Genomic DNA, 131,099 nt, shown 5'->3' on the forward strand with positions numbered 1-131,099 from the left:
TTTGAGGTGTTCTCTAATCAGTCTGAATCAAAATATTTGAGTGGAAACAGGGTTGTTAATGTATTTATTTCCCAGCTGCTGCACATTTTCATATTACAGATGTCTCGTTGCTGGTAAAAGTGTTTCTGATTTTGTAAATTTGTTTTCTTAAATATAATTTTGAAGAAAAAAAACACGAAGCTGGGATTTTGCATAAGAGCTCTGGCAACTCTCAGGGATGATGCAGACGATACTTGATGTCTCAAGGCTGCTGAAATAATTTACAAGGTGCTGAACACCTTTTGCATGTGTATTATTATGAACATTGTTACCCACAGAAGTTTGTAACAAGAAGAATAACTAAAGCCTACATTCAAATCTTGGGTCAGGAGGACAGACATTTCTATACTGCCTATTCTAAAAGTGGTATAAGGGCAAAAGCAGAAACTCTACAGAATTACCTGAAACAACTCCTATAAGTTCCACACACTTGTTTTTCGAAATCGTGCAGCACTGTGATGGACTGGAAAAAAAGGCCTTGACTCAGTCTCAGGCCTTTTGCACCCTCAAAATGTCAGCATCAACCCAGTCAGTTCTGGCTGAGAGGAAATATTCAGCAGTCCAAATAATATCACATGCGTACGTATGTGCTATTACAAAGGTCATGTTCAATGAAAACCAACTGTAGCAGCTTATCTGAGAAATATAGTTTTGCTGACATGGAGCTAGTCAGTAAATAATGAAAAATGTCAACCAGAGCCAATACACTGAGATCTGAGAGATAACCTACAACAGAATCAATTTCTCACATGGTTTCTCATTTAATGAAAATAGGCAGATTAATTCACTTTGTTCCTGAAATTTCTCTCTGAAGCTCACAATTATTGGACCACGTTCAAAAAAATTGAATCCACTGTATCAAAAGAATGACAATAAAAATTGGGCTCATATGATTCAGCCAGTGAGAAATTGATCTCTTGGGGTAAATGACTCTCTGATAGAACTATGCAAAGATTGAAATGGCTCAGTTATGAACACGACCAAATAAGGCCAAGCTGCATGGTGTTTTTTAAGTGTTATGTGGCAAAAAAAAAAGGAAAGTATATTTCTTCTCTTCTGATCTTACATTTGTAAAATACAATTGTAGCTCTTCTAGTAAATTTAATAATTAGTGAAGCTGAAATAAAATGAGTTTTATTATTACATTGAATTGACTGAGATTTCTCATGTTACCTCTTCTTCTGTGTTCATTTGCCAAGTTATCAATGGCACTGCAGGATCTGGATCTCAGGCGCTGTCTATTCTTAGGTTCGGATGCTCATTGGAGGTTTCCTAACTTAATATCTTTAACAAGAAAGGTCATCTAAAGTAAGGCTGTGCAGGGCAACCATAAACCTTTTAAATCATGATGTGTTGCCCTGTGAGTAACATTACAAATGGGGCATAATGATTTGCAGTTTCTTGCTATAAAAAAACCAAGACCTTTTCTGGATTAGACCAGGGATGAAAAACATTGCGGCATCTTTTCATCCTTTGCCTGATTTGTTCTCATTTGGCAGCCATACATTTTCAGTGTACTCCCCTGCTGAGTTTTTTTCCTGGGCACAATCGCTTAGGAAACACAGTGTATTCAGAGTATAGCATTAAGGGGATTCACTGATATGTTGTGGTTTTTACTGAAAATGTAAGGGGTTGCTCTAGTATTTAATTATTCCTGACACAACCAAAGAGAAGAGAATGAAGGACCCCAAAAAGTACACAGCTTATCAATCAAGAAATTACAGATAATCTAAGAGGAGAGCAGTAAGAAGGTGGAATCAAAAAGTACAGGTAATCAATAACACAAGGAAAGTCACAGAATGATGGAACAAGGCGAAACAAGAGAACTGGCAACAAGAGGGAAGACACGTACAGTAGAGGGGAAAACAAGACATCAGTGAGTCCATTAGGGCAGTGCTGAAACATCATGGGAAACATTTGGAGTAGGGTTTGAGAGACGGAGGCACATTTAAGTTTCAAAATAAAATATAAGTCAAGAGGAATGATAAATATGGAAAAAAGAGACATGACGTCCGAGAACTTGACAATGTGCCTAAAAGAAAATTCTCCAAGGGCCTTTTCTCTGTTATTTAAGTATGAAATCAGTTTGGCCTGCAGCATAATGCAGTTTCACTGAAACAGGTCTAAAAACTAACATCAGACGTTTTACTACGTTTCACCAGAAATTAGAGTTTAGTTTCAGTCATTTGCAGAAAATTGTGGTTGATTTGAGTCATATTTAAGATTATGTGTCTTGGTCTGTTTTCATTTCTCTCACATTTAAGACAGTGTTCATTTCAGATATAGGTTGATGTTTTAGTCATAATTTTACCAGACAAAGATATTTCCTCTGTACATTGTTTATTTATACATTTCAGGAAGAAGAGAGAATACCTTAAAGTCTCTGTAACATAAATCTACAAGAACAAAATTCCAACTATTCAATTTATGATATCAGATGAACTAACTTTTAAATATCTTAAAGTATTAAAACTGAACTTTAATCCGTTTTTTTGAAACATTATCAGAGAAGTTTTTTTTTAATTCTCTCATTGTTAAGTAAATGGGTTAATTTATATCTAAAAATCATAAAAAACTAAGGGACTCTTATATTGATTTGTGCTGCAAACAGAAGTAAACCAGATACAAGCCCAACACAGGAAGTTCTCTTTGTTGGAAAAGTGAAAATAAATGTATGTTTCCACCTCAATGGGACCTCTGGCACTAGGACACTGGCACTCCACTCTCAACTCTCGTGCTTTCTGGGTTCATAGAGCTGTTTCAACAGGGAAAACAGTCCTGTAGCTTTTCTTTACTGTCTTGAAATGTTGTTCCAAATATCCCTTCTTTGGCAAGGCCACACTTGCATTGCATAAGATAGATGGACTTTGAATTTGATCTCCCGCTGCTAGTGAAATTAATATGTTTTTGCTATTTTAGCATCAGACATTTTGGGGCTTTGAAAATGTAGCACCTGACTAATGTTTGACAGCTATCCACTACCACTCACACCAGTGCACTGACAGCTCAGCAGGGACAAGTAGTCGAGAGCAAAACTGTCATGTGATAGAGGATCTTTTTTTCTGTGAAGCACTGAAGGGTATCTGACGGGACATGATTATTAGAGAGCACAAACAGCGAAACATTAATACACATTTTACAATAAAGGTTGACAAAAATGGTCAATCAGGATGGACCTGTTGGGCACCACTGATTCACCATTATGCTACTTTTATGTTATGGTCTCTGTTAAGTTATAAAAAACATGCACAACAAATACTTTCTATCCATATTTACTTTGGCAAAATAAACACCGGTACCTGGCCTCTCGTCTGTGAGCCAAGCAGTCATTATGATTTAACAACGGCACCCACCCAGCTAGCAGGGAATGTTCTCACCACATTGGCTAACCTTCCCTATAAGTTCTGATTATGTTTCAAGACAAGGTTTTGAGTGTAACATTCAAAGAACATCTTAAGGATGTTTATCGATTTAAATAATGTTCCTTTTTTGTTAACTATTAATGACTGAAGAACACTTTGTCTTTAACATTCAGAGGATGTTTTGATACTATTCTTAGGTAACAGATTATTCAATGTTTTCTATAAAATGTTCCCTTAATGTTACTTAATAACAAAGAAGCAACATTCTCAAAGCAACATGTAAAAATGTTTTCAGGATGTTTCTGACGCCTCAAATCACAAATTGTTTTGTTAAAGAATATCTGGGGATATTTAATTAGAACAAATATATAATGTTTTATCTTTAAAATTCTATGGATGTTTGATAACATTCTTTGGGTCACAGATTATTGAATGTTTTTAGAGTACGTTATCTGAGAACAAATTGTGAACATAAAGAAACCTTTCATAATATTGTCACTTAACATTTTATGAATGTTTACCAAACATTGTATTAATGTTTTTAGACAATGTTACATGAGAACATTATTTGAACACAAAGCAAACTTCCTGCTGAAAACATTACAGTAACATTCTCTGTAACATTAACAGAATGTTTTTAGAACAGATCATTGCTAGCTGGGCGTGTGGCTCCAGCAAAGAGACACCACTGCAAAATAACATATATTGTATATCTGCAGTTTGAAGTCAAATTATGAAACTTGAGGCAAGAGGGCAAACAATCTAATACACTGCATTATGAAGACGGTTTTGAGTTCTGCATCCCCCTAGTACCAGAATGGAGATACTATTTTCCCAGCAGAGACATCTCTTTGCTTCTCCACCTGTTCATGGATTGCCTTTAAGGGTTTGTTTCCATGGCAAACAGACTCTCAGTTTTTAGTGCAGAACCCCTTGAGAATAAAAAAGGATTACAGCACAACCCACTGTTCTTGTTATCACTGCTGTCACTCCAGTGTTATGAACTAAAACCCCTTGCACATTATATGTAGTGAAACAGGCCCAATCATACTTTCATGACTATCCCATCAGTCATTGATGCAAAGAGTAAGGGAGAGGTAGACAAATAGGTATGAGTGTGTTGTCCATCCAGCAGTCCCATGGTTATGTAAAAAGCTTGACATTTAAACAAGTGTTTGCCAGTCATGAGGAGGAAATGAAATACGACTACTCCATTGGACTTGTTGACAAAAACAACATTTTTACATAACCAACATCAACATGATGTACTAACAGGATTTTGCTAAGAAGAAGTAGTTTTTATTAATTCCTTTATTTCTTAAATTTGAGCCTTCTTCTTTTTCACCTTTATTCTGATATCTTAGAAAACTCTTCAAAATAAAATGATAATACAAAGTAAAAAAATCAGACAAATACTAAAAGTAAGAAATTTTACATGACTGAGACATTTCTAATGTACAACTTCTGTGTTCGGTTTAATTTCAAAACATTTCGTTTTGTCCAAGTGTTTCATCTGAGGGTCAAGGTTGGAGTTTAATCTCAGTTGGGGAGGTTGTGTCTTGTGTCATTCTCCAGCATGCACAGCTTTCAACCTCTTGTTTTGTTGAGAAAGATTCACAAATATGAGTCTGGGCTGGATTTCTAAAAATATTCTTGGCACTAAGTCACACATCTGTTCCAGTGTGAAGGGTTTGGAGGGTTTTGCTGCTTGTGGCAAATATGTTTGAAATTAGTGCATAACTGTCCCAGTATCTGTCACAGTGGTTTTACAGGGTTATGGGACTGAAGAACACTGCATGATGAAACCAGCAGCAGCAGACTGGTATCCGGTGTCATTGGAGCCTGAACACAGCCAAATGATACACTGCAAAACTGGCAGCCTCAGCAGCCATGCAGAAACTGATGACCTGATCATAACTGCCTTTTAAAAAACTACAGCGTAGAAAACGTGCACAGCAAAGTCCTGATGCCTTTCTTTTAATTATTTTTCCATTATTTGCATTAAATCATTTTAGCATAAATCTGCCCGTTAAATACCAACATGTGCATAAACTCATGGGCTCCTATCCAAAGACTTTAAAAATGAAGAACTACAGAATTACTGATCTAGAATCAACCAGAAAACAGTAACAAAACATCATTGATACATTGAGTTGCGCAGATGATGTTCTCAGGCATGATTGTGAAGCCGCAAGTTGTGTGTTAAAACTCCATCTTCTTCCAAGCCTGGAAAACATACTATAAATCATTCTGTCCATACTGGAGGAATACACTTCCAGACACTGAGTCATACACAAACTCAGGGAGGGAAAGACATCTTTACTCCTTATTGGTTCCCCTCCCTTGCTTCAACCCAGAACTGACCAGTCGTAAACTTCTGCCTCCTATTCAAGGAAGAAACTGACAGAGGAGGTTTTTTAATTAACAATAAGAAACAATAAGAAACAATAAGAAACAATAAGAAACAATAAGAAACAATAAGAAACGTGTGTTCTGGCTGCTTTACTATAATACTTTAGTTTCATTCCATGATTTTCCTGACCCTGGTTAGTTAAAAACAAATCATTAATTAGTTCTGGTGCCTAAACCTAACCACAGGTTTTTTTTTTGTCGCATTTTGTGAATGCCTACTTCCTTACATTGATTCCTTTGTTTAAGCCTTAATATATCTTAAACAAAACATATACATGTACACCAGTCAAAAGTTTGGAAACACCTTCTCATTCAAGGGTTTGTATTTCTTTTCATTATTTGAAACACTGTAAATTAATACCAAAGACATCAAAACTATGAAATAATCTGGTTTTGCCATAATCTGGATTACAACAGTAGTCAAATAGAGCTATCCATTGTGTACTAACCCTACCTCTGAACAACACAACTGATGGTCTCAAACACATTAAGAAGGCAAGTCATTCTACAAATGAACTCTTGACAAGGCTCATGTTAATTAGAAACCATTCCAGGAGACCACTTCATGAAGCAGACTGAGAGAATACCAAGAGTGTGCAAAGCTGTCATGAAGGAAAAAGGGGGCTACTTTACAGAATCTAAAATATAAAACATATTCTGCTTTGTTTAACACTTTTTTGTTAATTAAATAATTCCATAGATGTTCTTTCATAGTTTTGATGTCTTTGGTATTAATCTACAGTGTTTACAATAATTAAAATAAATACAAACCCTTGAATGAGAAGGTGTTTCCAAACTTTTAGAAATTAGTTATTAAGACCAAAACCATTTTTCCATCTCTAAACTGGTTGATGTCAATGGTAATATTTGAGTCTATGGGGGTCACTTAAACAAACAAGGATTCTTGGTGGCCACCTGAAAATGAATGGTATCCCCAGGTCTTAAATAATGGTGTCTGCTGGAACTTGTATTTGTACACACAGTAGTGCCTTGTCTTGATCTGCCTACTAAGATTTTGCACATGACCAAAAGCATTGAGATATTGGACGAGACTTTCCACTTCCAGTTTTAAAACACATACAGTAGACGCACAGTCCAAGTACCCAAACATATCATGTGTTCTTGCTTGCATGAGCGCTTTCACAAATTGCGTTGTGTGTCTATTTTGTCTGTGATTAAAATCAGCTGTGATAACTTAGAGCAAGTGACCCCACTCAGATTTGGTCAGGTGGAATAACCCACTCTCTCTGTAGATGCCTCAAGGCTGGCAAATCAGCAAAGGGTTAGACAAGATTTATCCATCATTGGCAGAGAGCAAATTGAAACACTGCCATTTCCATTTGGTAGCAAATTACAGAAAACAGTACAGCAGAAGACATCAGTTCATACAGACACAGAGGAAAGTGGTGTCCTCTTTCATTTAATTCTTGTTTTAAATCTTAACCACATGGAGGAGACATTTAAAAGTGAGAGACACTTCAGCTGTCAAATACATTTCAGTCAGATCTCCTCTGTGGTAATCCTTGTATGGGAACACACACATTTTAATAACATATTTTGGTTGTGTCCAGAGTTAAGTTAAATTTTTTTACCCTGATCTGGCTGTGTGATTCACGCTCCGTCCCAGAGCACTGAGGGTTAGAGAACTGTCTGCAGACACCATAATAGCAGGGATTAATGACACCTCTGTTGACACAATGATAGCTTTAGCCCTGGATAGTGGAGGGAAATCATATCAGTAGCTACAAAATGAATATTCCAGACACAAAGAGCACAGCTGAAAGATGTTTAGACAAAAAGTGAGATCTTCAGAATGAAAACACTGTCTGGCTTTTGATGATGATTTGGGTATCAGTGAATATGTCAACAATGAAGTATGCCAACAGAAAGGAAGCACACTGAGAGGGACTGGAGAAATCCATCTGGTGGATACAGTACAAATACATCTAAGGCCAAGACAAGTTTGCAAAGAGCCTGTTATACGACAAGAATTTAAATGATATGGATATAAAAATAGAATGTTGACATTGGTATTTTCTGTGGTTATCAATAATGTATAATATTTAGCACTGACAATTTCACAACCATTTCACAAACTTGTTTGACCCGTTTTCACTTTTGGCTGTGCTTCTTGCAAAACACTGGATACTATAACAATATACAAATACAAATTGCAAGGACAAGGATTGCCATAGACGGCCTGCTGCTGTGGACGGTCCAGACTCCAGCTACTACTAGTACTACTATCTCTCTCATCACTATCATCTCTCTCTCTCCATCCCTCTTTCCAACCCCAACTCAGTCGAGGTAGACAGCTGTCCAATATGAATATAATATTACAATATATCTGAAGTCAATAACATGAACTGAAAAACAGCCTTTATAATTCTTGAGTGTATCTCTGATGTTTCTTATATTCAACTAGGTCATCAAGAGACTGTGTCTGACTTTCTGGTGACAACATATTGTTCTAGAACAATTTCATGTGAAAAGAAATTCAACGTTTCCTAGTTTATGGTCAAACTTATACAATTCATACACAGAGACTCCACTGAAGGTTACACCCTTCAGCTCAGTGAGACTCATTTCAAAATACAAAATGACTGACCAGTATTCTTCCCCAGAAAATGTCTCCCTTTAAATGTTAAAAAAAAAAAAGGCAGTAAAGGACTGGCCATCAAAATGACGGATGAACCATTATGAAACACACCAAGTGACCAGTATTGTGATCTATTGTTGCTGGTGGATTTTTCCTGAGTGAATAAAAACCTGCTGCTTTCCTTGCATGGCTCATGTTTGCCCTCTTCAGGACAAAAGGGGAACACCTAGTGATTAGTTTTGCTTGTCTGACAACATAACACATAACACCGACACAAAGATAACACATCTTTCAGAGTCTGAATAACAGACGGGTCTCGTAGACTACACAGCAACTGGGTGGACAAGAGCTGGAGCTGCCACTGGTGCCACGGGGGGAGACGCTTTGCCTTTGTAGCCCAGAGACAGGATGTGCTCCTGCAGGTGTGCGATCCACTGCTCTTGCACAGACAGAGGACCATGAAACACCTTTTCACAGAACCTAAACAACAGCAAGAAGAGCAGAGTTATCTTTGAAGCTTTAAATAGGTAAAACAATTTCTCAATGCTGTTATTAATCCACAGAGTTAATAAAGTTAATATCTGAGTATAAACAAAGAATTAGGGGGGGGGGTGCTTTACTAAGAATGGATTGCAGCCCTTTTTTGAACCAAGTGCAGCACATTATTAGCCTCTGCTACAGATCATGCTCAAAGAACTCAGAGAACTGACCGACTTCAACTTATGGATTTAAAAACAGTGTTTAACTCTTTATTTTTTCAGTGAAAACAAGAATCAACAAAAAACACAACAAACACTTACACTTTGTAGAAAAATGACAAACTTTAAATAACAGAAAATACAAACTGGGAATAAGATATATTATTAATAAATAATAAAAATCAGTGTTTCAACTGGTGCATTTTGGGCTTGTTTGGCTACTCAGGAAATACAAAAACACTTGTTTTTATTTTTCTGAGTTACTGTAGAAACATGGTGGCCTCTGTGGAAGAGGACCCACTCCTTTGTAGATATAAAAGGCTCACTATAAGTTAACAAACACAAAATTATTTTTCTATTTAGCTGATTAAACACTCATTTAAACACACTTGGGATTAATATCCTATTTCTACTAAGTCTGTTGTCTCTCAGTGCCGATAAATTCCTTACACTTTAACTTTAATACACTTTTATCACACACTTTGTACATATGAACATCAAGAAATATTTACATTTGGATTTTTACACTGCTCAAGCAAATCCTTATTTACAGTGCAGGGGAGGCAGTAGATCCCAGGACGCATCGCTTCAGACTCTCCACACCAGGAGTGAACTCAGACTTTTTTTCCTTTTTCTTTTTGGTGAGCCGAGCTTTCCTGTTCTCAGCCTGTCCTGATGCCTGGCAGCAAATGTCACCCGTTGTTGGTCATAGGGCAGCAGGTTCTGCCAGAGATCTATGATTGTGCTGACCTCTAGAGTTCATCATACTGACCACAAACTCTGATAGTAGGTCCACACAATCCATGCCTGGCATGTCATGGTCATCCACAGCCTACAAAAAAAAGACAACAGCAGTCAGTCACTTGTTTTATTAAGACATTCATTTTTGAATCATTACCTTTGTGGGGTCTTATTTTCAACTAAATGTTAAAGCCCCCTCACCAACTGTCCTTCCTCTGGAGTAGTACCAGGATGCATGGCGGCAGAGGCTGAGGTGACTGCAGGCTGCATGGCGGCAGAGGCTGAGGTGACTGCAGGTTGCATGGCGGCAGAGGCTGAGGTGACTGCAGGCTGCATGGCGGCAGATGCTGAGGTGACTGCAGGCTGCGTGGCGGCAGAGGCTAAGGTGACTGCAGGCTGTGTGGCGGCAGAGGCTGAGGTGACTAAGCTGGAACATCCATTCATGGTGACATACTCACCCATGGCTTGATGCTTTTATGATGCCATCTGTGATTTAAATCAACAGTAAAATTATGACAATATACCAGTTTCCTCATACTGTATCCTGCTGTATCCAAACCACAAAAGAATTTAAGGATTTAAAAAACTATTATTCATAATGGAATGAACACATCGCCATTAACTAAACCTATAATCTGAACTTTGAACTTTGTGCAACGGGGTTTGACGCTTCACTGTAAAAACATTCATTTCGAAAGAAAGAACCATACTTTATTAATCCCCAAGGGGGAATTAAATTTTTCTACTCATGTTATTTTTTTGGTCTTGCTACACACAGTTTTTGGTACATACCTGTCGTGGAATTTTCATAGTCTTATATATATGTATGTAAGAATGTTTAACTATTGTATTCTTTCAGTCTAAGTATCGAGTTTAGAGTAACTTCATTCCTATGTCATCTGTGACGGGCCAGATAGTGTCAGTGTAGTAGTCAAGGTCTCTCCCCCTGCTCCCGTCTTTATCTATGTTTCATGGCCGACTTACTGTCTCCAGAACTAGAGCACAGGTCTTCTTCCTACTTGTTGTGTTCCTATAGTCCAAACATGGTTATCTAACTTTAGTGTCGTCTTCAGAGGGAATAAATACCATGCCAAGGGTTTTGTCTGCCAGAACTGACTTGGCATTGCACTGCACTCTCCTGCCTGTGTACTTTTATGTTATTTCTCCTTGATCGAGTTCTACATAAACTATTTCAACGTAAGCCGTCAGAGTCTCCTGAGTCTTCTGTGTCCAGTGTCCAGTTGCTGAATTCCATCATAAATTGGCGTCACGAACGAGAATCTTAACGACAAAGACTGGTAAGTGCAAACTTTTATTTGCTTTACCATGTCTGAGTCTGACAAGATTTAAAAGAAGCTTTAATTGGGATTTAGAATTCTAAACTTGACACAGTGACAGTAGTGAATTGGTGATTGCTGTATGTTGACATTTATAAGTTAAGGCGTTATGGAATAAAATGGAATCTACAAATTTTTAGATATTGAGCATCGGGCACCCTGCGGGGGTAGTCAAGAGGTCTGAGCCAGCCACAGAAAATGTTCAATCTGTGAGTCTTAACCCTTGGGAAAAGTTCTGAGCTGAATCGAATGATTAGAGGGTTCATCTCATTAAGACAAGACCAGTTGTGATTCTGTGTTCAGCAGGACAATAAAACTCTGCAAAGTCACGGACTTCAGACCTCCAAAGGGGGGCGAATTTTGGTATAAATCCCTCCTATTTAAATAAATATTAAGTCCCAACACTACTTACTATGTGCATTAAGTTACATAAGTCAACCAAGAGAGAGAGAGAGTAGATCAAACATAACCAGCCGCATAAATGAACAGCATCTGAACCAAAATGAAATGATTAAAATTCCCTTGACTTCAGAAGAGACTCTGAATGCAGTTGAAGTGTTTATTAAATGTTTTAAGTGTTTGCTGTGTGTTTTGCTGGTTTTGCTGCTACCGTGCTGATGAAAGATATGTTTTAAAGCGTTTGCTGTGCAGCTTTGCCGATTGCTGTTGCTCTTGTGATATGTGATAACTGTTTACTCACAAAATGGGGAATCATCAATCCACAGCAGCGAATAAACACAAACTTAAAAACAAAAGCGATAAAGCTAAAGATAAAAGCAGACACACACATAAACCAGAGTTGAAAACAAGCAGTCCAACTACAGATAGAAATGCACCAGCTACTATCAATTCCACTCAGTCGAGAATGCAAACACTGGGTTCAGAAGCACACTATGAACAGTTGTTTTCACCAGCTACGCCCGCGGGTGTAGTGGGAAGAGAGAAAGGCTGGCAGTTTGTTGTTCCTTTTTCGCCACTTATGTGTACATGGACTAGAGAAGCATGGCCATACTCTGGTTCATTTGAACCAGAGAAGCTAGATATAGCAGTAACTAATATAGCGCCTCTTAAATGCAATCAGACTTGGAATCACAATTACATGTATGAATGTGTGACTGTGTGGAGTGAAATGGCGAACAAAAGGCACAGAGAGAATGGTGATGAAAGACGCTGTGAGTGGTTGACTGAGGAGTTGAAAAAATTCATTGAGGACAGCATCGAGTATGTACCAAGTTTTCAGCTAGGACAGCTAGAGAAAAGAACAGGTTGCAGCGCAGCAGATGCTGAGAGAATTAAACAGCGTCATCCCAATGATGTTAAGGCCAGTGCAAAAGCAATGCTATATAGATGGGCTAAAAAGACAGAGAATGCCTCTCCCTTAGCTCTCTATCACTTGTTAACCGCGGCGGGAATCCTCCTCCCAGATAGCATAAAACAGGAACATGCTGTACTACTTAGTCCAAAACTGAACAGGCAGACAGAACAGGAGAAAAGGGACAGTGAAGCAAGAGAGAAAGCTAGGCGAAACACAGATGAAGTGATTGGAATAGCAGCAGCTTTGCATGCAGAAGAGAAGATCAAGCTAGGCTTCTCAACCGAAGGTGAACCTACAGACTATACAGTGAGAGCTAGTCCACAGAGCAGAAAGAAAGAATTGTTCCCACAAGCACCAAACATGAACAGAGGTGAATCAGACTCAAGTGAGCAGGGAAAGAAAAAAAAGAAAGAGAAACATTTAGAAGTGGAGGCCCTTAGTGACAGTGAGTACAGCCGAGGTAGCAGACTCAGACCAGAGGTACAACCACCAGAACGATATGAACCGACCCAATCCACATCCAAGATTAATGCTCCAAAGATTTTGGTGGGACGAATAGCACTTTGCAAAGTCTGGACTCCAGCTGAAGTCAGAGACGTAAAAATAAACTCACCTAACCCCATCACCTGCCCAGACAGCTTCTTGATCTGGTTAAAACGCACCTGTCAATATCACAACTGTCTAATACCTGACGTCCAGCAGCTTTTAGGCATAATATACGATACTGAATGGAACATATGTGAGGGTTCTTTTTCTTTCCCATCGACAGAAGATGGTCAGTGGCCTACTGACAGGCCTATGAAAGTATGGTTAGAGACTAAGGCTGAACAGGGTGTGAGAGAGTGCGCGCGCAATCTAAGTGACTTTTCCAAAATAGTTCACTGTGTTCAAAAAACTGACGAGCCCCTTCCAGAGTTCATAGACCGCTATACTAAGGAATGGGACCAAAATGCAGGAGTGAACCGAGAGAAAAATGCCTTTCTCGCCATTTCAACCTTCCTACAAAATGTGCACCCACACATAGCCACGGCTTACAAACTAAAATATGACACATGGAATGCAATAACATGGAAGCAAATGGTGTTACAAATGATGGGCATGAATAGAAATCAAGTTTTCTGTACAACCAGGTCCCCCACGGGTACCAAACAGATGCTGCAAGAAACAGTCGAAAGAGAGGCTGGTATGCAGAACGATAATGATCAAATACAGACAGATGACAGCAGACAGCATTACAGACGACCTGGCAAAACATTTAATCAACAAAAGATTGGGAAATGCCGAAGTTGTGGGAGAATGGGTCACTGGGCACGGGACTGCAGGGCGTCAAGGCACTTTGACAACACACAACAGCTGTACCCTTATCAGCATCCACAGTACGAGCAGAGGCCGAGCAGCTATGCAGCCATTATGCCTCCTCCTCCCCCTCCTCCTTACTTTTTTGGTCATGCTACACACCGTTTTTGGTACATACCCAAGTAATAAATATAAACAGTAACAGAGCTCTGTCTCTGTTTACCTGTTTAACACACACCTGCACATGAAGAGTGTCTGCTCTGTTTATTCTGTCCTGATGCATTAGAGATTGATTTACTTTTAAAATGCCTCATTATTAAATTATGTATTACTTTAAGGGAAAATAGAAACCATTCCCCTCTTTTCAAACCCCATGCGCATTAATGATCAGCCTCATATGAAACTTTATTAACCTGACAGGAAATATAAGAAGTGTTTTTACTAACAGACAAACTTTACTGTCAGACTTCTCTTCATGATGAAAACCAGAACAAACGGGGGAATATATATTCTATCTCTGATATTAGACTCTATGACTATTTCATTAGACAGTGAATCTGAAAAAAACAATCAGATATAACATAATCCATCCATGTATTGAATTTATGATTTTACTTTATGTTCAGTATTTTGTGTTTAAAATCTCACATCAAACACTTTTCAATCCCAGCTCATCACACACAACCTGTTAAGAAACCAACGTGTGTTTATGATCGGTGGTTGAATTTTTTTCAGAAGATATTAAGGTTACGAGTTTTTGCAGAAATAAGGACTGACTTCACTTCCGGTCGGGAACACAGCTGTTGGCTAAGCTCAAACTCCGCCTGGTTAAATTCCGCATTTCCAATATGGCTACCGCCGTCAATGAGTTTCAAACAGATCACATGAACAGTAGGGGGACGTTACGAATACTCCCATTCAAGTTACAATATTATGCACACAAATATAATCAAGGAGACATGTCACATTACGGATGATTACTCAGATCAAACCACATATCAAATTCATTCATACTGGGACTCGAACCGGCGACGCTCTGATTCCCAGTCCGAGTCCCTACCGACTAAGCTACTACCGCTGATAGATACTCCGGGCTGATCTACTCCAACTATTTAGCCGTTATGGACTAACTACTGCCGGTAGCACCATTTACCCTAACCACTACCTTGTCCTCCGATAATCAATCTAAAAGTTTTCATTGTGTCTTATCTGACCTGACAAGGCTAATTGGGGAGATTTGAGGGAGTTTACCGCGACCGGCACAGCCCAGAAGGCAGAAATGCGACGGTAAATGTATAAACCGTGACTAACACTTCAAGTTGGTCTTAATACGACACTTTGTGTAAAAGTGTTCTGGTTGTGGTTTTTCCCCGATATCACAAATAATTTCTGTCATCATCGATCAGCAACACACACTGTTATACCGGCCATTGGAAAACACTGTGCGTAAACTGTCAGAAGGGGTTTCTCTAGCTTGAGTCATACGGCACACGATAGACGAAAACCATGTAAACAAATGAAAAACCTGGAAACTCAGCATGTCAGAGCAATAAACTAAAACATATATCACAATAAATATGAAAAACCTTTTAATGACCTACCGTGAAAGATGCCTTGATGGAGCTTCCCGTTGTTGTCGGCACCACAGCCATCTGATTGGTCGAGGTGGTGGGAGGCGGGAGTTGAGGCGGAGGATATTTTTAATTGGTAAGAAATGGAGAAAGGGGGATTTGATTGGCAGGATATGGACAAAAGGGTTGTGGGGCAGAGATACTACGCTGCGTTAGGCAATCACCTGAACTAGCAGGGATTAGCCAACCTCCAAGCGGGAGGCACTGCGACCAGGCTTACCTGTACTTTCACTAGCCTGCACAGTCATTAGCCGACAGCCGCCAGTGAAATACGCAGTCACACAGGTTGTGCCCTCTGCCTCACAACCACAATAGTACAATGTGACGGCCTGCTTTATAAATGACCGCCTGCAGCTACCTATTTCTATCACGGTGTTGAAAATATTATTATTTTTTGTTTATGGACTCTATACACTTATTAAGATGTCTCCACAAACACAAAGTACGAGATACATCGAAAAGAACTCGAGAAATGAGTCAAAACCGAGAAATACTTCGTGTTTCTATAGAGTTCCGGGAGATGACGTCACATCCGAAAGTAGACTACCAATCAGCTTGCTTCGGGGTGATGTGACCCCGGACAACTACAAAATTTGAATTAGCGAAGTTCACGACTGTCTGATTGAATCGTTTCTCAGTTTCTATCTCTTTTCTCAGACTACAAACTATTTACAGTTGTAATCGTTTTATATTACATGAGCACTTTCTTTTTTTTACCGGAAGAGCACTTTTTTTTTTTACTTCCGATAGCCTGTTAGAGTGTTTGGGACAATCGCGACCAGTCCGGTAACAGGTAAACATGCCTGATCTCATTCATACAGTGCAGTGATTTATGAAATGATAATGGCTTTTGTCATTGCTAATCGTTTTACTACTGCGCAGTTGTTTTAAGTGTTCGGTGAGGGCGTACATAAAGCAATCTACATTAAAAGTTAGCTTACAGCCGTCCATCCATCCATCCATTCATTCATTCATTCATTCATTCATTCACGCCGTTATTAACAGATTGTTAACGTTTTGTTATTCATAATACAAATACTGTGCACATCTTCTCGCAGGCTATATTCAATAGAGTTTCCCTGCGGTTAAAATCACCTATGAGCACGAAACGGACTTTTAGTGAGAGAAGAGCTTGTTTTTAGAGTTTTGCTGCAAGAGAAAAGACGATTGAATTGAATTGGATGCCTTTATTGTCATTACACAATGTGTAACGAGATAAAGAGTGCAAAACATGGATATAACAAATAACAATAGAATTTTTTTCAATGATAATGATGTTGTGACAGTACTCGCCAGTAAGGTGGCGAACCCAGTGATCCGGCTGGTCAACCAAGACGCCCCTGCACATCGTCAGCAGGCCGTTCTGATTTCGACCAAGCAGGCCCGTTTATACCGGGAGAAGAAGAGGGTTTTCCCCGGACCTTCAGCAGAGCTTCTCCTCCAGTTCACTGCTCTGGTTCACGCAGAGAGACTCCTGCGCGCAGAGGGTTTCTCTGCACCATCTCGCATCATCCCCCATCTACATTTAGAATAATTTTGTGCTTTTTTAAATTCTTTTAAATTCCACACAGGATTATATTACCTGAATATTTCTTTGCTCAAAACTCTGGCTAATGATCATGGCAAGTGGCAAAGTTTTTTTACTCTTTATTTAAATGCATTGGTATTAATGACAATACCAAGCTGATGTTTATAAACAGCATGCTGGACAAACACAGAGAGGAGATGAAAAAATCCTCACAGGAAGGGTGAGGTGGGGAACCAGTGGGTAAAGGACCACCTCACAGAATATGTGGAGTGTTTCCCTCAAGTGTCCTGTCACCTGGAGGCCAACATCACCGTGTATCTATGGCCAGATGGGTTCACACCTTTGAGGAGATGTGGGGACTGTACAGCCAGTACCACGCCCTCAAAAATCACCCCGTGGAATTCACTCCGGAGCAGAGGGAGGTGGTGCTGAAGGCCCACAGCTCCACGAGAAGGTGGCTGAACACCCCGGGGACCCACATCACCAGCTTCCAGATGAAGAGGTTCAGGAAATTCATCAGGGACAAGGAGCAAGTAAGTGTTGACTTGATCATGTATTCATCATTAAACAGTCAGAGCAGAATACGTGAAACGTTCTGATATTAAGCTAAATGTGTGTTTAGTTGTAGAATTTAATAACTTGTACTTCATAAAATATAGATAGTTATATTTAATTTGTTGTTTTCAGGCAGTCATGTCCACATGTGACGCTTCTTTGTGGCCTGGTGATGAATACGAGCTGATTGCTGCAAGCCAGACAGTGGAGGGTAAAAGAGAGACAGAGCTTACACACATCCAAATATACAAGATAAATAAACAATAACAATAATAATACAAACCACTGTGTTTTGAAAATTCGTAGACCTGCTCCAGAGCCAGTCTAGACCCGCAGAGACGCAGTCCACTGTCCGGCTGCAGAAGACGCTCTCCACTGTCCGGCTGCAGCAGTCTCCACTGCTGTCCAGCCACAGCAGTCTCCCACCACAAGTCAGGGTCCTGACTTACCTCCGACCAAAGCCTCTGTAAGTTGTATTCACATTATATGCAACAATATTAATGACAGATAAAGGTTTACATATATATTAACATTATTATTTTTTAACAATACTATATACATAATTATATAAAATGCTATGTGATAACTGTGTTGTAGGTTGAGCAAGAGGGTTGGGTGCGTCACTAGGAAGATCCCAATGGCATCCCAGTGGCCAACGTCTCTTGGCTCAAAGAGGATCCGGAAAGAGGGCTGTTCACACCCGTCCAAGTCTTCAAAGACATTTCTGGTCGGATGAAGAGGCGACTGGTGATGAAATCAGACCGCATGTGGTTTTACCCACCAGAACCCCCCGGCTACATCCGTGGAGGTCTTCCCAACCCACAGGTCTTCTTTCAGAGCTGTGTCTTTGTCTGGTGGCCTGTTGGAGTGTGGAAGTACTCCCTGAAGTGTCCTAGAGGGGAAGAGTGTGTGGGTAGTGGACGCAACGTCCACCTTTACAGATCTGGCTACCACACACAGGTAAATACTCTTCAACTGCTGACGTTATTACTTTGCAGTTAAATATGAATTACTATGTATTTAAATATGCAAGAACTTATAGGGGACACAAGGGATGATATGCAGCGTTTCAATCAGCCCTTTTAATTTACCTTAGGTACGTCACATCTGTGATATATCCAGCTGGTATACAGCCCTGAGTGAGGTCCTGTGCTGTGGACCGTGTACAAAGGCGGCCAGAAGTGGAGAAGGTGTCACAGTGGGTCGGTGGCTTGCGTGGGATACCGCTGTTTTATCGCAGCTCAGCGAGGCTCATCAAGCCATGTTTCCTGCCCTCTTCACCAGCAAGTGAGTTCAATGAAGATACTGAGCATTTGACAAAATGTGTGCATTAAAATAGAAAATAAATTCAATTCAATTAACACTTATTGAATGTCCAGGTGTGGTGTGGACAGGAACGGTGTGCACCTTATGCGAGACTGGACAGAGGGGAACACAATGGTCAAGGTGTGGTGGCAGGTCAAGGAGAATCACGTGGAGGAGTATCTCCAGCGTAAGGACCTGTACACCACACTCCTGACGACCGTAGTGAAACCCGGAGGGATCGTCTCTGCTTTTGGCCACACTTTCTAGCCTCCACCTCCTCAGAGAGAGCCTCCAACCGTGCGGCTCCTGCGTCACGCCTTCCTGCTCGCAGAGGCGAGCAACGTGTAGGACTACAGGAGCCAGATTCCGTCCACTTTCGGCACTGTGCTGAAAATGGACTCCACAAAGAAAGTACATATATCAAAACAGTATGGTGCAAAACATACTGCTTCAATAATGAAACGTTCACACTGTGGTTAAAAATCGATCACTCTTTGCAAACTTTCAGGTGGTGAAGAAGCTGTCTGTTCAAGTTGGCTTTGGCCGGTGCAGTGCTGGCCTACAATCACCCAGACCTGGAGCTGCTCATCAAGGCTGTGAGAGCAAAGGACCCAGCTAGACTGAATTCTGTGTCGGATGAGGATGTCGTCCGGCTCCTCATTTCCAGGAAGCAGCTCAAGCACCACGTGCACAGAATCACACTCGGGGATCAGGAAACATTCCGGCACAACCACCTGGCCATCGAGCAGCTGAACGGTCCAGCCGGGCTGGACGAGAGTGGCGTGAGCCTCTTCAAAATACCTGGTATGAAAGACCTCAAACAAAAAAGTTAATACACTGACACAAATTGTTGCATAAAAAGTGACTGTAACACACTGTGTATATGTGTATTTACAGAGGCCATCAATGAGATGTGGGCCAGCCAGCAGCAACACCTGTAATGTATGCAGGATCCACCAGGCACGAGTATGTACAGGGTGGCACGTACCACAACCATCAACAATGTGGTCGTGCCGTACTGCGAGTCTCTGCGTGGAAGCAACAGCCTGGAAGGATTCCACATTTGTGATACCAGGTACACAAATGTGGTCTGCTTACATTATACTCATTTATACACTTTATTTTTTGGGGATAAATTGTGAAGTTGTGCCTCCAAGTTATGAGTGCACATTAAAACAAAGGCTCCGTACATTTCATTATGAGTCTCATCAGAGTTCACACAGGGTTCACTCATTCAGACAGAAGACAGTTCAGTGCTGACAGATCAGAGAAATGCATCAAAGATGAAATTATTTTTTATTCAAATGAAAGTAAAACATAAACCTGGCACTGACTAATGACACACAAGCCGCATTGCTACACGGAGACAGTAAAACTTTACTCTTCTCTACTCAGGTCCTCACTGCGCAGCAAGGCCCTATCAGGTTTACCTGATACGTGGAATCGCGAGGTGGAACTCTAATAGGAGCTCAGATGCCGTGTTTTGTGGCAAAGGACGGCACTACAGGGTTCAGCCCGGGCAGCCCGATCCACAGGCGGAGGTCGACAAAGCCTACCAGAGTGATGTGGAGGCACCTGATGACATGGATCTTCACACCACTCTGCCCCACATCACTCTCACCTCCACTGTTCACCCTCCAGCCTTTGTAAGTAACTGTTTGCTTCAATGAAATGCAATGCATTGGTTGCAGGTCAGTGTACTAATGTGACCTTGCTGCATTGGTCATTTAACAGGAGGATACCTGCAGTCCGAATCCTCTTCCTGGGTTCAAGAAGTTGGAGGACTTCTGTTCAGCGTTGGTGGAGATTGGCCTGGCAGAAGAAAACAAACTGTCACTGACCACGGAGCAGAGGAACAACATCCTGCAGTTGTGGAACGCCATGGATGAGCTCAACAAACAGCCACAGAAGTTCAACCAGCTGTACAGAACCCACTGGGGCAACACCCTCTACTGCAGGACGAAGAGGGATGATCTTGCTGATGCTGCTGTGATTTAAAAGGTCAAGATGGCCACGAGGTACGCACCGGCTCAGCAAGACATCAACCTCCAGGTGAACCGGCTCATGTACACGTTGGTCAAGCTTCTGTGGCTCAACTCACCTCAGGGGTCGCACAGTGGTCCGGAGATGAGCAGAATCCTTCCGTTGTATGAAAAGGTCCAGCACCGGATTTTGGTGGAGGATCCTGTTCTGTCTAAGGCGGGCATCCCTCTGCCCAAAATCAACACCAAAACGGTGCAAGACTTCATCCATCGCCAAGAGAGACTGCTCAACCTCCATTCAACCACACAGCCGTCTACCATCACCAAAACTACCTCCATTTCAGCTGCAGAGCTGCCTCCAGCCCCACACCATCCAGCCGTCCTCCCTCCACCAGACTACCCTGTGATGGCGTATGAGCCAACACCCAGCAGAGACACAGAGTGGCCTGCAGTGGCAGGGTTGTCACCACACATACACACACACACACACACACACACACACACAGACACACACAGACACACACAGACACACACACACACACACACACACACACACACACACACACACACACACACACACACACACACACACACACACACACACACACACACACCTGGACTAAACTGTGTTGTCTATAAATACCTCTCTGTACATACCTCAAATATTTATCACCACTGTACAAAAGTAAACGTTGTTTGATTGATTGCTTGTTTTTTTGTTTGCACTTCTGGTTACTGTTTTTTATTACAAGTATTTTGTCTAATGTTCACTAATGTTCTGGCACTTTAACATCCATGTATATATCTCCTTCATTCCCAGCACTTCTATACTTAGCTAACTAACTATTCTGTGCTTCTGTATATACATTATTTTATTTTATTCTATTTGATCTTTATTTTATTTGATCTACATTTTATTTTAACATTATTTCATTCTATTTGATCTTTATTATATTTGATCTTTATTGTATTCTATTTGATCTTTATTTTATTCTATTTTATCCTATTTAATCATTATTTTATTTGATCTTTATTTTATTCTATTTGATCTTTATTTTATTTTAACTTTATTTTATTCTATTTGATCTTTATTTCATTCTATTTTATTTTATTTGATCTGTATTTTCTTCTATTTTATATCTTATTTCATTCCTTGTTCTATAAATAATTTGACTTTCTTGCATACTGTTTATAAGAGTTCTGTATTACCTGAATTTCCCTCCCTGGGATATATAAAGTTTTTCTGATTCTGATTCTGAAGTCTGTCCAATTGATATGCTCTTCATTTCAGGGACCTTTTGGATATTGCAACAGTACAAATGCAAAGCACAAAATTACAAAAATAGCAAACTTAGGTATATACATAAATAAGAGGCGTATTCTGCGGTACCCTGACTTCAGAAATATAAAACTACTGATAAAATGACAAATGTGAATACATGAAATCTGAAGGAAGACAAAGCATTGTAACACAAGTAAGCTCTACTTTATTGAAGAATAATCATTCCAGTAACATGAATAAATTACATGAATTACTTATTATGATACAAAATATCAAATCTAATTGAGTGTTGTTCAGCATTCCTTATTAGCTCATGACAGATATCACAATATACAATATAGAATCTACATCTTTATTGTCATTGTCTTTAAACAATGAAAGGCAGTTTAGCTGCTCTTTGAATTAGCAGCATGAAACATACATGAAATAGACAATATAAAAACAGAATAAAAATATGTATATAGGTGACATCTGGATATTATATGGTAATGTGGTATTGGGAAGTGCATGTACACACTATAAACAGCAATGAATATTCATGAACATGAATTGAACATGGTAGTTATACACGGTTATTTACGCACGGTGCAAAAGTCAGAGGTGCATAAGATGTGTCCGAGGTGTAACACAACTTTTTAGAACATACTTACACTGTGCTTTGAAACCAAATTTGGAATTAAATGAACAAATAAAAGCACAACAAATGAGAGGAGAGAGGAAACGGGGAGATTGTTATTGAGAGAAATGAGACGTCCTATCTTCCGGGGCGTCACGTGAAGCGACGTCGGTTTGTGATCACGGCTTTAACAGCTGTTAGTGTCTGCACACATGTTCACTGTAATAACTCTGATACATATAAACAGTAACAGAGCTCTGACTCTGTGTTTGCCTGTTTAACACACACTTGTTTAACACACACTGGCAGAAGAAGAGAGTCTGCTCTCTGTTTATTCTGTCCTGATGCATAACGGAACGATTTACTTTTAAAATGCCTCATTATTAAATTATTTATTACTTTAAGGGAAAATAGAAACCGTGCAACTCTTTTCAAACCCCGTGCTCATTATTGATCGGCCTTATATGAAACTGTATTAACCTGACAGGAAATATAACAAGTGTTTTTATTAACAGACAAACTTTACTGTCAGACTTCTCTTCATGATGAAAACCAGAACAAACGGGGAAACTATAGAAATAACTGATCATGAATATATATTCTATCTCTGATAGAAGACTCTATGACTCTATGTCATTAGACAGTGAATCTGACTAAAACAATCAGATATAACATAATCCACCCTCTGTTGTATTGAATTTATGATTTTGCTTAAGGGTCCTGTACTCCTGCTGGGCCGTTTTTTTTAAGGGGCTGATCCAGGTCCAGTGGAGATTTAAATATTTCCTTTTTACAATTTCATGTTTTGAAAAGTGCTGAGTATTTTTTTTTTTTTCAATGTGTACTTTCTGTATAATCTGAGTATCACAATTGGTTGTTTTTCATGTCTATCTATTTGCATGGCTATTTGTAATTTGTTTAAAAATACATACACTTAAACATTTCACATTTTTACACAAGACAGAATTTAATTTAATTAAGTGTTCAAAAATAAAAATGTAAAATTGTTCAGAAAACAGTGATCAGCAGATATATCTGAAGGCCAAAAGCATGAACTGAAAAACAGCCTTTATAATTCTTGAGTGTATCTCTGATGTTTCTTATATTCAACTAGGTCATCAAGAGACTGTGTCTGACTTTCTGGTGACAACATATTGTTCTAGAACAATTTCATGTGAAAAGAAATTCAACGTTTCCTAGTTTATGGTCAAACTTATACAATTCATACACAGAGACTCCACTGAAGGTTACACCCTTCAGCTCAGTGAGACTCATTTCAAAATACAAAATGACTGACCAGTATTCTTCCCCAGAAAATGTCTCCCTTTAAATGTTAAAAAAAAAAAAAGGCAGTAAAGGACTGGCCATCAAAATGACGGATGAACCATTATGAAACACACCAAGTGACCAGTATTGTGATCTATTGTTGCTGGTGGATTTTTCCTGAGTGAATAAAAACCTGCTGCTTTCCTTGCATGGCTCATGTTTGCCCTCTTCAGGACAAAAGGGGAACACCTAGTGATTAGTTTTGCTTGTCTGACAACATAACACATAACACCGACACAAAGATAACACATCTTTCAGTCTGAATAACAGACGGGTCTCGCAGACTACACAGCAACTGGGTGGACAAGAGCTGGAGCTGCCACTGGTGCCACGGGGGGAGACGCTTTGCCTTTGTAGCCCAGAGACAGGATGTGCTCCTGCAGGTGTGCAATCCACTGCTCTTGCACAGACAGAGGACCATGAAACACCTTTTCACAGAACCTAAACAACAGCAAGAAGAGCAGAGTTATCTTTGAAGCTTTAAATAGGTAAAACAATTTCTCAATGCTGTTATTAATCCACAGAGTTAATAAAGTTAATATCTGAGTATAAACAAAGAATTAGGGGGGGGGGGGGGGGGGGGGGGGTGCTTTACTAAGAATGGATTGCAGCCCTTTTTTGAACCAAGTGTAGCACAGTATTAGCCCCTGCTACAGATCATGCTCAAAGAACTCAAAGAACTGACCGACTTCAACTTATGGATTTAAAAACAGTGTTTAACTCTTTATTTTTTCAGTGAAAACAAGAATGAACAAAAAACACAACAAACACTTACACTTTGTAGAAAAATGACAAACTTTAAATAACAGAAAATACAAACTGGGAATAAGATATATTATTAATAAATAATAAAAATCAGTGTTTCAACTGGTGCATTTTGGGCTTGTTTGGCTACTCAGGAAATACAAAAACACTTGTTTTTATTTTTCTGAGTTACTGTAGAAACTTGGTGGCCTCTGTGGAAGAGGACCCACTCCTTTGTAGATATAAAAGGCTCACTATAAGTTAACAAACACAAAATTATTTTTCTATTTAGCTGATTAAACACTCATTTAAACACACTTGGGATTAATATCCTATTTCTACTAAGTCTGTTGTCTCTCAGTGCCGATAAATTCCTTACACTTTAACTTTAATACACTTTTATCACACACTTTGTACATATGAACATCAAGAAATATTTACATTTGGATTTTTACACTGCTCAAGCAAATCCTTATTTACAGTGCAGGGGAGGCAGTAGATCCCAGGACGCATCGCTTCAGACTCTCCACACCAGGAGTGAACTCAGACTTTTTTTCCTTTTTCTTTTTGGTGAGCCGAGCTTTCCTGTTCTCAGCCTGTCTTGATGCCTGGCAGCAAATGTCACCCGTTGTTGGTCATAGGGCAGCAGGTTCTGCCAGAGATCTATGATTGTGCTGACCTCTAGAGTTCATCATACTGACCACAAACTCTGATAGTAGGTCCACACAATCCATGCCTGGCATGTCATGGTCATCCACAGCCTACAAAAAAAGACAACAGCAGTCAGTCACTTGTTTTATTAAGACATTTATTTTTGAATCATTACCTTTGTGGGATCTTATTTTCAACTAAATGTTAAAGCCCCCTCACCAACTGTCCTTCCTCTGGAGTAGTACCAGCCTGCATGGCGGCAGAGGCTGAGATGACTGCAGGCTGCATGGCGGCAGAGGCTGAGATGACTGCAGGCTGCATGGCGGCAGAGGCTGAGATGACTGCAGGATGCATGGCGGCAGAGGCTGAGATGACTGCAGGCTGTGTGGCGGCAGAGGCTGAGGTGACTAAGCCGGAACATCCATTCATGGTGACATACTCACCCATGGCTTGATGCTTTTTTGATGCCATCTGTGATTTAAATCAATAGTAAAATTATGACAATATACCAGCTTCCTCATACTGTATTTGGCTGTATCCAAACCACAAAAGAATTTAAGGGTTATAAAAAACTATTATTCATAATGGAATAAACACATCGCCATTAACTAAACCTAATCTGCACTTTGATTATTTAGAAGCACCTTTTTACTTAGTGCAAAGGGGTTTGACGCTTCACTGTAAAAACATTCATTTAGAAAGAACTGTACTGTATTAATTCCCATGGGGGAAATTCAGTTTTTCCACAAGGTTTTTTTTTTTGGTGTTGCAACAAGCAATTCTTGTTTTTCACATTCAGTGTTATGCACAAACATACAAGTAAATCACCACTCTCGCTCCACTAGCCAAATTACTTCAACACTGGGACGTGAATCGGCAACCCTCCGATCCCCAAACCAAATCCCTATCGACTAAGCTATTATCGCCACTTGATTCTACTTAGCAGATCTACTGTCAGTATTTAGCCGTTATGGACTGAGCTACTGCCGCACTATTTACCCTAACCACTACCTTATCCACCGATAATCATCTAAATCTTTTCATTGTGTCTTATAATGACACAATCGGATACTTCGGGAGATTTGAGGGAGTTTTCAGCGACCGGCACAGCCCAGAAGGCAGAAATGCGACGGTAAATGTATAAACCGTGACTAACACTTCAAGTTGATCTTAACACGACACGTTCTGTAAAAGTGTTCTGGTTGTAGTTTTTTCCCCGATATCACCAATAGTTTGTCTCATCATCGATCAGCATCACACACTGTTATACCGGCCATTGGAAAACACTCCGTGCGTAAACCGTCAGAAGGGGTTTCTCTAGCTTGAGTCATACGGAACATGATAGACGAAAACAATGTAAAGAAATAAAAGTAAGCAATAAACTAAAACATATATCACAATAAATATGAAAACCATTTTAATGACCTACCGTGAAAGATGCCTTGACGGAGCTTCCTGTTGTTGTTGGCACTTGCGTAGCAATAGACATCAGATTGGTCGAGGCGGTGTGAGGCAAGAGTTGAGGCGGAGGATTTTTTTAATTGGTAAAAAATGGAGAGAAATGGAGAAAGGGGGATTTGATTGGCAGGATATGGACAAAGGGGTTGTGGGGCAGAGATACTACGCTGCGTTAGGCAATCAGCTGAACTAGCAGGGATTAGCCAACCTCCAATTGGGAGGCACCACGACCAGGCTAACCTGTACTTTCACTAGCCTGTACAGTTATTAGACGACAGATACCAGTGAAATACGCAGTCCCGCAGGTTATGCCCTCTGCCTCACAACCAATAGTACATTGTGGCCACCCTAATTATAAATCATCGCCTGCAGCTTCCCATTTCTATCACGGTGTTGAAAATAAAAAAAAATGGTTATGGACTCTATGCACTTATTATGATGTCTCCGCAAACACAAAGTACAATTTACACCGAAAAAAAAAACGAGAAATGTTTCATGTATCTATGGAGCTTCGGGAGATGACGTCACATATCCCAGCACGCGAAATCAGAACAACACCGCCATGTTGGCAGGACTGCCAGCAGTGGGTACGTCTCAAAGCTTTTAACTTCCATCCTCGCGTCGTTCACTCGCGTCTTTATCCCGCCCACCAGAGATGCAAGGAAATAAAACGAGGGGAGAGAGGAAACGAGGAGATTGGTATTAAGAGAAATGAGACGTCCTTTCCTCTGGAGAGTCACGTGAAGCGTCGTCGGTTTGTGATGACAGCTTCAACAGCTGTTTGTGTCTGCACACATGTTCACTGTAATAACTCTGATACATATAAACAGTAACAGAGCTCTGTCTCTGTGCTTTACCTGTTTAACACACACCTGCACATATAGAGAATCTGCTCTCTGTTTATTCTGTCCTGATGCATCACGGAACGATTTACTATTAAACTGCCTCATAATTAAATTATTTATTACTTTAAGTGAAAATAGAAATTATGCACCTCTTTTCAAACCCCGTGCTCATTAATGATCAGCCTCGTATGAAACTTTATTAACCTGATGGGAAATATAACAAGTGTTTTTACTAACAGACAAACTTTACTGTCAGACTTCTCTTCATGATGAAAACCAGAACAAACGGGGAAACTATAGAAATAACTGATCATGAATATATATTCTATCTCTGATAGAAGACTCTATGACTCTATGTCATTAGACAGTGAATCTGAAAAAAACAATCAGATATAACATAATCCACCCTCTGTTGTATTTAATTTATGATTTTGCTTTTATGTTCAGTATTTTGTGTTGAAAATCTCACATCAAACACTTTTCAATCTCAGCTCATCACACACAGACTGTTAAGAAACCAAAGTACGTTCATTATCTGTTTCAGGGCGCCCTTAGTGACTGTTTAACTTATATATACCCGAGCACACCATCCACTCTCAACAAAGGTAATTGTGACACAGGTTTAGAAGCTGCGAAGGCTGTGCAATCCTTTTGTAAATCAGGGCTTAATTGTTTAACATTACAACCAATTTTATCATGTTTTTTTGAAAGTGAATCATGAGTGGAATATTAATTCAAACTACTTTATTTCATCTTTCCTTTTCTAAACCCCATCAGTCTATTTTTCTGTTGTGTACTTGAATACTCAATGAATACACTGAAGACTTGATTCTTCATATTTTCATATTCATAGACTGACCTGCACTTGAGGGAGTAGATTTTGCCCACCAGTTTGACCAGTGGTGTTAGCGGGGGCTTCGGCAGCATAGCAGGAATGCTACCTGATCGTGGTGGCTGCTGGGAATTTCCGTTCTGATTCTCTTCTTGTTTTCCATGTTTCAGCGGATGGACTCCTGAAACACAAAGAAAGTGTAAAAGTAACATGCAGAATCAACAACCACTCAGATGTAAGCCTTACAGTTCGCTCCCTGGGGCTTTTTGTGATCCACACAACCCTACCATGTATGAATGTCTAGCTGTCCAGTGACATTTTCTAGGACAGTGGTCGCGTTGCATGCATGTTTTTCCTGAGCATAAAATTATATCTTTCTAGTTTGCCTTTTGTATTAAGCAGGAATAAAGGTGCATGATTTTTCATTTTTATTTACTTGACATTACAGAAGAATTATGGCCAAGCTGTAGTCTATGATGGAAATTGTTTTCTAATATATATATATATTCTTGTTGGAATTCTTGTACTGTACACCTTCTTGTTTGCTGCTGTCACTCTGTGAATTTCCCCACTGCAGGATGAATAAAGGAGTATCTTATCTTATCTTTCATATTTAAAGTTGTCCAGTAGACTTCGACAAAAGATTGGCTTTTTTTACAGGAACAAGTCCTGTTTTCCTCGCCACTGCAGGAAAACCCTGGTAGAGGCAACTTTTTTATCGGTCCTCGATTATGGTGAAATTTTGTATAGGCATGCTTCAGCCTCCACATTAAGGCCACTTGATGCCGTTTTTCACGCTGCATTACGTTTTATTACTGATGATAGTTAAAGCACTCACCATTACATACTATAAAAAAGGTGGGATGGTTTTCTCTGGCTGAAAGGTGTGATTTGCATTTTTACCTGTTTATTTATAAAGCGATTGTTGGGATGTTACCATCATACTTATTTTCAATGCTAGTTTGGTCCTCTGGAGCAAAACACACCAGATCAACTGATTGGCTCACTCTAAAGGTTCCCAGAGTTAATTCTGAACTGGGTAGATCTGCCTTTTGCGTTTTTGCACCATCTGCATGGAACTCACTTCAATGCACTTTAAAAATGAATGCACTGGTTTCTTTTAATCATTTTGAATCATTAGTTTTAAATTTTTTAACCTCTGATTGTACCTGTTTTAACTGACTTTGTTTAACATTATTTGAATGGTTGTAACGTTACTTTTAATTGTTGTCTGTTTTTAATTGATCATAATTCTTTTAAGGTTTTATCTTTTATTTTCTTGTCATGCATTTAAATGTTTCTTTTATGTGCTTGTCGTCATTGTAAATGAGGGCTTGCTCTCAATGATTTACAAGTTTAAATAAAGATAATAATAAATTCTGCCTGCAAGGTGAGATTTCCACACTAGTGTCAAAGCTAAATTGATACATGGAGCAGCCCTGGTCTATATTAAAGCTAAGGTTGGTAATCAGATTTAGATACACTTTTTGTTATACTGGTTAAAATGATCTTAATGTCCTGATTGTAATCAATACATAATGTGTTCTTAAAAAAGAGCGAAAAAAAAGCTGCTATCTACAGCCGGAGTAAACCTGGGAAAACACCAACTAATCAGCGTTTTTGGGTCCCAAAATTTTAAACCATTCAAATCCTGTCCTGCTGTTCTGCCCACCTCCTGCACATAAATTTCCCCTGCGTGCACTCCGAGTCCCAGTCCCCTGCCTCTGCTTCCCCTGACTCTACTGACTGCCCCTCTTGCTCGACTTCGGGCCTGTCCCCTCTGACCCGATGAGGTGCTTTGCTCAGGACTGTAGTCCGGATCAGAGTCTAAAAAGCTCTCACCAGGGAGGCTCTGACAAGCAAAACAATTAATGACATTTAGTAAGTCCTACAGAAATGTAGATGTATTGTAGCGTCCGTCCGGATGCTGTAGGGATGACGAGCCGATTCGTGAACACGTTGAGTTTTAATAACCGGTCACTGTCGGCCGTGATCACGCCAACCAACAAAACAACAATCAATGTTTGAATGAATGAAGAACTTCTCCTCTTGTCTCTCCTCTCTCCCGCTCACACACTCTACACCTCTCCTGATGCCTTCACTAACTGTCAACACTGTAGGAATTAAGAACATCTACACTGAACATGTTCAACAAACAGTAGAGCTGTTATATGTGTTATAACTTTTCTCCTGATATCGTGTCACCGGTACAACTGGATAATTCTAGCATGACAGTTGGGAGTACTAACAGCAGCCATGTTTGTTTGTGTTTTTAACTTTCACTATGATAATGTTTTGGTGAGGACCGGTTTTGAATCAGTCACCATCATATGGTCGCAAATCAGATGCGCTCGTGCATGTGAGCGGGGGCGTCGTTTTGGAGGAGCTCCGAGGGGAGGAGGGGAGGAGGGGAGGAGGGGAGGAGGGGAGGGGTTAGACGGAGTCATGAGGAAATGCTACATTCAAATTCATGCTAGTTTTCGAAGACTACCAACCCCAGCTTTAAGGTACATTTTATCTTACCGCCTCTGGAGCGCACACTGGGGTCACTGTGGGCTCCAAAAGTCTGCGTGCGGCCTTGTGAGTGTCTTGATGAGCTCAAGTCATCTCTTCCTTTCTTGTGATGATGATGCTGAACTGTAGCCTTCGGACTGCTGCCGGGCACAGAATCAGAATCTATGGATAGTGAGGGTGAAGCTGCAGCTCTCCCAGACTAATAAAACACAAAAAATTTCAACGTTAAGCTAAAATACAAGTTCATATGCATCAGAATGGTAATTATTTTAAAATGTAGAACGCAGCACACCTTCTTGATGTAAAGGTCCCCTGTTCTATAGCGTCGGGTTATTGCTGACACCTTGGTTGGGTCCCGACGGATCAACTCATTGAGGAGATCGATTGGTGAACTTGCTCCGTCTGCCTTCCATTCTAGGATTCCCAGCTGTCGGAGGTGGGCTCTTGCATGACTGGCCAGGGCCTTGCGGTTTTCAAAATCGAACCCACAAAGTTCACATGATGTATCTGACACAATAAAAGACAGAAGGGTTTTTAAATCATAAGCAGTTTCACGAATAGGCACAAATCTCCCATCAATACCGTGAATCACAATTAGGGATGGGTACCAAATTCGGTACTTTTATAGGTACCGACCGAATTCCGTCGGTACTACCGAGTACCAATTCACGTTAAATCAAACGGTACAATGTTTCGGTACCTAAACGCATCCTTGTGACTGTAAGGGAGTGGAAGATTGGGCGATTTTTCTATACCTTTGCCCTGTAATAAAGTTCCAGTCTGATCGGGTGGACGTCTCTGCTCTCTGCTCTCTGCTCTCTGCTCTCTGCTCTCTGCTCTCTGCATCTGCGCGGGAGCGTGCCAAACGGAGCCTGCAGCAGAGGGGCGCGCGCACTCACCGTGAGGCAGAGCTGCATGAGGATTAAGTTTGAGACCTTTTTATTTACAGTCTATGGTTGAGACGGTCTCTCTCGCTCCGACTACCCGCCCTGTTTATTACCGTTCCTGTGTGCGTGAATGCCCAACAAGTAAGCTGTGTGTCCTGTTATTATAAAGAGACGGAGCACTGACTTTTTCCTGTCCGCAGGCGTACACGTGTGTTCATTGAGAAACTCCCGAAAGAGTAATTAGACGCCACGAGCACGTGTATATCTAATCACCTATATAATCCTGTTTCTGTTCATTTCATGTTAAATGAAATAAATATGTTAAATATACAAATTTTGAGATTATATTAAACAAATTAACATTTATTACCACATAAACACACGCAAAAGTGCCGAAAATTGGTACCATTGAGTACCGGTACCGATTCCCAGGTACCGGGTATCGGTACCGTATCAGTTCAAATGTGAAAGGTACCCATCCCTAATCACAATATATCTTTTCAAATGACAATCAAGATCTAAACTGTATTCTTTCATTTACAAAGACCCAACAATTCCCCCTGTGGGTTTTGTCTTTGCCACAGTATCAAAGAAAAGATTTCCCTTTTAACAAATAATCTATTCGTCTGTTAATTAGTCCTCCTTTCTCTCAGAATCTCCTTCTCTGTCATTTGATCATGAGCCGGTTTTGTTCCTACTTAAGGTGTTCATTTTCAAACAAGTGCTAAACAAAATTGCACAATTTAATCTCTATACAAACCAAACTCAAACAAGAACTTCAGCCCGTGCTCACCCAAGTCACTGAGTATAATATAATGGCTTCGCTTTACAAGAAAAAAACATGGCAGTTATAATTTCATGAATGGCCTAATTTTGACTTTACAGTGGTTTCAATGTCTTACCGGTGTGTGAGGAGCCACTCTTGTCGGAAGGAGATTTCTCTTTCATGGAAAAATCCAGAGGTGACATGCTGGGTTTAGTGGCTGCCTCTCCTAAATGAAGAATGCCCGGGGACTTTTTGGAGCCTTGAGGGATCCACATGGCTTTGCCTGGTGACCCAACGGATGAAGGCTTTTTTTTCCCTCCTTCACCATTCTCCATGACTTCTCTTAGTAGATCGATAGGTGATGTTTTCATTGACCAAGAGAGACCGAGCTGGCGCAGGTGGGCACGGGCATGGCATGAGAGGGCTTTACGGGTCTCAAACAGCTGGCCACAGTAATCGCACAGGACTGTAGGCGGGGACTGAACCCCTGTGGAGGCCACTGGCAACTCTGCAGGTTACATTTAGAAGATTAACAGGAAAAATGATGAGAATACAACAACAATTTCTTCCTATTGATCATTGTATGATTCAAACACTTAAAGCTGGGGTTGGTAATCAGATTTAGATACACTTTTTGTTATACTGGTTAAAACGATCTTAATGTCCTGATTGTAATCAATACATAATGTGTTCTTAAAAAAGAGTGAAAAAAAGCTGCCATCTACAGCCGGATTAAACCTGGGAAAACACCAACCAATCAGCGTTTTTGGGTCCAAAAATTTTAAATCAATCAAATCCCGTCCTGCTGTTCTGCCCACCTCCTGCACATACATTTCCCCAGCGTGTACTCCTCGTCCCCGTCTCCTGCCTCTGCTTCCCCTGACTCTACTGACTGCCCCTCTCGCTCCTGATATCGAGTCACCAGTACAACTGGATAATGCTAGCATGACAGTTGTGAGTACTAACAGCAGCCATGTTTGTTTGGTGAGGACCGGTTTTGATCAGTCACAATCATATGGTCATGAATCAGCGGCGCTCATCCATGTGAGTGGGGGCGTCATTTTGGAGGAGCTCCGAGGAGAAGGGGGGAGGGGTTAGACAGAGTCCTGAAGACATTCTAGATTCAAATTAATGCTAGTTTTCTGAGACTACCAACCCCAGCTATAAGTCGACATGGAGCATGCAATATATTTCACCATGCAAATACCATTTAGTAATAATGAATGCAACTGAATGCTTCTCTACATTACCAGCATTGAGAGGCTCTGAAGGGTCGACAGCAGCAGGTGATTTCTGCATTGGGGAGTTGCTGCTGTTGCTGGATCCCTGGGGTTGAACACACACCTCAGTCTCCACAGGCTCTGGCTTGGGCTTTCGATGAAGGGGGTCCACTGCAAGCCGAAAGCCTTTTTTAGCTTTTGGGGCTCTGTTAACAGGTGCATCAGAAGTGCTCTTGGCAGGACTCGGAGAGGGGGAGGAAGAGGGAAATGAAGTCTGTGAACCGCTTGGTGCCGAGGACAGGGCTGTGGCTCGGGCTGCAGATGAGCTGGTTGCTTTTTTGGGGGAATTTATGGCTTGAAGCATGCCACTGCTGACCAGTTCCTTGACGGTGTCGATTGCAGAGCTTTTCCCCAACAGGTCAACCACTCCGATCTGCTTCAGGTGAAAGCGAGCATGGCAGGCCAGGCCTTTTCGATTCTCAAACTCCTCCCCACAGAGAATGCAGGTACAGTCCTCTGACACTTTAGGCCGTTTGCTAGCAGGAGACGCAGCTTGAGAGGACAGACTAGAAGAACGTTTAGAAGACGATCTAGGGGGGTTCGCTGAGGTGGGCTCCTTTTTTTGCTCACTGCTGATGGGCTTCATGTCCTCGTCCTCCATGATCTTGTATAGAAGATCAATAGGGCTACCCTTGATCTCAGTGTCAGGAACTCCAATTTGGCGCAGATGGGCCCGAGCATGACTGGACAGGCCTTTGCGGGTCTCATACCAGCAACCACAGAGTTGGCACACATGGACCTCATCGTTGGTGTCTGAGGAAAGAACGAGTAAAAGGAGATCAAACACAAAGGCAGAATAATTTGAAGTTTAATGAGTAAAAACAAAAATGCTACAATAATGATTTCCTGACATATATAGATATATGACCCCACAAGCTACTGCAGGAGTTAAAGCTCTATCTTAAACAGCTCTATCATACACATTTTTAAAGTCTCTGTTCAGAATTCAGATGTACCTAAGGTGATTGGTGCATCAGTTTCAAGCGGCGCCCAAAGTGGCTTGGTTGTCGTTTGGTACTCTGATGATGATGAGCTGCTCTTTTCACTCATTTTAGATTCGACCAACCCAAGACCAGGGGGGGATGGGGGGAGGAGAGAGGCAGAGGACTCTTTCAACCTGGATGAAGATCCCTGTTGAGTCAACTTTTGCAGAGTAGTTATTCTACTTCCTGCCTTATAGAAGGTACTTCTGTCCTCTGGCATTGAAGGGGTCCTGGACTCCTGCTGGGCAGTTTTTTTTAAAGGGGCTGATCCAGGTACAGAGGAGCCAGCTTTGAAATCAGGGAGAGAGCCATCTCTTTCTTGGATAAGCTGGTAAAGAAGGTCAATTGGAGCCCCACTGCTTTCTGACAAAGTCACACCAAGTTGTCGCAGATGCAGACGGGCATGACTGGAGAGCCCTCGACGTGTCTCAAAGTATGTCCCGCAGACCTCACACATGACCGGCTGAGGGTTTGCTGTTGTGAAGTTGAGATGAGAATTGAACACCACTAAACAAATATAACTTAGGGTGTCAAATAAAGAAAAAAAAAGCTTAAAGTTATTTTCTATAGTGCCAACAAAAAATGGATAACGTGACCCAATAACTTGCTATTTAAACTTTAGCAGGTACCAACAGTGTATATCAATCCCACATTTTCTCCCATTATAAATAGGATATATACTCTGGTAATCTGCTAATCAAAAGTATTTTTCTCCCTCATTTAAAATCTAAAGCACATCTGGATCAACCAGGGTTTATTACGATGGCCCTGAAGTGCAAATCACAACGGCAAATCAGAAAACACTGATTCTGATTTGCCGTAGTGTTTTCTGATTTGCTGTAGTGTTTTCTGAATTGCCGTAGTGATTTGCACTTCAGGGCCACCGTAGTTTATCTCATATTGGGAAACATTTCTGTGAGGTAACATAAAACCAAAGATTACTGTTCATATTATTGGCTGGAGAAGTGGTTTACACAATTAACTATATGACACAGATAAATATCATTGAAAAGATATTAACTACAACAAAATTTAACATTAAAGCCAGTCATAGGCTCTAAAATAATTATTAAAATGTGCTTTAGAGTCACATCTATTATTTTATTGCCTGTTAACACAATCTATTGATAGTGATGACAAATAAATAAATTGGAATCGAAATGTAGAACTCATTTCCACTTTTTGACTGCTTTAAGAATGCAACCAAAAAAGTAATATAATATTTGCATGACAGTCTCTCTCACCTTGTGGATCCATTGCTGATTGTATTGATGTGAACTGGGATTGTAAGCAATGAGAAAGCTGGATTGTTGCAGATCTTGTCAGAACCTGCGAGAGAGAGTGAAATAAATCAGAAATTTAAATCCTGTTCAACAAAATCGAAACACTATTTCCTGTGTTCGATCCATGTCCGTCACATAAACCCTTCCCTGGGAAAAAACAGTCGGACACTTAAACATTTTTTTTATCGTATTGTAACAACGTAAAACATGGATTGAAACAAAATAAGCTGATTTGAGTGGCTCAAAGATCCTAAAAACTGGTCTATAATATCAGACTTCAGGTTATTCTGTAGAACCCTTTGTTGTGCTACATGAGCATGCTCACGTTAGCTGCATGCTAGTTACAATTACATTTCGTTTCAGCTAAAAGAACACCTTTCCACACACTCCAATCCCCGGATCAAAGCCCAATTACGATCAATTAGTATTGATAAAAGATAATTTACCCAATACAGTGAACAAACTTTCTCTTCCCAGCTGATTCAAGCAAACTGATAAGCTAAGCGGAAGTAATACGTGATGCATTCACGGTCCTTGTTTTTGAAGATTTCTATTTTCAAAATAAAATACACAGGCTATAACAAACGAATGTAATGCTGAAGTGCAAAACATTGCGTTTGCTTCTTCTTCTTAATATGGCACACGATCACTTTGGCTTTTTCGGTTGTTGGTGAATTTTAGGAATTATTTTTTTAAGCAAACAAAAGCAAGGATACTGCCTAGATAGATAGGGATAGATGGGCAGCCAGAGCCAGCAAATCACCAGGTTTATAAAGTAGGCACCTCCCTTTAACCGGTGTTTTGCTAAGTTAGTTCTGCTACACCTCAGGAGGCTTAATAATTAGCTCCATCCTTGAATCACACCCCATATGCCACCTCTCAACTCCCACCACGGAAGGTGAGAGTCAGGGCAAGAAGCCTGCTCGGGCTAGGCCTCACCATATTGGGTCAGGCTGTGCACTCTACGTCCCGCTACACCCCCAATTTGCCTAGGGGAAGGGAGGAGAGAAGGGATAGAAAACAGGGACAAGTATGTAAAGATAATGCTAGAGAGAGGACAGGGCAGGCAGAGCCAGGGTTAGAAATCTGTTTGGGCCAGAGCTCACCCCTTCTGGATTTATTTTACTTCCTCCAACCTGCTGGGAAGACAACTGTGGACAAGAAATATATATGACTTGATATTGTATTAAACATTATCAATTCACTATCAGATTTCCCATCGTAAAGGGAAACCAGAGCACAGCCGAGCACACACTGTGGAATTTCATGTGGAACGGAAGGCCAAGCAAGCTGATGGTCAAAGGAAACACAGCAAATGCAGCCATAGCATCAATTGTAAATGCTAGCACAAACTTAGATGGATGCCAGAAACAGAAGACCAACATGGAATGAATTGACCAACTCCATTCGATCTGCAGAATCCCTCTCTACTTTCAAAAGACAGCTAAAGACCCAGCTCTTCAGGAAGCACTATGCACTTAGCTAGACTGCTCTCCACTGTTGTCCCCAGTGGCAGATCATGTCTTCCAGCTACAGTTGACTCGCACTGTCCTGCTCTAATCTGGGAATCTGTGTTCAGCTCTGGAGTGACCCAGCACTTGGTACTTTGGTCATTATTGTGGTGATGTTAATTGAGGATGATGATAATGGAAGGTCTTAAATTGTTTGGTTGCTTCATTGTAGATGTTCCTTATTTTGAAAAAATAAATAAATAAATAAATTTTAAAAATCCTTACTTACTTTTGTGCATTGCCTTCACACTGCTTGGCAGTACCTGCACCCAAATTGACTTGAAGCACTTTGTTACTCGTACTGATCTTGTTTCCTCTTGTCTAGATCTTTGCTTGTGTTGTTCTTGTTCTCGTATGTACGTCGCTTTGGATAAAAGCGTCTGCTAAATGACATTGTAACATTGTTGTAACATGTTCATTTGCGGCAACAACATGAGTGTTTTCGACATGTCTTTGGATTTAGACAATTTTTGGTGAAGGCCAAATTCCTTGGGCAAGTGGTCACCAGCGTGATATGTCTTTGCCCATCAAAGTGGTATTTTGGCTTAAATTTTAAATAAGAGGAGATGGAGGCGTGGCCCACATTAATATATAGTTAAAGATTCTGAGGTCCAGAGGTCACATTGTAAAATATATGAACAATATCTGAATTAGGTCCACAGTTGTAGGTGTCCCATATGACATTAGACTTTTAGACTTTAGACTTTATTGCCCCCTTGAGGAAATTATTTTCCACAGCACCTTTCTGCATTTCCACAGACATAGACAATCACAAGAACATACACTGGATATTGGATTTGAAAAGTTCAGATTCCATGTGCTGTTCAACCTACCATTGAAAAAAAAATCTGATTTTTGCCACAGATGAGCAAAAAAATAAAAATAAAATAGAACTGATTTGGATTAGTGAGTAACTAGCGTTTGATATGCATTTTATTTTGAAGGTAGTTGTTTCACTTCCGGGTTGTAGTTTTGGCCCCGCCTACTTCTTGCACGCATCCGTCCCTCCTTTGAGTGCTCTCCTCTCCTGCCAGCAGCAGACCTCAGCCCCTGCAAACTTCTCCTCGGCTTTAAGCAAAGACAGGTGAGTACTGCAGGCACTGATCTCGTCTTGTTATTTCCTTTCACAAACATAGTTAAGTCTGCATGGCTCGTTTCGTAGAAGAAACAATGAAACCCGAAGCTGGAAGAATCTAAAGAAACTGGTTTGCTACATTAACGTGAAGCTAGCAAGTCAGTGCGGGTCAGTCGCTCCCCTCCTTTCTCAGTATCTGGGCCTGTCTCTGGATCGTTCTTTGTCCCTTGCTGCAGCTTACATGAGAGACTGGTCATTGATCCCTCGCTTTGTTCAGACTTTGCTCTTTTTTTACTGTGCGCAACAAACGACTAGAATAAAAGGATTTGGCAATAACACTGCACTTTGACCAGGACGTGTCTGCTGCTCATGCAGACTTTAGTAAACCACTTAAGGAAAGACATGATGAGTGAAAGCTCATCAGATTTGAATTACAACGCAGACGAATCAGGGTTTCTTTTATGCACACCCCTATTCAATGTGCCACCTAACAGCTCTTATACAGAATAAGTAAGGTCTCGCGTCTGCTTTAAAGGCCTGAGTGGATCTAATCATGTTAAGTGCGTTAATTGATAAAATCATGCATTCATATATCACTAAACTGCCCCTTCATACACCAATGCTATTTACCCCTTATAAAACATGCTCACATCAAACAGGTTTCCTTTTATAAGTGTGAGATTATCCTGGTTATGTAAGCCTCTAACAGGCTATTGTTCCCTGCTGGCTCAACATGACTTGCATGTGACTTTATGTGGTTAGCCGAACTGAACGTGCTTTTGAGCAGCGCACCCGTTACCAAAGCAATACATAACGTGGGTATCTGGTTAACCCTGTAGCACTTGGTCCTTTTTTATTATTATTATTATTAGTAGTACATGGTTTATTTGATAGAGACCGTACAAATAATAAAGTACATCTTATGTGTGTTACAAACAGCTGTAGCAAGTGATGCTTGGCATAAAGAGATTATAATTGTTGCCAGATTCCAACTCCTGTCCCTAGTTATGCTTTTAGTAAGAGACAGATATTAAGATTACATAAAATAACATGCATGCTATAACAATTGTGGTGAAATAGAAAGAACAGAGGGTTAAAAAGTACATCAAGGTTGCATACAATTTCAACAAACTGTTGTAGATCATATTAAAATAGTTTAATATGCTTACATCTCTGATTTTGCTTAAGCCACCCTTTAACACCTTTGTTAAAGATCTTTTATAATGTTGTCGATTTCACTTTAATTCCCCATTTGATAGTATTTTATAGGAAAACGCCGACTGACCCAAGGAGGCCTTACAATATGCAATTTAAAAATGTCACCAGCAGGTCCCCTGGTGCTCCACTGTTTTGCTGGATCAAAAATGTGCATACAAATTCAGATGCTAAGTTTTACAAACAATTATAAACCAGTTTCAGGTTTGAGGATTTTATAAATGCATCGAAACTGTGTAAGTTATACTGCCTCAGTGTGTTATTAATCCATTATGTTAGAGTTAAAATCAGTATTTGATCTTTGACACTTGCTTTCTGAGGACTTTGTTGCTATCACAGCCTTAGGCTCCACCCAGTTTAGCTAATCTATGACGGTGTGTGAGCTTTACAAAAAAAATTCTGCTGTATCTACAGTCTCTCCTTCGGTCCTTTGCCACCACCAACATCATGTCCTCTGGAAACGCTAAGATCGGCAAGCCTGCCCCGGACTTTACAGCAACAGCTGTAGTGGATGGACAGTTCAAGGACATCAAGCTGTCAAACTACAAAGGTAACAGTGTTGTTACTAATAGGCTTTGTAAACCATTAGGTGCAGAATATTTGTAGTTCATTTCTTATTTTAGAACTTTCTCATATTAACTCTCTAGACTAATATAAGCACTAAATTAATTTGCTTCTTTCTGTGCTCTTCAGGAAAATATGTGGTCTTCTTCTTCTATCCCCTGGACTTCACCTTTGTATGTCCCACTGAGATTGTGGCTTTCAGCGACAGGGCAGAGGAGTTCCGCAGTATCGACTGTGAGGTGATCGGCTGCTCCGTAGACTCCCACTTCAGCCACTTGGCATGGTGAGGAAGGAAAATCCTGACTTGAGTTTTTACTGTGAATGCTGTAATTGTATGCACTGAGAGCTTGAGTAAAAGAAGACATCTACATCTGCTGTGTGATAACATAAGAAGAAAGGAGAGTTTGTTAATACAAGTTATGAGTCCACTTTGTCCTTTTTGCCTTTAAGTATTATTCTATTTATTTTCTTTTGAAAATAAATGTATATCAGCTTTAATATTCATCCTAAGATTGAGCATGTATTAAAGTCTAATGAGATCTTTTATTTATTATTCAGAAGGACACTATAAAAAGTCACTGGATAACTTCAATATTGTGCAGCTTGATTAGGAAAGAAATATACTTCCTGAAATTGTGCATTTGTCTGAAGTGACTTGGACCAGGGCAATTCTTATTGTCAGTTAAAATAACACAGTTAATAATGAGGGTGTGATCTGAAGCCACACACCCTCGTTTATCAGTTTATCTCTTGTCCAGTGCTTCTGCAAAGTCTTGATAAGTTGATATATGTTTAGAAGTAACAAGAAATAATAAACTAAGATACTTTTAAATGGTGCACAATAACTACCTAGGATAGATCTTTTTTAGGGGTTATACACTACATTTGACCTGTGATTCTTGTCCCAGTTAGACTGTGTTCTTATGTCATGTTTATTTAAAGATTCTTTATTGCATTTTGGAAATATGGCTTTCTTATGCGTTTTTAAATCTGAATTACAGTTTAAATTAAATAGTGCATCTCTACTTTATTGTACTGTAGAATAATATTTCCTCTATTTAGTTAACTCTGTAGGCTACTTATGATGTCTTTGTAAGATTGCTCAAACAACTCATATTCAAAAATGTTGTTTTGTCTTTTTGTAATCTAAAAATGCTTCAAGTATTGTACAAAATATAATGCAGGATTACATTTAAATCTATGCTGACAACACATTTTGTTCTGGATTCACCAATGTCATTGTTTATTGGGCGGCCATAGCTCTGTGGTTGAGTCGGTCATGGAGGTGGGTGTGTGTGGGTTTGATCCCAGGTATCGCCATCTACACACTGATGTGCTCTTGGGCATGACACTTGACACCAAACCAACCCCTTTGAGGTTGTGCCAGTGCTGTTTGAATGGGATTAGTTAATACTGATGGGCGCTTCAACATCAGCTTCTGCCATTAGTGTATGAATATGAAGCGGAAAGGTGAATGTCACATGTAAGGTAAAAAGTGCTTTGAGGTGTCATAAGACTCAAATGCTGTCCATTCATTGAATCTTGCAGGATCAACACACCAAGGAAGCAGGGAGGTCTGGGCAACATGAAAATCCCCCTAGTGGCCGACCTAACAAAGACCATCTCTGCAGACTACGGTGTGCTGAAGGAGGATGACGGCATTGCATACAGGTCAGACAGGCTGCTTGTTTGCTTCTAATATAAGTGAAAGGCTCTGTGCTTCTGTTTGCTGAGAGCCGGGTAGAATGTCGTACCTACTATGATACTACTATGATAACTTCTGTGACACTCAAGTTAGCAAAAGTAGAGCTATAGACCCAGCAGCACACATCATTAATACGGAAAATGAAGGCTGGCATCCCTCTAACTGAATCCTTTGTCTCCTCAGGGGTCTGTTTGTGATCGATGACAAGGGCATCTTGAGGCAAATCACCATCAATGACTTGCCTGTGGGCCGCTCTGTGGATGAGACTCTGCGCCTGGTCCAGGCCTTCCAGCACACTGATAAATACGGAGAGGGTAAGTGTCATCTCTTTTAGGTTCCTGATTTTCACTTTTTACAAACACAAATGGTCTGTCTAGTTTTTTTGTCCCTTCTTTTAAAATATTTGTGCTTGTAAGCTGTGATGACAAGCAACTTAATGTGTTTACCGTGTTGACCTTTAGCAGCCCCAGCTAGTAATTTTATTAGTAGCTGTTGCAACCTTGTTTCAAGTTTTTGTATTTTTCTTTTTCTATTTGTCCTGGTTGAGATGTTTAGTTTTGAATATTTGCAATGCAGTAAATATGCTGTATTGCTCCTCCCTTTGATGAGTGATGGTTATCACAAAGCTGTGACAGGAGGGTTTTTTTTAAGTCATGTGCCTCCAGTGATTTTTGTTAGTTTATGTTTTTTATAGTTGGATTCTTTTATGAAACTTCAAATTGAGCATCTTTGTAGATGTAAACTCACCTTTTGAAGGATGAGAAAGTTTGTTGGCGGACTTGTGTTATTAGCTTAGCCTTCAGGGTATTTACACATGAACCTTGCCCTCAGGACATGCAAAGTTCAACGTCTAACATTCAATGCCAGATAATAAACTTTGTTCTTTTTCCCTCTTTGCACAGTCTGCCCAGCTGGCTGGAAACCAGGGAGTGACACCATCATCCCTGATGTTGACAAAAGCAAAGACTTCTTCTCAAAGCAGTAAATGTGAAGATCTACTAGCTGACTTCCTAACCGTAGCACTTGCCTACATACAAGAGGTGTCCCTATGAAGCAGTATCTCATGGCGTCCAAATGTCAGAGGTTGTTAGATGAATCCTTTGATCTAGTACCTTATCTTTGTATGTCTAATGTACAAGTGGTGGGGCAACCTCATAGTCTCAAGCACTGAAAGTCTAGTTTTGTTCCTTTTTCAGAAAAAAGTATTGATTTGTTTTCTTTGCTGTCAATCATTTGCTACCATCTTTATTAAAACAGTGGGAAAAAAATGGCCGTGTGTGTTTGTCTGACAAAAGTATCAGGACTTGCGTTCATTATCAGTATTTTGTATGTATTTCCATTTGTGACCTCATGGTGGTGCCATAAAACTTCCTTAGAGCAGTTCAGTAACTTGAAAGCCTGAAAGTATTGAAGGCATTTTGTGAAACTTGATGTATCACTTCTGGGCTGTGTGCCTGGAAGAGGATCTAAATTCATGAGAAGGCTGTGAAGTCTTGCTTAATGTTTGATGTTGAGTCAGCATAAGAATAAAAACCTGGCCGTACCAAATGGAGGATCCAGGAATTAGGAAATAGTTTGTCATTGTGAAAGTTATTAGCACAGACCTGTATGACTGCCAGACTATGGATCCTTTCCAGCAACATTACATCCTGACAATTCCCCACTGCTGTTGATGGATTGTTGGATGACATATGAACCAAACTCTGTTATTTTACTGATGTGGGTTGTATCATCTATCCTCAGGTAGAATAATCTGGGTTATTATTATATTACTCATATTGTGTGATGGTCTTGGTGTTGACTTTGAACCCCACAAATAATGTGTCACCTAATCCAACTTCTAATCCTCTTAATCTTAACTATCTGTTGTTGACCACAAGTCTTTTATTTCAAACTAACTCTTACCCATCAGTCTATTTTGAGTGTTTATCTGGAACTCACTTCAACCACCTTTTTTTTTTCTGAAGAACTCTTCTCACGACTTGTTTTGGGAAATAGAAAGCAGAACGGGGAAACTCCCCTAACTAGAATAAACCACTCATTGACAAATCTCACTTCCACACGCACACACACACGCACGTACACACATACAAACTGCGGTGAGAAGTAGAGGACGCAGCTTTACTGACGGACAGTGTAGGAGGGGGTTCCCGGAAACCTTTCCTGATGTGACGTCTGCTAGTAAAGTTGACCATATATGGGCTGACGTATTTACGTCAACAGAGAAACAATCCTACGCTGGGACGTCTCCAACGTCACACAACTGCCGCTGTGCACTGAACTGATGACTTCAGTGTGGTTATGTTAACCAGATTTACCGAGAAAATCCCAATGAGGTGACACTTTCTGATACTCATAACCTCAATAAAAAACACCACCACATATCTCTTTGTGCATAATTTCATTTACTTAAATATATACTGTACAAGTAAAAAAAAAAAGGCAGGTTCAACCTGACAAACGCAAATAACTTACACAAGAATACATCACATAAAGCAATTTAAGTCAAATGTAAACAGGCAATGCCAAGAGGACCCTTTAAAAACTTATTCAAAAATGCCCGCAGTGTTTTAAGTCTTTTTAAGATTTCTGCATAGGCTTCAGTTCTTTAGCCCAACAAAGAATCATGATCCAGTTCTTTTAAAAAGTCATTGTTCATTGAGTCAGTGCAGTTCTTGTCCAGTGTTTCAAAAGTGCTTGTTTTTTTCAGTAAGACTTCACTTTGGGCGCTAACATGAGCTGGCAGCCACTGCTTACGTGTGTCATAACTTTCTGTTTGAGTTGAGCCACCTGGTCTCTCAGAACAGAAGCTGTGCTCGACAGCCCGGCGTTGTCTGTTTTCAGAATCTTTACTTTGTCCTCCAGGCGAGCGATGCGCTCCAATTTACGCCTCCGACACTTTGAGGCGGCGAGCCGGTTCCGTAGACGCTTGCGCTCCGCTTTGATCCGCTCCTGGTTCTCCATATTAATAGGGGACATTGGCGGAGACCCACTGTCGCTGCTCTGCATGTCAGGGACCGTCTGAGGCTCCTCTTTCAACCCTCCGTACCGCTGCGAATGGATGCCTGCACCTGCCAGAGAGTGCTGGAAATGGTGAGATCCGTGAGCAACGGCCTGGGGGTGCTGGTGGTACTGGTGATGCGGCAGGTAGCTGATGGTGGTGGAGGGGTAGCTGGCTGCAGAGGACAGACCGGGGTTCGTTGAGCAACTGTTGAGGGTTGTGTATTCTAGAGCTTCTGGATGCATTGATGAGCCGAACACTGTGGCCGTAGCCGAGCAGGAAACCCCACCAGTTCCGATGGCCACGTTTGGAGGAGCCATCTGGTTCATCTTGTGCAGGTCGTCAAGCGCTTTCACAAAACCGTCAGCAAAGCCCTCCTGCTCCTCTGTGATCCCGCGGTTGTACAGGTAATGGGCAGGTGTTGGTGTTGTAGTGATGACCCCGTTGCTGTTCTGGATGATCAGCCGCTCTAGTTCAGGAGAGGCGAGCTTCAGAGAGCCCACGTCCGCCGTCCCCGCTGAATAGAAATCACTTTCGGCGCGCAGGTGCTGCGACTTGAAGTTTGAGTTCCGGTATGAATCGGAGAAGTTCAAGTTCATATTCTGCTTTAGCAGCTTGTAGTCTGGCAGTGCTGCGCCTGGGTGGCCATAAGCAGAGAGAAACGAGTCGTCATAAAAAGGCTGTTCCATTATTGTGGACATATTTCAAATCACACAGTCAAATATTATAGTGCGCTGTAAGATGCTGTTTGGACACCAAGGCGTCAGTGTCCCAAATGATTCAAGCTCCGGCACAGAGTCCCGCTGTAGCCTAATATTACTGAAGCTCAATTCTATCAAAAACAGAGCAAAACTTCCAAAATAGTGGAACTGTACTGTACCAAGTCGTCGATTTGTACCTTTAGTCGGATTCAAAGCGGAGTCCAGTGACTAATGCAGATGTTTTCATTTCATCCGTGTTTCTTTATGCTTTGAAAGTGGATCCACTCCGGTTTCCTGTAAAATGACAGGCGGCCGGAGTGTTCTGAATTTAAGTACTCGGTCTCTATGTGCGCTTCAACCAGCCGGCTGATTGGCTGTTTCTTCTGTGGTCCCCGCCTCCGGGATGTCAGAAAGTGGATGACGTTGTTGCCAGGAACAAGGACTGTAAACAAGACTCAGCCTACTCGGCTTAAGGAAAACTTCACCCAGGTGAAACACACACGGGACAAAATCACAGACCGGATAATCAGGGAGGTTGACAAAGCGGACTGAACGGATCTCTAAGTTCATAAAAACATTCCCCTTCCCCGATCAGACGAGGACACCTGGCACTCTAAAACCTGCTCTGCCTTTCGTTTCTCTAAAAAGTTCCACCGGCTGGGATATAGTCTGGGTGCTTAGTCATGCGGTCCTAACTGATCGGACAGTCCATATTTGGGTATCCTGGCAAACCAGTTCCTCCCTGACAGGAGCGGGAAGCCAATCCCATTCTGGCACACTTCCAGCTCTCCGGGATGTGGGAGGTGGATGAGGCACAGTGCTGCGCTCCCTCACCCCGCAGGCCGGGAGAGGATGGGTAGGTGTCATCTTCAACAAGGCGTAAAGCAGAAGCAGAGTCGGGTGAGGCTATCAGGTGTTACAAAGTGGCTGTCTAATCAAAAGAAAACTTCAATTCCTTAATGGTTATCTGTCATTATTCAATTATGTATTATTAATTTAAAAAGGAAACAGAAATATTGAATAAGATGAATTAGGCTGGTCTGTTACTCACTAAGTGAAAGAGACAGAGGCGGACCAAATATTCAGATAATTACATTATTGAAAAAAGCATCATCATATGATGGAAAAACTAGATGAAATTCAAATGTCCTCAAAATAAATCATTGCTTCAGAAAACAACAAAGTAGGCCTGTTTTATGTAACATGGGTTTATCTTTACAAATAAGGGAAGAGTGTACAGAACCAAAGGAGAGTGCTGCAAGGATCATACTTATTAATTAATTACAACAATGATATAATGGTGATAGCATAATTATAAAATGAGAGATGTCATCTTATAAACAAAGTAGAAATATCGTCAAAAAGACAATCAAGGGAACTGACAAAGGAGCACTAAATGGCATGGCAAGTGGTTAAAATTCAATTCAATTCAAAATACTTTATTTATCAATTAAAGGTCCAGAGAGGAGTAGTAGAAAAGTTAGATCAGTAACTGCACAGCAGCAATACATTCTCACATTCACAAATCCAAACATGCATCCCAAAATTTGAATTTAAAATAAGATTAAAATTTTAAATTCAAATAAGAAGGACTTAGCAAGGACTTAGATTTAGATTTAGAGATATTACATTATCATTATCATTATTATTATTATTATTATTATTATTATTATTATTATTATTATTATTATTATCAAATATTTGAAGAAGTTCTCATTAAGTGTCACATCAGATTAAGAATAATACAAGTCGGACTGCATGCCACCCTTGAATAATAAATCCTCTTTTAATAGCTTTTCAATTTAGAATACATTTTATTAATTATTTGTATCTACATCAAAAATGTGACTGCAGTCTCCATTGGCCTAGCAGTTTAAACGCGCCCCATATACTGAGGCCAAAGTCCTCATCACAGCGTTAGCAGGTTTGACTCCCAGCCTCAATTTGCTGCATGTCTTCCCAACATTTCCTGTCTGTCTTCATCTGTCCTATTAAATAAAAGCAAAAAATACCCAAAATATAACTTTGAAAAGGTGAGTAATGTTGCAAAGATTTAAATTCCCCCTGAAATATAGTAGCTTCAAATGTAAACAAGCAAAGTTAACCATTAATTTGTATGTAAGTACAATAATTATATCCACCAGAGGAAGAAAATATTATTCCTCCAAACAAGCTCAGTGCTGCTCAGTGTTTTTGTTAATTGTACTGAATCTATTGTCTTATGGAAATGAAGGGAGTGTAAACAAGTGACTGAACTTTGAAGGTATGTGAGAGTAAAGACACATCCCCACTGAGCCAAACACCTGTTTGATAGAAAGACGTCTTTGTCGTCTCGGTATGGTAATGTCCTCTGACTCATTTCCCAGAGGGCAATATGCTCAAGCACATTCATGTTACCAAGTTCAACTTTCCAGCCATCTGCTTGTACCTGTATTCAGGTCACATATGTGTGCGTGCGTTCGTGCGTGCGTATCTGCGTGTGTGGGTGTGTGTGTTTTTTAAATCTTATTACAGTAACACCTCACCTGTCAAGGCAGTCATTTGACTGGAGGGTAATGTTATTCCTAATATGAATTCAAAGACTACATTAAAGTCATTTTAAGCTGTAACATTCAACAGATAGGATGTAATGATTTAAGCTCTACCATAACCTGCTAGAGTAATTAAGGAGATTAATTTTTCTTTTATTTAAAGCTGTAAAAGGAGGGCCTTGTTATTCACTGTCATTTTTTAAATGGGTAAATGTATACCATTCCTCAATAAACAGGGGGACAAATGAGGCACAGACTGAAAGCATAGCAAAAATACTCCTACAGAAACCAACATAATAAACAGACTTTTAATCGCAACAATCAGTCAGACTCACTGAATGCCCCATTTCCCATCATGCAATTTGATAAAGTGTACTTTTGGTTGTCTCAGTCCTAAATTCCCTCTGCATCCAACTTCACACCACCTGCAGTATGTACACAAGCTCCTTGTATACAAACAGGAACCAACAACTACAACAACCATGATGACATCGCTATGGCATCATCTGGGATTTTTTCTCAGTCCTGATGATGATGATGATGATTATGGTGATGGTGATGATGATGGTGATGGTGATGGTGATGGTGATGGTGATGGTGATGGTGATGTTCTGTCATGGTTGGTGGTTGTTCAAATTGACACAGTTAAATTGTGATACTGAATTTGATCTACACATTTAATGAATATAAAAACTGAAGAATGGTTTGACCTTTGAACCTTTGCAGTGGTACCTGTCTCATATGAAATGATCATGCCTCACCAGTTCTACTGAACTTTATCTGTAATGGGTCGAGCTCCTCCCACTGAAACATGGTCTGATGTGCCCGGTCTTCTGTCAGTGAGGAGAAACACTGAGGGAAACAGAAAAACAGAAGTAGTTTCAGGGAAACAGAGTGAAGTATCATTCAGTGGTCAGTTCCAGTTTCATAGTGACCTCATTAACTTATATATAGGCCGCTAAAGTTACTACTGAGAACTCACAAGGATGTGACTTTTTATTACATGCGGTTTGATAAGGATACATTTTTGCTTTGGATTATGTATAAATGGCTTTTATCATCTTATTTCATTTGAATATTTCATTTGACTTTCGTGTCATCCGTTCGTTGACTTTAATTGCTTGCCTTGAGCCTGATACAATAAAAACAATACAGAAGTCTTTTGTGGCATACTGTTGCTTGATTTAATCTCTGGCTCTAAATATTTTCCTGCTCACATGCACGAAATTCTATGCAGCTATGCCCTGATATTCACTGACGCACATTTCCACTCATCATACATGCAATTCAGTCAGTGTCTCTGAGCACTGTTCTGATTCAAGTTGACAGATAGGAAAATGAATTTCAAAAGCGGGAGCAAAAGGAAAAGCAACAGAAAAGCATAAAGTTACAATCTTTGTGCCTACTGCTGGCTGTACTCTGCAGACACTCTAAGAGCAGGTAAACCATGGGGGAAGAGGTTAGGGAAATAATCCAATTTGTACTGTACAAGTGAGTAATTTATATTTTAAAAAGTCTTTAGTGTCAACCGCACAGATTCGCAATCATACATGATTCATGCTTCCCTTATGTGTATTTGTCAGCTTTTTGTTAGAATTTCATCTTGATCAGAATCCAGCCACGTCTGCAGTGAGGCTGATTGGTCCATGTTGTCAGCTGAATGCAAAAATCTAAGTTGCTTTTTCCTTTTAATTGATATACAATATAACAATTTATATTTAATAAAATACATTTCAAATTGCTTATTTTGTATGTGGAAATACTTCATGATAATGATCATTTCAATATAATAATTGGAATAGAATGATTGAATCAATGTCTGTTTCATTTCCGTTATATTCAGTTATATTCTCCCAATCAAAATAAGTTTAAAGTATGAAAAAGGGAGTTTGATCAAAGACTAATTTAGGTTTACAAATCAAGGGTTAAATTACCAAAAGAATAAAAATGCTTCAAATTCACTCATATTGAATAAATATGAATTAATTTTAAAAATGTTATCGGCCCCTCCGACAGAACTTAGTTTTTAAAAGGACAAACTGAAGAACGCCTGCGAGCTGCTGATGTTCATTTGGCCTTCATCACAACTTTAACTCCTTCGCTCACTCCTCATGCAGGCACTAAAACACATGGATGGCTTTACCAAATGAACCAGAAGTAACACTTCTCCACTCCTTGCTTTGGCAAGGTCTTCCATGCTGCAAGCCCGATGACCTGGAAGCGGCCTGTAGGTGTAGTGAGTCAGGTAGGGGTGTTGGGTGAGGGCAAAAGCTGCCTGTCCCCGAGAGGAGCGGACAGCTCACTCCTTCGCCCAGCATATTAAGTCAAAAGACTGTCAGTCCTTAAAGACTGTGTAGGTCACTCCAATCTACGCTAACAAGCAATTCCTCTCCCACCCCCCTCTTCAGTCATGAACTGAACCCCATCCCTGCACCAAAAGCCTTTTTCCTCTTCTTCCCCCTTATCCTTATTTGGCTGCCCATGGGAAATGAAGTGCCTTTTTCATGTAATCGCTTTAATGAAGGCATGTTTAATCAGCATATTCTTCGTCTCTAGCTCCCAGATAGTGCCAAGGAGCCTTGTAGCGATGAGAGACCTTTAGCACAAGACAGGATGATTGCTCAGGCCAAATGAGTGTGGCATGAAAAGACAGTAGGACCCAGCTGTCCCCCCGGGCTGACGTAACGCATATGGAGCTGTCCTTCCCACTTCCCCTCCATCTACACGGATGCTTAAACTCCCTGTCACTCTGCCAGTCTGTAAAAGGCAAACAGCAGGAAGTGGGGGTTTAATTAGGTCTAATCTGATTTTACATGCCCATTTGGTTCATTAATTGAGCTGGCTCATTGTGGTTTTTGTTTAAAAAGGACAAAAATGTGAAGTTGATTTGAGTGGGGGATTAAAATATGAATATAAGGGTGTGATTTATCATTTATTTCAGAGATTTCTTTCACCTGCAGACACATACAAACAGGAAACATGATACATTCACTCTGTAAGTGTGAGGGCCATTAGATAAGTCATTATTTAAAAAAAACACTTCATCTTGTTTTGCTTCAATGAACTATCTTGCCCTTTCTGCATCTGTCTCCTCCCTCTATAACTCACAAAAAGATGACATCTGAACTCAGATTTGTTCCTTTCTGGATCAGAGAGGAGGGCCGGGATGTTAAAACCTCTGCATGACACTGGCATTAGTTCCTCTTTGTGAGAAAATAGGAGAAGTGAATGTAAGTAGGCAGGAGGCCAGGGTGAGCAGGATTTTGGTAAACCACACTTTCATTTCCTCGAAATTGTGGTGAAGGGCCAGCTGTGGTACAGCTGTGCCAACGGCTTGCTTCACAAGTTTTGTGTCAGGGATCATTTAACATACTGATCAGATTAGCTGACTCTTAGAGGCAAACACCCAAATAAATTCTAATATGGATTCAGGTCTTGAGGGGCTTTACATATACTATGAACCAAAGGAAATCCGGCTTTCACACAGGGTTAATTAAACTTTTGTGGAGAGTGACATTTTAGAGTCATACCCCTGCTACCCTGTTATAATATTTTACCTTCTTGTTCGAGGTCGTGTCATCTCCATTGTAGAGAGATATGATCCCAGTGTGTCAGTGTGCCAGTCCCCCCAGCAGTCTAAGCCTATAGCAGCTTAACTAAGAGCTGGTCCAAGCCTGAGCCAGCTCTAACTATAAGCTTTAGCAAAAAGGAAAGTATTAAGCCTACTCTTAAAAGTTAAAACTGGATTAGAAGGTGGAAGTTATGTGACTACTTCTAAGCTCTGACTGGTCAGTTCCTGGAGCTCATTTTCAACCACACTGATACAACAAGACGAAGAGACTCCAGTCTGCCAATCTAACTGTCCTCTGACATCATATCTTATAGACAAAAGGACAGACATGCAGGACGTTTGTGTGAGTATTTTCAGGATTTTTTGTGAGGCCTTCATAGTAAGAGTTGGACCTAACATGAGATGCATGCTCGTGTCAAGTCATTCTCAGAATAAGGATTAGTTACAGAACAACTCAACTGCTTTTACAAATGAGTATTTGAACAGGTCAAAGAGCGTCACAGTGCCATGCTGTCATTGGAGTCAGCGTTGGTTGGGGCTCAGGACTGAAAATTGTAGGATGAGAAACTTTAGACCTCTGCAGACTGATCCTCGTTGCTGCGTTTACATCAGCCGCTGTTTGCATAGTCTAATTTTTAGCCTGTCCATTATGAGTCAGAAACGTTACAACGCTGCAGTACTAATGCATTGTTAAGTGTTGGGAGAATTGACTCAAAACAGGGTTAAAAGCTGACATAATCATTGTTTAATCTGCTCAGTATTTCTGCATCCCAGAAACATATCGCTGTAGACATCATGACAGTGGCAGTGACATACTAACCTGTGAGAAGCAACGCTAATTCACAGGAGTTTAGATGGTAACATGAATCACTGGAGCTGGTAAATGACTCTGCTTATTTACTCTTGATGTGAAAAATGAGAAGCTGTGGTATTGGTTTGAGGTTAGAACCTCACTCCAGCCTACACAATTTCCCAGCAGGTAATTTACGTGAGAGATAGTAGTTACGTTCATCTCTCTCAGTGCAGTGACAGTGTAGTGAATGCAGGATTGTGAGGTGATAGAGGAAAATGAATGTTAAAGTCATGTTAACCACTGTAAATCTGGCTACTCCAGGGGTTCGATCTTGTGCAGCGGTAAAGAAACAGATTTATAAGATTGATTCTGTCCTCTAAATGTTTCACAGTTGTCTCTCTCACTCTCTTTCTCCTCTTTGTATTCACACATATATATATATATATATATATTATTAATATCACACTGCATGCTGTCGCATTGGTTTGTGTGCCTCTTGTGTTGAATTCTGTCACCTTTGTTTGTTTGCATGCTTGCTAACTGCATCACTGCCTTTAGTACTTGACAACAACTGCATTATGGGAAATGTTTATTGAACTCTAGCTACAATTAGGGGAAAGGACAGTCTGTCTATGTGTCTGTATCTAATTGTGTGGTTTCTGATGAGATCAATAGTGTAGGTTTGGCTGAAACTGTGTAGGCGCCCGTAATGTATTCTGATGCTCTCACTGTCACTGATGATCATTGAGACTCAGCAGTTCTACATTTCAGCACTTCCTGGAAGCTCAGCGGAGATATGTTAGCAGAGAAAGGCACCATGATTTGGAAACCTCAAAACCATGCCTTGAAATAGTGTTATGGTAAGCTGGGGAGAATAAAGAACATTACTGATTGATGTATTGAAACATTTTTTGAGTTATTTTGACTCTCAATGCCCCAAGATTAGATCAGTATCCCATCACTCATTTATTTGAACATTCAGAAGTTCAAAGTGTACTACATTTTGATAATCAGGACACCTTTGCTGTCCTGATTTAATTGTTTTATTAGAATATGAGAGATTTGTTCAAAACCTCAAGGTGTCCAACTCCCCAGCCTTTTGAAAAAAATTATATATATGTATGTTTTATTTGTCTTGTGTCCCTTTTCTTACTTTTCTTTTACAGCAAGGATGTGAACAATATTTCACAACACAAACCTTTCATTTATCTCAAAGTGAATGGCTTCATTGGGAGGGATTACATTCATGATACATGCACACTTCAATTCTTGTTTAGTCATTCAAGAACCTCAAACTTTCATCTGAATTTTTCAGTCAGAGGCGTTTTCATCTGACCTTGTTATATACTGACTGTGTCACAGTGTATTAGAGATGTCACCGGCAAGCAAAGCCCACTTCTATTTTATTTACCAGAAGTGGTTCACAAGCTTGGGTTTTCACACGCACTCCCTTACACATGCACGCACACACACCGTCACCATCACACACAGACAGGAACTTTCCTGTCAAAGCTTGTTGCTCTTATAGAAAGAAAGCCCAGCGAGTAGCACAAAGGCGGCCAGAGGTGTTGCTTTTCATATCAGTGTGTATGAATGCCTTCCTCTTTAAGTGGGCTCTACATAATCTGTGTTTATGAATATCAAACAATGAAGTGAGCAGATATTTAAACCTTACCATTTTGTCATTTACTGTATCTGCTTTTTATGTCCTTGTAGTGTTATCAGAATCCGAATCAGAATTTTTTTGATGCACTAAGAAATAAGTTTGGCCAACAACATAAAACACAGCACCACATTAAAAAAACAACAAGCCACAAACACTGTTGTTACTTTGAGACACATTACTGTCACTTTTAAGTTCCCCCAGTGACACATCTGTGTACACTCATGCATGTTACGTTTTTTTCTAGGCGTGTGTCATTTTTGTACATTCCACAGCAGTCCTTTGATCACCTCCCTGAAATATTACAAGTTTAAAGATTCTGTAACCTGATCTTCAATATTGAAATTGTCAAAACTGAGGAACTAAATAAAGAATTACAACAAAACAGAAGGTTAAGAAAGTTCCATCATTTTCATTTGTTTTGATAAAAAATGTTGCCAAACTGAATCAGGTGAAATTTAGAATTTTAAAATGTCAAAATGACCCCTATCTGAATTTAGCACACTCAACCTCACATAGCTTACATTTGCAGGCTCTAGATAGTTTCTGTCTCAAAACTGACATCACTTCCTTGATCATCTCACGCTATTTCACTTTGCGCTGTGTTTTAGAATTGTCTTTTTGTGGTGACAGTGTTCGTTTCTACCCCTCTAGGAGGCTACGTTCCCAGCCAGCATGCAGGCCTGCTTGTCGTACCTGAAGTCTCTAAAAAGATGTATGGGAGGTAGAACCTTCAGTTATCAGGCCCCTCTCCTTTGGAGTTATCCACCAGTCAGGTACCGGGAGGTAGACACCCTCTCTATTTTTAAGATTAGGCTTAAAATTTTGCTTTTTGATAAAGCTTATAGTTAAAGCTTGCTCAGGCTTTGACCAGCTCTTAGTTATGCTGCTATAGGCTTAGACTGCCGGGGGAACTGACACACTGGGATCCTATCCCAAGCCTTTAACTCTTTCTGTCCCATTAAAGTTACTAACCATAGACCTGTATGGAGTCCATGAGCTCCATTGTCTCTGAAGTTCCTCTGAGTCGCTGCCGTAGACCAGGGGTTCCCAAACGTTTCAGCCTGTGACCCTTAATATTGGCGTCAAAGTGATTTAATGTGGCTTCATTTAGCTGGTCTGCAGAAAATCAGCCTACCTATATGAGTATTAGGCTGTGTGCCATTATGAATTAACCTACTGCTACTGATGCTTTAGATAATTAACTGTTCTCTAACCCCAAATTTAGGAGTCATCTGGCAAAAAGAAAGGCAGAAAACTCATTGCATTTTCTATTTTCATGGTTTTATTTCAAGTTTAGCTACTGTTTTTTTCGATTTTTTTACTATGATGGGTTAGATGTACTATTTTTAGATCATTAAAAAAAAAATTCTGGAAGACATCTCACAACCCCCAATTTGTGTCTCGCGACCCCCAGCCCATACTTTGGGAACCCCGGCCTGTCTCTGTGGACGTGCCGGACTCCAGTGGCAACAGCTACTACTACTACTATCTGTCACAAATAAAGATTGATTGACTGATGATTGATTGATTGATTGATAGTAAATGTTAAAAGACACAGCTTCAAACAAAAAGGCAACACCACACATGAGTTTTGGTTTTGGGCCATTTTTGCCTTTATCTGGTAGGACAGCCAGAGAGAGATAGGGGGTGTGGGGAGAAGAGAGTGGGGGATGACATGCAGCAACGGGCTAAAGCCAGGAGTCAAGCAAGTGGCCTCTACAATGAGGATTGTAGCCTCTGTACATGGGGTGCTCTCTTTGAATGCTGAGCCAAAACAGCACCTTGGCTTAATGCTTACTAGGGGCTTTCTTTGATAAACCCTTGACAAAAATAAATTCCAACCTATTCATGGAGTTCAAAGTATTTCATTTTCAAGTATTTGTTGCAAACCTATTTTTCTTCTTCTTTTTTTAGTATTCAGATCATTTTGATTTCTGAATACATACACACATTTATGAACAGAGGCTGGAAGGGGGGGGGTACTAAATGCATTCTCAACATTGAACTTTTGTGACTGCATCGCTTAGGTTGCAACATTTTTGTGTTGAACTTTTGTATTAATCATCTCTATTCCCTTTGCATTCCCATGAGAGCAAGGGGGAAAGATCAACACAGCTTGGGGGAACACGAGGAGTCATACATAGTCATAAGTTACCCGAAGCTTTGGTTACCAAAAACAAATCCCCTCTGAACTACCACTGATATCAAGACGTGATGACCTCTTCATTTTTGGCATATGTAATGAGGTGAATCAAACTGACTTGTCTTGTAAATTCAGGCAATCCATTGAACATCTATTGAGCATTAGGTTTCTATTCAGAACTGTGCAGATCAAACAGATATATGCATTACTAATCAGAGATGATATTTGAGAAGCCTTCTTTTACTGTTCAGTTGTCTGTCAGGTGGTAGAGACAGGCGTGACTGGGAGAGGTCTAGTCGATGCTCATTGGCGTGAAACCACTAATACAGAGAGACTGAGAGAGGAAGCTTTTAGTCAGACAACCACAGGCAACTCAATTCTGCCTGGCAGTGAAACGGTTAAACTGCACTTTTGCTTTTTCTACTTCCCAGCTGTCTGGTATTACTGGTGGAGTCTGGTGCCCAGAAATAAGGTGAAGGGCGTTAACACTCAATCAGATGGGTATGAGAGTTACCATCAGACAACATGTGAAATCTTTTCTGCCAGGATTTCAATTTTCCTCCAAAAAGCAGCCTTTGTTTTGTTCTTTGAATCTCATTTCTTCTTTATCTGTTTATCTATCTGTCTGTCTATCTTGCCGTCTGTCAGCTGTTTTACTCCTTGTGTACGTTTGTGCGTTATGTGTGCTCTGTTGAGCATGGCGTTTGCCCTTGGGGTGTTTTTTCATGTAGACATTCTCGGCACAAGCCGCTTATTTAAAATTTTGCCTAGAGGCAACACTTGACCCCTGCTTTCACTGCAGGAACACATAGGTGCACTTATAATGATGAGAGAAAGTCTTCTTTTTATGTAGAGGCATGGCCGAACCCAGTACACATGCAAACCCAGCTAATTGACCCCTTGCTAAGCCCTGCTGTTCCTCTATTCTTGGCAGATGGACATCCTGATGTTTACTGCTTACATGACTCAATCAGATAGACACTTTGTTTAACTGTATGCGGTGTTAGGGGGTTTTGGGAAGGCTATATTTAGTGGTTAATTCAACCAACTCAGCCTCTTTAACAAACCTCACCAGAGTGTTAATCCACAGCCATAATGAGCAGCTGTTTAACTAACCTGTTATAATTAACCTAATGACTGGGCAGGTCCCGTTAGTTAAACATGTAACCTTCCTCCTCAGGTGTAGACAAAATTCCTCTACTGTGTTTTACAAAACTGAGCACTAATTTGCAGACATGAAACAGTATGATAGCTCAAAGGTTTTTTTTGTTTTACATAACATTTGAAATAGCTCAATTTCTGAGAAAAGGTTAGTTTAACTATTTGGGATGATACATTTACATCTTATTCCAAAATTTGATGTGTACTTTCCTCCCTGCTTACACACACGTGGAGGATTTTTTGGTTAAATTAAATCTACTAAGTAAATTTGCAGAACAATTTAATAGAAAGTTTAGTTGATATTAACCCTAGAACACTAACTTATCAGTTAGTAACACCATTACTAATATTGGGTATATTTTACCCAATATAATATACCCGATGAAAAATACTTCACATGAAAATATATCATAGTACAACAATACATTGCACATTGAAGTACTCCTCTTGTATTTCCCAGCATAAAACATCTCATAAAACGCAAAAAAAAAAGTATCATGTTGGGACCCTTTAAAAATGCTTGAAAATTAGTGAAAAATCAGGGAATCATTGATGATAATTAATGATTAATGTTCTGGGTTTTTTTAGATAATGGAGCTAGGAACTTGTTCTTTGGGCCACCCATTCCTGGGACACATACACCGTATCCAGTGTAGGCACAGTCTCCCTGCATCACTGATAACTGTTGGAGAGATAAACAAAGAATTTACTCTCAATTATTAACGTCGGGTGAAAATCACCCGAACATGTGCCTGCTGAAAAATCCAGGGATGGTAGAAGGGAAACAGGCCTACCTTGGGTGACATCAGAGAGCAGCATGAAGGTACCCAGGGACCCATGCAACTCAGACTGCAGCAACATAATGAAAATCACATGACTACTATCGCATGGGTGAAAATCACTCAACGTTATTGTTCTAAGGTTAATATTGCTTTTTTTAAATTATTATTTCTTTAGGGGCGATTCTAGCTTTTATTTTGATAGGATAGCTTGAAAGGGACAGGAAATGTGGGAGAGAGAGAGCGGGGGAATGAAATGCACCAAATCATGCCAATACCTGGACCCGATCCAAGCCCAATGTTGAGGATAAATAGGTCTACAAAAATGCTGTGAGTGAGATTGCGGTCCACTGTGAGAGTTGCGCTCATTCATATTACAGTGAAATACGCGGAGCTACTAACCTCACATCCTGTGCCAAATGTAGCAGGAAATGTTTGATTTCCTGTAGTAAAGAGTATGTGGGGGCTGTTGTGTGTGCATGTGTGTGTGGGTGTAGATGACACACTTTGGGGCTGGGGGGGTGGGGATTCAAAGTGTGTGTCATCATTTTTACATACATTTACATTTAACTCAGTATGTGTTTCTCAAAAACATATTAGAGAACAGCAATTAACCGCATACAGTGATTTGGAACATCCAGTTTGATTTTGTCCACACTTTATAATCATTTGATCACTGTTAGGTTTTCCCAGATGTGTTTGGATCATCAGCAATTTGAAATTTCCAGAAAGGTCTTCAGTTCCTTCTCATTTGTAAATCTAGCACAGACACCGAGGTGTAAAGGAAGTGTGTCTGATATTGTCAAATCCATCCACGTACATTGTTAGTTTGTCTGCCTTCAATGACGTCAGTGAATTTCTGAGCAGTTTGAGGATGTGAGAATAGACTGACACATTGACAATGTTATATGACAGTGTTGTAAGCAAATTTAACCTTTCCTGCTGCCCGAGGGCCTTAGAAACCCCTAAGCCATCACTCACACTCAGTCTCTTCTTCTTCTTAAATGAAAAATTGTTTTAAACAACTTTATCAAAACTAGTTAAAGACGGTGTGATGAGAGTAGTGCCTGTGTTAGTGACGCAAAACAGTCAAATCCATGATTAAGTGACCTTGTTTTGCAATTTTGGCCACATCCCTCTTATCTGAAAAGCTTTTAACAGCTGTGTCGAAAACATGCACACAAACACACACACGCGCACACTCTCTCACGCACTGATCAAACACACATGTATACTAAACTGCCACTTCTGATATTTGACAATACTATACTGTTGTCAAGGAAACAGCATATCAAAATGTGTGTGTGCGTGTGTGTGTGCGTGTGTGTGTGTGTGTGCACGTGTGTGTGTGTGTGCACGTGTGTGTGTGTGTGTGCGCGTGTGTGCACGCGCGCGCGCGTGTGTGTGTGTGTGTGTGTGTGTGTGTGTGTGTGTGTGTGTGTGTGTGTGTGTGTGTGCGTGTGTGTGAGAGCGAGCATTTGTGCATCTTGGAATAGCTTCAGTGACGCATACATTTGCTCACAAACACCATGCTAGCTAACCGCCCTCTTTCACCTCCCCATTCTCTGTTACAACATACATCCATCTGTCCTCTCATCTTTTCCTCTTCTCTCCTTTGTATTTTCTTTTCTTTCAGTTTCTCCTCTTGGCATTCTTACACTCTCATCTGCCCCCTTTCCATTTATTTTTCTTTCCTCTCCTTTTTTTGTGCACCTAACTCTTCTCCTCTCCTGTCTGAGCATGTACTCAGGGAGGTTTGGAACTCTTGTTCCTCTCTTCTTCTTGGAAAATATCAAGCTCCTCTCAAGATCAGACATTTTCCTCTTACCCAATGATTGATTCTTGCTTTTTCAGATCCAAACAATCCTTTTAGTATCGTTCTCCTTCATAACAACAGAAGGGGTAACAGGATAAATCAACCCTGCACCTCTTTGCTGCTCTGATTAAAAAGTTATTTTTTAAACAACATTTCACATTCAGAGAAGAATGTGCCATAGGCTGCCAAAGCTTTGGAGTTCTTGATATCAGTGTGCTTATGAGCATGAAAGGTTTATTTTTGCAGGCAGTAAAATCCCATGAGGGTGTGATGACTTCATATTGTCTCTGATTAGTGGTTCTACATGAGGATGGGGGTTGGATAGAGAACTCAGCCAAATCCCCTTCTCCTCCACCCCTTCAAGGCATCAACAACCTAAATTTATACATTAAACCTGCTCTTGTGGCAGCCTTTCATTTTATATCCAAATCTGTTTGTTGACTGAAGCCTCTCCATCTGCCTTTCTACATTTGAGACAGATCTGAGTAATGTTGACCTTATAGTTATTCCCACAAATCAATTCAGATTTATGTTACTTAAAATTAGAATCACCATGTTTGAGGCTCTTAACAGAGATTTATTTTGACATTACAAAAACAATATTTTGACAGTTAATCTTGGAGGACAGACGCAGCACAGGATCCTTTCAGTCCTGATACAAGCTTCAGCTTCAGTGTTCACATTGCAACCTGTTCAGATCAAAATATAAATCACATGCATAGATTAATTTTAGCAAAACGAGGAAATAATCTTGTCATAAATTATAAAAAGAGTTATATCTGACACTCATGTGATCACAAGGTCACATGTCACCAGACCTCCCAGTTATCTGTATGAGGAGCGGTCAGAGAAGTGTTCATTCCTCCTTTGATAGTGCAGCTTATTGAACCCTCACCCTGAATATAAAAGCACTCACAGTTAACAACTCACATCTAAAGGAGCTCAGAGCACTGCAATCAATAAAGTTCTCCACAGTTTGGCATTTTGGCAAGTGTTTGCGTGTATGTGAGAGCTTGTGAAACGTGTGTGTGTAAGTGTGTGTAAGTGTGTGTTTGTGTGTGTATGACTCGTTCTGAGTCACTGCTGTCCCCCTGGGTGAACAGCCAGGGCAAAGAAAAAAAAGGTTAATTTGAGAGTGTGTGTTTCAGAAGAGTACAAGAGAGTGTGTGTAGAAGTCTGTGAGCACGTGTATGAATTTTATTATTTGTGCGTGTGTGCGTGCGTGTGAGTGCGTGTGTTTATTTGCCCCATGGAGCTGCCCAAACTGAAACACCCTCCTATGATGACTCAAGCCTTTTACTACATCCAAAACCATCCATGTCTCACAAATATGTTCATCTATTCAAATTCTGTTTAGTTGACTTACTGATTTTCAAAATCCTGCCCTGATGAGAGACCACGCTCTGAAATCTATTTTTTGAAATTTTACATTTTGTAACATTCCTTCTTTTTTAATCAATTTCGAGTACGTCTTCAAATCTGAAGGGACGTGAGGATAGTATATGACTTGGATGAAAGTGATGTGTTGTTTTTCAGTGCTCTCATTCTCAGACTGCCCTCGAGGGCTGTTTATAATCTGATCTGGCAATTTCTAATGAGAGGAACAAACATGATCCTTAACAAATCCAGGTCATGACATTGCACCTGCGCTCTTGAAGGAAAGGGTGTCAACCAATCAATCAAGGATCAAGGGCACTTTACTGTCATTCTGACCATGGAAACACAAATAGAACAAAAATGTTCAGGTCTCAGTGCAATGAATAACAAGTACAATTGTTTTTGTATTAAATTATAAACAATAATAGTAATGTAAAGTAAGTAAATAAATAGATACCTATGGAAATAGTGAACAATATAAAACCAATAAGGCATTTCAAGGCAATAAATAAAGCAGTAGCAGCATTAGAAAAACACAAAAAGCAGCTGCCTGAAAAAGTGCAGTGTGTGTCAATACTCAATAGTCAATAGACTTTAGGTCTGAGGCCCTACACATGGCAGTGTGGAGCAGTTCATCAGTCTGACAGCATCCAGGTAGAAACGGTTGCGCAGTCTGGAGGTCCTTTCCTGGATGCTGCTCAGTCTCCTTCCTGAGGGCAGGGGGGCAACAAACAGTCCATGTGCAGGGTGGGTGGAGTCTCTCATGATACCTTGAATCTGCATTTGATGTAAATGTATGAGATGGGTGCTCAATCAGTCCATCTTTTAATCTATCAATTCATCAATCAATCATTCCCTTTTTGAATTATATCCCGCTAAAACATGATAAAAGACTCATTGGGGACAGCTATATGCTTCAAGCAGAGACAGGGAGTCAGAAAGACAGATTCACTGCTCACCCTACACCTGACTGTATGCTTTACACGCCTAAAGTAAAGTACAGATAAAAACTAGAAAAAATGTGTGCAACTAAATTGCTTTAAAACAACAAAACCAAAACAACAAAAAGCCCCGAAGCAGATGGTCTTAATCATGAGATCTGCCATTAATCAGGCCGCCTGAAGAGTGAGAACAGATTCGACTGATAGCTGTTCACCTGAGCTTCAGCGCGTGAGTCAGTCCCACCAGCAGGGGAGATCATAGAGAACAGATAGCATGGACTCCTCCTCTACGGAGTCAGTTAAGCTGTCAGCGTGTGTGTAATTGGAACAGGCCCTGCTGTCTTGTGAGTCAGGAAGCTGTCTGAAAACAGAATGGAAAAGAAGCATCATTTTGGGGTTTCTGGATGATTTTTGGGGGGCCTTGTCTGGACTGAAGGGAGGGGACAATAAAGAGAAAAAATAAAGAGAGTGGAAAGGTTTCTTCCCAAAATGATGGTGTTTCTCAATTTCACTTTACAGTAAAATCTACTGCTGTGATTAAATGTGTGGCTTTCTTGATGGCAGTGTCTTTATGCATGATTATGTTTGTCATTTTGTGGTTGTCTGTGTGTGTTTAGATGTTTAAATGATCTGACCATTAAGAACAATGACAAACTTATTTTAACGTCAATTAAAAAGGCTTATTTAAACCACCATGACTAACATTATCCAGAACTTTACAAGCCAACATGACGTGCAGCTGAACTGAGGAGATGAAAGTGAAGATCTCTTTCACGTAAGCCGACATTGGCCGCACTCTGGGAATAGGTTGTTTTAGTAGACGCTGAATAAATGGGAGGGGGGAGGTTAAGGACGTACAACAACACTTGACTAAGACGACTCATGGAGGTTAAATGCTCCATGTGTAGACGTTCAAAGAAGACTTGTCTGAAACCAAAAGGACCCATTTCAAACTGCTCAGTGACTCACTGCTTCTTCTCCCGGCTTTACGGGAAGTGGAATGTGTTTTTAATTCTTCAGTTTTTTTCTCTGCTCCTCCTCCCCCTTTGGCTGAGTAGGGGAGGGTCAGTGTTTGGATGTCTGTGTGAATGTTGTGGGGTGTGTGTTTGTTCATGTTTGTGTCTGTTTTTACATGTGTGTCTCAGGTCTATACTTGAGGGCAGAGAGCCCAAATGATCTCACTGGTGTCTGGAGAGAGTTACCAAAGCTGCTCAGACTGGAAATGTTCAAATTGCAAACTAAGATGAGACAAGATATTTTTTTGTTTGCGTTTTTCAGAAACAGCTTATTCATTAACGTGGAATTTAAAGGTTAGGAAATTTGAAGGCAGGGTTTTTGTATTTAGCTGTCTTGCACAGAGAGATGAGAAGATCAATAACTCTTTGTTGTGTGCCTGTCTGTTCAATACCAGGCTACAGCCAGAAGCAAGTTAGCTTAGCTTAGCATCATGGCTGGAAACCAGATGAAACAGCAGGCCTCACTCAGTTTAAAGTCTGTGTGAGAGTTTACTTAGCAGTGAGTTGCTGACAGATTTCAAATGACAAGTAGCATAAATATCTTAGCTAGATACAATTAAAAGTCTTCCTTCCCCACAGGGAGTGAAGAAAACTAACTGTATAACCAATGTCAATAACATTATGACCTTTGAAGGCCTGAGAGTTGATCCCTGTCAGACTGATTGATGCTCTGGTGGAAGAGTGGGTGATCAACTAATTGGAAAATCAAATGGTTCAATCCTTTGCTTCTCCATTCACACATTAGAGGGTTCTTTTTTAAGAGGAGTTGGATCACACACTTTTCTACTGTTTTACTCTTCATCATGCAAGTCAGCTTGGCCCCTTTGTTTAGAAACTGGCCGTAGAACTATAAGGGTTCACTCTAGTTATAAATTCCTCACCACTTTACTTTGATGTCAGAACGCCCATTCATTTTTGATTTACTTTCAGACATAACACAGCTGATCAGCTCCCTGCAGGTGGACCGATGTGACCACCAGAGACAAAAATACAAACCAAAATTTGAGCAATTCTGACAGTGACAATGATACGCCATTTACTGTGTACCTATCGATTTAACAGAGGAAGAACAATGCTCAACGGACCAAAGGAGAGAGGGGAGAACCTTTTGTGCTGGCCAGAAAGTAGCACAAACCCTACGTTACCTGGTAGTACAGATGTCTGAGCCCATGCTCACAAGCCAAGAAGGATACTTGCCGTCACAAGTGGGACTTGGTAACAACAGTATTTCAGGACTTTTCTGAATCAGAGGTTACTTGCAGCTCAGATTCGGCTGCAGTTTGCCATCCACAGTTCCCTGCTGTTAACATGCAGTGAGTTAGAAAGAAAGAAAGAAAAAAAAAGAAAGAAAGAAAGAAAGAAAAGAAAAGAAAGAAAGAAAGAAACGTACTTTATAAATCCCCAGGGGGGAATTCAATTTTCCCACTTGTTATTTTGGTCATGCTACACGCACAGTTTGGTGTTTTATCAGAGGACAAGAAAGGTGTTCTATAAAGTGTGTCCAGTTAGTTTTGCCAAAAGAAAAGTCTGTTATTAAATTCTTCTCCTCAGGATTTAAAAAGGAGTCTGGAGTCCCTGAGCTCCATTGTCTCGTAGGTTCCTATGAGTCGCTGCCCTAGACATCCTGCTGCTGTGGATATTCCAGACTTCAGCGGCAAAAGCTACTAATACTACTACTATCCGTCTCATCTCTATCATCTGTCTCTCTCTTATTCTCCTCTATCCCTCTTTCCAACCCCAACTCAGTCGAGGCAGATGGCTGTCCAACATGACTCTGGCTCTGCTGCAGGTTTCTGCCTACTAAAGCAAGATTTTGCTTGCCACTGTAACTTGCTAAATACTGCAAGGTTCTCTGCTCATGGTGGATTAAGATGAGATCAGACTGAGTCCTGTCTGTAAAATGGGACTGGATATTACCCTGTGCTGATGTTGGGTCTTTGTTAATAATAGAACGTAGAGTACGGTCTAGACCTGCTCTGTTTGTAAAAGCATGTTGAGATAACTTTTGTTGTGATTTGGCACGATACAAATAAAGATTGATTGAAAAGGTGCCATGTTGATTAATAATAGAACAAGTCAAATCATGCCAAAAACCATCATGGTTTCATTGAAGCTCTTACATAGAGGGATTAGTATGCAGTTCAAATTTTAGACTATCCAAGGAAAATTGTGAATGTGTCTGATAATTACAGATGTCTGCAGCTGGCCCGACTTATTTCCTCTCCAGTCTGGGTCATAAAAGTGGAAATATATCAAATAATAATGTTAAGTTTTGTATCACATTACTGGGAATACACTTAAAATAGACTAGGTTGTAAAATAAGTGTCTATGAAATGCATTAGCTCAGCACCTCTCCTGGATTGTTCTGTTTTCTCACTTGTATTACAAAGTACAGGTGTTGCAGTTTACATATTCACACCCTGTACTTCTGTTGTTGTTTTTTCCATGCTCAAGAAGAATAAGAACCTTTATTTTATGTGCTTCTAATTTTACCTTACAGCAGTAAATGTAGACTTTTGTTTTGTTGCCCCATGGCTGTTGTCAGTCAAAAACATCACCTCCGGCCCAGACTGGCTTCCTTGGAAACTCTTGGCCTATTTCTGTTTGTCTTGACTAGGGTTTTTCCAGCCTGAGGTGGCTATTTTGGTCATATAAATACACTGTTGTTTTGGGAGCGAGGGTTGAGGAGTGAGGTGCCGATGAGATCACCTCTCCAGGCTCCTGAGCAGCAAAACAACAGGCAGCAAGACAAGACAAGAACTGCCACGAGCTGAGGCACAAAATAAAAGCTTGAAGTTATTGGCATCCTGTCCCGGGTCCAGGTCAGCCTGAGGCGTTAGAATCGAGAGACAACCTGTCCCACCGTCTATCTAAAACCTGGGCAGAAGGTTTTTGAAAGAACACTTGTGATTTTAAGACGAGCTTTGTGCAACTAAAAGGAAAGCAACACGTTCATTAGCTGCTGAGAGTATTTTGAGGCTTTACCACAGGGCAAACTACACATCTGTATTTTATTCTATGATAAGTACTGTGGCTGTGAGGCCATGGGAAAATGCAGCTTATAACTTTAGAGGTTGTTTTTCAGAGGAATGAGAGGTCATACTACAATAGATTTCATATTGGCGTGGTGAGAACGTCTGTCTCTCATGCTGCCTCACCGTCTGGCTGTCTGTTTTGTCTGAGTTTTGATGATGGGAATGACTTGTGCCACAGCTATCATGATCAGAGTGGATGAATGAGTGCGTGGGTATGTGGGCGTGTGTTCAAGCGTATGAAAGACAGTTTATTGCCATGTGGTTTTCTGCAATTCCAGCCAGGTGTGGTGGTAGTAGACGGGTGTTTGACTTTAGTGCCAGGTACAACACCTGCATGAGCTGTCAGACAGCAACATGGGAATAACAAGCACTGTGAACTATGTATGGTGGAAAGTAGCTAATCACATTTATCCACATCAGTGCACCTGTGTATGTCCATGTGTTTTTACTTCATTATTCAACTTTGCTACATTTCAGATAGCATTTAACATTTTATTTTTATAGTAATAATTATTTTTATGGGTAAAGTATAGACACAGTTACTACTTACTTTCTCAGGTGAATTTCTCACATGGAAATGTAGAATAAGACAATATTATAATGTAATTCTGCATGTCTTCATGAAGAATTGTTTGTTGTTTGGATTTCTTTAGGCTTTTCAAGTCGAATAAGGGGTTTAATGTATACAATATTCAGAAATAAGGGGAGCTTTTGAACCTTTGGAGGATGATTGAGCTGTGTGGAAAACGGCCTTTAAACAAATTTACCACAAATTACCTACTAAGAACTCTATCTCCTTGGTCTAAAGTATTACATTGCTACTTAAAATCAATGTGTCAGAATAAATCACACATATTGAAATGTAGTTTTTGATCATAATTTGTCAGGATAATTTTCTTGCAGGTCATGTGAATTTAAATTCAAAATAACTTTTGATAACTATTTGTTTTATCTGGTTTTAATCTAAGACAAAGTCCAACACATGGAGTGGCCCATGCAGGTAGGAATGGAACTCTCCAATAATGGAAGTTATTTCTTGAGATGTTTAAGTAAATTCATTTCAAATCTTAGACAACAACAGCAAAAACAAAATAATGATACTACTAATGATAATAATAATTTTTAAAATGGTTATAATATAATGATAATAAAATAAAAATAATAACAATAATAACACTTATTATTTTGGATTACTATTATTACAGTAACTTAAGTGATTATAATAATACCAAAAATACTATTACTACTACTACTGTGCCACAAATAACAATAATGATGATGATAATAATGATAACAAAAATATAAATAATAAGAAGAAGAACAACAACAATAACAATGACAATAACAATAACAATAGCAACAATAGCACCCATAATAATACTTATACCAATTATCTTTTTTTTATTATTATTATTATTATTATTATTATTATTATAGTATTAGTATTAGTATTAGTATTAGTATTAGTATTAATCTGTACAAAACATCTCAAAGTGCTACATAGTAAAAGACAGAAAATCAAGACAGCTATAAGAGCAGCGGAAATGACTGATTTTGATCACCAAACAGTCATTTTAATGTGAACCCCTTCAAATGAAACATGAACTTCACTTTTTCATTGAAGACCATTTATTTATGTGCCATTGGAGACTTTTGGCCCCTAAGAATGCTTGTCAATGTTTTACTTTACAGCAACATTCACCTTCTTCACACATACTGACCTGTACATCAAGCTATACAATCAAAAATACCACTTTGAGCCATTTCTTAATTTATTTGTTTTTTTTTTCATATGTCATTCTGTTTGAACGCAGAGATAAGAAGCAGAGGCTAAGCATGAATACACATGTCCCCAAGGTGTGGATGTGTGTGCTGATGTGTGTGTTTGTAACCCTCATGCATCTGGAGCTTCTTAAAGAGAGAGTGGGCGGAGGGAGTTATGCGGTAAAATGAGGTCATCATTGCTGTTGATTTATGTGACACATGCTATTACTTACACTGCTGTGACTTCACCAACGTCTCCTCTGACAGCATGAATAATACATGAAAGATGACATCCTCCACTTTCTCCTTCTGCTGTTTCATAAAGTTTACTTCATCATTACTGACCCATGTCAGTGCGGACTGTGTGTGTGTGTGTATCTGTGTGTGCTACTTTGTCCCAGTTTTGTTTCAGTGCCGGCGTCTGCGCTGATTACCTGCCATCTTTCATCCAGTCCAACAAGTTCAGCCTTCACAGCGGTAGTTTATGAATTTGCACAACAGGAAGTGGAAGGTACGTGTGCGTGTGTGTCATAGGCAGGGCCACTCCTTAGTTTAAAAGAAGTGATTGACATGTGGTGGTAGTTTTACTTGAGATAAGTTGCATAACTGTTGTCCTAAGTGTGTCAGACTGACTCATCTGTCAGATTTTTCTGTCTTTCATTTCAGTTGAGCCACAAGTATAGATTCATGTAGAAAAACTTCATTTGGGCTTTTTGAGACATGCATTGGTTTGCCTGTAGCACTGAGAGCCACAACCGCTCACTGGAGACTAATAGTCATGGATGGGTGGCAGATCACATCCTGTATGTGCTTTTGACAGCCAGGCTCAGACATTTTGCCCCTAAAGAAGCTCTAAACCGAGCTGCAGGACAGCATCTTCCAAAGCGGGGTCACTGTGGTCAGTGCTGAACGAGCAAGAGTCGGGGGGGCAGAGTGAATGAGAGAGAAGGAGGGGTGTTTACGGGCGGGGATTGAGGGGCTCGGGGACAGCCGTTACTGTCAGCCTCCATCAGGGAGCCGAAGGGTGACATGGAAGCAGGCAAGACGGGAGGAATAAAGAGAGGAGGAGCAAAGGTCAGGGTGGAGGGTTGGCCCTTGACTAGTCAGCCCTCAAGTACACATGTTTGCTGTCCAGCATCTCACACCACCTCCCTCCCTTCTCCATCTGTCCTCAGTGTAGATGTTCTTCTGTGGCAGCTGGATTTCTCAAAATGATCTTGCTTACAACTTTATGCCAGTTTTAAAACTATCACTGTTGAATATTTGAATGAAATATCTATACAGACAGGAAGAAAAATACAATAAAAACCTTGATACAAGCAATGAGATGTGTCCATAACATTAACCCAAGTTCTTTTCAATTTTTTTTTAATTATGTTCTTTTATGCCTGTCTGAATGTCTCCAATGCTTTTAATGTTTTAATGTAAAGCACATTGAGTTGCCCTCGTGTATGAAATGCGCTATACAAATAAAGCTGCCTTGCCTTGCCTTTCAAGATTTTAAGATGAGAAGATTCATTATTTTTTCAGGTGTGTAAGGTAAATGTGTCTCTGAAACAAGCTGCCTGATAGCTTAGCTTGACAGACTGTTAACAGGTAACTAGGCTCAGTTCAAAGATTACAATTTTCCACCTCACAGAATCTTGATTTACAACTGCTCTGAAGAAATAGCCTGGCCCTTGGAAATTACATAAATTAGCGAATCATGAGTCACTTGCTGATCAGCTAGTTACATGACATTTTTTTCTACCGCAGGAAAAGGTCCAGCAAGCTGTTTTCCTCCATTTCAAGTCTTTATGCTTAGCAGTGACTAGAGCGTCATAAATACTGGCCTGAATCTCATCATCAAAGTCAGGAAAATACTCTGTGTGTTGTTATTTGCTGCATCCTAAGTCTCTCAGTGTTTCTTGCTCCTGTACTCTGCGAGGCCTCAAAGTCTTGCTGTTCATCTTGTAGGCTGCCTGAACCTCTATTTTTTTTTTAACATTTGTTTTATTTCCTCATTGTTCTTCCCAAAGAGTGTGTAGCAAGGAGCAAGGAGGGATTTCAGGGGAACGTTGAGAGAGGGCAGCGTTCACGGTCTCAGACAGTTCTGCCTAATATTCACATGGCCAACAAACAGACTATTTGGAAAACTGTCCCTCCCTGTTGGTGAGTTGAAAACATCCAACAGCCAAAATTCATGAATCAGTTCATTAGAAGTCCACATGGACTCATAAGACACCAGAAGAACAGTTGCAGTAGAAAAAAGAATTGTCAGAAAACAACATGTCTAATATCAAACAAACAGACGACTCTGTAAAGAAAATCTATTTAAAACGCTTTTAACTTATAACATTTTAAAACCAATTTTTTTTTTCAAAGGGACTAACCATTAAATCCCAATGTGATTGAATAAACATGGATAGAACTTCATGAGGAGAATGTTTAACATGAAATCTTCAATTCCATAGTCTCCTAACCTTACACACTGATTTATTTAAGCTCTAATAATCTTACTTATTATTCTCTAACAGTGTCTTTACTGCTTTCATAACTCTCAAGTGACAACAACAATCAGCAGTTATGTACTTAGTGTAATCAGAGGTTAATAGAACAATGCTGTGAGAACTACTCCTAATGTCTGGAGAAAATAATCCTGTTGTAAGTCTGGTTTGCTCACAGTGTGGTAAATCCCTCCCACCCATAAAGTCTGCTCCACCTCACCCTCAGAAATAATAACATCCCCAGGTTGACTTAGATAATAACCTGCAGTCTGACTGAGGCCACGTCGTCTGAGGGAAAACATGTTTTGCTGCTGCTGCTGGCCACCGCCGAGAGCCTCAGCTCAGACATAAACATGGTGCTGCTGGGCCGAGGAAGCTGACAGGCTGGTGCTGAAGGTGGCAGCTGGCCAACATGACAGCTAGGCTGTGACACTCAGGTGTTTTACAAAGACAACAGAAGCACCTGTTGAGAAACCAGAGTTTATTCTACACAATTTAATATTTGACTCTCTGATGAGCAATCAGTGTGTAGGGGTTTTCATGCTTTTTTTAAATCAAAGACACTTCACCTCCACCCCCGGCTCACCCCTGCCAAAAAGAACAACATCAACGCATCCGACCGTGGACCCTTTTTAATGAGATTTAAACATTTTATCCTTTGGAACCACATCTAAGAGGAGTGTTTTTGTTAAATATAACTTAGCTCAGGCTTCTGTTTTTTTTCACATTTTATTATTATGGTATATCATAAAATTGTCTGTTAATGCCAGAAGAGTACAGAACAAATCTTATGATCAGAGCAGTCCTTATGCTCACATATTCTGTGGTGATTCAAGTAAAATGTGATTACTTTTCATTTTAATTCTTATGACATGACTCCTGGAAAGGTCTTGGAGACTTTGACAACTGCTGTGGTTAAATATTTTACAGTAGACAATGAAAAAATACTTAACTTTGACAATACAGTTATCTTTGGAAGAGGAGCAAGGACACAAAAAAGAGGAAATAACAGAAGATTAAATGAACAGGTCTACGTTAGAGCTGGCTCAGGCTTGGACCAGCTCTTAGTTAGGCTGCTATAGGCTTATTAGACTGCTGGAGGAACTGGTACACTGACACACTGGGATTCTATCTCACCCCTCTAGAGCAGGGGTTCCCAAAGTGTGGGTCAGGGCCCTCTGAGGGGTTGCGAGACATCAATGGAGGGTCACGAGATGTCTTCCAGATTTCTAAATTTTTTTAAGTAATCCAAATTTGCTTATTTTATCCATTATTGTAAAAATAAAGACAACAATAGTACTTACATTTTAAATAAAACTCTGCAAATAAGTACATTTCATTAGTTTCCTGGCTTTCTTTGTTGCCAGATGACTCCTAAAGTTAGGGTTAGGGTTAGGGTTAGCTCACAGTTAATTATGTAGGTAAACTAATTTTGAGGTATGAAGTAAATTAAGTATGAAGCAACATTTAATCACTTTGAGAGACAGTAAGGGTCACAAGTCTTTGGCACCTAAATTTTGGGGGTCACGAGCTGAAAAGTTTGGGAACCCCTGCTCTAGAGTACATACCAAGTGTTAGTTAGTGAGCTTTAGAGAGGCTGGTTGGAGATGCTGAGCAAAGTTCACAACCTGCTCAGAAGGTCACGTTAACTGCACAGACATGTGTGGTGTCCGTCTGTCATTCGAATCTAAAGATTTTACAAAAGTCCTATAGAAAAAGGCAACAAAGAAACATGGTAGATAAAGAGAAACAGACATTAATGGACACTGCAGACATGCACACAGTCTCAACCAACGCTTGGACAAGTTCTTTTTACCGGCATCTCTAAAGATAACATCACAGAGTCAGACACGTTTGACAAACAGTTTATTCACGCTGGGTCAGACAATACAGATAAAGTGGTTTTGTTCAAACTAAGTCAGGAGAGCAGACAGCCAAAGAGAAACTGTATGTGTGTGAGACAGAGAGACAGCTGATAGACAGACAGATAAACACACATACACACACACACACACACACACACACACACACACACACACACACACACACACACACACACACACACACACACACACACACAGAGAGAGAGAGAGAGAGAGAGAGAGAGAGAGAGAGAGAGTTGCAGAAAACCAGACAGACAGGGCACAGAGAGTACTTTTTGCAGGGTGCGTAAGACAGGGAGTGCCGCTCACGCACGCACACTCACACACCCACACACTCACACGCACACAAACTAAAGGTTGTGCAATCTTACATGATCAATAAGGTTTCTTTAATTGATTGAACAATACAATGGTTTTCACTTTCAACAGACCAACCCTTACATTATGACTCATCACGAAACATTCATGACTCTTTCCTCTTGTATACACAATGTAGTAACATTCACGTAAACCATGCCTTAAGAACATATTTTTCTAACTGTCTTTGAATGCAGAGCGGCTCTGTTCTCTGGTTGATCCTTAGCTTTTCATTATTAGATTGTCTTTTCGTCTTTATGAAAAATATTTATTATTAAGTTTTTAATAAAGAATTTAAGTTTTTGTGACAACAGCAGTTTACACACAACACAGTTGATCCAAAGTGCTTTACAACAGAAAATGAGGAACACAAAGAGAAAATGAAAAATAAAAACCACACAAACAGATGGAGAGAGAGGGAAAGAGGAGTGGTAAGAGAGCAATATAATTAAAAATGAATTTAACAGTAATAATAACAACAGTAATGACAAGAAATACAATTAACTGTGTAGTGAGTATTTGAGACAGTGTGGTTAGGGGCAGTTAAAAGCTAATTAATAAAAGTGCGTTTTGAGACGACTTTTAAAAGTCTCCACTGAGGGGGAAGATCAGATGGTGGGGGGAAGAGGATTTCACAGTTTTGGGGCACAGATGATGAAGGCCCTGTCCCCATATCTTTTTGTCCTCACTGTTCGGACAGACAGGAAGTTTTCGTTTGATGATCTGAGTGCTCTGACAGAGTGATACAGAGACAGGAGTTCTGAGATGTAAGAGGGGGCCAAACCATGAAGTGCTTTATAAACAAACAGAGGGATTTTAAAATGAATTCTGTAAATGACAGGAAGCCATTGTAGGGGGGCAAGAATTAGGGTTATGTGGTATCTCTTTTTCGACCATGTCAGGATCCTGGCTGCTGCATTCTGAACTAACAGTCCAGCTGTCTTTTGGCATCTACCAAAGTCTTCTGGATTCCCCCTTGACTATGTGTACTTTCCTTAGTGCATTTAGACACACACTGATCTGCAGTGCACTGAAATGCTATTTTTGACATTATGGGTGTGCTCACATGTTTGTCTTTATACTTAAATGGGTTTAGACTTTTTCTGGCATATTCACAAAAGCAATTAGACTGACTGTGTTTCTGTTTGATTCAGATTTAGTTGCAGTCTAGATTTCCCAGAAATGTTACTGCTGAGTGTAAAATGTTGTTAAAACTTATAAAAATGATGGTCACACCACAAACACAGGACCAACAGAGCAATGCCACAACATCCTAGGATTGAAAAGCTAATTCAATAGAATGAGTTACCCACTCTGAAAATCTTTCACTTTAAGAAATTGGATATAATGAGGCAAAAATCTTGAGTGAGTCTTTGTGACTGCTGCTCAGAAACTACAGCAGTAGGAGGAAGCTTTCACAACAGATGTTCAGGCCCTGCTAACTAACAGGAATCTGTGGTGCTGCATGTGTCTGTAATGGCCTTGTGATCTGCATCTCTTTCATAACAGAGTAAACATTCGCAGGGTTTCGGCTGAGGCAGATTCCAAGAAACTTGTCTTGGAAAGTTTTTTTTTCTTCCCACATTTTTGTTTCACTGTTTCTGTTAAAAATTTCCACACCGTCTCTCCTCCACAAAGTGAAAGCACACTTTGTTAAGTGTATACTTCAATTTTGATAAACATGCAAACACACTTGCACACACTTTTAATGTACACACATATCAACAGGTGGTTAACATGGTTAGATCATGTGGGAGGAGCTACAGAGAAGATGTGCTTCTTGTTTTAGGCCCGCCTGCTGACCTCATAACTCCTGATTCCAAAGAAAAACGCACTCAAACACACTTCTATGAAAACCTCCCACACAATTGTGATTTCACACCTAATGAAAGAATCAAAAACCACAACCACAAAGTCAGCTCAATGACTGGAAAGGGTTGAACTATGTATTGAGTCGGTTTGGACACTATAAGCAGAGAGCGGCAGTAGAAAACCACCTATCAGTGGACGGACGTTTACTATTTTGTAGGATGTTGCATGATATGTGCTGATGGAGATGTCCTTTGATGCTGGTTGAGTGCTAGTTAGGGGAAAAGCAGTATTTTCAACTGACTGAAACTGGTAATGAGTCATTTAAACAGACACACAAACATGCAAGCCTGGAAACATCCCTGTGATATGATGAAAGGGACGGAAAAATAAGCTTAAGTATTTTTATTCCCTTCTCTTCATCAGGTCATGATTACTTTGTCAACATGATTTTAAGATACTTCACTTTGTGTTAGAAACTTTAATATATATCAAGTACATTGTCCAGTTGTGGTATTATGTTTTAATTTTAACGTACCAATCCACAGACTGCCTGCAGCGAATGTGGCAGAGTCAGCAGGATGGCATTTTACACATGTGGCAATCAGCCAGAGCACATAAGCCAGCAGTACCTCTCTATATTGTTCTGTCTGGCACACAACAAAACCCAGGCCTCCACTGTGAAACACAGCCACAAGCAGCACTGAGCCCCTGACAGACAGGGCAGGTCAGGGGGCTGTGGTGGGCCAGTCCGTCAGTCACGCTAACATTTCTTTGCTCAGGGTTGAATTCATCTGCAGAATAATGACCAGCAACAAGAAGGCAAGAGCATTGAAAACTATGACAACAACTGCCTCCGAGATGACTTATTGTCTGTCAGGACTATGTAAAACTCTGGGGTACTTTTTTTTTTGTCATGCATGTCACTACATTGTGTTTCAGTTATAGGACTCACAACAAGATAATGCACGGTCCAGACAAAAAGAAGAGGAAGAAGAAGAAGAAGAAGAAGAAGAAGAAGAAGAGAAACTGCTCCTGGCAGCCTGGCAAAGTATGGTGAGAACACGAGGAGAGATAACTTAACAAATTTAAATCACTTTAAAGAATGTCTTGTTTTCTAAAAGTAAACAAAAGTTAGAATGACTCAAAGTGGTGTAACAATATCTTGCATTGTATTTTAATGCTGGTGTTTGAGAATCTTTCAGTGATATGCAAATTCTAAATAAGAAACAATTCCATCAGTTCCACAAGGGCTCACATTCGGAGCAGCCAGTTATTTGCCCGCTGCCAGTGTCATTACAAACAGCTGAGTGTTCTTTTCTCCTGCAGTCCTCAGCTCTGCAGCAGCACCGCCTCTGTGAACACTCCAGAGCTCCAAACCCAGCTCAGTCTTTCCTGGCCAAGCAGAGACAATCCACCTTGGCCCGGAGAGTGCTTTCCCTGCGGCTGCAGCCCAAGTAGGAGCCTCCATCCACAGGGGAAAATGGAGGAGTGCAACCCACACACAGGCAGGATGGAAAGCAAGAGTGTGGAAGAAAGTGTGAATTTTCTGTCTCACTGCTTGTGCTCAATTAGTTTGCTGCTATCTCCCCCTGCTGGTTAACGCTTGTACCAGAGTGGTACTCAATAAACATGATATTAGTGTTATAATAGCATTTTTATGTATTATAACTGAATGTGCTTTTCATCAAACATATTATTTTGTCTTGTCTCTCTTATTGTACAATGTGTGGATTTATTACTGCAGAAATAAAACCATTTTCATTAGTTACAATGAAAAAATCTACTTTTTATTTTATATTCAATGCAAAACTAACTTGTTGTTACATTAAATTTGTTATTTTTTTCATTTAGTTTTAGAAACTACACAACAAACAGTATTGGACATTTATCTTTTGACAGGGGTAATTTTCAAGTCAACGAAAATAAAGGAGGCAAAGAAAATAAAATCTTGTTTAATTTTTAGCACCACATTCTTACAGACTTTGGTTATTGCTAAGGTGCCGATACAGGCAAACAGTCAATACAAGAAAGCATACATTTGTATGTGTGTATGAGTTAATATTAATAGTAAGCATTTAATGATTTACATATTATCATTTCAGGTTTAGCCCAGCTTAGCACAAAGTCTAAAGCAGAGAAACATCTTGCTCTTGCTCTTGCTCTTGCTCTTTCAACAACTTGCTCTGTCATTATAGTGGTTTTCTATGCTAACTTTTACAACCACACTTTGGTTTAAGGAGCAGTTATCTTATCTACTAAGAAACTAGCTTAATGATTAAGCTAGCTACCTCCTGCTTCATATCAAACTCTCAACTCTCGAAATGAAATAAATTGGACTCTTGAACACATTGTTGTGATGTTTCAGCAAGTAAAATATAAAGTGTTGAAAAAGGATCGAAGTCACTTTCCCCTTACTAAAGTAAGAAAAGCTCCCTGTGCCTCCAGTCTGTGTGCTAAGCTAGGCTAAATATCAAGGAAAATCTTGACCTTCACTTAACATAAACTGTGATCTGAGTATATCTTTTTTTTCTCATACCCTCAGTAAACACTAACCACAATATTTTTTAGAGCATCATATTCCTTTAAAGTGCCATTAAATGCATAATTCTCCCCACAGGTCAGAACAATAATACAGTTTACATTTCAATTATCATCAGTGAGGCAACAATAACAACTCATAAAAAAACCTTCCTGAATCTATGACGTATATCATGCATGAATACATGACCGAATCAAATCTGAATTAGTCAAAAGTTCACAGGGACATCCTTAAATTTTCCTCTCTGGTTATCAAAACACTGAGACTTCTTCACAGCCCTAAGACCCAGTGAGTTCTGATCCCATGCTCACGCTGCGAAACCGCTGAGGTTCCTCATATGATGGTACTGAGAGGAAGGACATTTTGCTTCCACCAAAGGGTGGTTTGGGAGTGGTGGGCACAGCCCTGCTATGGTTGATTGCAGGCTGGGAACTGCAGTGCTCCAGACTGGAGTGGACAGATGGGTGAAACAGGAAGGCAGAGGGGTGACGAGGGGTGACGGGAGAGACCGGTCTAATTGACTTGTCTCTGAAGGACTGGGGAGGAGGAGGAAGTGGTGACACAGGTTGGATACCCTCCTCTGCTTTTTCACTTTCCTCCTCTAACTCCCACTCCTCTTCCATCCTTTCTTCCAAATCACTCACTTCATTCTTCTCAATGGTGGCAGGGAACCCCCCTTGCCTCTCTTGCTCCCACCCAAACTGAATCTCCAGCAGAGGCATTTTGGCGTTCTTATCCTCCCTGAAACTGCAAATGGTGCTCTGAGTGTCTTGCCCCAGCCCTGAGGGCAGAGACCCACCTTTTCCTATTTTAACGCTTTCATTGTCGTCATCATCATCGCTGGTGCATTGGTCAATGCTTGGGGAATGGCGTAGCCTCTGGAGCTGTGCTGAGGTGCGCCGAAGAGCCCCTCCCATGAAGCCAGTAGGGGAGGGGGCGGCATTGAGTAAACGGTTGAAAAGGGCCAGGTTTGGGTGACGAATGCCGGACTCCTCCAGGTTCTCAGCAATATCCTCCAGAGGCTGGAAGTGCATCTCCTCTTTTGGGATCCTGTGAGGAGTTATAAGGCATTATTTCCTTTTTTTTTTTTTTTGGTACCAACCTTACATTCTATCACAGCCACAATTTTGTCACAACACTTACTGTATGGAGTCAACATAATTTAACTTTCATCATCCACACTGAAAATATCACAGTCACAAGACTAGGACACAGAATAAGAGGGACTCACGCCATGTCAAAAGTGGACCCCTGGAATGAGGGTTTGCGGAGGACAAAGAGAGTGGCAGCAGTGTAGGGTGGTCTTGGGTTGGAGTCATTCCAGTAGCGATCTCTTTCCATCATGGGAAGATCTCCATACATCTCGTCCACTGCCATCATGGACACCTACAAAGATAAAAGTATTAACATTTAAAAACAAAGAACAAGTCCTGTAACAAGAAAAAAGTTACTTTGCTATGGTTTAAGTTTAAATCAAGGAAGCAACTAACAACAATAATATGAAGAGGGTTTGTTATTACAACTTTAAGGCTTAAGGTCTAAGTTAAAGTTTAAAGTATTAAAGACTAAAAACCTGGAAATTCCTGTCAATCAGCCAGTTGGTCTCAAAATCATCGTCATCTTCTCCAAAAGGGTTGATCAACTGCTCTGCAACCTTTATGAAACAACAGAAAGTAAAAGCTGAGTTACAAAATCCCTGATGTGTTTTCATCTTTACGCTGTGCTCCAAGATCAAAACATCAAACATTTGACCCTCCTTCTGACCTTTAGCCACCCGGCGTAAAAGAAGAACTGTAGCAGTGTGAAGATGGGAATGTACAAGTCCAGGTCATGGCCTTGGTAGCCTTGAGTGGGGTCCAGGAACTGCCGACCAATTAGGCACACCAGGAAAAAACTGTAGACTGCCAAAGTGACCACCTGTGAGGGAGAACAAGTTAGTTGGTTAGCCAGGATCCTGGAAATGTGTCTACCTGCAAATTCCATTGTTCCATAAGGATAATGTATAGTTAGGTGGTGGTTATGCCAATTATAATCTCGACAGGGTGCGACCAGACCCCAATGCAAAGCGAAGGGGTCTTACTGCTATTGCTACTTTAATTATTATATAACCGTAAGGCACTTACCTGAGTGTAAACTAGGGGAACACTGATCATGTCGTAATGAAACAGCATACTGCACTTCCCTCTAAATGAGTTCAGCTCCTGTTGATGCACAAAAAAGTTAGACTAGGAAAGACTAGACTTCAAAAAACTGTACAAGTTAAGTTTGTGTGTGTGTGTGTGTGTGTGTGTGTGTGTGTGTGTGTGTGTGTGTGTGTGTGTGTGTGTGTGTGTGTGTGTGTGTGTGTGTGTGTGTGTGTGTGTGCATGCAATTGTGCACCTCCAGCAGTAGTTTGAGCGTGTGGTCATCTTTAATCCTGCCCTCACTGCGCGCCACAGCTGCCAGGTTGGTGAACCAAACACAGGGGATCCAGTATTTGTTGTAAGGAGAGTGGAGCCCCTCAAACTTCTTCCTTTCCTCTCTTGACATGAATCCTTCACAAACAACAGATTCATATTTCAGATTGATTTATTTCAATGCTAACTGTTGCTCTAATGAAGGAACTTTGTGTCAAAAAGTTTACTGCTTAAAAAGATGTTATCAGGTTAGTCAAAATGTAATGCCACCAGCTCATTCAGAAAACAGTGAAGAGAGGATTCTGACATCAGCGTCTCATAATCTTTGAACAGTGTTATGATAAGCTTTTTTTTTATCTCCTTTGAATTTCAGGATGTGCCTGTCCTTGTGATCTCTCCGTCTGTCACTGGTGTAGAGAACATGCAGGAGAGGAAACAACACATACTAATGACGTGCATGTTTGACTGATCTCACATCACTCCTCTTATAGAACTTCCGGTAATGTCATGAGTTGAGAGTGGCATGAAAAAATTGTTTTCCATTTTATGTTTGGTAAAAGTTAATAGATTTGAATGTTGAAATCAGGACACAGGTTGTTTTTGCAAAGACTGCAAAGTGCATTTTGACTATGTATTCCAAGTTTCATTCATTGCAGCATCTTTTAACAATGAATAGTATCATAGCTAACTCGCTGCAATATCACAGGACTTTTTGTTGACCAAGACTGACCCCCTTAATCATGCCCTCATCCTTATATCTACTCACCGGCCTCCACCACGTGATCCATGGTGGGGAAACGTTTGAATACAGCTGTACTGACAGAGCGGAGGATGAGCAGAGCCGACAGACTGGCATACCGCATCATGGTTCGTCTCAGCAAGCGGCCTCGCTCGTCGCTCCCCTGGAGGCCGCCAGACAGGACGCACATGAGCATGTCAGGGAGTGGGATGCTGGTGTACTGACTCCACCACCTGTTCACCACCAGGGTCACATAGAAACCTGCCCAGAGCAGAGGAGACAGGAAGATTACCCTGGAGATCAGACCAGACCTGGGACTTTAATGTGTTTCTTTTGTTAAACTGACTCTGAAGTATTGTCTGGTTTTCTATGAGAGTGTAACTTAACTTAGTGTGACTCATTTCAGCTAATGAGCTCTGATTTGATGTATTAAAAAGCTCAAATTGTCAGATAATTTTCAAATCTCAAACTGTGTATGCACACGTTAGGAAGTATTCAAACTGTTATGGTAAAATTTTATATCACACAGTTCAACACTGTAAATTCTGAATATGTTGAGAGTTGGTATCCATGCTTGTCCAGTGTATTGTAATCTTTTTTTTCTCAGGTCAGAAAATAAATATTCCAATTATTAAATCTGAATATTAGAATCTCGTGCATTTTTATGCCTTATGCAAGAGTGCTCATGAGCTGAGGGTTCATCAAAAGTTCATGTAAAATATCAAATTACAGAATCAGAAAATCACACATGTAAACATTCATCATACAAAGGACTTTTAAATTTATAGTTCAAATTATGTTTCTGACAACCAAAAAGTTGGACATCATCTTATGTGCTTACCCAGAACAAAGGACATGGGGATGAGACTGGCGTAATGGTTACAATAGATTGCAAGCTTTTCAAAATACCTCTTCTGGTCCTCATACAGGAAGCATCTAAAAAATAAAAGTGATTCAAATGAATGTTTAGATTATCACATTAGCCAACGTTTCCTGAAGCTGTGTTCTCTATCTCACCTGTAAGTGATGCTGATGGCTGTGTACATGGCAAAGAAAGCCAGGAACTCTTTGTATAGCACCTTATAGATGCTGCCTTTCCAGGCCAACAGCAGTTTGGAGAAGCCACAAAAACGAGCATTTGCGACCCTGGCTGTGTATGTGACAGTCATTGGTGACAGCCAAGCGACAGGTCCTCAATAAAAGATCTGCAAAATAATTATTATTTTGATTTTATTTTACTTTAATTTATTTTTTTGTTTTTGTTTAATCTTGATCGTTTTAGGGAGTCTTTTTAACATCTGGCAAGGGACTACGAATGTAAACTAGCCTTTTGGCTAATTCTGGCATATTTACAGAAGTATTAATTAATGTGCATGGGCCTTTTAAATGAAAAAGAAATAAAATAATAAAAACAACAACAACTGAAAAACAACAATAATAAATAAATAACGATCTTTGTCAACACACCTTCAATGGGAGCAAACGTGCTCATGCATCAAGTTAATTTTAAGAAAAGTATGACTAACTCTCATGAGTAAACTGAACAAACAGACGATGAAACAGTAACATATAAATGATGTCTTTAAGGATATTCTTACCTTTGGTAGTGTTCTATCTTGATGAAAATGCCAATATCTCAGTGAATAACTGTGCGTAATTGGCACCACTGGAGAGGTGAATTCATATTTTCACTCATCAGAGCAGTGCTCTCTGTGCCGCTGTCTCTGCTTACCAATAATGTTTCTTGAAAGAGCTTATAACTCTGATATCCCCTGGCGTCAGCTCGGTTAACTTGAGGCTCGGTTGGCTGCATGGCAGTAATCCTCGGAGCCTCCTCGGTGTGTCCAGTGGTCAGTGCGCCCCGGGGTAAATCCCCAAAACGGGGAGGAGGAGCTCGTTAGCGCGGCCCCCGACCGGGAGAGCGCGGCTCGGTGATGGACCACAAGCGACAGGCCGCAGCGCCGGGGCACAAGGAGCGCACAGGACTGTATAGTACAGTAGAGCATTATGAAACAGGAGCAAGTGGAGCGTGGCAAACTTTCGTGTTAAGTGATATGAAAACAACAACCAATCCCCTGTAAGAAGTTTATCATTTCAGGATACTTGTTGCGGCTTAAATTGCTACAAAAACTATATGTGGTGAGATGTGTATACGTAGGTTATACCCATTCAATATATGGGTATAACCTACACCATATATATACCTACACCAACACAGTGGACAGGAAATGTTTCTTCCGTCCTTTAAACGAGGTCATGTCTTACAGGTGGGAAAACTACGGTGACCCTCAAGGACATTTTTTTTTTTTACAAAAGATGAAACACTTTTACAAAGTTAGAGAAAAATTTACAATTTGGAAAACACATTTACCATTTAAAAACAAATTTACAAAATCAAAAAACACTTTTACAAGTGGTGAGACAAATTTACAAATGTGGAACACTTACCATTTCTGAACCAAATTAACATTTATTTTTAACTGAAAGGGAATGTGCCAAATACAGGAAGTGATCCATGAGTGATCGAGTGAGGGGTCATTTAGTTTGTTTGGATGGAGAGAAACCAAACGGAGCGACGTTTGGTACTGGTACTCCGTTTGGAATCAGATCACTTCCGGTGTTTGGTACATTCCCTTTCCGTTAAAAATAAATGTAAATTTGTTTCAGAAATGGTAAAAGTTTTCTGTCGTTTGTAAAATTGTCTCACCACTTGTAAATGTGTTTTTTTTAATTTTATAAATTTGTTTCCTTAAATATAAATTTTTCTTGGCCTTGGTAAAAGTGTTATGCTAATGTATTTTTGTTTTATAAAATGTAAAAATGTTTTCCAAAATGTAAATTTTTCTCCACCGTAACAAACTCAGAGGGACGTCATACTCCCACTTCTTCAATACGCAATTCCCCATCAGGACATATTCAATAAAAGTAATTAATTTTTTAATGAGGCAAAAACAGACCTAATATCTTATTGGATGATTGAAGTGGAGACATTAGCTGTGCATGTGATGCTTAAAAGTCCTAAAAAAAAACTTGAGGAATATTCAGTACCTCTAGGTATTTTCTGGCACATCTTTATCTTGTATTGTTCTTTAATTGAAGTATGATGCTACGTCAGAGGATATCTGCTGCTACAGTCGTGTCATTTAAAGGGCGTGTCAGAAAGCATGAAGATGGAATGAATCACCACAAAAGTCTCTCATCTGAAGCAAATGTTTAATCATAAACATCATTAAACAGAATTGAAACAAAAGCATTAGAAAATAAATTTATATATCAACTCAAAAGCATTCGTTGACAAGAAAACGGATAGACTTTTTCTTGAATATAAATCTGTCATCTTTATCTTTTTGCTGAATGATGCATCAGGTGAGCCAATCAGAAGCCGGTATTCAATCAATTTCCTTCAACAACCTCATTTGTTCAACATAAGATTAAGCAACATACAGTGAATATTTGATGAACGATGCCCTACATAAGGCTACTCTTGTTGTTAATAGGGTTCCCATATTGTGTGTTGTAAACAGGATGGAGAGAATGTTAGACAGAGAAAAAAAAGTGTTAAAGTTTTCTGAGTGCTGAATGGAAACTTGGTATCAGGGGTTAAGATGCATTACCGATGAACCTTGCAGCCACTCGAGCAGGAGTCATGCACATGTAGACTGTACCATCTCATTAAGCTCATGCTGTTTCCAGTCATTTACATCTGTAGCTGCAAAAGTGGCCTTAAAATGTAACACACTGTCAAATTCATTGCCGTACATCGACATTTACATCCCAACTGGACTTGAACAAAATCTCACTGCATTGATGGCGGTATCACAATGTGAGTTAAGGTCTGATGACTAAAACACATCATTCTGCTCTGTTCTTTTGTTGCATTAATAAGGATGGTCATGTTTCTGAAAAAACGCTTAAAGACCTTTTATTTTCTTGTTTTTTACGTTACCCGTTAAATCAAATTTCCCAGCTGTCCCCACCTGAATGATGTAGTTTCTTGATGTAAGACATGTATTTGAAAATGTTAATTTTGAGTTAATTTAACTTTTTGAAATGTATTCAAAAATCTAACTAATGAAAAGAGCCACCAAACCACACTGAATAAAGAAGTCGTTAACATCAACCACTTATTTAATCCTGAAATTCAAAGCACCTTCACTGGAAACATCTGAGGCTTGACACTGCACATGACGGCAGAGGAGGAAGAGAAGGAGACATTTTTGTTGAGAAAAAAGTTAAATGCTTAGATTAGGAATAATACAACTGCCACACAGAGGATATGATGAACATAAAGGAAAACACAGTAAGGCAGCACTATTTATACCGTCTCACCTCTCTAACAATACAGCAGGTTATGAATGTGTGTGATTCCATCTGCTCCCCTTAAATGACATGTCTCGCTGTAGCAGTGCTCTGCTTTGGATTAGCAGGCTGAGGGCGGAGTGGATAAACTTGAGGAAATTACGGCAGGGTTTGAGGCTGGCTAGGGGAGCTCAGAGGAGGTGAATATGGATAGTATTGATGTGGTCTGTATGAGGAAAGGGGCGGTCCTGCACGGAGGGAGATCATTTATTTGGGGGTTTGTAGGGTTCCAGGAGCTGTTTTGAGAATGTGTTGACCTTGTCAGCTCCACGCACTTCATGGGGCAGCAGAGGTAACTTGACTATGTGGAAATCTTCATAAAGGTCCTCCATCTGTATGGACAGGTAAGAGAATTAATCAAAGCAACGACTTCAGGATCTGAATGCAAATATGAAGCTGGATTGAGACAACACCAAAAAAAAAAAAAAGAACGCTGATGTGTACCTGGTCTAAATACTTGGACTGGATCTTGTGGCGGGCCTCGCACATTTTACACGGCCTCTCTGAGTCAGGAAAAACAAGCTGGTTCACGATGATGTTGTGTGTGTCGATGCGGCACTTGGCCAGTTCCTGGATCAGGCGCTCCGTCTCATACAGGGACAGGAACTCAGCAATACATACACAGATGAAGGTCGTCTGTTCCTAAAGGATGTTAGGACAAGGGGAGAGAATTTAGAACACTTATCATCTAGCATATAACTTGTGCTCAACTGTGGGGGCTGCTGGTAGGTGCATGAATGCATCAGCCTAAGATATGATCATGTTTATATGATGGCATTTTTTCCCTTCAACGTTAGGGGTATTAGTTTTTACATTGAGTGCTTATATTAACAAAACATAGGATGTAACTCAATTTGTTTCCAGTTATCTAAAAGCAGAAAAAGAACAAGTTACACTTTAAGAGTTGAGTGTGAAAGTTATTCAAAGTGCAAAGATGACATTATTTTTTATAAACTTACAAACTCAGTAGAAGCAATACTTCAGCACTGCAGAATGTATCTGGCTGTAGGTTGTATACAAGTTATCACTGTGTTTTTACGATGATGTTTTGTGTTAAATGGCTGGAACTACTAGTTTTGTGCCGAGAACTTACATGGAGGTTGATCATAATACAGACTGATTAATTGTTGTGACACATACTGAACAACTCCACAGTCCATGCAATAAATAAGTGATGTTTTTGTTCTTTAAATGAAATCTTAACTTGATCAACTGGGAGGTGGCAAGAAAGTCAATGCTCATACTCGTAAAGAAAGAGAGAGGGAGAGAGGGAGAGAGAGAGATGCTATGCTGCTGATCTCTCTGTCCTCGTGTCCTTATTATACAGCTAAGTAGCCCTGATTTTCTACATTTGGATTGAGAGTCCTGTAGCTCTGTGAAACACAAATTATAAAAAAAAAAGCTATAAGCTTTGTTATAACTGCATGCAGAAACAAAGTGTTATTTGAAGGCATATCATACCATGAGCACATGAGCAAATAGTTAAACCATATAGAGCCACATTAAACGACAACACGGCAGTTATCAGTACCATGAATGTGCTGGAATAACTTACAGGATCTTTGAACTGCTCGCTGACTGAGCGGATGACAGGCAGGGTTTCCTCCAGCTTAGACGCCAGCTGGTCAGCGTTCATGTCACCCAGACCGAGCATGTTGCACATCTACAGACGCAGTCACAAAATACAACATATGTATGAACTTCAGTAATCATCTATTTTTACATAAAAAACTTGCTTTGTGAATTATAAGACACCAAAACTGGTATATGACTACAAACTGAGTGACTGGATCTGCTTGACTCTCCTTACCTGGGAAATAAAAGGGCTGATCTGATTCTTTATCTGCATGAGGCGACCCAGACCGCGCTCCACAATGGTGGGAAAGTTGAGCAGCCGTAGTGTGTGACCCGTCGGGGCAGTGTCAAAGACCACCACGGAGAAATTCATTCCTTTCACTAACCTAAAGAACAGGTGCTGAGTTAGTAAACACTAGTAACCATTGGCTTGGCATTTGGGTCGGCTGTCCATGTGTGTCTTACCTCATGACCTCTGCATAGCTCATGGCTTCATCAATCCCAGGGAAGGCGCTCATGGCTTCCTGCATCATCTTCTTCCCCATGCTGAGCATGTTGTCCTCCTCGAAGAACTCGTCAGGGAGCTCTGCCACACCCAGACTCGGGTCAATCTCCTGCATCCGCACAGACATAAATAATCCGCCCATTAGAAACGCAGCCTTATGAACTGCAACCAAATTTAGAGCCTCAAGTTCAGTTTTGTCACACATCAATTTGTGCTTCAGTCTCTGTTGAGGAAATGGACTCGTGACACTGAAGTGATAGTGATCTGTTTCAACAAACTTAAACAGGCTGAATAAGCCTCTTTGTTATAAAATGATGTTCTGTTTTTTCACTTCTAGACTAGTGTTGGCAAACTTCTGCCAAAGAGAAACATGTGAACAAAGTGAGAGGTTTTGAAATGTCTCAATATGAAAAGCAACAAAATGACTTTCTATCGTTTAGCTGCTTCAGCTGTAGTTATTTTATCGTCCATGATGACTAACAGTTAAATCTATCCATCCATTATCGATACTACTTATCCCATCTAGGGTCACAGGCGGCTAGAGCCCCGCCCAGTTGTCATTGGGAGAGAGGCGGAGTGCACCCTGGACAGGTCGCCTATTACAGGGGAACATAAAGACAGGCGACCAGACACTCTCACACCTTCAGTCACTGGCCATTTAAAGTGGCCAATCAATATTATGACCATGACTTTGCACTGTGGCAAGAAGCTGGAGTACCTGGAGAAGGAAGACAAGTAAACTCCATACAGAAAGGCCCCAGCTGGGGGTGTCAGTTTGCATAGCCGTTTTTAAGCATGCACACCAGCTACTGAGGCTAAAGCAGTCGCTGGTTTGACTCCCAGTGATGAACCTTAGCTGCTTGTCTCCCCTCACTCTCCATTCCCCACATCTCCCCTCTTATTAGCTGTCCTATTAAAAGGAAAAAAACGCCCAAAGATTAACTTAATAAAACAGGCTGTGAGGAGACAGCACCGCCCATTGAACCACCTTGCAGCCCTGGTTCACCATTGTTTCAGAAAAACTCACTTAGATTTTGTGACCATAAATACAAAATGTTAAATTCTTAGCCCCCCCATCTATAGTCTATATATCTATAATGTCTTTCTGAGCATGACTGCTGGTGATTTTAGAAGCGTGGATTATCTTACCATTGCAAAGAGGTTGTCATAGCCCTTGACCTTAGTGGGCACCTTTGAGAACTTCTGGTCAAAAGCGTCAGAGATGTTGTGGGCGGGATCCGTAGAGATGATGAGGACGCTCTCCCTCACAGCAGCAAGCTGGACAGCCAAACTACAGCTGCAAAAGAAGACACAGGAGAGATTCATAAAGGTTGTATGACTTATTAGATATGTCAGCATAAAGCGAGACAGTGTGTGTGTAATTAAATAATCAGTTCATGGTTTTGTAGTAAAAAAAATTGTTTGAGTTCATTTTAAATCTAGCATAAGGAAGTTTGATCTATTACAGTGGTCAATATAACACATATGGGTACATTTATTTACGCAAGGTCTGAAATGTCGAGCAAAGAGCCCCCTGCTTCTGATTGCTGATATGATGCAGGTACAGGGTCACAAGAGCAAACACAGAACTTGCTAGTATACCAACTGTAGTGTAAATAGCAGACAATATATAATATGACTGATCTCCATAATAATAATAATCTCTGAGTGGCTAAACTGATTCAGATTTGACATTGTATGCTTATTTGTTATGCTATTCCAAGCTTCCCTCAGTGAGTCATGCAGCCTGGGGCTATGTGGAATACAGGTACCTGTTCATGAACATAGCTGGGTCATAAGCTGATTCAAAGTCACCCAATGAAAAACGTAAAGCAAGATGAAGGTTCTCCCATGAACAGAAGAAAGAAAGGGGAGAACCAGCAGGTGATTGGATTATATTAGATTAGAATACTTTAAATGTCCTTCTAGGGGCAATTTGTGATCGAACACAGCTTAAAAAACACAACAACATTTAAGGTACATCAGACACACACAACAAAATGATCCAAACAACCCATAGTAGCTGTTTCTCATTACAACAATAAAAACCACCTGCACAGACATGACATAATATTCACAGTAGTAGTCAGTGCTAGCCCAATGTGAACAACAATCATAATTTAAAAAAAATAAATAAAATAACATTGGTGTACTTAGACAACCTTAATTAGATCACTGGTGCATCTTATTTAATTGAGTTATTGCCATGGGAATGAATGAGTTTTTAAGCACGATTGGTTCTTATCTTTGGGTATCTATACGTCCGGCCAGAAGGGAGTGGCTGAAACTCGACTTTGTCTGCCTTCACAGCCAGCCTGGTCAGGTACAGCTGCTGCAGGTCAGCTTGCTGTTCCCCACAGATCTTAACAATTTTCGCCAATTTGTTCTTTTGTGTAATTTTAGCATCACCATACCAGCATGCAACACATTAAAAAAAAAGAATGCTTTCAATAAAAGATTTGTAAAATATAGTTAAAATTGTGTTGTCAACATTCAAATATCTCAATTTCCTCAGAAAATCCACTTGTTGTTGTCCTTTTTTAAAAATAGCATCCACACATGAGTCCCAGGAGAGAGTGTGATCCAAAATGACACCAAGATACTTGTAGTCTGTCACCACCTCGATCTCCTCTCCTCTGATCCTAGATGTAGTCCTGCATCGTGACTGACAGATCACTAAGGGAAGTCATGAATACATGTGCTAACCATAGACTGTATGTCAAGGTGCTAACGCTGCAGCTAGTGACGCTGAACTAAATGTACGCTCACCTTACACATTTGCAGCTAGCTTAGCCGAGATTAGTTAAATTGTTAGGACACAAAACATCTAGTTAGTTCTGATTGTGTTGTGATTTTAATCGGTCACTCGTGAGATTTACGTAAAGGACGTGATGGAGAAATTAACCTTATTCAACAGAGTCTGAAAAACAGATGACTAATGAATCATTAGCTTAGCTCAAGCGGAGTTTTCACACACGCGTACCTCTCTTTAAATCCAGCTCATGATCAAATCCAAGACCTTAAACACTTCAGTTTGACATCTTTCCAGACTGCAGCTACTTGAAATGTCACAAAGTGTTGTAGGAACGACAGAATACCCGCAGTCATGTTGAGGTAACAGAAACAAATGAAGCACTCAGCTGATTTGGATGTAGAAAATGGATCAACGCAATGTTTGGTTCCGTAACAGACTATGTCCTGGGTCAAACTCACTTATCTAACACGGTGCAATGGTCCAACAGAACACAAACAGCACATACATGTAAGGTTTCCATGCATCAACAGCTAGCTAGCTACCTTAGCAAGCAGCGAGTCAATATCAGGAGGTTAATAACCGTTTCCCTTCAACTTACCTACACGTAGTTTTACCAACACCGCCCTTTCCACCTACAAAGATCCACTTCAGAGATTTCTGCTCGATGATATTCTTCAGTGTTGGTTCTAATGGCTCCACATCAGGCGCATCTTCAAACTCGTCTTCCACTGAAGCCGCCATCTTGTCTGTGTACAATGTAACGTTAACGTACCACAGGTGGGATGTACCGTCGTCTATGCTGTCTTCAGGGCCCCTCGGATTAAACAATACTATAGAGTAGGCTTGATAAAAGTAGGCTAATTATATGAGTGATAGGCGTGGTGGACAAAGTAAACAGCTTCACTACTTAAGTCAAAGTATAGATCCTCCTCAATTATTACTAGAGTTATAGTACTGAAGTTCTTGCTTTTAAAAATACTTAAGTATTCAAAGTACTTCTTAAAAAATCTCAAAAAGTTGTATTTTCAAAATACACAAGTGCAGTCAAGTTTGCAAAGAAGTACATTTGGTTAAATCATGTTTATTTAGAAAACATTACTTGAAATCTCTAAAAACTATACCATGGAATAAAAACAGACACTAAGTTACTCCAGGCACAGACAACTTAGTATGAAATGTTCAGCTGGAATGAAACAAATGTAACTTAGCTCAATACGCTTTCTCAGGTTGGACAGTGAATTTTTGGGAAGAGTGGGAAACAGGGAGAACATTTCAAACAAAACCTCTAACACGGGCTGAAGATATGACCATGGGTGCTAAGTTGGAGCATTATAGCCAGCATTATCACCTCTAAATGAACTGCCTGAAATTTGCTCTGTGCTTGCTCCACGTTCAAATCACAAACATATTTTACTGTCTTGGGGATCAGATTTCAGAGAAGAGAAGAAAATTCATGAGCTGACTTCAAAGCAAAAGTAGTGAGTAACTAGAGCATTGACAGAAATGTAGTGGAGTAAAAAGTACAATAATTGTCTTCTGAATGTAATGGAGTAAAAGTCATAAGTTCCCCCAAAAATAATACTTAAGTAAAGTACAGATACTCAAAAAATTTACTTAAGTACAGTACTCAAGTAAATTTACTTTGTTACTGTCCACCACAGGCCTTACCTGATATCAATCTTAAGTGGGCAACCCAAATAGAGATGTCCAGTGGGATGTGGCCACACTGTGTATCAAATCACACATTTTGAATGTGGATTGAATATCGCCAACAGTTTTAGAATATTTTCAAAAAGCTTTAAATACAGAACGCATATTTACAGCTAAGAGCTAATCATTTTCTAAGAAATATTCCATGTATTGCAAATAATGCTAAGAAATGAAAGGTCATACATAATTTCATACTGTTCTATTATCAATAACTCAATCAATCTTTATTTATATAGCGCCAATTCACAACATCAAATGTTATCTCAAGACGCTAAATAGAGCAGGTCTAGGCCATACTCTCTGTTGTATTATCAACAAAGACCAAACATAAAGATAGGATAAGATCTAGTCCCATTTTACAGGCAAGACTCAGTCTTATCTCGTCTTAATTCATCATGAGCAGAGCACTTTGCAGTATTTGGCAAGCTCATTTTAAAAGGCAGAAACCTCAAGCTGAACCAGAGTTATGTTGAACAGCTGTCTGCCTCAGCCATGTTGGGGTTGGGAAGAGGATAGAGGGAGATGCAGAGAAAGGGAGATGGATATCATCATGTCAATCACTGTGTGAATATGACATAATCTCGACATAAACATAGAGTGGACTTGATATTAGATAAACTGGTGAACGTTACCAAAAACACTGGTATTCACAACAGCTTGTTGGTTGGTATAAATGTAATTTAAAAAGCACAAGGTTGGCATCAGTTTGACATTTGTAACACAGAGGCTTGAGGTAACAACCAGTCCAAGTACAGATACTCAGTCTGCTTCATGAAGTGGTCTCCTGGAATGGTTTCTAATTAACATGAGCCTTGTCAAGAGTTCATTTGTATAATGACTTGCCTTCTTAATGTGTTTGACACCATCAGTTGTGTTGTTCAGAGGTAGGGTTAGTACACAATGGATAACCCTATTTGACTACTGTTGTAATCCAGATTATGGTAACACCATATTATTTCATAGTTTTGATGTCTTCAGTATTAATCTACAATGTTGAAAATAATTAAAAGAAATAAAAACAATTGAATGAGAAGGTGTGTCCAAACTTTTGACTGGTAGTATATATGAAAAAAGTATTTTCATAAAATTACTTTAATTCCAAGTGACTTAAAAAACTCATCATTTAAAAAATATCAGTCCAGTATTTATTTGTTACTCCCCATCATCCCCTGGCCACCTTTGGGGTCGTAACACAGGGTAATAGAGAACATTAAAAATGTAACAAGTTTTGAGACTTCATAGGATGTGATAGAATACATAGCAAGTCTAAAATACATCCTTACGTCGAAAACATTAGCAGGTACTGGCCCAGCAATCTTCCAGGGTCCAGATTTAGGGTTGACATTTTAAAATCTCTTGAATGGCAAAACAATTAAGTGTATAATGTGTCACACACTATCTAATAGTTAAAATGAGAGGTGAAAAGTTGGTGTGTACTGAACCACAACCTAAATCACAGGAAAAGCACTGTCACATGGATTTCCTAGGATAAGAATGTGCAGTGAGAGTAGGTTAAGCATCTGGAAACACATTACTTGATCACTGCTAGGACATCAAGCTTTTTCAGATAATTCCATAAGGCAAAATAGGGATTATGGTTTTAAAGTTATTGCCTGGGTGTCAATCCGAAAGTCTTTTGAAAAGAGCGACTGTGACTGAAATACTTTCACAGAAAAACACATTAACACTCTGTTAGGAGAAAATGTGATTTATTGAATTCTAGCCAGTAACATTAAAATAGATGAAATGTTTTACTAGGTAAAATGAAACTGCAATTGTAAGGATTTGAATATTAGACAACACAGTTTCGCTTTATTTAACAACATGCACTCAATGGCAATGCAATACAGAAATTCGGCCCACAGCAAATATTGACAATCTGTCCATTACAAGAAACATATTCATTTGCATGAGCATTTACAAGCTGTGACCACAGGATAGGGCACCTGTCTCCATGAACACCGCTGCATGACTTCACCAGTCCCAATCATGATGCTCCCGTCAGTCTTTTCAGTTTTGATTGTTTTGGACATTTCACCTCCTCCTCTGATCCCCAAACAGTTCCAAGCCAGAATCTGTACGTGAGTTGTCTCAGCTTGCACACACTCCATCCCACCAGGAAAGGAGCAACTTCTCCCTCCGTCTGATTGTACACAATCTGTCTGTCGAATCCAACGTGGCCATAAAGCGGGACCCAGATCCACCCATTGGTAGCTTAATTCACAAGTGGCTGATTGCAATAACCAGTCTCTGACATGACTGGCAACATGTGAGGGCAGAGAGCTGAGATCCAGATCTGCAGCCTCCTTTTCCAGCTTCTGGCTGTGGTTTGCTGCTGCCTCTCTCAGCTCTATTGAAGCACTCAAATTAAACTTTACTCTGGCACTGCTTTTGCTGGACAATTTAGCAGGCAGTGAGTCACCATGCCACAAAGATTCACCTTCACCATGACCCCCAGAGATGTCAGATGGCTCCTCTATGGACATCCAAAACAGGTCAAAAGAGGAACCCAGAAGACGCAAGAGGTGAGCAGGGCGGCGGTGTCTTGGTTTAGGCATGTATTGGCTGTCTTCATTGCTTGTCGGCAGGGTGTACAGCTTGATTGGCTGCAAGTAGGCTGGTATACTGGCTCTCAGCTGAAGAAAATGATGAATCCCTGCTTTTGTGCTTCTTTTCTTGAAACATAGTCACATGTGAAAGTTGATTCTGGGTTGAATTAGAAGAGCCACGTTCTGCAGAACTATATAAAAGAGACACATAAATCCAGCAGAGACAGACACCATGGTTGAGCAGCCTTGGCATGGTCCGAGGTTGGTGGTGGAACCAAAGAATGATACATTTTCTTCTTGCTTTCCTTTACACTGGTTCAATCATGGGTTCTCCTTTGGGTGATTCGGGACTCAGTGTACCCACCACTAGAAATCCTTGAGCTTTTAATCAATAACATCAAGGAATGAGGGACTTCTCTCACAAATAGTGACATACTACTGAGCATGTCTGCAGCATACCTGAACTCCCACTTCTCATTCAATGTTTTGTCTAACTTCAGCAAAACATACAGGACACATCTTAAAACCCAGACTCATGTAGACTCATGTGCTGAGTATCCAAAAAAAATCCACTTTTTAAAGATCACTGCAGTGTGTGTGTTAATGTAAATAAAGACAATATAAAAGCCATCATAAAGAAGATATATTTATATGAAAAAGAGGGAGTAACAATTTTTCAACACCAATCATGAATCATGAAATGGGGAAAAGTCATTTGACCTTGACTTGTTGGAGCTTTGTCAGCAGTCTCAGACACAAGACCTTAAAGAACAACAGCTCTTTACACAAAGACTGCCTTGAAATCAGTTAGAAAACAAGCTTCTGAGTGTGTGTCTCCTGCCTGGAAGCTCGGGTATTGAAATAGCAGGATTTAAAGAGAAGACGAAGCAACTGTTTTCGTAGGACAGAGCCCCATTTATTCTAATCTACTCAAAATCAGCTGCTTTGGTCCAAGTAAATGATAGGGCTACAACAAGTTTATTTTTCAAGTTATTATAAACAGTAAACTAATGTTCTAATTAAAGTCTTGGTTTACATCGACATTATAGTAAGACATTTCATAAATACACTCACACAAAGTTGCTTATTCTTACATAGAGATAACAAACAGCAGAATTAACGAGGACAAAATGCAGTGAGTTGATCGGCAGCAGTTCTGTAGTGTCAGGTTTAGTAGCAGGCAACATTACATGCTTTCAGATAAAACCTGACAGGGCAGCATTTGAGTGAATCCAGGTATGTTTTAAAAGAATTGTATGTGCATATTGAACTTGAATGTCCTTAAGATCAAGTGAGAAGAGTTGGTCATGTGACCTCTCCTGTTGGAAGGAAGATTGTGGTGGTGGTGGTCTGGATGAGGAGGGCGACACACTACGGGTTGCCGGGGTGCTATGGTCTGCTGATTTTGCGCGATCTTCCAGAAACTTATCGAACTCTAAAAAATAAAAGACAGTGGGCATGTAAATACATGAGACACAAGTCAAAAGGATGAAACATTATTTTACTAAACAAATGGCACTAATAGTAAAGGACTCACCTTCACTGGACACTCCCTCGCTTACTGAAGACTGATCCGCCTGCATTTCCAAAAGACAGCAAAACACAACTTAAACAAATTGGATAACAGAATATACTACACTAATCAAACATCACATTCTTTTCTCCAAAATAACACCACACGAGAGGCAGACTTCCTCTTACCATATCAGAAGACAACCATTTGTCAATATCACTCTTCAGAGAGTTTTTCGCTGGAGGCATCTAAAAGAGTTTTCAAGAGTTTTTTGACACATTTACACTACACTTTGTAGTTGTTATTTTAAAGGAAAAGTTTGGTTAAATTAATTTTCAGATCAATGTTACGGTGTTGGACTAACCCCTCCTGTGACGTGCAACCTTGTATCCAGAGCTCCAGCGAGTCCCTCTACGGCTCCTGGGTCTTCATACCTGACACTGAGGATACATTTGAATGCAGTGATGTTTTTAAATACAACATACAGTACACTAAGTATGTATTATACATGTTATAACTCAGTTATTTCTAGCGTAATCAAATCATTCTGAGACACTTTTGACGAAGAACTAAAATCTATAGACATTCAAACAATTGAACTGAGGGACAAGCACTGTTGGTTTTTAAGAATGTCTTCTAGTGCTTTTGACATAAAGTAAACTATTGACTAGAGACAAAAGCACTCTAGTTTCAGAAGCCAGGCTCTAAATTCATTAGCCATTAAAAATATATATATGTTTATATGTTTTGCTATTTTAATTTGATCACAGATTGCAGACATCTCTCATGCATTGTCTTGTGTTAATCCAGTTGAAACTTGCCTTAAGGATACTACAGCTGAATGAAGTCACCACAAGTGATGAGGCTCAGACTTTTACTCAGAGCATATATTGTTTCATGACATGATGTGTATCTTTCTGTGACCAGTTAGCACCATTTACCTTTTCCTCTGCTCAGCCAGGGAGCTGCCTCTCGTCTGGGCAAACATGTCAAACTCTTCCTCCTCTTCTGCAAGACAAGAAGGATAACTTATTAAGCCACAATCGTATTGAAACGTCTATCAGAGTATCTATGTATTTAAAGAGACATATATCCAATAACGAAGGCACAAAAAGTAATGTCATACAGCTCTTAAATTTGTCCGTATTTATGCCCAATTGGTATTTGTGTGAGCAATAGAAACAGGAAATTTGTACCCGATGACATATCATAATGTTCTAACCAATTATACCACAAATGATGAATTAATTCCCCCACTGTACCATGCTACACATACAGCTTGCAACCTCCAAAACATTGTACTCTCCCTTACAGGATTTCCTTTCTTTCTTCTTTCCATTGGGTTCTTATGTTGTGCAACACTTTTCTTGCATTCTCTGTGCATGCTATAAAATCCTGATTTCTACCAGAAAGCTGAAAATTACAAAATACATTTAAGAATTTAATACAAGTGAATCTGGTGGTGTGCCCATACATAGCAGAAGTTACACAAAGTAATACCACTGGGGCTGGGTGATTGTCGTTGAGCGGCCCATGTGCTGACTGCTGGTTGGCTGGTTTCTGTGATGACAGCAGGTTGGTCGAGTGTTGCTGGCTCAGGAGGACTGAGGTCAATGAGGCTTTGGCTAGTGACAGAGCTCTGTTAGGGGGAAGACACAACACAAGGTGGTCACATGGTGTGTGAATATATTTTAAGAGCAGAAATGAAAATGTCATGGTTTCTGTTTCCTGTTCTGTTATTAAATTAAACAAAAGACAGAGCCAAGATCTTACTTACTTGTTGATTATTTGTCATTTGTGCCTTGTTCAGTCTGTCAAACCTGAAATGCAATTACTCTTCAGTTAGTATGAATTTAGCAATAAGTTACTAGATGCCTTCAAAACTGTCAGAAGTAGTATTTCAGAAACACAACCCAAACAAAACTGCAGCACACCTCTCATAACGGATAAACGCATTGTTGAGGTCATCGTTGATCACAAGTAGCTCCTCAATAAACCCTTCATCCAACAGCTGGGGGATGAGCTCCACCACTCGAGTCTGCATGTTCTTACACACAGAGTAGAGCTGCTGCTTGGACAAAACGGGGAGAGATCGAATACTTATAATGGCATTGACTTTGATGTAAATCCGTCCGAAGCTATTTGATAATAGGACGCACATAAATATGCCTTTTTAAAACTTTTCCATATAGAACAATTGAAATGAAGAGTTTACAAAACTGGACTGTAACAAATGGCACACAAACGTACAGTATAAATGTTTTACAATCCAACCACACATTAAAACAATGCAGAAAATGTAGCCTTAGCTTTAAATTAAGTCTCATCTAAAATCATTTCTCATTCTTCGGCATCAGTAGATGCTGTGTACATTTGTCTGACAGACCCACACATACATTTGCACACATACAAAAACAAGCAAACCTGTAGAAGCTCTGTGTCGTCGTGCTGGATCTGTCCTGGTGTCAGCTCATTCAGCATTTCTGACATCACAGGTGAGATTCCCCTTATGAGCGCAATGTCATTTCGTAACTTCTGTTCCTGAGTAGGAGAAAGTTTTGTATTTTAAATCAACAGCAGCCAAAAAATTCACAAAGCCTTCTTCAAGTAATTTTAGTAATAACTGTTAGTTAGGGTAATACTTTGATTTCTACTAAATGAAAGCAACAGGTAAATTGGCAGAGTTAATTAATACCAACTTAGGTATTCCAGTGCCTTAAAACAATTAAAGCTTTGGTGTTTTGGCACACTGAATCAAACCCTTTCTGAGGAAGAACTTCCACACTCTCAGCTCTGAAAATATAAATGAAGGGAATGAAGTCTAACCTTTCAGCGTGAAGTTGGACTCACCTTGGAGAGGTTGTGAAAAAGGGCTTTAACTGACTGGTGTAGTACCTGTTCAGCAGAGAGGGTGACTGGTCCTTCACTGGGATTGATTGCAGGAGGAGTATTCTGAGGAGGAACACTGGGTGGTTCTTGAGGTTCTGGTGGTGTGGGGGCAGACTCAGGGGCTGTGTCGGCTGTCCCATTTTCTGGGATACTCTGTGAGATAAAGTCAAGACTGTGATTTTTTTCAGTCAGGTACAGTGTAAAGTAAGATATCCCTACATGCAGTTGGTTTGATAGGTTATTTATGTTGTAGACACTCTTACCCTATTTGGAGTATGGATAGGAGATAGAGCATCCAGGTCTGTCATGGGAAACTCCAGGCCCCGTCTCCTCAAGTCATCATATACATACACCACCCCTGCCAGGGAGGGAGAGCTACGAAACGCATCAGCCCAGGACTGTGAGAGGGAGTGAGAACATTTGACCAAATGAGACTGACTGTCGTGTAAGCAGTATACTGGCTGAAACAAAGATCACATGAGGAAAGAAAACAAGGAAACAAGAAAGGCATCATTCCTGAATCTCATCTCATCATTCCTGCGTCTTTCACAACACACAACTGGCTTTGTAGAAGATATGAATTTTAATACTTAAGAAACAAAAGCAGAAAGATAACTGCATTGTGCATGAATGTAAACATTATCCAACAGTAAGTTAAAAACTAAGCAATGTTAATACACCCTCGGACCTCTGAATTACAGATAAAGCCATATGAAACTAGTAGGACTCCCTACACCAAAATTGATCTGCAGTCATTAAATCATCATTCATTGTTCCTTTGTACTTTTAAGTTGGGATTTTGTAGATATTTAACCGTAAATACAAGTTGAGTAAGACTTTGAAGCTGGTCAAATAACATAATGTAATAACCTGAATGAGGCTGAGCACCCGGTCGTGGAGGGCAGTCGGGGGGTTATATTTGGGCAGAATGGATCGCACCAAAACTCCTTCGACAAAGTCCTGTGAAGCCACCAGAACCTGGAAACGGTGGCCGCAGTTCTTCACACAGGTCTCAAGAACCTGACACATAAAAACAATATACCAAGTGATTCAATCTGTCTCTAGAAGCATTGTACAATGAGAGTTCAGAGACGATTTTGTGTGTAAGCAACTCGCTGAAGCCATCTCCTATAGGCCGCAAGCAAATCAGGACAAAGGTCATTCTGGCCTCCATGTTACTCTCGGACCCTGAAATCCCCCGCAATAGAAAGAATGAATAGAAACTTTACACACAATGAACTACAGACTATTACTCACAGTAAGAGCCAACATTATCTCTCTGAAGTTCTTGTTTCCTATGATTCTCTTCTTGACAGCTTTAACTGCGTCTCTTGGCCTGGAGGAGATACAAACACATCTGGATCAGTAAAGCAGTTTGTTGATTTTTCATCTTAATATTCAAACATGGAAAGAATCAATGTTCCTTTTCATAAAATAAGATAATGAGGGAGATAATCAGGGAAATCTACAAGTGGCTTCATGACTTGTATTTACAAATAAATAGAAAAAGAGACACTGTTCTGGCAAAAACTGACACCCTTACTATTCATGTCCCTCTACCTCAAACAGTCAATATCTCAGGCATACAGTGACATTCCTCGTAGCATTACAAACCAAACAGCAAACCATGTTACTTATGCAATTACTCTACCCCTCGTCCGTCTCATTGATGATGTCACATATCTCCATGTTCAGTCCCCAGTCGTCTGACTGCAGAATCCCACTGGTCGCGATCGTTCTGTCAACAAAGATAACATATTGATATGGTGAAAGAAACTTTTTGCAACAAGATTAGGGCTTGCTTCTAGCATCATATCTGCAAGAAAACCGGAAGTCACACAGATCATTTGACTTTATTTGATGTAGTTCAGAAAGAGAAGACAATAAACAACATAAAGCCCACAGCGAAATAGTTTCATATTTGTCTGCAGATGGAGGCTGATTTTGTCATATCGGGGAATTTTAGGAGGCAAATCATTTTACAGAGGCATTTTTTGTTGGTGAGGTTGCATCAAACTTCTTTTAAATATTAAACAACCCAAGTTAAACTATCATTGTTAGATATTTTGGCCATTTGGTAGGCCGTAGAAAATGGCTCTTGTCTGGTCTGGTCTCCAAGCTTGTCAGTTGATATGACTGTTGTCTTGTAATGTACACATCCAAAGGATTCAGAGCATTAAAGTTGAGCTCTGTCTCAGTAAACTGTTATGGAAACTTTTCAGATTTTAAGAAAATTGTCTTGCTCTTTATAAAGAGGCTTAACACATACAGAGCTTCAGGATTGTGTAGATGTTGTTGAATTAAAATGGAACAACTCTGATTGACTGAAGAACCTGCCAACACCGCATTTAAAAATTGTTCACTCCTGCTTTATAACATCAAAAATAAAACAAAGTCATATACTTCATGTACTTTTGATTTCCCAGAAACTCGTTGTTTATGGCAATAAGCCAGCTGAAAATGGGGTCCAGTTCAAAAATGTATTTACCTCTAAACTATTTAGCAACCAAAGCCAGCTTTCTTTGCGCTCACCCCTCACTGGCTTCTCATAAGTCTCTAAATCTCCTTCATTCCTTTCCACCAACACCCCCACACTTTTCTAAACTCTTATCCCTGCTTTTTCCAATCCCTTTTGATTCTCTAGCCCTCCTCACATCCACTCCCTCCCTTGCGTCTCTCCTTCCCCAGCTCCCTCCTCTTCATGTGACTGTCAGCTGCTTCTGTTCTCAGAAGTTGCTAAAGCCTTTCTGACATGAATGTGTGAGAAAGTCAGTGGAGGAGATAAGAGGAGGGATGTCTTGGGATGGCTGCTCAACATTGTTCCCACAAATGATGAATGTGATGAGTGATTACACATCTTTCTCAACGTCAGCCCCCTGGCCTATTAATGACTGTTGTTCAAGCTTTACTTGTGTATGGGTTCAAAAGTAACCTAGTGCTATCATGAACCAACACTGCAGCCAAGTAATCTCCTGACAGCACACATGGTTGGTGCAGAGGTTCAGTAACACTTCTGTGTCGGTGTAAAAGTGTGAACTCTGCAAACTGTAGCTCGGAGAAATGCATCAGTGATTGAGGAAGTGAGAGTTGGTGACTCTCCGATTCGTAGAATGAGTTGTCGCTTGACTTGCAGCAGCCAATCACACGGTGGAATGAAGGAGCTAAGACCCGCCTTTGTCACGTCATTGGCTTTACAAACTTATTTTGAGGTTTAGTGAAATTTGGAGTTTATTATTTCTCTTCCTGGAAAATGGAAAAGAAAGTGTATTTTTAACGTGTTACATTACAGACACTGTGGTTTCAGGTGGCGAGACGCGTAATTGCTAATTTCGCCTATATGAAGTTATTACAAATTTGATCCAAGGGAGGAAAATACCTGGCATAACGTTAAGAAAACAGACTTACCAATTCTCTGACCGACAGGCGTCGAATAAGGGTTTCCGATGAGAAACTCCATCTTCTCCCCGAGTGCAAACATCTTTGATAATAAAAAAAAGGCGTCCACTCTCTCTTTATAGGAAATAACAGCCGCAAAGTTTGACACAACGGTGTTTCCTTTTGCTTCCAGTGTCTGCCTCCAGCGCGCACTGCCGTCCTCTGAGTGGTCACGTGAAAACTCACGCAGTCAGGAAATAGCAACACTCTGAGCAGACTGCTGCAATCACGTTATTCACATGATAATTAAATGTAACATAAAAACACTTTAAGTTGCAGGCTTCTGTACATCTCAGACGAAGGCCTGTTAGGGAATAACATAAATACAATGTGAATCATCTTAAAGGCAGCATGAAAACCAAAACTTTGAGGGGACAGTCCTTCCCAGATAAAACATGATTACATTTACAGTAGCCTACTTCCAAAACTTCCAACTTGCATAAGGGGTATACATTCCTTTTTCAATCTTAATTATTATTATTATTATTTTTACAAAAGCATACTTTCAAAAATCAAATGTTGTTTTTCTGTATCACATCCATTAATTATGTTCACAACCAAGGTCACACTGGAAAAAATGCCCCTCCAAAAACAAGAGAAAAACAAATTATTTCAAGGTACTTTCACCTTGAAATAAGCAACAAAAAAAATCTGCCAATAGAACAAGTGAAAATTTGCTTGGTAAGATTTCTTAAAATAAGACGGAATATTTAGAAAACCGTGATCTTAAAATTAGCAGGGAAAACTTGTTCTAAGCCATATTTAACCAGTATTTTAAAGCTTAGTGTCTCAGAATAAGCCAGGAATGCTAACAATTAGTATTTTTTCACTCAGAAAAAGATTTCTGCACTAATACATTTTAAGTCATGTTCTTCATTTGCGATATATTCACCTTAATTTGAGTTGTATTATAGCGGCACTTCTCTAGGTTTAAGATTATCTTGCACTTGAAATAAGATTACAAAGTTTAATTTGAGCATTTTGAGATATAATGTCTTCTCATAGTGAGCTGGATATACTAATTCAGTCATGTTGTTTTTTAGGATAAGCCATGTTCTAAAGAAGGTGTTTCATTGCGTTCTCTTTCTTTTATCAATGGAGCTGTTTTCTGATAGATTCTCCAATAAAATGCATTTACTTAAATCAAGTGTTCGTCTTAAATCAAGATTATCCATCTTCTTCAAACAAGATCTCATCTTGAAAAATGTATGAAATGTAAAATAAACATTGTTTCTTCTGAATTACAACTCAAAACAAGATCATTTCAAGATTGTTTGACTTAACAAGATATTTAAGATGCACAACAAGTCCCTCTATCTTGATCAAATGTTACTTGTTTAGAAAATTTATCTTAAATCAAGAGGGATAAGACATTTTGACTAAAAATGAGACAATTTCCCTTGGTAAGATTTTGAGTTTTTGCAGTGTAACTAACTAAGTCTTACCTCATACTCAGACATATTTCTATTAAAGTAACTACTGTTATTACCTATTGTAGTGTGATCATCATCACTTGTCCCCTAGTATCTAGTATGTAATTTACGAATGCATTAAATGTAGTATTTAAGTGCAGTTTAAAGGAACAAATGATTGCCTACTCAAGAATTTAACTTCTGCTCGCATGCCTCTGGTTTTCTACATCTCAGAGGCAAATATTATAAAACATTACTTTAATCTGATAGTGCAAGTTACTTTTAGGTTAATATTGATACAAATAAAATGGGCCTAGTGGAATAATTCACAAGATACCCAGCAGTTTAAACTAAATCTGTTTCTTTGAATTTATTAAAGATTTATCTGCCCATCAACAATCACTGTGGGCCAAGGGTTGTAAAACAGAGGAGGTGCACCCACTTGTTCGATCCTCTCCAGATTGCAGCTAGCTTGTCTCTTTGCTCCTAAGATGGTCCGTCAAGTTGGTTATGAAAGCAGATAATCCTGAAGATAATGTGGAAGTTTTCACATCGTTGCACAGATTCGTTCTCTGCCAGTTGTCTGCATCCCACAGGGATTCTGTGGATCCACTTTGGCTCTGAAAACTCCAGCAAGGATGAACCCCAAAGTATGCACATGATCCAGATCTAGATAACATAGAGGATGAAAGGTTAAAAAAAGCACTCAATGTCCTACACATAAGTAACTGTCATCTGTGTGCTATTAGCCATGCAGGATTCTTATCCCTCAGGCCAAAAGAGCCTTTAGTGTCACCATTTTTATGACATCCATTTTTCTCCACTTGCTTGCTGCTGATCGGCTGGTCATGTGGCTGGCTGCTGACGGGCTTGTTTAGAAGCCAAGAGAGAGTCAGTGTCTTCCAATCCTGGCTCCAAAACTGCTGTCCTGCCCTGTCCAGTGTCTGAGAGGTATGATCATTCATACACTCAATACTTGATTGGGGCTCCTTCCTACAAATTACTGCATCAGTGTGACATGGCATGAAGACGACCAGCCTGTGGCACTGCTATGGGGTTATTGAGGCCTATCCTTTGATAGTGGCCTTCAGCTTGTCTGTGTTTTTTGGTCAGGTGTTACTCATCTTGGCAGTGCCACTCTTTACCAACATATCTCCCTCATTATCCCAACAAATACTGGTTTACCATCAGCTATGGCTCATGTAATACCCAATACTATGCAGAAAAATATTCAGTGGCATGCCATCGGCCACTTTTAGATCTCACTGTCACTTTTTTCCTTTATCATCTGTTTAACGGTCCATATTCTTGTCCAAAATAAAGGATATAGCCTCTGACGTTTTTTAAGGCCTTTATTCTAATCAGTATTTTCTTTATGCCCCGTATTAAAGCTCATCTCAATTTGTATTGATTTGGGCGACCCCATGGCCCATGCTATACTTCTTTTCTCTTTTCTTATCATGTCCTGTACATTTGTGTGCAATGTTTTTAATTTAACATCCTTCGGATAGACTCATTTGTTTTGTAGGTCATAAAGAGGAATGGTTATTTGTTTCAGCATGTTAAGTAACTGCTAAAAAAAATCACAGGAGCTCACCCTACCCTACATTTAATGTCAGAACTGCATGTACACTCTATGACTGTTGTCTAACCCATATGTCTTACATTTCTTTGCGCACTATATCAAGCGTCTTTGAGTAATAACAAAAGTGCTTTCAGTCCTATCAATTATTAAGATAAAATAGAATGAAAAAAACACTATCATAGTACTGATGAATGTATGCACAATTCACCACTAGATGGCAGCATTGCATATACAGTTTTATAGACCATCTGTGATACCAGCTGTCAATAGTGTTTTTAGTTGTTGTGGACAAATAGTCCTATGATGACGACAGAGCTGCAGTGATGAAGATATAGGCACCTACCTGTAGACCTAACATACATTTATTTTGTATTGTACAAGGTTAAGTCCTGAGATAGATGGGAACACTGGATTGAGGTGTAGTAGAATGACATGATGTTTCCTCCTATTCAATCCTGTGATATTCCTGTTTTTCTGGGCATTAATTTTAGTGAGATTGGTTGGTATAGGACCAAAATATACATCCTGTTTTTTATTTTATGTTCAGACACAGTTAACAAAAAGCTTCACCATCTTCTGAATTTCTTTTGTTGTATATTTGTCCAACAGCAAACCCATTAGAGCCCATTTGACTAAATCCAGTAACTGACACGTGTTTTGTGTCAATAAAGTCAGCGAGTAAATCAAATCTACAGTCAGTAATGTTTGACATTTAACAATATTAACAGTCTGGTGCAGAGGGCCTCCAGCTACGTTATGCCCTTAAGACCCTCATAGCAGAATGTCCTGTTTTTCAACTATTTTTTTTCCTCCCTGTTATCACATTGATTCATTTCAATCTCTTAATTGTTTCAAGAACAAATCTCACATATGTTTAAAAGTTCCATGTGATCATAAGCTTCTCTCTTCTCCTTTGTACACACACTGCTCTTTTCAAAGCAGCGAAGGGTTAAGTTGAGATAAAGGTCAGATAAAAAAAGAACAGTGGGATGCTGGGTCACACTGGCTTTCCCCTCACAGGAGGAGAAAGACAGTGTGTTATCTCTTTTCTCCAAGCTGTATCATTGGCATAATGTAACAACTTGAAAACCCTCTCATTATTGTTTACACAAAATGGTCTGTATCTGGAGTCTGTGGTCAATGACTTACTTGTAAGCCAACAGCACATGAAATGGTTGTATCGCAGTTACCTTAATTATGATAGATCATTTTTGTTTGGATAACAGATTCATTTAATATAATTTTCTAATTGTTGAAAGGAAAAAAGAGCCTCTTGTTTTCAACCAGCTTCTGTCCCTGTGGTAGGAGTGGTGGTGGTGGTGGTGGGGGAATTCAGTTGTTGCAGTAACCCAGACACAAGTACAATCAAGAAAAAGTTCCAATTAGTAAAATAAAATAAGTAAAAATAAAAATAGATAAATAAAGATAGAATATAATTTAGATATATACAATGCTACAAATGGAATTAAGATAAATACAAATGTTACAAATGGATTAAATAGCAGTAATTACAGGCAGTATTAAAAGTGTGTCAGTAGTGACAGGCTGACATGGTGGGATTGTGGTTGGTAATGACAGATTAAGCAATATAATAAATGAATATGGGTATATAATATGACCGTAAGTTGTAGTAAACAATAATAATGTAATATAACATAATATAGTATTGCAAGATAATTGTATGATAGAATGTAATGGGGTTGTACCCCAATTAAATAAATAATCCAAATGGAAGTGCCCCAGAATAAATTACATAATTCAAAATGTTTTATGAGACTATACCAAAGAAATTTTTTGTATGAAAGCCACTTGTGTGTGTGGAAGTGTGTGTGTGGTTGCATTGGTTGTAAACTGATCCCTCCTACTCTCCTTGGGTAGTCGTGCGGAGGAGGGGCGAGGAGGAGGGAGGAGGAGGAGGAGGAAGAGGAGGAAGAGGAGGAGGAAGAGGGAGCCAAAGCAGGAAGGAAAGCAAGCAGAGAGCGAGGAGAGGCAGGCTGTGAATGCTAACAAGCCCCGTCGGAACCACCGTAGGGCTCCGTTGGTATGGTTCGACAAAGCGCCTTGTAATGGAAAAGAACGACGACCACTGTTAGACACCTACTATGCGCCAGAGCCGCGCTCGCCCTGTGCGCGTAAAACTGCCTCACCGTCGTCGGCACGTTCGATCAGAAAAACCCTCTTTTTTCCGCTAAGTGAAATGTATCGCGACTCCTCGGGATTCACATTCTGACAATGGAGATTGAAAATATCGTGGCCAACACGGTTCTCCTGAAGGCAAGAGAAGGTAAGCAAAGTCGAATGACAAAAAATGTAGATATGTATCCCCCTCCTCAGTCCCCCCTCCCCACCTCAACGACATGGCTGTGGACGCGCTCTCGACCGTTCTCCTCAGGATTTATGCTTTCACTGGCTCCCATCAGTGTCCAGGGCTTTGTCTCCGGGCAAATACCAAAAATATTCCGTTCAAATTCGTTTAAATCTGCCTGTACACCAGCAGCACACACATTTAGGGGGAATGTTATCATAAGGCCCCGCAGGCTCCAGATGAACAACGCAGAGTGTTTGCAGCATCGCGGTCTGACGGCAGCGTTGCATGTCGGCTGTCGAGCAAAAAATTTTCACACAGCCAGTATAGTGGTTTTGCTGATATTAACAATTAACGATGACATAACGGATTTTAAACGGTATCCAAATGCATTGTTTTGAGTGTTGGCCAAAATATAGGCCTAGCTGCGCAGTGAGGCTGTGTGTCAGTACAGCCTTTTCTTACCTGTCATTGTAGGTTTGTGTGTTGAAATGCCAATTAGGAATGTGAATTGATCGGATAGTTTTATTTGATGGAGGAATTAACCCACTGCAATGCAATTTCTGATAATTCTGACGTTCTGGGAGGGATAATGTTAGATTGGATGTTTTAGATGCAGACTGGAAGAAGGCCCACCATGTAAATAACCCCGGCGGTCCAGGCTGTATGGCCCCGGGTGCGCACGGTGCTCGGTGGGCCAGTCAGTGATCCCGCAGCGGATCACCTGGAGGTGGTGAGAGGCGAGTTTCCATCTGCTGCTGCTGGAGGATGGGAGAGTAGAGAGGCGACTCTGAAGCCAGTGAGTAGGCGCAGGGTGGGTGTGCAGCGCTGTTTCAGCTGCCAGAGGAGGGCAAGAAGGCGTTGGTACAAAGAACTCCACTTTTACCCCCTTTCAATCGGATTGGGTCCATATAGCCTCAGGGGATGTGCAGGGTGATCCTTTTTTCCTTCAGTAGGCGTAGGCTTACATGGCTCTGAGGTCGCGGTTCTCTGTGCGTATGGAGGGGCCTCTCCTGCGTGTGGTTTGCATTCGGACAGTTTCAGTCTGAGACTTAACGCCAACACTGATGTGAACTGTTTTTACAGCAGCAGAGAATCCAGTTCTCAACAGTAGCAGCAGATCCCGTGTGTGAAACATACCTGTCTTTGCATTGTGATGTGTTGCGCTTTGAGTTTATTGTACACCGATTACATCTACAGGTTCTGCACCTGAATGTGTCCTCACTGTGTTTCTACATGAAGGCCTCATGATGCTCGCAGTGAGAAGTTCTAATGTGTGTGTGGACCGTGCAGTGTGGGAGGTGTCTGCTTTGTCTTACTATGGGGATCAGGTTTAACATAATACACTGATCTTCTATGGTGTGATCATTGCTCAAACATTCCTTGACAGTTCAGTTGATCATATGCTGTGTTTTAAATCACTCAGTATAGTAATTATTTTTAGTTATTATTAATTATTTTAAATGTTATTAATAACTTTTGGTGTAGATTTTACAGTATTATTTATTTTAACATTCCAACAGAAAATACAATTTAAAGGGAAAAATACATAAATGAAAAAACAAGAAAGGGTTTCTGATATTTTTTTCCAGGACTTGACCTCCTCAAATGTTTTAGTATTCAGTCAATGATGATTTTTTTGTATTTCTGCCTACTTAACTTTTCACTCTATTAATTGGCTTTCACATTATAACAGCTGAATGGCTCCCTGTTTGTCCCTTTAGGTCCACAGGAGACTCATTTGATTTAATAAGCTGTACAGAGGTGGGAGTTGTAGCTGTCAAATGTGTTGCAGTGTGTCACACACACAGTAGAAAGTACTATCCATGTCACAATCCATGTCCATACTGTTTCCATGAAGGGAAAACACCATCTCTAAACTCACAAACCCAAACAGAAAACCACTCCCTTGAGGTCAGAGGTCACAAGGAGTTAAAAATGAACAATAAAGGAAAAGCAAGCGATGTCCTAGGAGGCGGAGTCACTGCAGTCGCATCCAGAAAGTACGAAGCACTGAAAGCGATGAGCAGCGGCGCCAGTGTTCATCCTGAATACTGCTGAAACACAAAAATACGTCTAAATAAAGAAGATTCAAGTAAAAATCAGGTCCATATGTTTTCAATGTGGCTTGTTCTCTTTGAACCTGGCTAGATCACCATGCTAACTAATTTCACAAAGCCAACCTGGTCTGGACCAAGTTATGTTCAGAGTCTCAGCTTTACATAGGCTAAAAAAATGCACCCTAATTATTGTAATTACAACATGATAATGTACTCAATGGGCAGTTTACACCCTTATCTAAACTTTGATGTATATAGAAGAAAAATGCAATGTACCTTTTAATAATGCCATTCAGATACAGTAGCAGAGCCTCTGTGTTTAGTTAGTGATAATATAACCCCCCTCCAGCCTCCTTCCTCTTGTTTTCACCTGTTTGCTTCAGGTAAAATTAACCCTTTGAATTTGAGCAGATGATCCATGCAGTAAAAGAACAATCGCAGCATCTAAATAAAATAGCATTACATTTTTAGAGTCTCCCAGAGCCTTTCAAATATTTGAGTATGGTCCAAAGATGCTCTTAGCTCCTGACCTTTGAGTCAACATTTAACACCTGTTGATCTGAAGCTAGGTGTCCAAAGTGAAAGTGTTATGATAGGGTGTGTCCAGATTGCAGCAGTTTAATGACACGTCAAGGGAAGTGGTTTTTGTGTTGCCGAGATGACACTGCTCTGGCTTCTCCCCGCCACTGCAGCTTTGACATTTTTCACACACACTTCACATGATTACAGTTTTTAGATGCTTCTTTTGCCTTCAGTCACCTTGGACTGCAAAAGATGATGGTTGCATGAGTTGACAGTCTTCCTCAGTCAGAGGAAGCCATTGCAACAGTTTGAAGTAGAATATAATTTAAACATGGTGGGATGGGTGTTTATGAGAATATCAGCTTGTTAACTTTTGGCATAAATGAAACGCTGATTTCTGTGGATTTAAAAAGAGAATGAAATTGATAATGATAAGTATTAATAACAAATCTCTCTACCGCTTTGTTGTGTCACGTGATAATTCCATCACCTGAAGTTTTGAGGAGTTGTTTACATCACATGCAGACAATTGAGCAGAGTGGAGCCAGTATTTTGAGGAAAATATGAAACAAAAGTGACGTGTTTACCTTGTGGATGATATGCTGCTTTGGAGCAGTCCGGTCCGTTTACGCCAACAACATCTTGGAGAGGGGTTATCCACCTTTTGATCCTCTCAAGTTTACAAAATGCCAGATTTTTGTGCGGAGGTGAGAAGTTGCTGTGCAAAATTTTACTACTGCTACTGATTATAGTAACAGACTGTATTGCTTAAGGATTTGCTGCAATTCAGGGGTACATCTCTGCACACAATGTTGTTAAAATCATTTAAGATCATTTAGAACATGTGTTGTGATAGTTTGTCCCATGGTCTCCCTTGTATACATATCCTGCAGCACCTGAGTTGGCAGAACACCATATTATAAGACCAGATGGTGAAGTGAAGTCTTTTGAGAGAAATTAGACTTTTAAGCTGTAAATGATCCTTCCTCCACTGCAAGTATTTTTCAGAGCTATTTAATAACCACATTGGAGGTTCATGTTAAAAAATGGAAATAAAAAAAAAAAAATCCAGGTTGTCTAACTGACAAGTTTCTTATCTTAAAGAAGCAATTTGAGCAGAATAGCACCGGTGATTCCATCGTCAAAATTAAAGCCATAACTCTGATTTATTTACATACTTGAATAACGTCTTGTACGCTGCTTAGTTTGGACAAAAGCTGTATTGAAATTATGTTGGTGTTGCAGATTTAATGGGACAGCTCCCAATCATCTATAAGGTAAAATTAGTTTAAGTTCTTCCAGTTGAAAATGAAAAATACACAACATGTTGTAAATCTTCAACTCATTCAGTTCTATTAAAAGTTGAGTTTTCTTTGAGCACAAAGTATTTGAGGTTATTTATCCTTGCGGTTTGTCTTTACTGAGCTTATAGGACTCCTGATAGAGACCGATGACTGTTAATCCTGATTTATACTTCTGTGTTGAATCAATGATGTAGCCTGCGCCAAGGTCTGCATAGCTACCATACCTACGCCAAGGCCCGCGCACGTAGCTGACGCGTACGTCCTCCAAAATGTAACTACGCATCAAATCGACGTGGACCCCAAGATTGGTTTGCTCGGCGGCATTGTATTTCCAGCATTTAAAGCACTTCCGGGATCCCCGCTAATCAGCCACACATCTGCTGTGTATTTAATCTCCTCCTCTCTATTCTTCCCTGTAATCATGTCTGTATGATAAACAGTAACATGTATCAGCTGTAGATTAACAGAACACGCTCTGAATCGCTGTGGAAAAGTTAACAGAGATGGTAGCGGGCCTGGAAACATGCGACCGGCTACCAGAGAGGCCGCACTGCCCTCAAGCGTTTCGGTAGAGAATTGCTGCACGGCACAAGTATGTGGTGCTCATGTCCGTGTCAGCCCCTGCTGTGTAGGGGTGATGCAGAAGTATAAACAAGTCCTAGGTCTCATTAGTTCAATTCTTGAGTTAAGTTTTTTTTAATGTAGCTTCCCTGGTAATTAACTAACTTGACCCTGATTTTCAAAGAATTTGTGAAGAGGTAACATCCATTTAGCAAAATACAGAACAGACTTTGGTGTGACTTGCTGAGGCAGGCTTTGTTAGAGATAGTTGTCTGTGCAAAGTTGATGATGATAAATGAAGGGCATAGACCAACAGAAATAAATGATGTAGCTAAGTATTACTATTCAGTACAAAATGATATGCAAAGGGAACATATTTCTGCATGTATTACATTTATACAGGGAATCTATCTCTGATATCTCTATATCTCTCTTGCCGTTATCCTAAGGTCACATTTCACCTGATGTTTCTTTCATCATTTCTACTGTTCATAATAAGGAAGGAATGTGTACAATCCAATGCTCACATTCCTCTGTCTAACTAAAGAAATGAATCCTGCTTATGTAACTGATTTCCACTAAACAAGTTGAACGTATTTTCCCTGCCAGAGAACACTGCATATGTACGTAGATATGACTCTGCTTTTGGTGTCACTAACCTCTCTCTGCCCCTGGGCCTCTCCTCTCCACCAGCCTTCAAATTGTAGGCCAGCAGGTTCTCTCAGAACACTTGTGAGGCTTTTCTTATGACGCAAGCCAGCGTAGCTTTATTAGTTTTGTGGTCATTGCTGGGCTAACACTTGTTGTCATCACTCTGGGGTATTTCCTCCAGCCGAGGCTCATTAAACACAGTGCTTTGTGACTTTCCCTTGAAGTGGGACTTATCTTACAGTTGTTGCACCCACAAATGGGCTGTGTGGAGAGGGAGACGCAGTATGTTGCGTACATGACTCTGCTGCATGACACTACCAGCGGCACTTAACTGGTGGCTACTGGGACGGTCATTAGCGCAATTTTTGGGCAAGCTGACTAAGCATAAAGACACATTTTAAAACCACTTGGTGAACATCATAGGGACGTGACTCCAGCTTTGTTGGAATAATGTCCTCCTCCTATGAGAACCGGGCTGTCAGCCTGATTTTAACAATGTGCATGGTCAAGTGTATTTCCAAATATTTTATAAGATTCAAATAAAAAACAGACGTTTTTTTTTTATGTTTTAAATATCAAACATTCTTATAGTTAGAATGTAGGCGTCTTTCCTTGGTTTAACTTGAGCTAGTCCTGCTTCCAAATATGACATGACGCTGTTGTGTTGTCTAGGATAATCTTCAGTGTGTTGTATGTGCTGTATGCTCCACTCTTAAAGACTCTGTACTAGGGATAGGCAATGATTTTGGAATATTCGTATATTTGTTCACTTAGTAAGAATCGAAGAGTTACTTAGAATATTTTCTCATTTTAAAAGTACAATTTTACTGGTGCCTGGATCTAATACGGTATTCCCACCAGACGGTGGCTATAGAGCTTCTTAAAGCTGTTTGCTAACTGTATTAGCAAACAGAAGAAGAAGAAGAATGCTAACTGCATTAAATAGCAAAAGAAGAAGAAAACATATGCGACAGTTGCAGCTAGGGCTGGTAACGATAATTATCGTGAAATCATTTTTCTCAATATAAATAGAACAAATGTTCAATAAAAATCGATATAGATAAACCTGTTATTAAACCCCCCAACCACATGAAAGGGAGGCGCTAATGAGCCTTAAACACTAGTTGCCACCCAACATTAGACAGAAGAAGAAGGCAGCATTGAACATCCAATCATGTCGCAGAGTGAGAGGTAGGCTGTGCTTGAAGACCTTCGCAGCGGAATGTAAACGCAGCTGAAACGGACCAAAGATCTGCCTTTGAATTTAAATGAAATAATGATTTGATATTTATCTATATGGACTGATATGAAATATTTTTTTCGTGATAACATAATTTTCAATGTCACCCATCTCTAGTTGCAGTGATGTTCTCTGTTTCTGAATCTCAGACTACTACACACGTATTTCCAGAGACTGAGCGTGGCTGTAAAATGTAAACATAAACGCCATGCCGCGTCACAGTGCGTGTGTGGGTAGGGGGGGGGGATTATTCAAATAATCGTCGAATAGATGCCAATGATTATTGAACAGTATTTTGGCTTGAAATGCCCATCCCTACTCTGTACCATGGAGGCCCTTTGTTCCTCTTATTAAGAATGAACTAGTGCATCCTTCTTGAGAAAGATGGCTGATGAGTATTGTATATGATAATGATAATGATGGTAAACCTTCCCAATTCATCTTTTTACACCCTCTAACTCTCCGTAACAATCTTAAACGTAGTCTCCCCATGATCTCTTGTGGCCCCTCCCTTCCCCTTATCCTTCAAGATGCTGTGAAAACAAGGGTCAGTTTTCAAGCATGTCTTGGCGAGCTTTAATGGAATATCTTGAGATGGGGCAGAGCAGGAAAGGTCTTGTGAAACGCCACAGCATGCTAGTGGAATGGACACGATTGCATCTGGTGTGTGTGTGTGTGTGTGTGTGTGTGTGTGTGTGTGTGTGTGTGTGTGTGTGTGTGTGTGTGTGTGTGTGTGTGTGTGTGTGTGTGTGTGTGTGTGTGTGTGTGTGTGTGTGTGTGTGTGTGTGTGTGTGTGTGTGTGTGTGTGTCTTCTCTGCTCATGTAGTAAACTACATGACCCTTTATGTAGGACCCTATCGTACCATCTCTAGCCTCCCTACGCATTAGTTGTCTTTTCTTGAAATTTGTTCTGGATTTGTAATGTTAACAATTTTACAGTGACCCACAACCTCGCCTAGTGAGAGAGAGAAAGAGAGAGAGAGAGAGAAAGAGAGAGAGTGATGTCCAGCTATTAATAATTTATAAAGTCCTAACAGGAGAAGAAAATTGTTTATATGGGGAGGGCAAAAGGCTGAAGTCAGAGAGAGATGAAGGGGGCATGCCACAGAGGTGAGGATTAGAGGAGAGCACTGCTCCTGATATTTCTCTTTCCCCCTCTCTCTCAGCTGATGTGTGTCTTTCAGCGTGAGTATACAGACGGATTACCTTGCGCAAACACTGGACCTTTGCTTTGAATAGGCAACACAGATACTGGCAGCTAATGTTTTTCTTATCAGGGGCTACTCCGGCCAATCACACACTGTACAGCAGAGCCACTGGGAATGCAACAGCCCATTCATTATCATGGCTGTGCTCCATTGTGTTCATGCGCATGCTCACGTTACAAAGGGCCTAAACTATGCGTGACCCTCACTCAGTTTTTTAACCATAAAAGCCACGTTTTTAAAGTGTACCAAACCTCCACCTAGTATGTGTCTGTGCCAGAATGGGGGTAAGATCTGATGTGCATAGGCTGGTACTAAATATTCAGGTTACAATTACCTCAAAAATGTCTTGTTAAACAGGGTTATCAGTGTTTTGAAAGTTAGAAAAAATGCTACTACTGCCCAAAAATGTACTGGAGTTACCTCAGTATTTTTTATTCCTACATTTCTCATTTTACTTTTTGTTTTCTTTTTACTTTTATCCCCATCTTACTTGAAAATAACACTGTACAAGTACACACTGTCCCTTTTCCCTGATCTCCATACTGCCTATCTTAAGGCAGAGTTCAAGAAAGGAAATCTTGAACTCATTAAATTTCCCTCTGTGTAAGTTTGTCGCTGACTGCCAAGTGACATATTGTGTGAAGATGTAAATAGCGTCTAGTTGCTGCCATGTTGGGTCTGTCACTGTCACAGAAGAGCTGGATTTTTCGGTCTTGTGGCTGTTACTCTGAGTGTCAGCATGTGACATGTGTTCATCAGATGGGTGAGTGGCTTCTCCCATATGGCGATGCAAAATGAAGATGGGTTGTGAAGACAGCAGCGCTACACGGCCCCGTGTCCACAGTTACATCTGAGAACACTGGCAGTCACTGCAGAAGAAGTTGCCAGTGATGCTGTTCCACAACCAAGTGTATTTTTAATCTTTTACATTAAGACCAAATGTTCTTTTTTTCATTATGGGTGGAGATGAACACTTCTTGTACAGTGTTTATGTGTGAATTTTGTATGTTCTCAGCATAGACTGTATAAATAATGAATGTAGTATCCGTGACGTCACCCATCTGTTCCTGAGCGCTGTTTTGAAGCCAATTGACCGCGGGAGCCATATTGGAAAGGTTGAACCCAAACAAACTTAGTGTGAGGTAAAGGGGGGGGGTTTGAGCTTCCTAGCCAACAGCTATGTGTTCCCGCCTGTCAGTCAAGTCAGTCATGTCCTTATTTGGGCAAAAACTCATGATCTTAATATCTTCTGAACCAAAAAGTTCACCCACCGTACAGTGTATCAAAAATGGACGAAGTATCCGTGATGTCACCTAGCTGTTTTGAAGCCAATCGTTGGCAGGTCCCATATTGGAAATGCTGTACACAACCAAACGTCGTCCAAGTTAGTGTGAGGTAAAGAGGCGGGCCTTTAGTCTTTTCGCTAACAGCTATGTGTTCCCGCCTGTCAGTCACGTCAGTCATGTCCTTATTTGGGCAAAAACTCGTAATCTTAATATCTTCTGAACCGTCTCGTTAGAAAAAAAATCCCCCCCCGTACAGTGTGTGCCGATAGAGAAACCTAAACTGTTTTATGAACTAGGCTGTAAACATGTTTATTTCTGCTGCAAAGAGTATCTTTTTTGAATGAGTGTGTATGTGGTTTCCGGTGTTTCTGCAGCCAGCCTCAAGTGGACGCTCCATGAACTGCAGTTTTTAGCACTTACGCATGGGCTTCATATTTTAAGACTGGAGGTTGCTGCTTGTGAGCACATAATCATACAAGAGAAGCTTAAGATTTTTGGGCCTGTTGCATTAATGCACTGAAAGGGTGTTATTTTTTTTAGATGGACGCTCCTGTTCCAGCATTTTTTCCCAAACTCACCAAAGTCACCCTGAGCTAATTTTTATTATCTATTCATTGACGTCTTCCACTTAAAAGGATGGGAATAGGGCAGGAACGGAAGCATATTTTGGATGGCAATGAACCAAAATAACTGCCATAATGAACATGCCATGAAGAGAGCAAAGACAGAAGAGCCCCATGAATGTACGTTCATTAATCCACACACAGCTCACTGCAGATGGACAGAGAAATACAAACAGAAGCTCTGTGTAAACACTCTCTTATTCTCTATCTTGGTGTACTTTTTCTCATTTCTATGCTCCAAAAGCAAAACCGGTCAGACTTGAAAATGGAAACGCACCACAACATACCTCAGACAAAGTCAATGCACTGCTCTTAATGCATTCATAACAACTGGAAAAAGAGCTGCAGGTTGGATGAAGAGATAGATTACTACTTTGCAAATACACACTCAGTCATGTGATTTGCACTGACTCCAATGCACTATTGGTTAATTCCTCTTTACGAAAAGCAGATTGATGGATTTTATTAACAAGGAAGATAAGAACTGGGTTACCTTCTGTTGTGTCAAACCAGCTGATGTGCTATGCTCAGTCGTCCTTTCATCTGTAGCTAAGCTGTCTTGCAGTTTTTTCTGAGAATCTTTGCTGCATTTTGCTTTTGTTAGATTGCTCACAACAGAGCAACAGAAAACACGGGGGGATTGAGTGAGCGTGTATGTGTGGTAAAGGTAGCCAGTTGTTGGTAATATGTTGTACATCTTGAACTGCTATGTGGCCTGGATGACCCCTCTGTCCATATATCTTTTTAGGAAAGGAATGTGCATCCCTGTAGTCAGTCAGCGTGTCCCATGATTCAACATCAGCCTTTCTCAACATGTTCCAACTTTAGAATCTGGTCCTTGCTGCACATGCGCAGACCGGCTCTTCTGAGGTTCTGTGCTATGATCTCAGTGCTGGCTGTAGCTTGGATATGACTTAGCGAAACTGCTCTGAAGTCCATGTTTATGGAGGGCCCCGTTCTCTGCGAGGGGAGAACCAAAGTAAAATAAATACTTGCTCCATCCTGTCTGCATTAAGGGCCGGCACACATGGCTTTGACGTCAGAGTGACATTAAACAGGGTGAGGTGGCCCAGCCAGCTCAAATAGGCACGTGCATACACACACTCTTATACCGTGCCACCAGAATCCCAGTCTTTAATTTTTTGTACCATTGTCTAAGTCTATTTTGTCGCTTTTGACAGGTTTTCTTAGTTTCCATCTGCACACAACAACTATCATTAGAATGTGTTACAGGTGCTACACGTCTCAACACTTACATTTTCTTTTAATAGTATCAGCTTCAGAAAGATTCCAACTTAAACTCTGACAATCCGTTACTTTTGTTGCTGCTAGTTTGACTATACTCATTAGTCATTGTTTTTGGCTCGTGTGTGCAAGGATTTATCTTTTAAAGGAACCATCAGTGGATTTCATCTGCAAATTCAACACAAAAAAGTGCATCATCAATCTTTCCTGCTGTTCCTTTCTTTCCTTGCAATAAAAAACGTCTCTTCTCCTCTTAGACAGAAACACAAATGTAAATCTATGTATGTGTCTGAGTTTGCCCTGCAGCCTCACAACAGGTCTTTCAACATGCCTGTTAGCATCTACAACCTGAAACGGCTGCATTTCTTTTTTACCCAATGCGTTGCAGACCAACCTTACATTGTAACCCAAACTGCAGTCTTTCCTAAACCAAGGCAAGGAGAGTTGGAGACTCTCATCCTCGGACTTGTGACCACATGGTTAGAAACGTTTTAGGTTGGCTTAGTTTTGCTTAGGACAGATCATAGTTTAGGTAAAGAATACTAAGTCGGTGTTGACTTTGTTTATCATGGGATGTCAACAGTGGCCTCCTTGGTAAAAATGCTGTGTTTGACTTGCTGGTTTGTTTACCCAAGTACAGCTGACTAGTCGTATCAATTGAAAACATTAGTACAGGTTAAAAAAAATATCTGGATTTAACAAAAGTAAAAAAATATTAAAGCCGCAAGCAGCGATGAACGGGCCCTCGCACACCCGCAGCCGCCGCCTACGTGAGCCTAATACAAAAAATGTTACAAATATTTTTCTCTCATGTAACCATCCTGCACAAGGTGCTCAAACGTAGTATTGAATACTTACGAAGTCCTTTGAAAAAATAGATACAAGTCCCCAATCCCAAAAAGGTGGAGACACTGTGTAAAATGGCGATAAAAATAGACGGTTATGGTTTCCAAAAAATGTCAACGTCAATGAAAATAATGCAAATGTTGAAACTGAAAATGTATTGTTTTTTGTGAAAAAAAATATAATCAAAATTAAATTAAATTTGATGCTAGCAACATGTTCCGAAAAAGTTGGGACCATAGACTGTAAATAAAAATGGACAGCGTTGCTCCGCCTCTTCCCGTTGTACAGTTCTGAAGCCAAAAAATCCCTCTCCTGGGCGCAGCCATTGTGCAGCCAGAGCCTGTGAAGCCTTTGTAATAAGCTCCGCCCTACAGCATAACGTCACAAGACGCTGTGTGCCCTTTGAAGTTTCGTTCTACGGCGGCTGTGAATCAAAGGAAACCCGGAAGTAAAACCCCGTTTTTTAAACTCTAATAACTAACGAAAAATAAACTTTTCAGAAAAAAGAGGACTTGGACACAAAACAGTCAAATACTAACTACATATAACCACAGCATACGGATGTGAGAAACATTCGTACGATGTGTATTTATTCTTTAAAGTTTGACTGGGGGAGCAGTCAGATTTTTTGACCCATACTCAGATGGATTTTTTGACCCATACTGCAGCCAGCCACCAGGGGGCAGTCACACCGCTGAAAGCCTCACCACCAGGGCCGTATCCGGCACGCTTGGTTGGGACCAGTGCACATTGACTATCGTGTTGCATCACCTCTTCTTTTAACAACAGTCTGTACAGGTCTGGAGACTGAGGAGACCAGTTTCTGGAAGTTTGAATTTGAAATGTTGGCTCATTCTTCACTGGTAAAGAATTTCAGCTGCTCAACAGTTTAGATTCTCCTTTGTTGTATTTTTTCTTTCATGATGCTCCAAATGTTCTCAATGGGCGACAAGTTTGGACTGCAGGCTGGCCACGTTGGCACCAGGCCTTTTCAATGTGGACATGCTGTTGTATTTTGCGCAGGATGTGGTTTGGGATTGGCTTGCTGAAAAATACAAGTTCTTCCCTGAAAAAGGCATTGTCTGTATTTATCGTATATACCATTAACAGTGGGCTTATGCAGCTCCACAAATTTTTAATGTCAGACCACAATCCACCTCACATCAGTCCTGGGTGGCCCAGTTTTTATGTGGTTTTCTCATTGTTTTTTTTCAACCTGCATTTGTTGATGCAGAGATGGACTGTGTTCACAGATGTTTTTTTTTAAAGTGGTTTTAGCCAAATGCAGTGGCTTCCATTATAGAGGTATGTCTGTTTCTAGAGCAGTGTTAGGGTTAGGGTTAGGGTTAGGGGGTTGGGGTTAGGGTTAGGGTTACCTGAGGGTCTGAAGACCAAGGTCATCTGGTTGTGACCAAGGTCATCTGGTTGTGACCAAGGTCATCTGGTTGTGACCAAGGTCATCTGGTTGTGAAGCACCAGAGAATAGGTTTCTCTCATAGACTGTACAAATAATGGACGTAGTATCCGTGACGTCACCCATATGTTTCTGAAACGCTGTTTTGAGGCCAATCGTCGGTGACAGCCATATTGGAAATGTTGACCTCGACATTACTGCTGTCGAGCGAGTGTGAGGTAAAGAGCCTCCAAGCCAACAGCTTGTTTGTTCCCGCCTGTCAAAATTCACCCCAGGACAGTGTGTACCAATCGAGAAATTAGCTATCCGGACTACACTCTTTTTTTTTTTTTTTGTACCAGACTGTAAACATGTTTATTTCTGCTGTAGAGATCAGCTTTTTTAAATGTGTGTGTGTGTGTGGTTTCCAGTACTTCCGGAGCCAGCCTCAAGAGGACACTAGATGAACTGCAGTTTTTAACACTTCTGCAATGGCTTCAATTCTCGCGGCCGGAGGTTGCCGCTTGGTTTCTCTTTGGGTTCATAACACTGAAGTAAGATAGAGTGATGTGCTGTGTCCTTCTGGTACTTGATACAGATGAAAAAAAATCATCTTCACAGCCGCTCGTTTACACCTAAATCACTTGAAAGTTGGCATTCCCAGAGACATTGATCAGGTCTTGTCCTCAGAGAAAGGTAGATTTACAAAGGGTTCTGAGATTGGTTGGGAGATGTTTTCTGTGTTTTGTTGACCCTGTCTCAATATATTTGGAGTTGATGGCGCTGCTGTTGCTGGTGTCTACTTTAAAATAGACAAGTATTTTCAAAAAATCTAAAACATTTTCAGTTTCAACATCTGCTTTGCACAAATTTAAAGTAACATGGTTTGAATGATTTTATAACTGTCAGACACTGTTTACCAACATATTACAACATTTTTAGATTAGGGACATGATTAACAGTCATTTCACAATTTTAAAATGACTTTATCTGTGGCTATTAATAACACTATACTTAGAGGTAGCGCTGTAATACAGTGCCTTTGTGTGTGCAAACATAACGCATATTAAGTACCATATACCACTGTAAATGGGGCTGGTGTAATGTGCTGGTGGGATGTGTCTTTGATTTTCTAGTTGGACCCATGTCCCATCTGCTATACTGTGGCTATAACATCCTTATGACAGACCTCAGCATACATTTGATAGTCCAAGAGATGTAATGTAGTTAAAAAGTATAATCTGTGAAAAAAGTGGTGTGTTTCAAAGGAAGAGGAATGGAGATGTTTTTGTAGAAGTGAACCATAGCCTTGACACACACCACACACGTACACACAAACCTACACAATGTTGTTGGACAGTCCTGTGGTGATTCATCTGACCCTGATGTGAGAGGTGAGGGACCTCTGGGCACTACAGCACTCTTAAGAGAGCCAGGTCACTCCATATATTTTGTTAAATGTCCATTCCAGCACCAGCCCCTGCTGGGGTGTGTGTGTGTGGTTGTTTATATTTTTGAGGCATGATGTGTGTCTGCCCCATGATCTCTTGAGCTGTCAACATTCTTCAGCACATGCTTCGTCGTGATGCATAGAGGCGACTGGTGAGATGAAGCAGCTGTCCCTGCCTGTGGTCACTGAGTGGTCAACACACACACACACACACACACACACACACACACACACACACACACACACACACACACACACACACACACACACACACACACACACACACACACACACACACACAATGCTTGATGTCCTCTCTTTTTGCTTGTTAAACATGACATGATTTTGGACTTGTTGGACGTGGTTTAAGTGATTTTTTTCTCTGTGTCTCAGGTGGAGGAGGAAAGAGGAATGGTCGCAGCAAGAAATGGAAGGAGATGCTGAAACTGCCTCACATCAGCCAGTGCGAGGAGCTACGTCGCACCATTGGTGAGAAACGCGGAGTGAATGTGAGCGTGTGTGTAAGGCAGAAAGATAACGTGCCATGCTGTGTCGTTGGGGTGGGTCTAACTGTTGGAGGAAGTACAGATTGGACTTCCTTCCTGTTTCTACCCGTCTCCACCCACAGTTTCAGGCAGGGGACAGGAAACCGTGTGTGTTCGTGTGTATGTGTGTGTCTCAGGGAACCCATTTGCACAGCTTTTCTTAACCTCAAAGTCTCTCTCAACAATGCTTGTCTCAATGAGTACTTGTTTGCTCGCACACTAACATTAAAATGTCTTCACTCCTTTGCTCCAACGTTAATGTGTGATTAATAAAAAAAGCAGATTTCTCAGTGTGTAGCCCAGACGAGTGTCATACTCCTGAGCTTCATTTTCTCCAAGGCCGTCTTACCCTCCCTGATCCTCTGTACGCCACACCTCTGGTAGTATGTGTGTAGGTGCCTGTGTGTGCGCGTATGTGCGCCTCAGTCTGCATGCAGAGGGAGAGGGAGAGGGAGAGGGAGAGGGAGAGGGAGAGGGAGAGGGAGAGAGAGAGAGAGAATGTGTAATAGTGCGTCACAGCTATCTCTGCCAGAGATTGCAGTGCTACCCTCACCCACATACTCTCCCTCCCTCTTAGCTGTCTCCATGCCTCCCCCTCCCACTATCTGTGTTTCTCTCTCTCCCTCCTTCCACCACTTCAGAGCTTTCTAACAGTGGCAGAACGGAAGAATTATTGAGGGAGAGAGTGAAAAACAGAAACAAAAGAGAGGGAGGTATTCACACCGGGGAGGGGGAGGGGGAGGGGGGTCTTTTAAGGACAGGAGAGGGTGAGAGTAACAGTGAGACGAGACGAGAGGAGGGAGGCTAAGTGAATGAGATGTTTAAATGCATAAACTCTCTAGATGAACGGTTTTCACTCTGTGATTTTTTCCCCTCACTGTTTTGTCTTCATTATTGCAAATGAAGACAAAAGGAGTGATTATCATAACTTGAATGTGTCTGTCATCAGTGGTGATAGAATACCGGCCTGAAAGCAGCATATAATTACCTTATGTGTGAAGCAGGATCTTACTGTCAGGTATTACATCTTTATTGCTTTTAGGATTATAACTTTGCTGAGGACTCTAAAAATGAGTCTGTATGCGACTGCGTGTGTGTTTGTGTGTATGTGTGTAACGCAGCAGCTGTTGAGGGTTACATACGTCACTATTACATAGACACTATTGCGTAAGTTCCCTATCACACTGAGCACAGGATCAAAATAATCCCTTTGCCTACTTAAACATACACCACACACACACACACACACACACACACACACACACACACACACACACACACACACACTGAGGTGCACATACATACTCATACGCAGTGTAGGAACAGCACATGAGGGATACAGTATAGCGACTGATTGCAGTGTCTTTGTTGAGTCTTGATGAGGTCGGCGATTTGACCTTAGCCTTGACAAGAGTGTGAGGTTTTTCTTGGAAGCCTGGATTATTTTTTGCCATCCTTAAAACCCTCTGCTGTATAGCCCCTAAATGTTCACTTTATGCATTGCATTTACAATTGAGATCTTGCAGATTTTTCCTAAAAACAGTGTAAACCCAAATTAAAGTATTTCCTCTGAATTTTGCATTCATAATCCAGAAGAAGAAATATGTGGTGCTGTGTGTCTCTGCAGAGTGTATGCTCTCTGTCAATATTTTATAATTTTCTATCAGTCATTGTGCGGTGGATTCCCTGTAACAGTGTACAGGTCAGGACTGATAAACATGTAAGGAAGAGGTGGCATTCTACGCAATTTGCAACAGACTCAAACTTAATGTGTGCATCTTTATGAGCCGTCAGTCGATATTGATAATTATCATGATAAATATCAAAGCAGTTTTTCATTTAAATGTAAAGTCAGCTTTTTGCTCCTGAGTGAAAGTTGAAGCAACCAGACATTTCTTACCTTGCTAACAGGAAGCAGGTCTTTTGTGTAAAATGAGATTTTTGTAGATTCTTATTTTTCTCAGGTTGAGATTATTTGGATAGTTTGATTTAAATGTACCACAAATATATATCAAATTGTTTACTGTGTATGAGTATAGTAGAGTTTTTTTGAGCTGTGCTATCCCCTTTTAACGATAATTATCGTTATCGAATTATCGCCCAGCCCTATACTCAGCCCTACTCCCTCTCTCTGTCTTTCATTTGCTTGAGGCAGCTTCTCGTGAAATTGTGAGTGTAGATTTTTTTCATTCTTTTTCATACACTTTTTGATACTATTGATTGTAAAAATAGAGAATCTGGTATGGTTTAAAAGTGTAGTAAATGTTGACAACCTTACAAGAGACGTTTCTGATACGAAAGAGAAACTTTTCATCCGTGGAATGCAGGACTCCACTCACTTAAGCTGCTTATCTGCACTATTATCTGCATTACCATTGTCAAAACTTACAAAGGGTACCAAAGCAACCTGTACTGTTTGACACCCTTCTGTTGGGTATGAGACCTACCGATCCAACCCTTAAGGGTGGAGCTACACACACTACAATCTGTTGATTGAGAGAGAGGAGGGGTGGGAAGAGATCATACTGGATTATATTTCTCCGTCCTAACCGGATGTTATTTGATCAGTAAATGATTTACCTTTAGTTATGACTCTGTTTAATGCATGTTCTTACTCATATCAGGAAAAGCTTTGAGGTATTATACAGGTGTTGGTGCTTGGTCTTGTCAAAAAACGGGTGCTTAACACAGACACCAGCTAAGCAGTGAGAAGGTCACCGAGATGGATGCAAAGAGAGAGGGAGATTGCACAAGACTAAATATTTCTTGTAACCTGATGTTATTCAATAAGTAACATGTCTTATCTGCACCTACTTTGTTTTATTGCCAGTAATAGTCACTGGGGCAGAGAGAGAGAGAGAGAGAGAGAGAGAGAGAGAGAGAGAGAGAGAGAGAGAGAGGAGAGAGAGAGAGAGAGAGAGAGAGAGAGAGAGAGAGAGAGAGAGAGAGAGAGAGAGAGAGAGAGAGAGAGAGAGAGAGAGAGAGAGAGAGAGAGAGAGAGAGAGAGAGAGAGAGAGAGAGAGAGACTCCTGGTTGGCTGACAGGTCACCGTGTGCTACTCCTGACCTGGGGATGATATGAAAATGTCTAATGGCCCATTAACATAGAAAAAAATGTCCTCACTGTAATAAAGATTTGACGAGGATCATCAGACTAACATGTGAATAATGGCTCTCAAGAGTGTAATTTTGACATTCATGCAGGAAGTACCAAACATTTATTTATTATTTAAATGAAATATTTTTTGCTTTAAGAGTTTAAATACAATATGAGTAAGAGTTGGTCGCTGAAAATACACAAAAATGAATCAAATAAAGTATTTCACGATCAAACTTTTCCCCTGACAATACTTCAACAATTCTGTTTTTAATGTGACATTTACATTTTAAGTTGTATCAACTTAATTAGGAAAATAATTAAATAAAAGGGAGCTACTATATGCTGCCAATGGGGAAAAAAAATAAAAATGGACATTTTTATTAACATCAGGATTTTTTTTTTTCTAAGTCCTGCAATTTGAAAAACCACAACAGCAGTAAAAAAGGTTATCCTCCTTATCCTCCAAACAAAGACATCAGCATTATCTTTTTATGGTACACTATTTTCACGTTTTAGGCATAGAGACATTTGCGTGACATATTTGTGTTTGATTCTTTTTTATTTGGATTATGCTGGGTGCCATCCAGAGGCCAATGGATCATTTAGAAGTCACATGAGTTGCTCAATAGTTCACTTTCTTAAATACATCCTTTTAAACATTGCGCAACATGTACTGTGACTATTATTACACAAGGAATGTGTCACACCAAAGACTGACAGTTGTGCTGTGATATGTCAGAGGATTGGAGCTAAAGGTTCAGCAAAACTGACCGCCTTGGAATCTGGACAACCCGAACTTTATCCGTAAGAAAGACATGAAACATTTTCAAGATGCTCTTTGTAAACAAGAGCCTCGATCCAAATCACTTTAAATTCCCCTGCGTACTTCAATTTACGTACAATGATTCCAACTGAGCTAGACTAAGATAATTTTCTTTTTGGCTACAGTGGAAAAGCTTACTTGGTTGAATTCAGTTTGTTTGTGTTTACACAGCACATTTGCCAAAACAGCTTATCAACGAATCAGCTCATTACATGTACGCACAAGCAGCTTATTACTCCGGCAGTGTTGATAACCTGTCACAGTGACAGAGAAAAAGGGAAGTCAACAAGTTCATGGGGAACAAAAGGTTGACAATTAAACGCTTTGTGGTAGATATTTGATCATACACATCTTAAAAAATGATTGTTTGACCTGATTAAATTCAACAAAAAACATTTGAAGGGTGGGACAAAATATTGATAGAGCGATTGAATGTGTCCTGACTCATCATAATGTTATTGTATCACTGGTGCCACATTTGAACTAAAAAATGATGTGGTTTTCCTTACAATCAGACTCACTGTTTCAGTTCTTTGTGACTCCTCACGGCGGCCATTATCAAATCAGTCTCGCAATTTATCTTTTAGTGGCATTATGCTATTTTCAGCTAATCAAATATTGTGTGTGTGTGTGTGTGTGTGTGTGTGTGTGTGTGTGTGTGTGTGTGTGTGTGTGTGTGTGTGTGTGTGTGTGTGTGTGTGTGTGTGTGTGTGTGTGTGTGTGTGTGTGTGTGTGTGTGTGTGTGTGTGTGTGTGTGTGTGTGTGTGCGCGTGTGTGTTGTTGATCAAAGATGAAAGGCAATAAAGTGATGTTAAAGATCTTCCAGTGAGATTTTCTGGAAGTAAGAACTTTTGTCATCATAAAACCTTATGATTACAAAACATGCAGATGAAAGGAAACAATACAAATATTTTACATCTTCACTCCACTGTTAGCGCACCACCGTGCTGACTTTGTGGTTGTGGTTTTATAAGTGGAGAGCTTGAATGAGAAGCACAGAGCTGCAGAGCAGAAGGGAATGCTGTATAATAAACAGTGCAGCTGGGAGGGCTGTTGTGAAGAATTGATTTACTGTTGGAGGTTGTCCTGTAGCTGTCACCACTCAGAAATGTTCATCCCATGCATCCCTCCCCCTCCTCTGTTCTCATGCGCACATGTGTACGTGAATGTGTGTGGCCTATTTTGTTTGCATGTTTATCTTGTGTGCGTGTACATGTTTGTACTGTCAACCAGTGATGGAAAATGTCCTGGGTCTTCTTCCTCATTTCATGACAGAGGAAATATGACTCAAATGGACGCCATTAGTCCTAATAGGCTGGGGCCTGGCTGGCTGGAGCTGCATGATACAATAGCTCCTTTCAAAGAAGGGGCATGGACCTTTCTAACCATAACTAAAATACCCATTAGCACATCGTGTGTGTTTATAAAACTGCTGATTCTGTCACTGATAAATTTGGGAGATTATAAGCTATTGTTTATATGTATGTACCGCTCAGATTAGCTGCTTTATGTGGTTGATTTTCACAGTGGTTTTACAAATTAGTCAGTCTTTAAAGTTAAAGGGGGTTCTTATGGTTTTCTGTAAATATCTTAATGTTATTTTCTGTTTTGACCACGTCTGTTGAATGTATAAAAACAGCATTTACTTGGTAAGCTTCCAGCATCTTCACTTCCTGTTGAATATCCCAGCTTTTGCAGGCTGGGATGTCCTAGAGGGTTTTAGGAATTTTTTGTTATTGGGTAACTTATTTTAGGATGCATACTTTAAAGCAACAGGAGAAAATATGCAAAAATGACACTACCATGATTTAGGAATGATTAAGATGTAACAATGATAATAATAACTTTATTTGTATAGCGCTTTTCAAGACAAATTGCCAAGCACATTACAAACAATTTAAAAAAAAAACAGTATTCAGTAATTAAGAACATATTATCCAGCAGTTGTATTAAAACAAGCATCAAAACAATAAACCATAAAATCAATAAAAAGCGAGTCTAAAATAATGAGTTATAAGACGACAGTGTGTTAGCTTCCCGTATATCCTCCGGCAGGTCATTCCACAGCCTCGGGGCCCGAACAAAAAATGCTTGGTCGCCTTTTGTTTTTTTGTTTGAGCGTGGAATAGTTAGTAATGACCTACCGGAGGATCTGAGGTTACATGAATGCTCGAAGGGAGTCAAGAGGTCAGCAATGTAGTCTGGAGCTGACCCCCTACGAGCTTTAAAAGTCAACTCCATCGTTTTAAATTCAACTCTAAAACACAAAAGATGTGTGATAAGAATGTTCAATTTGGACTGTCAATGATATGAAATGAATTAATCATATGTTGAAACAAACATGTTAGCTTTAATCCACGTTCTCCTAGCTTCTTTCTCCTTCCTTGGTTGCAATGCTAGCTAACAAGGTACTGTAGACCAGCTGTGGTCCATTTTGCATCGACACCATTCAGTCAAAAGCAGCATGTTGAATTGAATACATGGCACACGAGTATGCAGCTTTTCTATAAGTTGCAGTGACAATCATTTTGATATTCAGAGGATTTGTTAATACTCGCAATTTAAGTAGCTTCCTGTTTTAAACATAGCTAAGACAAGCATTGAATGAAAAAGGCATCCATTGGTTGTTTCACACTCTGGATGAGAAGGCAAAACAGTGCTGCTGCCCCGGCAGTATGCAGAGAGACGTACGTTGGGTGCTCTAATTTTCTGCATGTAACAGTTTTACTAGTTCCTCTTCACAGGGCTGCAGCTCGCCTTAGAGCTCCAGGGAAAATGGAAAGAAAGGATCCTCTTTGCATCAAAGCAACATAAAATATGTACACATGCATTAATATATTCATGTTGTTCTACCTTGTGCCCTTTAACCGCACTAAACAAACATTTCAACAGTACACAAAGGCAGTTTAGAGTGCTTTACAACTATGGTAAATAAATGGACTCTGACATGGCGCTTTCTGAACTCAAAGCACTTTTATTTTACATGTTACATTCACTCAGTCACACCACATTCATACACTGATGGCCACAGTCGCCCTGAATTCATCAGATGCTTTTCTGTGTATTTATGCAATTTAACCTCCTTTTGATTGTTTCATTTTAACACTTTTGGGGGCCCAAGTAAAACGAAATAGATGTTGAAAATTTTGTGATGTTGATTTTATTAAATATTATTTTTTCTCAGACTTTTAAGAATCAGTTTGTACCCCCAAACGAACCAGTAGACTGACCACTGTTCTTCTCTTAATGTTTATCTTCCCTCTCTCTTTCTCTTCTCTTTCTCAGATAGGGACTACACCAGCCTATGTGAGAAGCAGCCCATTGGTAGGCTGTTATTCCGTCAGTACTGTGATACTAGGCCAGAGCTGAAACGCTGCATCGAGTTTATGGATGCTGTGGTAAGGTTTTAAACGACCCTTTTGCTATTACTCTGCCTGTACTGCTGTACTTATTTCATGCATTCTCCTTCACTTGGCTGTCCTTTGTCTTTGTCTCAGTCTCTCACATCTAATTTGTCTTTTGGTAATTCCTCCAATTCACTGGCCTTAATCAGACCCCGCAGAGCAAGGAATAAGAAAAGGAAAGTCTGCGCTTGGTCCTTTCCCTGCTCTTGGCAGTAGCTTGGGGTGGAGGGTGGGCGTAGGAGGTGATTAGCAACTTAGACAAGCTGTACAAGACAGACCCCCGCCCACCCCTTCCTCTATGCACTCCTCCATGAAGTCAAGCCCACGTCAGAGGCATGTCCCCAGGGTGAGCAGGCAAACACAAGCCCCAGCTTGTGTCTACGCCGCAGGAGGTATGCATGAAAGGAAAACAGGAGTGAAACATGCCTATTAATAAGAACCTACTTCAGTCTTTTGTAGTTACGAAAACAGCCACATAGTCAAGAAAACTGGGAGTGACATCTACTCATGATGATTGACAAACTGCAAAAAGTGGATCAAGTAACAACATTTTGGCGCTGAACATGCACTGTGAGTCTCAGAGAGGACACCACCATGCCTAGGCTGAGATCTGTAGTTTCTTTTCAGCCTCATTCCTCCCTGCAGAGCCTGTTTCCAAACAAACCACAAAGCGCTTAAAGCCCAGGCCATCTCCATGCCGTCAGCCATATTTGTCTGAAAACAATATTTGCCTGGGTGAAAACACAAGCTCATCATAAGACACGACAGATATAATGGACTGAGCGTGAAGATGAACGTTGTCGTAGTTTTATACCTTCACTAAGAAGAGGTTCGGTCACCAGCTACATCTCTGTTTACTGTGGTCCTGCACTAATTTAATTTCTCTCTCCCTCTTGTCCTCATTAACCCCTCTACCCTTTCCTCTCTCTTCCTCCTGTCTCAACCTTCCTCCGCCTCCTGGTGCCTGTCCCTCTCTCTGACCTTATTTGGAGAGATATTAAAGATGGCTTCTTGTGCGGGTGTTGTTGTTGTTGTTCACACTTGTGTTTCTCTCTGACAGGCCATGTACCAGCTAGCTCCTGACGAGAAGAGGAGGGACTGTGGACTGAATGTATTAGACACATACTTTAATAATGGGGTATGACACACACAAGCTTTCTAAATAAAATGGTCTGACATCATTTTAAATGTAACGTTTGTCTTATTCAAAATTGATTTATTTAAAGACACCAAAACTACAATGTGTTGTTTGTATTGATGTGTGGCGACTAACTTCCTTTATCATTTACAACATTAAGAAATACGATTTTAGAAATACAGTGAGGATCACAGACTGGTCTGTTGTGCTAGTAGAAGGAAGAAACAGGTTTGGTAAAAGTTTTTGTAGGCTCAAATGTTTACT

At 40.2% G+C, this 131,099-nt stretch overlaps 8 protein-coding genes and 1 long non-coding RNA gene across 16 annotated transcripts in view; 3 read left to right on the plus strand and 6 right to left on the minus strand.

Moving 5' to 3' along the window:
* Window positions 1-7,191: 7,191 nt before the first annotated feature.
* Window positions 7,192-36,826, minus strand: LOC117815444 (protein Wiz-like). Of its 3 annotated transcripts, XR_004631821.1 has the most exons (10): window positions 36,714-36,826; window positions 36,229-36,313; window positions 34,958-35,458; window positions 33,972-34,754; window positions 32,858-33,229; window positions 31,361-31,575; window positions 31,078-31,267; window positions 26,849-28,735; window positions 25,639-25,890; window positions 24,724-25,529 (listed from the first exon to the last, which is right to left on the minus strand). XR_004631821.1 is itself a non-coding variant. In XM_034687172.1 (9 exons), exons 2-9 carry the CDS (start codon window positions 36,239-36,241, stop codon window positions 8,736-8,738), a joined length of 2,385 nt encoding a protein of 794 aa, XP_034543063.1. In that variant the 5' UTR covers window positions 36,242-36,313; window positions 36,714-36,826; the 3' UTR covers window positions 7,192-8,735. The 3 variants fall into 3 exon arrangements, 2 of the variants coding, with proteins under 2 accessions (XP_034543063.1, XP_034543062.1); XM_034687172.1 differs by lacking the exons at window positions 24,724-25,529; window positions 25,639-25,890 and adding an exon at window positions 7,192-8,892 and having other exon boundaries at window positions 28,582-28,735; XM_034687171.1 differs by lacking the exons at window positions 24,724-25,529; window positions 25,639-25,890 and adding an exon at window positions 23,419-24,465 and having other exon boundaries at window positions 28,582-28,735.
* Window positions 14,386-21,702, plus strand: LOC117815445. Its single transcript, XR_004631822.1, has 10 exons — window positions 14,386-17,491; window positions 17,646-17,724; window positions 17,820-17,979; window positions 18,111-18,473; window positions 18,610-18,800; window positions 18,893-19,229; window positions 19,327-19,622; window positions 19,716-19,893; window positions 20,214-20,464; window positions 20,553-21,702. It is a non-coding gene; the product is annotated as an uncharacterized LOC117815445 (long non-coding RNA).
* A 1,903-nt stretch (window positions 36,827-38,729) lies between the features above and the next one.
* Window positions 38,730-43,607, plus strand: prdx2 (peroxiredoxin 2). Its single transcript, XM_034688421.1, has 6 exons — window positions 38,730-38,862; window positions 40,483-40,618; window positions 40,762-40,915; window positions 42,181-42,303; window positions 42,521-42,651; window positions 43,240-43,607. The coding sequence occupies exons 2-6, from the start codon at window positions 40,516-40,518 to the stop codon at window positions 43,320-43,322; spliced, it is 594 nt and encodes a 197-aa protein (XP_034544312.1). The 5' UTR covers window positions 38,730-38,862; window positions 40,483-40,515; the 3' UTR covers window positions 43,323-43,607.
* Window positions 43,608-44,723: 1,116 nt separating this feature from the next.
* LOC117816597 (transcription factor jun-B-like) lies at window positions 44,724-46,621 on the minus strand. Of its 3 annotated transcripts, none has more exons than XM_034688941.1 (2): window positions 46,219-46,621; window positions 44,724-45,975 (listed from the first exon to the last, which is right to left on the minus strand). In XM_034688941.1, exon 2 carries the CDS (start codon window positions 45,935-45,937, stop codon window positions 45,044-45,046), a length of 894 nt encoding a protein of 297 aa, XP_034544832.1. In that variant the 5' UTR covers window positions 45,938-45,975; window positions 46,219-46,621; the 3' UTR covers window positions 44,724-45,043. The 3 variants fall into 3 exon arrangements, with proteins under 3 accessions (XP_034544832.1, XP_034544831.1, XP_034544830.1); XM_034688940.1 differs by having other exon boundaries at window positions 46,237-46,618; XM_034688939.1 differs by having other exon boundaries at window positions 44,724-46,581.
* Window positions 46,622-77,109: 30,488 nt separating this feature from the next.
* best2 (bestrophin 2) lies at window positions 77,110-83,099 on the minus strand. The gene is made up of 11 exons (XM_034688327.1): window positions 83,056-83,099; window positions 82,444-82,830; window positions 81,863-82,050; window positions 81,687-81,781; window positions 80,873-81,106; window positions 80,090-80,244; window positions 79,834-79,911; window positions 79,475-79,627; window positions 79,284-79,364; window positions 78,942-79,096; window positions 77,110-78,760 (listed from the first exon to the last, which is right to left on the minus strand). The coding sequence occupies exons 3-11, from the start codon at window positions 82,012-82,014 to the stop codon at window positions 77,989-77,991; spliced, it is 1,875 nt and encodes a 624-aa protein (XP_034544218.1). The 5' UTR covers window positions 82,015-82,050; window positions 82,444-82,830; window positions 83,056-83,099; the 3' UTR covers window positions 77,110-77,988.
* Window positions 83,100-84,944: 1,845 nt separating this feature from the next.
* On the minus strand, window positions 84,945-90,846 carry get3 (guided entry of tail-anchored proteins factor 3, ATPase). The gene is made up of 7 exons (XM_034687852.1): window positions 90,638-90,846; window positions 88,434-88,581; window positions 87,245-87,393; window positions 87,015-87,165; window positions 86,760-86,867; window positions 85,649-85,846; window positions 84,945-85,536 (listed from the first exon to the last, which is right to left on the minus strand). The coding sequence occupies exons 1-7, from the start codon at window positions 90,778-90,780 to the stop codon at window positions 85,408-85,410; spliced, it is 1,026 nt and encodes a 341-aa protein (XP_034543743.1). The 5' UTR covers window positions 90,781-90,846; the 3' UTR covers window positions 84,945-85,407.
* A 2,595-nt stretch (window positions 90,847-93,441) lies between these two features.
* LOC117816433 (noggin-1-like) lies at window positions 93,442-94,870 on the minus strand. Its single transcript, XM_034688692.1, is given in 2 exon segments — window positions 93,442-94,394; window positions 94,396-94,870. Coding segments are annotated over 2 exon segments (900 nt in total). The 5' UTR covers window positions 94,552-94,870; the 3' UTR covers window positions 93,442-93,650.
* Window positions 94,871-94,931: 61 nt separating this feature from the next.
* LOC117816432 (target of Myb protein 1-like) lies at window positions 94,932-102,310 on the minus strand. 2 transcript variants are annotated; one of them, XM_034688689.1, is made up of 15 exons: window positions 102,106-102,309; window positions 100,352-100,438; window positions 99,958-100,036; window positions 99,571-99,720; window positions 98,964-99,098; window positions 98,707-98,853; window positions 98,236-98,352; window positions 97,746-97,879; window positions 97,589-97,631; window positions 97,315-97,450; window positions 96,753-96,819; window positions 96,176-96,251; window positions 96,000-96,059; window positions 95,836-95,875; window positions 94,932-95,733 (listed from the first exon to the last, which is right to left on the minus strand). In XM_034688689.1, the coding sequence occupies exons 2-15, from the start codon at window positions 100,387-100,389 to the stop codon at window positions 95,495-95,497; spliced, it is 1,461 nt and encodes a 486-aa protein (XP_034544580.1). In that variant the 5' UTR covers window positions 100,390-100,438; window positions 102,106-102,309; the 3' UTR covers window positions 94,932-95,494. The 2 variants fall into 2 exon arrangements, with proteins under 2 accessions (XP_034544580.1, XP_034544582.1); XM_034688691.1 differs by lacking the exon at window positions 96,000-96,059 and having other exon boundaries at window positions 102,106-102,310.
* A 4,726-nt stretch (window positions 102,311-107,036) lies between these two features.
* The window catches only part of grk4 (G protein-coupled receptor kinase 4), a 49,784-nt gene continuing 25,721 nt past the window's right edge, over window positions 107,037-131,099 (plus strand). Inside the window, exons 1-4 of one of the 3 annotated variants that reach the window (XM_034688022.1) lie at window positions 107,037-107,416; window positions 122,220-122,315; window positions 129,579-129,691; window positions 130,758-130,835. In XM_034688022.1, coding sequence (XP_034543913.1) covers window positions 107,365-107,416; window positions 122,220-122,315; window positions 129,579-129,691; window positions 130,758-130,835 — 339 coding nt within the window. In that variant the 5' untranslated portion in view covers window positions 107,037-107,364. Of the gene's footprint in view, window positions 107,417-120,257; window positions 120,289-122,219; window positions 122,316-129,578; window positions 129,692-130,757; window positions 130,836-131,099 lie in introns of those variants that run through there. The other 2 variants (XM_034688021.1, XM_034688023.1) reach the window with 2 other exon arrangements.

This window comes from Notolabrus celidotus, chromosome 7 (assembly GCF_009762535.1).
Source record: "Notolabrus celidotus isolate fNotCel1 chromosome 7, fNotCel1.pri, whole genome shotgun sequence".
NCBI lineage: Eukaryota > Metazoa > Chordata > Actinopteri > Labriformes > Labridae > Notolabrus > Notolabrus celidotus.

What these genes read in the sequence shown, in the direction of transcription:
- LOC117815444 (XM_034687172.1), bottom strand. An exon ending in GAGTGGCTCCTCACACACCG is followed by an intron (nt 31,576 to 32,857) that starts GTAAGACATTGA and finishes TTATTGTGTCAG; the next exon opens with ATACATCATGTGAACTTTGT. An exon ending in CAGTGTGCGCTCCAGAGGCG is followed by an intron (nt 28,736 to 31,077) that starts GTAAGATAAAAT and finishes TTTGTGTTTCAG; the next exon opens with GAGTCCATCCGCTGAAACAT.
- LOC117816597 (XM_034688939.1), bottom strand. Translation starts at nt 46,039, where the DNA reads ATGTCCACAATAATGGAACAGCCTTTTTATGACGACTCGTTTCTCTCT.
- best2 (XM_034688327.1), bottom strand. Translation starts at nt 82,014, where the DNA reads ATGACTGTCACATACACAGCCAGGGTCGCAAATGCTCGTTTTTGTGGC. An exon ending in GGATCACGTGGTGGAGGCCG is followed by an intron (nt 80,245 to 80,872) that starts GTGAGTAGATAT and finishes TTGTTTGTGAAG; the next exon opens with GATTCATGTCAAGAGAGGAA. An exon ending in GGGTCCACTTTTGACATGGC is followed by an intron (nt 78,761 to 78,941) that starts GTGAGTCCCTCT and finishes AACTCCTCACAG; the next exon opens with GATCCCAAAAGAGGAGATGC.
- prdx2 (XM_034688421.1), top strand. Translation starts at nt 40,516, where the DNA reads ATGTCCTCTGGAAACGCTAAGATCGGCAAGCCTGCCCCGGACTTTACA. An exon ending in CAAGCTGTCAAACTACAAAG is followed by an intron (nt 40,619 to 40,761) that starts GTAACAGTGTTG and finishes TGTGCTCTTCAG; the next exon opens with GAAAATATGTGGTCTTCTTC. An exon ending in CACTTCAGCCACTTGGCATG is followed by an intron (nt 40,916 to 42,180) that starts GTGAGGAAGGAA and finishes TGAATCTTGCAG; the next exon opens with GATCAACACACCAAGGAAGC.
- LOC117816432 (XM_034688689.1), bottom strand. Translation starts at nt 100,389, where the DNA reads ATGGAGATATGTGACATCATCAATGAGACGGACGAGGG. An exon ending in AAATGACAAATAATCAACAA is followed by an intron (nt 97,451 to 97,588) that starts GTAAGTAAGATC and finishes TCCCCCTAACAG; the next exon opens with AGCTCTGTCACTAGCCAAAG. An exon ending in GGTTGCACGTCACAGGAGGG is followed by an intron (nt 96,060 to 96,175) that starts GTTAGTCCAACA and finishes AAACTCTTTTAG; the next exon opens with ATGCCTCCAGCGAAAAACTC.
- get3 (XM_034687852.1), bottom strand. Translation starts at nt 90,780, where the DNA reads ATGGCGGCTTCAGTGGAAGACGAGTTTGAAGATGCGCCTGATGTGGAG. An exon ending in GTTGGTAAAACTACGTGTAG is followed by an intron (nt 88,582 to 90,637) that starts GTAAGTTGAAGG and finishes CTTCTTTTGCAG; the next exon opens with CTGTAGTTTGGCTGTCCAGC. An exon ending in GCGAGCAGTTCAAAGATCCT is followed by an intron (nt 85,847 to 86,759) that starts GTAAGTTATTCC and finishes AACATCCTTTAG; the next exon opens with GAACAGACGACCTTCATCTG.